General features: G+C 43.0%; 1 protein-coding gene across 1 annotated transcript; it reads left to right on the plus strand.

Moving 5' to 3' along the window:
• Window positions 1-15,704: 15,704 nt before the first annotated feature.
• On the plus strand, window positions 15,705-92,391 carry A1CF (APOBEC1 complementation factor). The gene is made up of 12 exons (XM_015544714.2): window positions 15,705-15,737; window positions 41,427-41,570; window positions 57,492-57,626; window positions 59,516-59,646; window positions 64,991-65,229; window positions 70,396-70,560; window positions 77,507-77,604; window positions 82,946-83,219; window positions 85,164-85,369; window positions 87,748-87,884; window positions 88,850-88,992; window positions 92,169-92,391. Exons 2-12 carry the CDS (start codon window positions 41,472-41,474, stop codon window positions 92,318-92,320), a joined length of 1,779 nt encoding a protein of 592 aa, XP_015400200.1. The 5' UTR covers window positions 15,705-15,737; window positions 41,427-41,471; the 3' UTR covers window positions 92,321-92,391.
• Window positions 92,392-129,046: the final 36,655 nt, after the last annotated feature.

Below are 129,046 nucleotides of genomic sequence, written 5' to 3' on the forward strand. Positions count from 1 at the left end.
AGCAAGCGCGACTTAGCGTCTGGGAGGTCGTAAGTGAAAAGCTCTGCTAGGCAAGCGGGAAGGCTGGAGGACAAAAAGGGAGGGAGAGTCGTTGAGCCCGGACGACAGAGCTCAGCTTGGCGGGGAACAAAGGCGCTCGCCAGTGCCATCTCCCTCGCCCATCCCCCAGCCAAAATCCCAAAGGGAACCGGTTCCTGCCAGGGAACTTGCTTGCACTGTGCAAACACCCAATGCTGTGCTTCTGCGGAGCCATCTCTCCAGAGGGTCTGACTCCCTCCTGGTGCCACAGGGCCCCTCCTGAAGTGGATCACCTAAGGAGAAGCGAGCTAAGCCTGCCCCTCCTGCCCCCGTGCACCTTGCCTACACACCCCAGCTAATACGCCAGATCCCCAGCACCACAAGCCTGGCAGTGTGCAAGTAGCCCAGATGGGCCACGCCACCCCACAGTGAATCCCGCCCCTAGGAGAGGGGAAGAGAAGGCACACACCAGTCTGACTGTGGCCCCAGCGGTGGGCTGGGGGCAGACATCAGGTCTGACTGTGGCCCCGCCCACCAACTCCAGTTATACACCACAGCACAGGGGAAGTGCCCTGCAGTCCCGCACCACTCCAGGGACTATCCAAAATGATGAAATGGAAGAATTCCCCTCAAAAGAACCTCCAGGAAATAACAACAGCTAATGAACTGATCAAAAAGGATTTAAACAATATAACAGAAAGTGAACTTAGAATAATAGTCATAAAATTAATCGCTGGGCTTGAAAACAGTATAAAGGACAGCAGAGAATCTCTTGCTACAGAGATCAAGGGACTAAGGAACAGCCAGGAGGAGCTTTAAAAAATGCTATTAATGAGCTGCAAAATAAAATGGAGACGACTACGGCTCGGATTGAAGAGGCAGAGAAGAGAATACGTGAACTAGAAGATAAAATTATGGAAAAAGAAGAAGCTGAGAAAAAGAGAGATAAAAAAATCCAGGAGTATGAGGGGAAAATTAGAGAACTAAGTGATGCACTAAAGAGAAATAATCTACACATAATTGGTATTCCAGAGGAGGAAGAGAGAGGGAAAGGTACTGAAGGTGTACTTGAAGAAATAATAGCTGAGAACTTCCCTGATCTGGGAAAGGAAACAGGCATTGAAATCCAAGAGGCACTGAGAACTCCCTTCAGACGTAACTTGAATCGATCTTCTGCACCACATTTCATAGTGCAACTGGCAAAATACAAGGATAAAGAGAAAATTCTGAAAGCAGCCAGGGATAAACGTGCTCTAACATATAAAGGGAGACCGATAAGACTCGTGATGGATCTCTCTACTGAAACTTGACAGGCCAGAAAGGAATGGCAGGAAATCTTCAATGTGATGAACAGAAAAAATATGCAGCTGAGAATCCTCTATCCAGCAAATCTGTCATTTAGAATAGAAGGAGAGATAAAAGTCTTCCCACACAAACAAAAACTGAAAGAATTCACCACCACTAAACCAGCCCTACAAGAGATCCTAAGGGGGATCCTGTGAGACAAAGTACCAGAGACATCGCTACAAGCATGAAACCTACAGACATCACAATGACTCTAAACCCATATCTTTCTATAATAACACTGAATGGAAATGGACTAAATGCACCAACCAAAAGACATAGGGTATCAGAATGGATAAAAAAACAAGACCCATCTATTTGCTATCTACAAGAGACTCATTTTAGACCTGCGGACACTTTCAGACTGAAAGTGAGGGGATGGAGAAGTACCTGTCATGCTACTGGAAGTCAAAAGAAAGTTGGAATAGCCATACTTATATCAGACACACTAGACTTTAAATTAAAGGCTGTAACAAGAGATAAAGAAGGGCATTATATAATAATTACAGGGTCTATCCATCAAGAAGAACTAACAATTATAAATGTCTATGCACCGAATATGGAAGCACCCAAATATATAAAACAATTCATCACAAACATAAGCAACCTTATTGACAAGAATGTGGTAATTGCAGGGGACTTGAATACCCCACTTACAACAATGTGATCATCTAGACACATGGTCAATAAAGAAACAAGGGCCCTGAATGATACATTGGATCAGATGGATTTGACAGATATATTTAGAACTCTGCATCCCAAAGCAACAGAATATACTTTCTTCTCGAGTGCACACGGAACATTCTCCAAGATAGATCACATACTGCGTCACAAAACAGCCCTTCATAAGTATACAATAATTGAGATCATACCATGCATACTTTCAGAACACAACGCTATGAAGCTTGAAATCAACCACAGAACAAGTCTGGAAAACCTCCAAAAGCACGGAGGGAATACCCTACTGAAGAATGAATGGGTCAACCAGGCAATCAGAGAAGAAATTAAAAAATATATGGAAACAAATGAAAATGAAAATACAATAATCCAAATGCTTTGGGATGCAGTGAAGGCACTCCTGAGAGGAAAATACATTGCAATCCAGGCCTATCTCAAGAAACAAGAAAAATCCCAAATACAAAATCTAACAGCATACCTAAAGGAAATAGAAGCAGAGCAGCCAAGACACCCCAAACCCAGCAGAAGAAGAGAAATAATAAAGATCAGAGTGGAAATAAACAATATAGAATCTAAAAAAACTGTAGAGCAGATCAATGAAACCAAGAGTTGGTTTTTGAAAAATAAACAAAATTGATAAACCTCTAGCCAGGCTTCTCAAATAGAAAAGGGAGATGACCCAAAAAGATAAAACCATGAATGAAAATTGAATTATAACAACCAATCCCTCAGAAATACAAACAATTATCAGGGAATACTATGAAAAATTATATGCCAAAAAACTGGACAACCTGGAAGAAATGGGCAAATTCCTAAGCATCCACACACTTCCAAAAGTCAAACAGGAGGAAATAGAAAGCTTGAACAGACCCATAACAAGCGAAGAAATTGAATCGGTTATCAAAAATCTCCCAACAAATAAGAGTCCAGGACCAGATGGCTTCCCAGGGGAATTCTGCCAGATATTTAAAGCAGAGATAATACCTATCCTTCTCAAGCTATTCCAAAAAATAGAAAGGGAAGGAAAACTTCCAGACTCATTCTATGAAGCCAGCATTACTTTGATTCCTAAACCAGACAGAGACCCAGCAAAGAAAGAGAACTACAGGCCAATATCCCTGATGAATATTGATGCAAAAATTCTCAATAAGATACTAGCAAATTGAATTCAACAGCTTATAAAAAGAATTATTCACCATGATCAAGTGGGATTCATTCCTGGGATGCAGGGCTGGTTCAACATTTGCAAATCAATCAACGTGATACATCACATTAATACAAGAAAAGATAAGAACCATATGATCCTGTCAATCGATGCAGAAAAAGCATTTGACAAAATTCAGCATCCTTTCTTAATAAAAACCCTCGAGAAAGTCGGGATAGAAGGAAGATACTTAAACATCATAAAAGCCATTTATGAAAAGCCCACAGCTAATATCATCCTCAATGGGGAAAAACTGAGAGCTTTCTCCCTGAGATCAGGAACACGACAGAGATGTCCACTCTCACCACTGTTGTTTAACATAGTGTGGGAAGTGCTAGCATCAGCAATCAGACAACAAAAGGAAATCAAAGGCATCAAAATTGGCAATGATGAAGTCAAGCTTTCACTTTTTGCAGATGACATGATATTATACATGGAAAACCCGATAGACTCCACCAAAAGTCTGCTAGAACTGATCCATGAATTCAGCAAAGTCGCAGGATACAAAATCAATGTACAGAAATCAGTTGCATTTTTATACACTAATAATGAAGCAACAGAAAGAAAAATAAAGAAACTGATCCCATTCACAATTGCACCAAGAATCATAAAATACCTAGGAATAAACCTAACCAAAGATGTAAGAGATCTGTATGCTAAAAACTATGGAAAGCTTATGAAGGAAATTGAAGAAGATACAAAGAAATGGAAAAACATTCCATGCTCATGGATTGGAAGAATAAATATTGTTAAAATGTCAATACTACCCAAAGCTATCTGCACATTCAATGCAATCCCAATCAAAATTGCACCAGCATTCTTCTCGAAGCTAGAATAAGCAATCCTAAAATTCATATGGAACCACAAAAGGCCCCGAATAGCCAAAGTAATATTGAAGAAGAAGACCAAAGTGGGAGGCATCACAATCCCAGACTTTAGCCTCTACTACAAAGCTGTAATCATCAAGACAGCATGGTATTGGCACAAAAACAGACACATAGACCAATGGAATAGAATAGAAACCCCAGAACTAGACCCACAAAAGTATGGCCAACTAATCTTTGACAAAGCAGGAAAGAATATCCACTGGAAAAAAGACAGTCTCTTTAACAAATGGTGCTGGGAGAACTGGACAGCAACATGCAGAAGGATGAAACTAGACCACTTTCTTACACCATTCACAAAAATAAACTCAAAATGGATACAGGACCTGAATGTGAGACAGGAACCCATCAAAACACTAGAGGAGAAAGCAGGAAAAGACCTCTCTGACCTCAGCCACAGCAATTTCTTACTTGACACATCCCCGAAGACAAGGGAATTAAAAGCAAAAATGAACTGTTGGGTCCTCATGAAGATAAAAAGCTTCTGCACTGCAAAGGAAACAATCAACAAAACTAAAAGACAACCAATGGAATGGGAAAAGATATTTGCAAATGACATATCGGACAAAGGGCTAGTATCCAAAATCTATAAAGACCTCACCAAACTCCACACCCGAGAAACAAATAATCCAGTCAAGAAATGGGCAGAAAACATGAAGAGACACTTCTCTAAAGAAGACATCTGGATGGCCAACAGGCACATGAGAAGATGCTCAATGTCACTCCTCATCAGGGAAATTCAAATCAAAACCACACTGAGTTATCACCTCACACCAGTCAGAGTGGCCAAAATGAACAAATCAGAAGACTACAGATGCTGGCGAGGATGTGGAGAAACAGGAACCCTCTTGCACTGTTGGTGGGAATGCAAATTGGTGCAGCCACTCTGGAAAACAGTGTGGAGGTTCCTCAAAAAAATTAAAAATAGACCTACCCTATGACCCAGCAATAGCACTGCTAGGAATTTACCCAAGGGATACAGGAGTGCTGATGCATAGGAACACTTTTACCCCAATGTTTATAGCAGCACTCTCAACAATAGCCAAATTGTGGGAAAAGCCTAAATGTCCATCAACTGATGAATGGATAAAGAAATGGTGGTTTATATACACAATGGAGTACTACGTGGCCATGAGAAAGAATGAAATATGGCCCTTTGTAGCAACGTGGATGGAACTGGAGAGTGTGATGCTAAGTGAAATAAGCCATACAGAGAAAGACAGATGCCATATGTTTTCACTCTTATGTGGATCCTGAGAAACCTAACAGAAAACCCCGGGGGAGGGGAAGGAAAAAATAAAAGAGGTTAGAGTGGGAGAGAGAGCCAAAGCATAAGAGACTCTTAAAAACTGAGAACAAACTGAGGGTTGACAGGGGGTGGGAGGGAGGGGAGGGTAGGCGATGGGCATTGAAGAGGGCATCTTTTGGGATGAGCACTGGGTGTTGTATGGAAACTAATTTCACAATAGATTTCATATATTAAAAAAAAATCTTAATAAAGGCCTGTACTAGCCAGTCATAGGAGAATGTAAAAAGTTCACAGGATGGTAAAAATGTCAATCTACTTTCCTTCTAAAAATTAAGAAAGAAAGAAAAAAAGAAAGAAGGAAGGAAGGAGAAAGGAAGGAGAAAGAAAAGAAAGGAAAAGAAAGGAAAGGATGAGAAAAGAAAGAAAGAAAGAGAGAAAGAAAGGAGGGAAGTAGGGTGGGAAGGAAGGAAGGAAGGAAGGGAAAAAAGGAAAGGACAGGAAAGGAAAGGAAAGGAAAGGAAAGGAAAGGAAAGGAAAGGAAGAAAAAATTAAAACAACTCTCAGGCACAGTTAGCAGTCAGATGTTTGAACTCAAAGGAACTCAGCAAAGTAGGTCTTGCCGAGTTAAATGTGCCTTTAACTGGTGTTTTGGTTGAATGTCTCTTTTGCAGCAAACAAATCCAAAGTAACTGCCATTAACATGGAGCTCGTTTTCCAACTGAGTGAACAGTATTGGGGGAGGTTGTAAAATTTGGTCGTTCTATTTTCACTGGTGCTCCGATGTGTGAAGTTAATGGGTTAGAAGTAATTTGTGTGGACAGGCCAAAATTTTTCCAGCAACAAAATCCCAAAATATTCTCGCTGGCCAAAGCAAACACAACCTGTTCTGCATTTTATACCACAAGGCGCCTTCTCTCACGCCAGGGCTCAGGCATAATAGCAACTTCTTGAACACCAGACACACTCTGTGTTTTGACACAAACTGTATACACCATGAGCCCTGACAGTGTCTCTTTTATATTTCTGTCAAACAACAGTATAAAGGAACCCTTCCCTTCCCGCTTCACTAGGAAACCTTTCTGGAGGGTGAATTAAATCAATGGAGCTCACGATGTACTTGAATGATCTAAAGCTAACATCCACTGAATACTTCAGAGTATGCCCGACGACGGTTAAACACTTTATATAATTTTTCTCAAAATGACCCATTTCAGAGAGAAGGAAATTAAGCATCAAGAACTTATGTAATTTCACCAAGATTTCACAGCTAGTGAGTGAGAGAGCTAGATTTTACAGAGGCAGGACATCTGGCTCAGGAACTAGACCACCCTACCAGACATCAACAGTCCGCCATGTCATTCCCATGAGTCCCACCCAGACCCCCCAGCTGAAACCCAGAACCCGCTAGGTTCCGAAATAGGAATTCAAGTGTGGGAGTCGTTTTTCCTTCTACCAGCCTCCCCAGTCGCCTCTTTCTCAATTTCCTCAGTTGTAAAAGGAGAGGTTCAGATTAAAGACTCTCCAGATTTCATGGCCTCTTTCATCTTCCTGTGGATGGGGGCTTCTGACTCTGAGCTCCACCTGGAAGCCTACTCAGAGCTCCCCACTTGCCATGGCTTCAGCCCCACCTGCACACTTGGCCTTCAGGAACTCAGATTACGGAAGAATCACAGAGTTCTGCTGCTGGAAGGGAAGTTACCACTTTAATGGTATGATGACCACCCAGGTGGTAAAGGGGAATACCCTTCTTCCAGGCTCAGTAGAGACACTACCATTCCTGGGACCGGAACAAAATTTAAAGTAAGCACGACTGGGTGGTTCAGTCGGTCAAGTGTCTGACTCTTGATTTGGGCCCAGATCATGATCCCAGAGTCGTGGGATGGAGCCTTCCTCAGGCTCTGTACAGAGCGTGGAGTCTCCTTAGGATTCCCTCTCTCCCTCTCCCTCTGCCCCTCCCCTACTCATATTCTCTCTCTCTCACCCTCTCTCTCTCTCTCTCTTCCCTCCCCCCGCTCTCTTTCTCTCTCTCTCTCAAAAAATAAATACATAAAGTAAGCACTCCTGTCCTTCTCTTTTCTTGACCCAATTCCATTCCAACACAACAAGTTCACTTTTAGTATTTCTTCAGCAATCTATTTAGTGAACACTTTACCCAGAGCAGTATGTAGATTTTGCTTTAAAACTAATTACTATTATAAGTAATGCCTAAATACATTCTTATTATCAGAATGCAAGCAGTACTGAAATATTTCTAGCTGCCCATCATTTCTTTTTTTCATGGGAACCTATTTTCTCTGGTGAGTGCTAATTTCTATCAAGTACATCTGAGGGTAATAATTCTTGGAAATTCTATATTCAAAATGTGGCTGCTTCAGCATGGAGTTGTCGCTTTTCAGATGCTTTTGGACCTCAGTTGTTTAATTTTTAACTTTATCGTCTCTGTTTTATTATGATCAAATTTCTAAGGTAAGTTTTATATTAGCCTGCCTCTGGTGTGTGTGTGTATGTGCATGAGTGTGGACATGTGAGCGTGTGGGTGTGCATGCACACGAGTGGGGGCGTTGTGTGAGGACGGGCTGGTGGTGCTTACCTAGCTTGTCCCCTGGATGCTGGGTTTCCTCACTCTCTAGTAATAAGGTGCCTGGCCCAGTTCCCTACTTTTCCGGTGCCTGCTCGCACTTGGTGAGGCTTCAGAGAACAGCGTGCATAGCTTTATCACTTCACCTTCTCTACCTCCGTACAACAGGATCTAGACCTCCTCTCACCTTGTGTATTCCATGATCTATAAAACTGTATCAGTCATGGTTCTGTTTCAGAGCCAATAAGATTGTGTGTGTGTGTGTGTGTGTGTGTATAAACATAATTAGAATTACATGTATATAATATACGTGTATACATGTATGTGTGTGTGCCCAAATATACATATACACAGAGAGAGAGATTTTAAGGAATTGGCTCATGTGATCTTCGAGCCATGGCAAGCCCATAGTCTGCAGGGGAAACCAGCAGGCAGGAGCCCCAGGGAGGAGCCTGAGGGAGGAGCCCCAGTGGGAGCCCACAAGCAGGCTGCATTATGGAGAGTAATCTGTTTTCCTCAAAGTCTACTGATTCAAATGCTCCTCTCACCTAAAAATATCCTCACAGTGACATCTAGAATAACGTTTGACCAAATACCTGGGGACCATAGCCTAGCCAAGTTGACATACGAAATTAACCATCACAACAGTCCCTAGGTGGATGCAGAGGAGAAAACGGAGACTCAGAGACATGAAATGTCTCCCTAGAGATGAAGTTATTATGTGTATGACAATATATCCCTTGGGATTAAAGTCCCACGAGAGCGGAGACCATGCCCGCCAGCTCCAATGACCCCAGTATCAAGTGTGATATAAGTATTCAATGAAAATCGTTCCTAGAGCCACAATCCTGTAGGCTAGACATCTTGAGAAACTTCTCATTATGGAAAAGACTGGTTGTCCACCTCGACTCGGTCCTCGTCGTAAAAGAACCTTGTCTTACTTGGGGCAGCCTCGGAAGAAGAGTCCCCCCACATACAATCTGGGAGACCAGAAGACCAAATTTTGACCAGTGGGACGTGGCCAGAATTGTCGAGTGGGACTTTGAGGAGAGTCTCCCTTAAGAGAGAGACACGACCTCTAACCCCTCTCTTGACCCTACCCTCTGGATTTCATCTGTCCTGATGAGCTCAAGCAGGACCCCAGTGTATGAAAATGAGGGTCACATTGCAGCTGAGGACAGGAAGGAGTCCCTGATAAAATCCCATAGGCCCCCTGCTACCTCTCATTGCCTCCTTTGACTTATTTTACATAATGGGGCACCTGGGTGTCTCAATTTGTTAAGCTTCTGACTCCTGATTTTGGCCCAGATCATGATCTCATGAGTTCGAGTCCAGCACTGGACTCTGTGCTGATGGTATAGAGCCTACTTGAGATTCTCTGTCTCCCTCTCTCTCTGCCTCTCCCCCATTCTCCCTCTCTCTCTCTCAAAATAAACATTTTTTTAAAATATATGTATATAGGGGCACCTAGGTGGCTCAGTCAGTTAAGTGTCTGACTTTGGCTCAGGTCATGATCTCACAGCTCAGGAGTTCAAGCCCCGTGTCAGCTCTGTGCTGACAGCTCAGAGGCTGGAACCTGCTTCAGATTCTGTGTCTCCCTCTCTCTCTCTGCTCCTCCCCTACCTGCACTCTGTCTCTCCGTCTCAAAAATAAACAAACATTTTAAAAAAGAAATAAAAATTTATCCTGTTTATATCACTGCTATTTGGGGCTTCCTATTATAAGAATCAAAACTTAATTCAAATTAATTAATATATTCAAATTAATATAATTTCCACTAAAAGAAGTGGAGATGCGGATAGAAAATAGAATGTTCACGTAAATGCCTAGCTGAACTCACAGGAAGGAATGTAAATTTAAGGAGCGTTAAAAAAAAAAAAAAAGTAAGGGAGCCAGGACTGTTAAATGAGCTGCACCACCCAAAATGAAATGTAAACTGGGAAATGTTTGCCCCCTGGCGAAGGGAAATGAAAATGGAATTTGTCTGTCTCAATCTTCCCTCTGAATGAGATCAAATTTCTCCTGTTTTTCACCACTGCCCTTTCCTTATGCCCATCTTAAGATAGCTATAAGTGTATCTACATCTCTTTATAAAATATATATACTTACACACGAACACACACCCACATCCACATGTCTCATCCATACCCTGCAGTCTCAGAAATCCCGAGGTAAGAAAGTCAAGACAGCAATGTGTCCCAGAGAAAGCCCACGTAGAGAGCCTCTCCGGAGTGACGCTCCCTCACCACCCAGCTGGCAAACTCAGATCCAGGATTCCCACATATAAAAAGCTTCTATTGCGCATAACCCCACGACCTAAAGTGGCAAACTATGTGGACATGTGGCATCTTCAGAGAGGGTCCACAGAAACAACAAAGAGAAGAATTCGACTGCTAATCGCTTCCTAGACTGTAATGATCACATACGGGCTATAAAAGAAATATGATCATCATGTTTATGAAATAAAAAATGGAACTTAAGACGAAGAAAAGTAACAAAATGGAAACAAAACGGAACTTCTATGGAGCGTCTGGGTGGCTCAGTCAGTTGAGCATTCGACTTCGGCTCAGGTCATGATCTCACAGCTCGTGGGTTCAAGCCCCGCGTTGGGCTCTGTGCTGACAGCTCAGAGCCTGGAACCTGCTTCAGATTCTGTGTCTCCCTCTCTCTCTGCCTCTCCCCTGCTCACTCGTGTGTGAGCCAATCACCAATGATTGGTGTTTTCTGATATTAATAAAGAAAATCACCAGATTGGTGATCAAATTGTTTCTAAAATTGTTCTTTTACAAAAATTAATATTTGCTTTTGCTTTGGGGATGAACTCAACATTGCTTTAAAAAAAAACACAATGAGACATTTGGAAACTCTAATTTCAAGATCATTCATGAAACCTAAGACTGACTATGAGAAGAAACAGGGACTGACATGAGGAGGATACTCATGTTTATTTATTTTTTTAATGTTTATTTATTTATTTGGGGGGGGAGGGGCTGAGAGAGAGAGAGAGAGATGGAGAGAGAAAAACCCAAGCAGTCTCTGCACTGTCAGCACAGAGCCCAACACAGGGCTCAAACCCACGAACCGTGAGATCATGACCTAAACTGAAATCAAGAGCCATCGCTTACCTGACTGGGCTGCCCAGGCGCCCCTCCACTCACGTGGAAAAGACAAAGTATGGAGTATCCCACTTGCTTCCATGATTTTTAGAGGGAACCTAGACTTCAGATACTTTCTCGAGTCATTTCATCCTACAACTAGGGCACAGTGAAAATACCGTTCAAAGGTGTCAGGAGAACCAAAAGCAATTTCCTAGAGCCCAAAACAAAGGAGTGTGAGTGTGTGTGTGTGTGTGTGTGTGTGTGTGTGTGTGTGTGTGTGTGCACCTCCATTCATGTGTGTGTATGTCCGCGAGCATATGCATGTTTTAATCAATCAACACTAGATGGCTGTAGTTACAAAACCAATACGTTTCACAAGGTCTAAAATCCTGAGATGGGACGCTAGAGAACAGACGGATTCTAACCTTGTGAATTCAGTGCCGCCCTCTTCCCGTCTTGCAGGCAGTAAGAATAAGCACCGAGCTTTTAGGTTCAAAGTGCCGTGCATCTCTGAAGGAGCAGGCTTACATTCTAGAAGTCCTTATTTCACAGATGAAGACGTTCCCCTGACACAGCCTTGAGGATGCAGGTTTAATTTGCTCCGTAATGATTCCACTCTGCTCTGACGGCACCCTGTTATTTTCAAATCAGTTTCACGCATGCCAACTCATCTGACCCTCTCCATAATCCTGAGGGAGATGCTGTCCTCATCAAAGGCAAGGACACGGAGACCCACACAAGGGGCAGAAGCTTGCTCAAGGTGACAGAGCTCCCGAGGGATGACGTTAGCACTGGTTTCCCCAAGTACCAGCTCCTTGCTCAGAGCTCTTCCCACACATTGGACCAGGAAAGAGAATAAGACGCTTGCCCTGTGTAGTGTGTCTGGCATGGCCCTTTCATTTTCTAGAACACTCCATTCCAGTTCATTAAATACCCCCTTCCAAAATGTACTTGGAGTTCCTAGAAAGTTGACAACAGTAAAGAAATCTTTCACTGAGGTAGGAGAGGGAGGGGTTGTAGCCAGAAGGGAAACTTCTAGGTCTTGGTAATCTTTGGCTTTGAAGTTTTTGACAATTTTATGTTTTACCTACACCATCAATAAACAATCAGTGATTTTTACCTAAATATGCCAGCTCTGCTGGGTGGCCAAGACAGTTGGATATTACAGGCAAGATCAGTTAGAATCCACAAGCCAAGAAATTCACATGCAAATGATAACTACCGTTTAATGAGCACCTACTACGGACCGATCGCAGACAGCTATGCACGTCTCTTCCTTCCTCTGTCCATTCTTGCTCTATTGCCCGCACCCTGATCAACCCCCATCAACTGCCACCTTCTCTCCAAATGGTCTGTCAAATGCTTCTCCTGCCTCGAATCCAAATCTCTCTTATTTGTATATATGAGTATTTATATTTATAATGTATATAATTTATACAAATATATATATGTATGAATAATTCTAAGACAAACATATTTTGACTTAAAAAAAGGAGAGAGGCAGGCACTGTTGTCCCCCAACAATTTGCTCTCAACTCTACACCCCAAATACACAAATCGATCACATGGTTCACTTTCTTAAAACCCTTCTAGGGACTCCCCCTTGCCCGGGGGTAGCACTGAAGGTCCCCGGTGCCACTTACTGGGCTCCAGCCTCTTTCTCCCCCTCACACCTGGCCTCTATCAGTTATTTGTGCCAAAGTTATTCAAACTCATGGCATCCACTGTGTTGCTTCCACCTGCTCTAATGCCCACCTTCGTGCCCTCCCCCTTCTGGTCTCAGACATTCTGGAAGACTTTCCTCAGTCCCCCCTCCCCAGTTCCACCTGTGTCTAATGCTGCGTTTAGCATCCTGTACTCCTCCTTTGTAATACTTGTTCCAAGTATCCTTTAGTGGAGTGTTGTGGGGAGTATTTGCTTAATGAGTATACTCTAGGGGCGCCTGGGTGGCTCAGTCGGTTGAGCGGCCGACTTCGGCTCGGGTCATGATCTCTCGGTCCGTGAGTTCGAGCCCCGCGTTGGGCTCTGTGCTGACAGCTCAGAGCCTGGATCCTGTTTCAGATTCTGTGTCTCCCTCTCTCTGACCCTCCCCCGTTCATGCTCTGTCTCTCTCTGTCTCAAAAATAAATAAAACGTTAAAAAAAACATTTTAATGAGTATACTCTACATCTGGTTGGTCAACCACTGAACCCCTGAAAACTAACATATTATTTTGAAGCTCTGAAAATTGTGCCTTAGTGTAAATTTTTCATCACAAGCAATACACACATGCCCATAAACACACGCACCTGAAACCAAAGTTTCATGAACGTACCCCTTCTGCGCACAATTCACCTGACAGTTTCTCTTCTGCTTTAATGTTGGCCACAGCCCAGGTTGATGATTTGACAGCCTGCTAAGGGACTCAACCTGCATTTTAAATAACCACCCATGTAACACGATGCTTAGTAGGTCCTGGGTGACTGTAGAAGAGACAGATGACCAACTATTCACCAGCCACTACTGAAACCTATTTGCTTTTTGCTAACACCGTGTAACGGTTTATTTGCTTATGGCTTTGTCCCTCCTAGGAGAACGAGGGCCCAGAAGGGCTAACCCCCGCCATTCCGGGTACAGTTATTTCCCTTGGTTGCGCTGATGGGATCAGGGTCACAAGTGTGGCTTCCCTTGGTCCCAGGGCCACAGACTGTCCCCTTAAGTACCCTCCAGAAAGAGATTTTCTATGATTTCCCTCTTTGCTACAGACCGCGATATCCCTATCACAGCAAGGAGATAGGATTTAGGAAATACAAAAGGAAAAACTTTCCAGCAACATCCTAATGCCACCCAATTCATTACTGCCTTTGGTCTTCTGGCTAATATGTCAATTGGCCAATCTAATTATCAGATTTTAGGGCTCTTTTAACTGATTTTTCAAACCCTTTGGTCTCACATGAGCACAGCCCTGTCCTGTTGAATGCCAGGACCCCTCACATGAGAAGCCAATTTTTTTTTTATAACTAGTTCATCAATGCCATCTTTTACCTGCTGTGTTTTTCTGTTTCCACGAGATACCTGAAACCCCAGGGCTCTTCCCTCCACGTCTCCATTTTTCACCTACCTCAGGCACCTGCCACACAAAACAGTGAAGGAAACTGTCCCTGGACTGACATCTCCCCCACAGTTCTCCGCAAACGCATGGTAAGGATCCCCCACTCGCTCGGGAACCGTGCAAACCCGGACTGAGCTTTCCCCGGGAAACCCCAGGGACATGGCTCGGAGGGGGTCCACCCCTAGGGTTGTCCAGGGATGTGTCCCTCGTGCAGCTGTGTGGCTTCCTGGAGCATGAGTGCTTCCCTCAGAGCCCAGTCCCAGGGCACAACTCCAGGGCAAAACTTGTGCTGTCACCCCAGAAAATTAGACTCCTCTTACTTGAACTGAAGCCAAGCAAGGGTAGCCTCTAAATCTGGTTTGGAGGTCTGTGGCTTATAAGCCAAATTTTACTCAAAATTCGGAGGGCTTTGGTTTTGTGGTGTTTTTTATTTTAATCGTTTTTTAAGTTTATTTATTTTGAGAGAGAGAAAAAGAGGGGGAGGGGCAGAGAGAGGGAGAGAGGGAGAGAGAGAGAGAATCCCAAGCAGGCTCTGCTCTGTCAGCGCAGAGTCCGATGTGGGACTCGAACTCCTGAACCGTGAGACCATGACCTGAGCCAAAATCAAGAGTTAGATGCTTGGGGCACCCGGGTGGCTCAGTTGATTAAGCATCTGACTTCAGCTCAGGTCACGATGCCACGGTTCATCGGTTCGAGCCCCACATCCGCCTCCACGCTGGCAGCTGGGAGCCTGGAGCCTGCTTCGGATTCTGTGTCTCCCTCTCTCTCTCTCTGCCCCTCCCCGCTCATGCTTTGACCTTCTCTCAAAGAGAAAGAAACATTAAACAACTTTTTTTAATAAAAAAATTTCTTCAGAAAAGAAATGCAGTTACCACTGAGATTTCAAGCCATGAATAATAGCTTCAGATCCCATAGGACCCAGTACACGGCTCATCGCTGTGCGTCCGCAGTAACCGTGCCCTCTTAAGGTGGAGATGAGCAGCTATTGTAAAAAGAAGCGTGTTTCCCCAACCCATCGGACCCTACTTGCTTGGTTATACAAACGCTTTGTGTAGATTCTCCTTGTAAGCCAACATGTATCTACATGCTTGACCCGAAACACCACACTTTACTCCGTGTACCACAGTGGTATAAAAAGTGTAAAAAAAAAAAAAAAGTTTCTCCCAAATGTACCTTAGACTTAATGTCATTTTGATGCAACAGAAAGCAAGGGAGCTAATGTAAATAAAAGCCCCGTTACACACACTGCAGAGATTTCCACTCTTTTCAATACGCAACTCACGAAAACGGCCTCAAAATCATATTCACGCCACTGGTGTTTCGCGCAAAACGTATCTTGATGCTGTGAACAAATGCTCACGGTCATGTTGTCGACTCTGCTGGGCTGCGGTGACCCAATTATCCGGTCAAAGGGCTGCATGGATGCGAGGGACAGGGCGGGTTAAAGTTTAACTCCCAGCAATTGTAAACCAAACCTAAAGCCACTGAACCTTTGGAGTTTGATATGATGATTAGGGCATAACCAGAGTGACACGTTGAACTCGCCATAATCAAGGAAACCTTTTCCGGGTGGGGATCTCTGAAATCGCTCAGGTACGGTGCATGTGTTTTGCTTTTTCTGCTTCGGCTCTGGGAAACTGTGCAGGGTGGCTCCGTGGGAATGCAGTGAGAACAGCTTCTGCCCTCTTCGACCCTAGAGCCTAATTCAGGGTGCTTTCTGGCTGTTTTCATATGAATGGAGCAACCCGAAAACCAAAGAACAGATTGGGACCATCATATGATCTCAGAATGAAATGGCAGCCATCTTCCACTACTTGGTTTAATCAAATTCTGAAGCTGCAAAGTAGATTTACCACTTTAGGTTCAAGTGCAGGGCTGATGTGTCGGAGAAGTATATTTAGCAGTAGCCAGACAGCTGGGAGAACTGTGGTTGGCTGTCCTGATCCTAGGACCCCCGGAAACATTAAAAAAAAATGTAATTACAGGAGAAATGGCATTAATATCACCAGCAGATTCTGAGTTCTCTGTGTAGGTCACAATCCCTACTATACTTGAGATTTTGTATGTTCAAGTCTCTCCTTCCCTCTCTCTTATCCTTCACAACCACCGAAAACCAAAATCTAAAACGCGAAACTCCACAGAAAAGAAACCCACACAAAATCACCTTGGTCAATTCTCGCCGTGTCCTTTGCCAGGATCCTACCTCTCACCAAAGGAACAGCCTAAGCTATTTGCTTTTCATTCTAGCAAAACAGAAAAAACAAAAAACAAAACAAAAACAGTCATGGAAAATGATTGGCTTTGAGTGTGTTAAACCTCAGCCTTGGGGATAGCCGATTAGAGCTTTTCCTTTGGGGATGGTTTGGGCAAGTGCCACAGCAGATATATTTTCACATGATCATTCTGTTCACCCCAAAAAGATGATTCACAACCAAAATATGATGCGATTTTCTCTAAAGAAAGATGGCAGTCAGAGTACTTACCAGGAATATCCATTCCTACCAGAAATCTCTTAAACTCTGATGGAATTACTCTTGTGCCATGATGGTTAAAATAAATGCGAAGGAGAAATGGGGCTCCAAGTTAAACAGGTGTATTTGCAGTAGGACTTGTCAGATGTGCATTGGGTATCTCCCAGGAGGCGAGGAACAGAACATTTTTGTGCATGGTGCCCGATGAGTGTTTCGAAAACACACATTGACGGACTCAGCTTTCGTTATGATTTCGAAGCTCCAAAGATGTGTTGGTCTGCTCTGAAGCATCCTTGGTAATATGTGCTGAGGTATAAACAGTAGGAATGTAGATCTGGAGATAACGAGAGGGCTTACTTGTTGGGGAGCTGAGGCCTTCCCCTGCCAAATACAGGCTAATAGACATGAGTGACTAGATGATTTTCAGGGCCATCTTTTCCAGAATCATGTTAATACTGCCCATTGGAGACCATTCTCATGTTTTACTGTTCCACCTTACTATTTATCAGGTGTAAGGGAAGGGGGAAGAGAATTGTCAAAAAGAAAGGAAAAGAAAGAAAAACAGTGGGCAAATATGAACTGACACGATGGATAGGGAAACACTGAATAGTTGTTGTTGTTGTTTGTTGTTATTATTGAATATTTAGTTACTATTTTTCAGTGGGCAAATCCCAAGTTGACTCTGTGTTGTCTCAAATACAACATGTCCTACGCTGTATTCAGTGGATGTTAATAAATGTGCCCTCCCCCAGAAGTAGCCCCAATGTCAAGTTGAGGAAAGGTGGTTAGGTTAAAGCAGGTGAATGTTATCACATGAATGTTTGCAGTAATAATAATCGCAGACGTTTCTTAAGCACCGTATCGCCCAGTCCACTGTTTATCTACATTATTTTCAGAACAGCCATGGAAGGTAAGACACTATTATAACATTTTACTAATGAGAAAATTGAGCACAGATTAGTTACCTACCAGGCTTGCCATCACCCAGTTAGTAAACCATTGTAATTGTACTTGCCGGGGGGCTAGGCATTTACTGCGCGTGTCAACGTATCCGTTTCTGGTGAGCATCTAGGGGTGGGTGGTATTTTGCTTCCTGAGCTTCATCTATAACAGAACATCACTCCGGAACATCTACTCACATATCTCAGCAATGGTATTCTTGAGAACACAGATTGAGAAAGAACAAACATTTTTGCAGCCCCTAAACCCAGAACCAGCTGAAACCATCCGAGGGACCTGAGAGCCTAGCAATATCCCAACAAACAAGACCATGCCTCTCTTCGAGATTTTCCAAATTCATTACAGAAAGAACACCAGACTCTTCCTCTGACAGAGCTCGCTCGGAAGGCCTGTTCCCAAGCTCCCCTCGCTGTGTGGCCTCGGGCCCACTACTTAACTTCCCTGGGCTCAGATTCCTCAAGTGTGCAAGGAGAGTAGGACCCACCCCAGAGAATTTAGCGAGGGTTTAACAAGATGACATAGCAAAACGGTTCAGGCGCCATCCGGGGCACACGGTAGGAATTCAGCAAAACGCAGTCCTCTTCCCGTGTCTCTGTTTGTAACAACCTCCAGCAAAATTTCCTGAAACTCGCCCCACTTACTGCTCTTTGTTTAGACTGTACTGATACGTTTTCGATCGAAAACTGTGCACAAACGATAAAGTTCTGATCAGCCACCAATGGTAACCATATTCTATCTATTCAGATAAAAAGACAAAAACAAAAAAACAAACAAACAAAAAACTTCTGGCTTTCTTTTATTCTACACAGACAGCAGCAACGGCAACAGAGCAGAGTATCCTTTTGTTTTAGAGAAGGTTGCTCAAGGAAACGCTCAGCTAAAAGCCCAGGGCCCTTGGCAGAGCAACCCACAGGGCATCCAGTCCCAAGCGGGTGTTCGTTTCACCACACAGCCAGTCGATGTGACACGTCGGTTTCGGGAACCGGCTCTTAAAATACTGTCATCCCTCGGCAAGCGGGGTAGGAAGCTGGGTACCATTGCGCAATCGTTTTCATTACCTTATGTGTCTCTAAGTGACTCAATCCGTTCAAACAAGACGGTATTGATCGACGGAGGGTAAACACCATTTGATCTTACTCATGGAAACAGTAACCAGGCTCCTCTAAAGTGCAGTTCTAACAGTCCCCACCCCCCCTGGAAAGCATCCGGAGAAGGAGAAGCGTCACTGTAGGGTCCAGGCAGCTGTAAAATGTCCTGCTGATGGGATCAGGAGAGCTCATTTAATCAGTTTAGCCCATCCACCCCAGTCCAACGAGGACCTCAGCTTTAAGAACTATGTAGAAGTCTTAATTTAACAAATTAAGGTTTTGTGTGGAGTATTTTTGATTCACCCAAACCGAAAATTTAGAGATCTCCTTTTATAAAAATGGCTGCCTTGACAAAAACATGCTGGTATCTTGAGTTTGTTAATTTGATGTTTTTTTTAAGTTTATCTATCTATTTTGGGGGAAGGGGGCAGGGCAGAGAGGGATTGAGAGAGAGAGAGAGAGAGAGAGAGAGAGAAAATCTCAACAAGCCTCCCCACCACCAGTGCAGAGCCCGACATGGGGCTTGAACTCACGAACCATGAGATCATGACCTGCGTGAAAATCACGAGTCGTATGCTCAACCGACTGAGCCACCCTGGCACCCCTTTAATTTGATTTTTTTTAAGATATATAAACTTACCTTTTTTTTTTCCTTACACAGATAGGTACCTGGAATTTTATATGTGTAGGTATTAACAATCATATGGAAAGTATTTTCCAGGTTTGTTTATTCCAGTAGGGTTCCATCCCTGGTAATATTAAGAGGAAGGCAAGAATAAGGACTAACTTAACCCCCTCCAGTTTGCAAGGTTAGGTATAGGGCTGCACCCCTGGCAATAACATGGCTAAGAGAATTAGCACACGACAATCTGGCTGCATGGAACAACAGAGTGGCCAAACTGGTTTGCCATTCAGTAAAACCCCCACCTTCAGTGATACAGTGATTCCTCCTCTTCTTCCAGCAGTTAAAAAATGATCATTGTTTTGGGATGCCCAAATGATTCAAAGAACACTTACATGGCAGAATTACCTACTGTAATACCTTATTTCTATAGAATATTCTAGTTTACAAAACACTTTATACAGAAGCATTTGGACTTTTTCTAGTGCCACATCTCTTCACCGTCAATTCAGCATGCCTGCTTTCTTCCAGGTCACCGAGTCATTGCTCATTTTTCCAGTTGTACAGAGCGAGGAGGCTGCAACATGGCCACTAGAGTTTAGCAGCCGAGCTGGGCTCCCACAGCAGAGGGCAGATTACGTATGGAGGCTTCACCTCCGTACTGGACGTAACTGACCCGGTGCTGAGTTAACTAAGAGCCTAGATGAAACTAGGCAGAAAAGATAAGAATCCCCATGGAAAGGTGGCATCTGGGTGGCTCAGTCAGTTAGGCATCTGACTTCGACTCAGGTCCTATCTCATGGTTGTGGGTTCGAGCCCCATGTCGGGCTCTGTGCTGACAGCTCAGTTCTGGAGCCTGCTTCAGATTCTGTGTCTCCCTCTCTCTCTCTCTGCCCCTCCTCTGCTTGTGTTCTCCCTCTCTCTCAAAAACAAATAAATAGGGCGCCTGGGTAGCTCAGTCAGTTACGCATCTGACTTCGGCTTAGGTCACGATCTCACAGTTCGTGGGTTTGAACCCTGTGTCGGGCTCGGTGCCGACAGCTCTGTTCTGGAGCCTGCTGCGGATTCTGTGTCTCCCTCTCTCTCTGCCCCTCCCCCACTCGTGCTCTGGTTCTGTCTCAAAGATAAATAAACATAAAAAAAAAGTAAAGAGAATCCCCGTGGAAGGTGAGAGGAATAACAGACATTGGCAGGACACTGGCAGGACATCATGCGTCAAGGTGACCGGCTTTCATTCCCCTCAACTCATCTTCAGCACTCTTCCATCCAGCTTTGATGCTGGGACTGAGTTGACTGCTCATCTTTCTAGCTGGGACCTTCTGCCTGAAGCAGATGGGCTTCTTGGATTTATTTAAACCTAATAGTTTTGATTACTTGCCGTGGAAGTCAGAGAACAGACTCTGATACCATGGAGGGGGGACGTCGGCCCATTGAAGTGACTGTGTCGGGAACCCTCTTTCCTGAAGATCCCCAGCAGTGCCTCCCAAGGCAGGCATTTATGGCCAACCAGTCAGGACCGGCACCCTATCATGATGGTAACAATGATATGAATAATAGCTCTTAGCTCCTGCCATGTGGGCTCCTGCCACATGCCGGGCACATACACTAATTCATTCGACCCTGTGGAATTCTGTGCAATGGGTGCTATTGCTATGCGGTTCGTCCAATAAAGAAGCCAAGGCTTAGGAATGTGGATAAATGTACCCAAGGCTGCACAAGGCTAAAAAGCGGTGGAAGGGTGCCTGGGGGGCTCAGTCGGTTGAGTGTCTGACTTCGGTTCAGGTCATGATCTCACGGTTCGTGGGTTCCAGCCCCAGGTCGGGCTCCACGCTGACAGCTCAGAGCCTGGAGCCTGCTTCGGATTCTGTGTCTCCTTCTCTCTCTGTCCCAACCCTGCTTGCTCTCTCTCTCTCTCTCTAAAACAAAATAAAAACATTAAAAAAATAAGTAAAATAAAATAAAACAAAACAAAAAGCGGTGGAAACAGGAGTGAGCTCCAACCGGCCGGCACGGAGCGCTCTGAAAACAGAGCATGAAGGGAGCACCGAGAATCGCTGAATCTTGGAACTACAACTAAATTTTGGAGGTCCGTTATTGGACAGAGAAAAGCTAAAGGAGTTTCCCAAGGGTAAAAGACATTTTTCTGTTAGGGTAAGAACCCAAGTGCAGACCCCCAACCCTCAGGCAGGCCCTGCACCTTATAGGAGCCCTCGCTGCACCGCCCCTGTATTCAGCCTGAGTCTCTCCACGAATCCTGGGAGGCAGACTAACAGGCCCCCGTGGTTGGGAGGAAAATGGCCTTCTCTCTGAGTCCCACCCTCCTCTCGAGGCCCAGACTCCCAGACGGACGCAGCCAGAGACTCAGTTGAAGGAGACCCCTTTCATGACCTAGTGAGAGGGCCAGGCCCAGACTTCAGAAGAAATGCGCAGGCACGGGCACCAGGAGCGCAGCGATGGGTTTGCATTACTGCAGGGTAATTGTCCTAATGACATGCCTGCCCGAGGCCCACATTCTGCTTGTGTCTCAAGACGGGCGCCTCCCAGCTGGGGGACACACTCTTCTCCCCAGGGATAGAATAACTGGGCTGCTAGGTCTGTAAATGCTAAGGGAGTCCCATATTTAAACTGACCTAGTTTGGAGCTTTAAATTGAGACCAAATGTTCCCAAATAGCAGGCCCACCAGCCTCAATAGAATTATTCATTTAGGATAATAAGAGTATGTTTCCATAGTAGAATACAAATTACTCGGGATACAGGGTATGAATGATAGGGACACTTGGAGGTGTTCACATTCAGGAACACGTTAGCCTAAAATCACTTAGCAAATTAGCCCGGTAAAGCCTTGCAGGAACGGCATTTAGGACAAGCAGGTTGTGACGGTAGGAAAGGAGACATGTAGGTGAGAAATGGCCAAGTATGGAAGTGTCCTAGGGAACCAGAGGAGAATATAAGTATTTGTAGGGCAGCTATTTGATCTTTGAGGAAGCATTTGTTTATTAATGTTGAATTATTATTACAGACATTTGAGCATCACGCTTACCAGATAGGAATTTCCCCCACGTCTCTCCCTCACTACAGAACAGATACGTAATACAGGGGCATTGACTAGAATTGGAATCTTCCAAGAATTGCTATTATGTGGCGCTTTAGGGTATTTTAAGGTAGGAGAAAAACCTATCCTGTCTAGAAACTCTTATTTTCACTTGCCTTTCAAAACAAGCTGCAAAGCCAACTACTTCCTGTAATGATAATTTAGAACGTCAGTATTTCAAAGGATTCCACGAAGCACGGTGGTCTAACGGACAGATTCGTGCACAGCATAGAGCAAAGAGAAGACAGTGGCACTGCTAAAGCCAGAGGCTGGAGACCCAGAGTGGCTGGGCTTGAATACTGGCCCCACCATTTCCCAGCAACGTGACCTGCAGCAAATGATTTAACTTCCCTGTGCCTGTTTCCTCTTCCTGTAAAATCATGGTTACCTTCGGGATGAGATCAGAAATTACACACGAAGTGCTTAGTACGATAGCAAACAGGTGCGCACAAACCTGGGCTGTGTCATCTATAATAATCATCTCATTCCTGGGTTGATGACGCAGCGCTTTCCTAGAACAAAATGACTAGAGAGAGAGAGAGAGAGAGAGAGATGGGCCCTGGGGTCAACCTGTAGAGAGTTATTTAGACCAGAGGTCAGGCGGCTCAGAAATAACTCTCCTCGCCACTGGCCTATGGAGCAAATTAGGGACAATTTCTCCCTGACACTGTTGCTGCTTCTCCAAGGCAGAGATGTTCTCCATCACGGGCAGGGGCTCCTAATTAAGTCAGTATAAAATGATTTGAAGGAACCTGGCTAATTATCAAGGAAGCGGAATAGAAATGTGGACTTCACACCAGAGTGTGAGCCTCTCGGCCTGTTTTATTTGCACCCTTACAACCAAGAACCCATCAGTGCTCAAAGCCACTCACGACGATGCAGATTGAACAGTAGCGTGGTTATTAATGTGACAAAAATGCAGGCCTGAAAGAAGACAACCTGTTCCCAAATCAGTCACCCCACCCACTGGCATAGGCAGGGCAACAGAGAAAATTATGGGGGCAGGGGCCAAATGGAGCATCGGGACTGGTAAGGAGGGGGTTAGGGATTAGCATCTACCTTAAGAGGAATGGTGGGTTGGGGTACGTGGGTGGCTCAGTCAGTTGAGCGTCCGACTTCAGCTCAGGTCATGATCTCACAGTTCACGAGTTCGATCCCCACGTCAGGCTCTGTGCTGACAGCACAGAGCCTGGAGCCCGCTTCGAGTTCTGTGTCTCTCCCTCTCTCTCTGCCCCTCCCCTGCCCCTGCTCACACACACACACTCTTTCTCTCTCTCTCTCTCCCAAAAATAAATAAACATTAAAAAAATTAAAAATAAGTAAAAAATAAAGAGGAATGGTGGGTAGAGGGTCAGGAAGAGGTAATCCCTTGGGATTACTGTGTTACTCTGTCCACTGGGGCTGACTGGTTGACCCCTTGCTTGAGCTCAGCATTCTTCTAGATGCTGTGCTGGACACAAAGAAGTACTATTGTCCCTATCACTTCAAGGGACCCATGAAGGGTTTCCCTAGAGCTCCCATCCCAGGCCCCAGATTATTAATCTCTCCCTTCCCCACAGTCTCTCACTTTGCTGGAAAAATGAATACTATTTACTAGGGGGTCCTGAAAGGCAAGAAAGGTATCCTATTTATTTTTCAATTCACAAACCAAACACATTGCTATGCACATAACAGATTCATAATATTGTCTATGGAATAAAAGAGGCACCTGACTGGGGAGAGCAAGACAGTAGAAGAGGTAAAGAAAAACATCATGGACCGCCATGTACCAAAGTCTGTGCCGTGTACTTGTCCTAGCTTTTTGCCTCACTATAGCTACACGATGAGGTAGGCATCATGATCCCCAATTTCAAAATGAAGAAACTGGGATCTGGTTAAACAACTTGACCAAAGTTTACAAAGCTCTTAAGGGTAGAGCTCCCAACATTGGAAACTGAGTTGGTCCAAACCCATGATCCCTTGGTTTGCCGACTATGCCACCCTCCAACCTGGGAATCGATAATAAACAACAAAGGGCAAAATACTGTGTATTTTGTCATCATGTGGTGAAACTAGAAAGTTAGGACAGAGAGAACAAAGTCTGGAGTAGTCGGAGAGGCTATAGGAAGTTTCCGTTCAGCTCAGCAGATACGTGTGATGAAGTGTCTACTAAGTGTCAGGCTCGGTGCTCGGGCCTGGAGCTGAAAGATGCATGTCCGTCCCTGGGAAGGCTCTGGTTCTCCATCTCTTCATCCTCACTGCCGGCCATAGCTGGACACTTCTTTTTTCCCCCCAGGTCCCCAGACTACTCTTTCTGCCTCTAATACATTGTCCGCAACACTGGCTGAATCATCTTCCTAAAGTACACAGGGACCTGTTGGAATTCTTCCATGCAGAATTCATAAGAAGCCCAGAAAACTCCATCATGCCAGTATTGGTTTCATTCTTGCCTGCCTCACTGGCCATACCTGTTGTCACTACCAAACCTGATCCCCTCCACACCACTTGCATTCAACGTTCCAACTACACTCAACTTTCAACATTCCAGCTACACTCAACTTTCAACATTCCAGCTACACTCAACTTTCAACATTCCAACTACACTCAACTTTCAACATCCCAGCTACACTCAACTTTCAACATTCCAACTATACTCAACTTCACCGTCTGTGCTGTTTTCATGTATACCTCTGTCCCCTAGAGTCTCCATTCTTCTCCTGACTCCTAGGCTTCTGGGCTGGTCTGAGTAGAGAGAAGCTATACACTGGAAATATAAAGTTGGGTGCATTTGACAGGTGATGACATAGGTTGATAGAGTTGTAGAATAGGGACCATGGAAAGTGTTTTAGTAGGAAAATGTCATAACAAAATGGTTGAGAACATTAACGAGTGCTATGCAGAGGATGTTAGAGTTAGAAAAAAGGCCAGAGGTCATGGTAAGACAAAATCCAGGTATGAAATGATGGTTGCATACATGCTAATTAATGGCCATGGGAATTAATCAATTAATTAATTAAGAGACAGAAAAATGTCAGACCTCAGTGGTTGAATAGAAATAAGGACAAAGAACTTAGTACAGACAATTTATACCATGGCATGTAAGTTGCATAAAATCACAACTTCCATAATCTAATTTTTTGAAAGGAAACATAAGGCTATCTTTCATTACAAGCATCAGATTGCCTCAGAGTTACTGCCATATAGAGCTTTAGATAGTTGGATTTTTGTAAGCTTCACTCAAGGACCAAACATATTTTATTAATCAGTGCTTGGCAGTCATGGTGAGAATTAAGTGTTCGACCTAATTGTTCCAAATTGGTCCGAGGAAACCAGATGCAGCAATTAAGTTCAAAAGGACAATCTCAACTGGAAAGAAGAGACATCATAACACGAGTCCAAGAATGAATGAAATATAGTGTTCACAGCTTGTCAGGCCCATATAATCTGCCGCACAAATAACCGGTCCCAGAGCTATTGAATAAACATCCGCTTTTAGGCTGAAAAACATCTACATCGCATGCTGTGATTACCACTTTCCCAATGTGGACATCAACTTAGAAATTAAACATATGGGCAAAGAAATTCTATTCTTCTAAGGCCACTCTAGAATTTCTAAAGTCTGCCTGTCGTCTTTCCTGGGGATCTTTAAGAGGGTCAAGCATGGTGGGAAGAGTTGGGTATCATTACTGAGTGAAGAGGACACAACAGCCATCTGCAGCCTAATCTTACGGTTACTAGAAATGTGACAGCACTGAAACCATACGTGTATGTGCATTAGCCAGTGTTCTCTGGAGAAACAGAGCTGGCATTCTGATTGGAATCTCAGTGCATATACAAAAATGGTTTTGTTCTTGTCATTATTCTGGTACCTTAAGATCCTAGTACTAGTTACTAGCACCTCTAAGATGTATCTATCTTCCACTTACTTGTAAGTGGTTGACTCGCATGATTATGGAGGCGGAGAAGCCCCAAGCCCTGAAGTTGGCAAGCTGGAGACCCAGGACAGATGATGTGTACTTCCAGTCTGAAAGCCGGCAGGCATGAGACACAAGAGCCAGGGTTTCAGCTCAAGTCTGAAGTCCAGAAAAGATTGATGTCCTGGGAAGGTGGGGTTCCCTCTCTCTTAAGCTTTCTGTTCAATTCTGGTCTTCAACTGATTGGATGAGACCCACCACCAAATGGAGAGGGGCTTTACTCAGTCTACCATTTAAACTTAATCTCAACCAGAAAGACCTTTACAGACACACCCAGAATAATATTTGGCCAAATGTCAGGGCGCCCTATGGCCCCGTCCTGTTGGCGCGTAAAATCAGCCAATACAGTAGAAACTTAATGGCGTCAAGAGTTCCTATGTTGTCTGATTGCAAAGCTCTCCATTTCTTCCCCCATCACCCCCTCCCTCCTCTTGCACATGCAATTCCCACCTACTATTCAAGTTTTCTCAGATCATTTTTGGATTGAAAGACTTGTTCATCTCTCAGTCTTCAGCATTACCAACCAGAGGTCATGTTGGAAGCTCACTCTCAGAGTTTCTGATATTCTCATCCAAGCTGAGCCAAGACTGAAGGATCTGTAAAGAAGTGGTGGGCCCATGGGGTACCTGGGGGGGCTCAGTCAGTTACGCATCCATCTTCGGCTCAGGTCATGATCTCGTGGTCCGTGGGTTCGAGCCCGGCATCGGGCTCTGTGCTGACAGCTCAGAGCCTGGAGCTGCTTCGGATTCTGTGTCTCCCTCTCTCTCTCTGCCCCTCCCCCACTCGTTCTCTCTCTCCCTCTCTGTCTCTCTGTCTCTCTCTCTAAAATAAATAAAAAACAATAAAACAAAATGATGGGGTCAGAGTCAGTTACAAAAGGAAAGGGGCGTACGGAGAAGTCTCCTGTGCAATGCCACACTACCAACACTGGCAGCCAGGAGTTGAGTCACACTTGTGTGTATGTACACACCCATGTCTATACACACACATTTGTGCATTCATACACATATACCCATATAACGTCACGCACTCAGAGGGAGCTTGGGTTTGTCTCGGCCAGGAAGACTGTGAAAGGAAGCGGGGAACTAGGTGCAAGGCAAATGGCAAAGAGGAACAAAGAACCTAAGAAGCAACTGGCGTGTGTGGGAGAAGCACAGAATAGATACTCTGGACTTGCCCTGGAACACGACCAGGAAAGTAGACTTAGGGCCAGGTTATAGCAGGCACAGAAGTCAGGCTGGGGGAATGGATTCTCCCTCTGTAGTCCGCGATGAGGCCAATGAGGGCTTTTGAGCAGGAGAATATTGCAAGGGATCTTTCAAGAAGACTGAGGCAGCCAGAAAGAGGCGGGGCCTCGTGCATTGTACACCGTGCGCTCAGGTTGAGTCCAGTAACAGAACAAGGGGTGGGAGATGAGGGGAGGAGTACAAGACGAGCAACAGGTGAGAATATACATGTACTCAAGGCAGGAAAAAAGCCAAGATCAGATTTCCTGTTCCAGAGAAAGAGGCTTTCAGGGTATCAGCAGGAGTGATTCTGGACCCGCGGAGGGGGTTCCGCTGTTACCCTGGCTCAGTGCCTCCCTCCTCTGGTCTCCTCCCAGCCTCTTTCCTCATTGCCTACTCTCCATCCGTTTGGTCTCACTTCTGCTTCCTCTCCACATATGAACCACAGTGGGAATATAAGTACCTCATTGGCCAGTCCTCATGGAAACAGTTGAAAGCAAACCACTTGAGCCAGAATCTAGTAAGAACATAGTTTGGGGGAGGGGGGCATTTCAAAGGTTTTATTTCTAAATACTAGCTTAGGAAAAGATTTATTCATCAGAAAGGATGCAAATGTCAATAATTATTAGAGAAAATTTGGAACCATCCCCCTTTTTTCTCCTATGATCTACTCTCTACCTTTCTTTTATAGGCTTTTTCTTCTCTTTAATACAATTGTCTTGATGTGACGTCTATCCCGTCTATTTGCCAGGTGGGATAAATTCCATTGCTGCCCATGTTTTTGTTTTGACATTTAACATGGATGGACTAGAGCTTAATGCAAGAGTTTCAAACTCAGAGGCCAATCAGTGTCACTTTGGAGGCTTACATCATCCCATTTCCGGGGCCCCGCTCCAGACCGGGTGAATCTGGTCCCTCCAGGGTGAGGAGGATGCATCCCAGGTACACGTGATTATAACGTCAAGCCAGAGGCAGGGAGTCCGTCTGTCCCTCCCCCAGCATGCCTTCTCTGTTGTCAGCTCAACCTGGCTAGAGCAATTCTCAAATGACTTTCTCTGGGCCAGTTTGGAGTATGTTGTATCACGGTACAATATTTTAAGTCTGGGGTCCTCCTTCTCCAGTCACGATGAAGGAATTCATTCAAACCAGACACTTCCTCTGAGAAGATTACAGAGAAGCTGTTTCTCAGAGCATGATAAAAAATTGAGGAGGGCGAGATTTAAGGGAGCAAATAGGACTCGCTAAAATTCAGGAAAGTTGCAGTTCAATCTCAAAGTCCTATTTTGACAAAACATGCATAGGTTAATGCTTCCTCACCTGCATTTCCTTGTGTAATTTACGGTTTCAGGCTAAAGCCCGGGGATTTGATGGCTTCTTGTTGGTACTTGAAGGGCATCGTAAGCAAAGAAATGGGTAATGTGTTTTCAAGCAGATCAAATGTACCTCTATTATATCTCCTTAAGAATATGCTTTAAAAAAAAAAAAAAAAAAGGAGGTGTTTCCATTGGAGCACAAATTATGCAATTTCAAATGTACTTTTTAAGTGAAAATATATTGTCTATGTGCAATTACTTTTCCCTCAAACAAAACAAAAAAGAATATCTAGATGTCAGGACCGGTTTGGCAAGAATGATCAGCTGTGGACCAGATGGACGCGCTTAACTTTCCCAAGAGTTTGGGGAACTTGTTCTTCTCAACTGAGATTGTGTCTGATTCCTGGTTTCGAATTAGTGCTTAAAAAAATAAAAAGAAGTGAGGCACCTGGGTGGCCCAGTCGGTTACGCATCTGACTCTTGGTTTTGGCTCCTCTCATGGTCTCACGGTTACTGAGTTTGAGACCCGCATCAGGTTCCATACTGACAGTGTGGAGCCTGCTTAGGATTCTCTCTCTTGCTCTCTCTCTCTGCCCCTCCCCTGTTCTCTCTCTCTCTCAAAAATAAAAAACTTTTTTAAAAAATTGAAAAAAAAAACATACCTTCTCACCCCATGCATATTTATAATGCTGAAATTCAGTCCAGGTGTGTATGTGTATAGATACATATCTATATACATATCTGTATAGACAAGGAACACACATAAATCACAATATAATCATTTGACTATTGTACATCTCCTTATTGATTTTCTCTGATAATTTTAAATCACTCGTTCCAATTGAACTTTTTCTAGTATCGTTTCATTTTCCCCATAAATATTTTTATGACAGTACAATTTCCCCCCGTATCTTAGGTTTTGCTGCTTTAAGTTACTCTATCTAGTATTTCAAATGACTCCAAATAAGATGATGGATAGATTTAAACATCAACAAACAATCATCAAAGTATCAGTTGGCCCGAAGCATCTTTGCAAAAATAACCGTCTCTTGACAAAGTAGCCTCCACCAGCACTGCCTCTCTACAGCTGTTAACACCTTGTCTTAAAAGCAGGATGTACCTGGGGTGCCTGGGGGGCTCAGTCAGTTGAGCATCTGACTCTTGATTTCGGCTCAGGTCTTTATCTCACAGTTTGTGGGATCACAAACCCATGCCGGGTCTGTGCTGACAGTGTGAGCCTGCTTGGGATCCTCTCTCTCTGCCCTTCCCCTGCTTACTTTCCATCCCTCTCTCTCTCAAAATAAATAAATAAAAAAAATTTTTTTTAAAAGTAGGATGTACCTTTCAGGTGGAATCAGCAGTTTCTTTGGCCAGGGTTGTCACCAAAGAAGGAGAGAGAACAAAATAAAGGGATTAAAGAGAGAGTAAGGGATAGGAAAAGGAAAAGAGGACCCAGGTGGACATTTGAAGATGGAGACAGAGGGACAGAGAGGAGACCCTGCTCCCAAAATAGTTGTACTTGTGTCTGTTAACCATCGTTGGGCTACGTCAGACATGTGGCTTATAGCCGACTCCCTCTGGCGGTCTACAACCCAGAAGAGTAAAGGTCAATGGGAAGAAGGAACCCACACTTTAAGAAGGGAAATTAACATGGAATTCACGTCACATCCTGCCAAGTGATACATCACCTGGTCATCTATGAAGGCTCCACGTTCTGCCCAGAAGCGTGAGGGATGAGGTTTCGGGGCAGGTATGTGTGACCAAGTGCATAGCAGAGAGCTGGCAATGACCACGTATCCATTTTGGACCATGTCCAAAGGAGATCGGATCCTGCATGTATCTAAGTGAATCATCACACAGTCTACCCACAGCACTACTTAGATGATAAAAGCTCCTTTTCTTTTCAGCAAACAGGCCAAGTTACCCTGGTGCTTTAGGTGACCAAAACCATCTGTCCCTGTGGAAGCGGAAGAAGACATAACCCCACAGTATCTGCCTCATCAGTTGCATTGTGGTGTCACCAGGTTTCTTACAAAGACTTTTAAGGAGAAGCTGGAGAGGTTTTATAATCTCCCTCCTCCTTCTGCACCATTCACCTATTTTTTTTAAGGTGAATATAGTGATAAAGAGCCCAGACTCTGGCCCCAGAATATTCAAATGATGGGTCTGTCCCTTGTCACCTGGGTGACCCCGGATACATTAACTGATCTCTCTAACTTGGTTTATTACCCGTCATAGGAATGATACTACCTACCCCACTGAGTTTTTATGAGGAGTAAATGAATTAAGTTTAAAGTTTTTGAAACTTAGAAGTGCTCGATACATGTTAGCTCTATTCATTATTTAAAATCTTTTCAAATTTTGCTACATAATAGGCAAAAAAAGGTATCTTGTGTTTTTGTTTTATTTTATCAGCTCTGATGAGCATTTAAATAAGTTTACAAACGATTTTTCTTTTTTCTGTGAATTAACTGCTCCTGCCCTTTGCTCATTTGCCCACTGATGCGGGACTCTCTTTATTATTGAACTAAAAGCACTCTTTGTACATTAAAGATACTGATTCTCGGTCTATTGTATAAAAATAGCAATCATTTTCTTCCTGTCTATGGCTTTTTAGCTTTCTCGTACCGTTACAGATATTTGTAATTTTTACATAGCCAAATCTGTTAGTCTTTTCATTTATGGCTGTTGATATGCCTGATTCAGAAGCCCTTCTGCATCACAAGAGTATAAAAATGTTCCATCTTGTCGTCTAGTAGTTATACAGTGCTTTTAAAAGTTTTTTCATTAATCCACTTAAAATTTGGCTATATGCTGTTAGATGGTAAGCCAACTTCACTTTTTTCTCCAAGTGTCTACGATCTAGCCTTTGAAATAACATCTAGTGGCAAATTCAAATATAAAAAAAACCAAAGGTCTAGACTTTTTCTGCCACTCCATTCATCCATTTGTCTATTCCTGTGCCCGCTTTAATTTTAACTGTTAATTAAGGCTGGTTCCCAGGAATACTACACATTTAGTACATGTTGTGGTACTTCCTGAATAGTTTTCCTGCCCGATCAATGTTAGACTCAATGTGGCATATTTAAAAATAATTTTATTGGGTCTTAAATTGGTATCGCACTACACTAATAATTTGGGGAGAAGGGATATCTTTCGAGAATAACACTTTCGTGTGTCCAGGCGTTAAATCCTTCAATGTAATTTTGTCATTTTCTTCATAACGATTGTGGATAGTCCACATTATATTTTTACAAATTTTGTTTATATGGTTCAGATTCTCTCATTTCACTTGCCATCTCTGCTTCATTGAGGAACTCGTTTTTGTAACTGTTCTTGTAGTATGCCTTTGTTCTAACCACCCTGCATAGTCAATTCACTTACTTTTGATGAGGGTGAATGATTGCGGGGTTTCTCATGCTCTCATGCTCTCCATCAATTTAAGTATGTTTTATTTTACAGCTAACTTGAAGAGTTGGGTCATTTTTCTAAACCAATAGTGGGTGTTGAATTTAAGGGAGTGCTAGTTTTACATTTACTGGGATGATCATGTTTTTTTCTTCATCACTGATGTGGATCAAACTAATAGAATCCGTGAAGTTGAACAGTCTTTGTGTTTTTGTAAGAAATCCATTGTGTCTATGGTATATTAGTATTTTGATGCTCTGCTGTTTGTAGTCCGTGTTTAGATTTATACGTGATGTTGGGGTCTAGAGCTTTCTATTTTGTGATATTTCTGTCTGGCTTTGTATCAGAGATATGAAATTATTGATGGATTTAGTATCAGTTTTGCATTATTTTCTGTTTTATAAGGCTTTATATAGTCAAAGAATTACTTGTTTCTTAAATGAGTTCTAAAACTTGCCCAAGAAAACCATCTGGATCTTGTGTTATTTAGGAGGAAGACAGTGAATTTTTTCATTACAGCGTGTGGTTATCAGCCTATTCAAATTTTTATTTTACCCTTGAGTTTACTAGGTAATCGGCTACTTTACCATATTTGTCAGTGTATTGATAAAAACATTTTCTTCTTTAAAAGTCTCTCTGCCTGTGATTCTATCCATTTTTCCCTCCTGTTTTTAAAATATGGTTCTCCCTTTCACTTCATCAAGGTTGGCCAGAGGTGCTAATTTACCAACCTTTTTGATCAGCTCTTACATTTATCAAGTCTACAGATTTTTCTGTCTCACTGATTTCCTTTTACTTGGATTCCTTCTGATTTCATAAAGTCTACTTCGTTCTTTCTCTGGTCTCTTTAGTTGGACGCTTGTAGTAATTTCCAGTATTTTTTTTTTCTAAATAATGATCACCAGTTTCCTCAGAATAGAATCTTGACTGCATCTTTATTTTTGATGATTTGTTTCCATTGACCTTCATTTATTAGTGTCATTTATTTTTTAATTATTAGAGTAAGAGCTATATATTGTAGAAAGTTAAAAATAGTCAAATGAGAACGCTAAACCAATCTGTTAACCTACCACCCAAGCGTAACCAGTTAGCCTTTTATAATTCTTTATGAATATGAAAGTTAGCACAAATGAAATCAGACTACACCTGCTGTTTTGTAGACTACTCAATTCTATTTCACAAATATCTGTCTAAAGTAAATATTGTACTAGAACATCAGTTTTATTAGCTGCACTGCACTATTTATTCAAATATTTCTTAATCACTGATATTTAAGTTGTGTCAAATTTTCATTATAACACTAACAAGCTGTATGACCACACACACACACACACACACACACACACACACACAGAATACCTTAAGGATTTTTCCTACTGAGAAGTGACAATAAACACATGAAATAAGCAGATCAATTATTGGGACACCTGGGTGGCTCATCAGTTAAGCATCCGACTTCAGCTCAGGTCATGATCTTGTGGTCCATGAGTTCAAGCCCCATGTCGGGCTCCGTGCTGACAGCTCAGAGCCTGGAGCTTGTTTCGGATTCTGTGTCTCCCTCTCTCTGTGCCCCTCCACAACTTGTGCGCTCGCTCTCTCTCTCTCTCTCTCTCTCTCTGTCTCAAGTAAACATTAAAAAAAAAAGATCAACTACGAAAGCAACATGAAAGAGGTCAAGATAACACATTCAATACTGCATTCTCTTTACCTTGGACAATTTCTAGAGGGAGACTAGCCATGCAGAGGACCACAGATGATGCTGAGATAAGTCACCCAGAGCAGCAGAGAAGGAACGAGAAGGAAATATTCAGTGAGCATTTCCTGTATCCCCAGCACTCTACTAGGTACCCCATATCCGATCTCTGAGATGTTTAAGCCTTTGCTAAAAGACAACTTTTAACTTCAAGTTAGGTATCCGTGCTCCTGCTCTTAGAACAGGAACCAGGGCCTTAGAAAAGTTAAAATCATTGGTGGCAGGACAGCAATTGCCATGCAAGCTTGTCTTTCTCTGAAGACGTGTAACCTAATACATGAGGAGGACTTTTTTGATAATTCTAAGCTAATGTATCTATTATGAACAACTTTTATTTTTCTCTACTTTAAGCCTTGCCTTGGCCCAAATTGGCCAGGCCCAAATTAATGCATGATTCATTACTAATGCCTTAATAACCTAGAAGGGGTTCTGGTTTAATTTTTTAGCTGGTTTTTATTTTTATGGATTCTTAAAAATAAGATGCCACATCTTGGGACTTGGCAGGATGTTTTTATGGCTACATTTTGGAATTTGACATTTGCGCGTTCTCTATTAATTTTGCTCTGGTTTGAGATGCATGGCCGACTAACGAGCTCTCACCTGAATCCACTTCCCAGTAAACCTAAGACCGATTGTAAGTATTTCCAAGGAGAATATGAGAACTAGTTTCTGTTTCGTTGTCAAGTAATGCACGGTAACCTTAACGTAGCGTCATTAAGCAAATACATCAACTTTGGTCATCCCTCCGGCACAAACCATTTCGATACAGTCTGGGACTCCTGTTGTGTAAAATTCCCAGGAGATACTGAATGGCTGAAACTCACGATAAAACCACGTGTCCAACTTGCATGCTGCGTAAGGGTCACGTCCAGCCTATGTCATGCGACCCGGGTGCGCAACCAAACGCTGGGGAGGCCTGGCGTGGGTCTGGAGAGGTCCCAGGGGAACCCACTGGCAGGAAATGCACACGGGGCACGTTGCTCGCACAGGTCCCAAGGAACACCTCTGACTCTGCTTACCAGGTCAGAAAGCGTCTGTCCTTCCACACAGTGTCCTTCTTCATCCTCTTTGGAAAAAGTCCATGACATGCGTCCAGAAACTAGACCATTACCCAAACTACTCCATTTCCTGAGTAAACCGTCTAGCGTAGTGCCTGGCATGAAGCGGATATGACGTTCATACCTGTTGCCCTTTTGGTTGAAATGGAGGATAATGACTTCGTTTAGTTTGCAAACCAAGAAACCCACTCACTTTAACCCCTGTCTTTATCCTTCCTCTCCATTTTGTTCTTCTCGGCCTCTAACTACCCTACCGCGGCTGCTTTTGCCTTTCCAAGCTACTCTTCCCGCGCGCTCAGTGCTCTCCACCATGCACTTCTTACCTTTGTCTTGCCTAACTTACTATTTCAAAAAACAAACTTGTTTTCCCCCTTTCTCTGTTGCCATAGCTGCCAACTCATGTTCCAAGAGGGTGCTTACCTCCAACACTGTGGGACCTTTGGGCGAATCGGACAACTGTCACCTCAAATCCCTTCGTGCTTTTTCCTTCCACAATTTGGTTCTCCATGTGAGCCGGATTGACATGTTCAATCTTTACAGAGGCTTTTCTTCTTGAGAGATCAGGGTTATATAGAAAGGGCAGCCTGCTGTGTATGCCCCTCACAGCTATAGATGCAGAAAAGTCAGATTTTGCTTCCCAACCTGCTTCTCTCATGCCTCTTTCTCCTTATCTTTGTCTCCTTGCCACCTTCCCTGAGCCAGGACCCACTGGCACCTGAGGCCACCAGGGTCAAGAGCCAGGGACAGCAAGCTCTGACCTTGCCCAACGGTGCACTCTGGAAATTTCTATTGAAAAATCTCAACCAAGTGAAGAGGGGAGGTGTTCATTCCAATCAACCTGTGACTTTCGGGAAGGCAGAAATCTTGAACCCTCAATAACTTCTAGGCCCTTCTTCTCTGGATCAAATCGTCACCAATGTTGCAATTATAAAACCAGAAAGGTATTGAAAAGAAGAAAAGTGAATTGAAATGTCAACTGTTTTTCAATCCCTTTGTACTCTTCTTCAGTTTTACTCTTCTGGTCTCTCTCCCAAAGATGATAACGTGTTCGTAAATGCAGTGAAAACACTGGCATCAATTTCTCACAAAAAGCAAATTTAGCCCAGGGTAGAACTTTCTGGAAGTGATGGGAACCAGAAGAATAATAAGTGGTAGGAGATTTGAGGCAGATTCATTTTACTTCAGATCAAGTGTAGGTCATTGCCATTTACAAAATGCTCACCCAAGGTCTTCCGTTGGTTCTACAAGTTATTTATTGAGCACTTAGCAAAGTGCCAGGCTGAGCCTTCTGGGCACAGAAAGGTGAATACAGCACAGTCTTTATGCTCAGGGCACTCACAATGTGGTGAGCAAGACAGCCATGTAAGTAGATAATTGCCAGATTATGTGCAACAGTACAGGGATATAGAGACTTTCTTGAGAGCATTAAGGGGGTGGTACTGAATGTTACCCAAGAGAGGGTATCAAAGGAAGGATCACATCAGACATTTCAATCCAGTCTGGAAGGATAACAGGGCCAATGCAGTGAAGCTTAGATGTGGGAAGGCAAGGGAAAGGAATGGCATTCCAAGCAGGGAGCCAGCAAGTGTGAGAAAACATGGCAGCCCCCGGTGGCAGGTACATTAGGATGCCAGAAGGGAATCTAGTCCTGGAGGGACCATTAATCATGCTGAAGACCCAGGACTATATCTTCCCAGAAAGCGATTTTGAAATGCTACCCTGTAGAATTAGAGATAAATGATAATAACAATTAAAATAACATAATAGATAACTTATTGGGTGCTCTGCTGCTCTCCTCCAGCAGGAGTCATGGGTGGTAATTGCAAGTCGTGTCGGAGCACTTGCCCCAGGCCAGGTGTAAACCAAGCCCTGGGCTGGCGTGTTCTCCCTCGTGCTCCCTACCACACTGAGGCAGTGATGGGGACCCCCCCATTCTTGCCTGTAATGGTGATGGTGACCTCTCTCCATCTGACTTCCATCCATTGCCCTGTTCTTCTCTCAGCTGTTAACATCTAGGTAATAATGCTTTTCCAAGAAACTGTGGAATGTCTTACTGCAGATCCTGAGAAGTTGAAGTGCCTGGTGACTATGCCATCTCTCCCTTTCTCATTTTTTAAAATCATAGATATCTGTGTCTGACGCTAATCTCATTCTCACTATGTGCCAGGAACTCTTCCAAAGCTCTTTCAACTTAATTACTCATGTAATACAACAACCCTGAGAGAAATACTATTGCTTTCTGAGTTGAGAACACATGGACATCAAGAGGTTAAAGAATTTTCCAGTTCTTTTCTTCCTCTCATAGTGAGAGGCAGAATGAGGATTTGACTCCAGATGTCTAGCTCCAGGGTCTACATCCCTATTTGGGCTTCACCCTACTTGACTTGGTAGGACGCAGACACCTCGTCACTCATCTGTTCTCAAAATCCTTTCTTTTTTTGGCTTTCCATCCACCTCCTTCATCTGGCTCCCCTTCTGCCATTCTCTGTTCCAGGTCATTCTCCTTTGCAGGTTACTCCTGGTCTTCCTGACTTCCAAAAGTTGGAGTGCTCTAGAGATCAGTCCTTGGACCTACTTTCTACACTTAGCTTGTACATGATCTCACTCAACTTCACAGCTTCAGTATCACCTCTAGGGAGACAGCTTCCCAGCTGACGTCTCCTGCCGGGAACTCTCCCAGAAAATTCTGGCTCATGTATCTGACTGTCCACTCAGCCTCTCCATGGGGCTGTCTAACGGGCATCTCCAGATGGGCATGCCTATGATGGAGCTCCTGCCCTTCCGCAGATCTGTTCTTCCCCATCTGAGCTGAGAACAGTTCTATTCTTCTGGTTGCCCAAGCCAGAACACTGGATGGCATCCCTGACTCATCTTGTTTTTCTCCCATGATGCATCCAATGCACCTGTAAAATATATCCAAGACCTGGCCCCTCCTCACCACTCTTGGCTGAAGCCACGACTTCCTCTTGCCCTGAAGGTACAATGGTTTCTGACTGGTCTCCCTCCTCCTCCCCATGAGCCTTCTGCTGACAAGCGCGAGGTGATTCAGGCACTACCTCACATGCAACGTCAGAAAAACTCACGTGTCAGACCAAGTGATGTTTTAATGCAAGATCTTTTAAAATCAGAATCCGTGCCAAAAGCATCCCAATGAACAAAACCACAAACACATTCATAAAAACAGGACTAACATGTTTGCATTACCCAGCTCAGTCCCAGCCCTGCCCGACTCCCTTCCATGTTGGAACGACCCTGTTAAACATCTTGTTGATCCTCTGGCTTCACATCTTAGAGCAAAAGCCAAAGTCCTCCCTGTGACCTACAAAATCCTTTGTGGCCTGGGCCACCATCGTCTCTCTCATAACTCCCATTTCTGCTCTCATTCACTCAGCCCCAGCCTCTCCTCTTCTCCGCCAACAAGCTCCCACCTCAGGGTCCTTATGCTCACAGGCCTTCCGCCTGGAATGGTCTCCCCCAAACACATCCCTCACGTCACCAGGTCTCTCCCCAAATTCCCCCTGTCAGGATCACGCTAACATTTCACCTTCTCCACCAACACACACACACTTTGTATCCCTTTTCCCTTTTTTTTCTCCTCAGAAATTAGCACCAGCACACTGTGTGTGTTACTTGTTTATGACCTCTCTCACCCTCTAGAAAACTCTGTGAAGTTTTGAGGGGAGATGGGTTTGTTTTGTTCTCTGCTATTTTCCCAGTGTCTCGAAAAATTCTTGCATGATAGTAGGTACTCAGTGAACATTTTAATAAATAAGCAATTCTTACTTATTGAGAAGTATATTCATATACTTAGTACTCATGAGTGCTCTCCTTTGCTGCAATGTTCCTCATGCCTGCCATGTATAGGTTTTAATCCTCTCACATCCATAAATTACTTGGGGAACTACTCTTTCAAAATTCAGAGGTCTCAGATCGGAACAGTTACAAGATGTTAATTAGAAAATGCACTGTGCCATCTCTCTTCCAAATTGACCAGATTTAACAGAAGTTTGACTTGCTTAAAGAAATATTTATCTGGGCTCCAAGTTCAGCCTTCAGGTTAGGTCAGTGTTGGGAAAGGGGATTGTTTTTGGGAAATAAACATGGAAGACTGGATGTCTCTTGTAGCAAATTCTGAATTCTATTTCTGCCCCCTGACCTGACTTCCAAAGTCGTGACACTATATTGCGATGTTCAACAGATTTTCTCAATCATGTCAGAGTGAGTTCACGTGACCAAAAGACCTTTGTGACAGAAAAGTGTCTTCAATTATCTTGACTAATAATTAACCAAACTAAAGGTAGGCTTTGCAAATAAAACTTGTCATTTCACCACAAACTGTTATTTTTTGCTGGAAAACATGAAGGTCGGCAAAGAACAAATCTACAAATCCACAAGACTGTAGGCTTGGCCTTCAGACATCCGTAAGATATGATGACAAATGTGGCTGACATCACCGGACCCCAGTCCACCCGTGGGCCTCTCTGCTTTTGTGGGTTCAATCCAGCACAGGGGGGCAGTTGTGGGGGGGGGGGTTGTTGAGAGTATCCTGAAGAAAAGACAGTTAACATAACTGTAGTCAGCATTCAGGTAGAATTATAAAGCAAATACTGGTCTCCTTTTATCCCCACCGTGTAGCATCCCTAGAACGGTTATATGATAAAAGTGTCAGGAAAGCTACATGTCCCAAATCAGCACTATTAGAAAACTAGTTTTTAATTTGTCTTTGCCATGATACAAAGTTAGGACTGCAGGGGTCGGCGGGGGGAGGGGGGAACACTGCCTTTCACGAAGGATCGCGACGGAAGCTGGTACGTTAACTTAACGCACTTCACTAACACAAGGGCCCTTAAAGCTGGGCAGGGGGTGAAGCTGGTGTGCAGACAGAACTGACTAAATACTGCTTGAGAGAATGAAAAAGTAAAATTGGGGTTAACCCGGGTTAGACACAAGCAAGAATTACTAGAAGAGTCCAGGGCAGCAATGGCCATGCTTTTATGTGAAGCATGAAATTGCTTTGTCCCTGTAATAGCTGATGAATAGTCACTCTGGGATCTCATTTTTCCTTTGGCTTTCTACATTTTCTTGCAAGTATTGCTTTCTAGAAGCTGCTAGATGATGCTTGTCTATTAGTTATTACCTTAAGAGAATTCTGTGAATCTGTAGTTTATCAACATGATGCCTGCAGCTTCCCTTTTCACCCAATTTTGTACTCGTTCCATATGTTATCAACGGCGCCTTCATTCTGAACCCTTAAATGACGACCCAAAGTAGTGTAGGCAATCTCAGTGCATAGCACAGAAAAGTTTTTGAAGGGCCCATAGCGAAATGCGTTCAGTCTGCATGTGATTCAAATCACTGTAAAGCACACTTCTTCTGTCCCCGTTGGCAAAGCCCAGTAAGCAGAGGGAAAGCCCAGCGCGGAACCTTCACTGAGCCCTCACGCCAAGCCAGCAGATCAGCATATGGCCCTCAGCACACGGGAGCCTCCAGGGCCTCCTGCTACCACAGCCTGGACCATTCGAGATGGCCACACCCTTACCCTGTGAACCTCTAACGATGAGCAATTATCACATTTGGAATGGAGTTCAAACTTGGTTCCCAAATAGAAAGTATAGACAATAAAAGTCTGAAATTCCACCTTCACACCTACATAAGCATGCACATACGTAGGCTTTCATAATCTCTTAGATTTTTCACAAAGGGCTTCGTGTCCTCTGCCGGGTGGTCTAAGCGATAGATGATCTGCAAGGACCATTCTGCATATTTAATTTTTTAAATTTATTCATTCTTAAGAGACAAAGAGAGAGAGAGAGAGAGAGAGAGAGAGAGCATGAGGGGGGAAGGGGCAGAGAAAGAGGAGACACAGAATCCAAAGCAGGCTCCAGGCTCCGAGCTGTCAGCACAGAGCCCAACGCGGGGCTTGAACCCACGAACTGTGAGATCATTACCTGAGCCGAAGTCGGACATTTAACCCACTGAGTCACCCAGTCACCCAGGCACCCCCATTCTGCGTATTTTTAATTGACATAATAATTTGTTTTTGAGCATATGGTGACATTCTAAAATAATTGCATTGAGATCTACCAATCTGTGTTCTCATTGGAGACGGGGTATTACTCGTTTGAGACTTCTAAATTCCAACTAAAATTGAATATTTAAAAAAAAACAAAACTCTTTAAGGAGGACATCTAACCAGCCATGTTCGTGTGTGGCTGTTTGTGGCTCTAACCTTAATGGCTTATTTATAGAGAATGTTTCCTGAAGATGTCCTTCATGAGAAGGACAAGTTTGGACTTGGTAACAGTAATTTACTTAATTTATCTTAAATTTGGTTTCAGTGAGCAACCCTAATTAACCTGATTTTTTGCCGATAATCACTCTCAATGGAATCAAATCACAAATCCGGGGATGGATTGAGCGGAACCCAGAAGGAAGCAGCCCTTCGCGCATTGGTCCAGCGCACAGGATATAGCTTGGTCCAGGTAGGAGCTTCTCGTGATATCTGCTGAGACCTACAACTGAATCCACTGAATGGTGGGAATATCCGTGGTCCTAAGGTGCAAAATGTGAACGGTCAGTCATGTAACTGTTGACGGATATTCCTTCCTGCGGGGGAAGAAGCCACGTCATTTCAGGGTTGTAGGTGACCCTGGATGGTGATGGTCTTTTCTACTCTGGGTTATCAGCTTAACCTTCACCGGTCATTTGAAGGCAGAATCCGGGTTCACAGTCAGAGAGACTATCGCAGCTTTGAAAGATCGCTTTGGTCTCTGAAAAGGCCATTGGTGTCTACCACCCAATGCTTTCTGTGAAGCAGACCCACACCAGTGATTCAAGAATCAGCAGAGAGCAAACTCTCTCAGGACTAGCCTGTTTCCAGAGAAGCTCCCTACTGGGGATGCGGGAAGATGTAGATGTGGGGTCCCAGGACTGACCGTTGGGTCATCCTAGCTGTTCCATGATGTTTTCTCATAATAGCTACCCAACCAAGTTCACGGTATGTAATAATTTCTCCCCATCTCCAGCAGAAGGAAAAACAAAAAAGTCCTAGAACTGGTTGTTTACAGACAGTGATCATTAAGAATTATCTATAGATCATGGTTTCTATGAAAGCCTCCTTCAGAGAGGTTATGACAGATTGAAAACTACTGTTAGGGATATTAATTATTTGAAGAAAAAACGTTGCCATTTTTACCATCAGACAACGCATTTTCATTCCCAGCTGTACTCTATCACCCACATGCTTTTCTAACTTAACCAAACCCACATGCTTTCACAGAATACAAATTTCATATGGATAACAATTAAATATGCTGCGTCCTTTTATTACATATTCCTTTGTCAGATTGTTGCCAAGTGTACTACGTGTAGTTATGTTGAAATGTTACCAAAAATATTTAAGTTTTTCTTTTTACTTTCTTTGTATCTGGAATACTCATGCAAAGAGAGTGGTGGTACCCTTTTGAAAGCAAGTTCTTTTTTTGTAATGTTTATTTTTATTTTTGAGAGAGAGAGAGAGAGAGAGAGAGTGTGAGCAGGGGAGGGGCAGAGAGAGAGAGAGGGAGACACAGAATCCGAAGCAGGCGCCAGGCTCCGAGTTGTCAGCACAGAGCCCGACGTGGGGCTCAAACTCATAAACCTCAGAATCATGACCCGAGCCAAAGTCTGACGCTTAACCAACTGAGCCCCCCAAGCACCCCAATTTCTTAATATTTATGTATAAGGATGTTCCTCTTCTGGAAGTGAATCTGTACAGGTCCAAATATAATGCTACGAATGTCTATAAACCTGTCGAGGGTGGCATTATTTACAACACCTCAACATCGTAAACCTAAATGCATTGAAGAAAATTATTAAATAAAACGATGAATATATAATCATTACATTCAACAAGCAGAACTTGATGAGAACTGATCACAAAACAATGTACATTGTCTGTTCAATGTTATTCTAAGCCCTGGTCCATCCTTTTCCCCCAAGTGAAATTCAGGGCAAGCCTCATGACTTCTCTGGTAACTTGCAGGTAATAAAAAAAGTTCCACTCAATAATAATAGGTCTGGTGCAGTATGAGAGAAACTTCCAAGTTATAGCTACTTCCCTTCGCAAGCATGTCAGGGTACAGGGTGCTTCCCGCTTTCTTCCTCTGTGCATTCCGAAGCCTAACTTCCCATGCCAGTCTGCGAACTACACCTGCTGACTCCGAGCTGGAGCAGGAGGAAGGGATCGAAGCGGAGGGGAGGGGGCAGGTGGGTGCTTACAAAGACACTGTGATCATCTCCAGTGTCCAGATAAGGAAAACAAGGCATGATTGATTCTGTAGCTTGCCCACGATTTACAGGCTATAATTCTATGGCTATTAGCCAGAATTTCTGGCAAGATTATACAGAACTAAGAGCTGTTATAATATTATCTTTATGATTGAGATTTTAGTGATTAGCATGCCAAGGCATGCAAACAATATTTGGTTGAGCCTAAACTTGGTAACATGATTCACTCTAGGTAATGCTATTTCTGTGTTAGCAGAATGACTCTTGGGTCAGAAATTCTTCCGTAATGTAAAACCTAGAATTGCCAAGTCGAGCTCTCCCAATCAAAAGCCCCTGATCAGGGTCTAAACACGTACATGACAACTGTGTTGAGTGAATTGGAAGAGCTCTCCTGATTTTGGCTGCAAAGTGCAGGAAGCCACTCAAGACCTCAAGTTGGAAACCTATGGTTTAACCTATTCTTGGCCACATAGCAGGTATACGATCTTCCACACGTCCCTTAATTACTCTTGGCCTTAATTTCCAGAATACTGGCTAGGTCTTACCCCAAAGCTGCTGGTCACGATGCTGCAATCCTGGTATCTGTTCAATCCAGTCGCTGGTAAGCAGACTGGAGTAAATGACTGGAAGACGAGAACAGCACGTTGGAGGCACAGCCTCGGCGCTTTGGGACTTAGGCGAGACCCTCCAACCTTCTCCATACTTCCGCCTTCAAAAACAGAGGGCAACATCAGGTTTCTTTTTTTATTTTTTTAAGATGAAATTTATTGTCAAACTGGTTTCCATACAACGCCCAGTGCTCATCCCAACAGGTGCCCTCCTCAATGCCCATCACCCACCCATCTCTCCCTCCCACCCCCCATCATCCCTCGGTTTATTCTGTTTTTCAGAGTCTCTTATGGTTTGGCTCCCTCCCTAACTATTTTTTCCCTTCCCCTCCCCCATGGTCTTCTGTTAAGTTTCTCAGGATCCACACAAGAGTGAACAGGTTTCCTTTTTTAAGTCTCTGCACGGGGTGCCGTCTCTGGGTGGCTCAGTTGGTTAAGCATCTGACTTCGGCTCAGGCCATGATCTTGCAGTTTGCGGGTTTGAGCCCCCACGTTAGCCTCTTTGCTGTTAGCGTGGAGCCTGCTTTGGATCCTCAGCCCCCCTCTCTCACTCTGCCCCTCCCCCACTTACACTCTCTCACACACTCTCTCTCTCAAAAATAAATGTTTTAGAAAATAATAAAAAATGGCAATAAAAATCCCTGCACAAGAACTTAAGATAAAGAAACATCTGACTACAATTCAGGGAGCATACCCACAAAAGGGCCATTTAAAATTTTATGGTGCCTGCCAGTTAGATTTTTGGAGGATTTCTTTTTGTTGGATCTTTGCAGCCTATGGGATAGAACGTTGAATACTTGCAAAACAAGAACTCAAAAGCCAGGGGGTGACTAATTGGTGCTCTCTTATCACTGGCAGGACAAATACAGCTGTCAAAAATAGAATTTTGCAGGTTACTTAATAACACGAGCCAGTCTTTTCTATCCCAACTGATACAACACCTTGCGCCTTTGAGGGTTTGAAAACACCCGCTTGTTTAAAACAAAAAAAGAGGGGCGCCTGGGTGGCGCAGTCGGTTAAGCGTCCAACTTCAGCCAGGTCACGATCTCGCGGTCCGTGAGTTCGAGCCCCGCGTCGGGCTTTGGGCTGATGGCTCGGAGCCTGGAGCCTGTTTCCGATTCTGTGTCTCCCTCTCTCTCTGCCCCTCCCCCGTTCATGCTCTGTCTCTCTCTGTCCCAAAAATAAATAAAAAAACGTTGAAAAAAAAATTTAAAACAAAAAAAGATATCGTAAAGCACATCTTTGGATATCAATAGCTGAAAATTTTATCAAAGTATCTCAGAGAATACAAGGAAGTTCACGCGGTCCCTTGCATTTAGTAGACGTTCAATAAGTGTGGCTAAAGTCTGTGTGATGGTGACGAGTTAAACTCTCAACTTCACACTTGCGTTAGGGCTGAGTGGAAATATTTTGAAGAAAGTATGCTGGCTGTTTCCTTGCAGGCACCCCGTGTCTCCAGACAATGGAATTACATGGGGTGCTTTCTACCCCCCTACTTTTTCATTCTTAACTGAACTTGCCAAATTTCCCAAAACAAATATGTTTTTGAGAGTCAAAGAAAAGAAATCAGATTATGATGACCCTTTCTTCAAGAATGCATTAATAATGTGGGTCATAAACTCTGGCATGTGATGGTCCTCCCACCTGGAATTTTCTCTATAACACCAGAAAGATATTATGTTTTCATAGATGAGTGTTTGCAGAAAACTTCCTGCCCAAGTTGCAATCAGTTTACATCAATTTTAATTCTATTAAAACTAAAATAGATTTAATAAAGATTGCCCTCAAGTAGTCTGAATATTTTTTAATTTTTTTAAGTGTTTATTATTTTTGAGAGAAAGAGAGAGACAGAGTGTGAGCAGAGGAGGGCAGAGAGAGAGGGGGTACACAGACTCCAAGGCAGGCTCCAGGCTCCGAGCCATCAGCACAGAGCCCCACGCAGGACTCGAATTCACAAACCACATGATCATGACCTGAGCTAAAGCCTGACGCTTAACCCACTGAGACACCCAGGCACCCCTGAATATTTTTTAAAGTAGGATACTTGATATGATATTACTTATAAATACTTAGGTTTATCATGTATTCCCATACTTTCATATTATTTTTAAATAGTTCAAAATATGGTGTGGATTAGCACTGTTTGTTCAACTACCCTATTGATAATCTATTTTCTTTTTTTAATGTTTACTTATATTTGAGACAGAGTGAGCAGGAGGGGCAGAGAGAGAAAGAGAGAGAGAGAGAGTGAGAGAGAGAGAGAGAGGAAGAGAGAGAATCTCAAGCAGGCTCCGCACCAGCAGTGCTGAACCCAACGTGGGGCTTGAACCCCCAAACTGTGAGGTCATGACCTGAGCTGAAACCACGAGTTGGATGCCTCACTGAGCCACTGGGCATCCCCCCATCACATTCCTAATCTAATGGTTGTTTTTAGCACACATAAAGCATTTTATTTGTTGTTAGTTTTTATTTCCTTAGTCCCTACTATTGAATACAATGTGCAAGTGGAAGGCCTTGGGGTTACAGAAGTATAAGATGTAGTGTCTGACCTAAAATGTGTAGAATGTTGTTGCAATGAAAGTTTATCCAAAATTAAAAATGCATTGAGTGAGGAATACAGCTGTGGGCATTACTTTTCTGTACAGAGCGATAAAACAGACCATCCCCTGACCTAATGAGTGAGGATCAATATTTACACATAGGGATGTTCCTCATAGTGAAATTTATAATGTTGAAAGTTAGATATATCCTAAATGTCCAATAAAATATTACCACTCACAGAAAATATGATCACCCTTCCATTTACCAATTATATAGTCATGTAAAACTATGCTTTCAAAGAAAGTCTTGGAGAAATGTCCAAACATGAATGTTTACCTAAAAATCAGAATGCAAAACTGTATACAGCTTCCAAATAATATTCTGAGAGATTATTTACACATGGTAAAAACCCTGAAAAGTAATAAAATGTAATCTCTGATTAGGGTAAATTTTTCTTGCCTGATGTTCTTCCCCCCACCCCAAACTTTCTATAGTGGGTATGGACTATTTTTATTATAAGGGGAAAAAATCTCATGAAGTGGGGAAAGGTTCTAAGCAGCATTCCGTTAGCAGTAGAAAAATTGGGGAAATTTCATGGAGAAAACCTCATTATTAAAGGTGCAGGATAGTAGTACCTGGGTTCATCAGGCTGGTCTTTAAAATCTTTGTATGTTTGAAATTGGCTTAATATTGATATAGTCCAACCCTTTCATTTTGCAGTCAGAAAACAAGCCCCAGGGTTATACAATTCAGTAGAGACATGACCCAGAGGTCAGCAAACTGGACCCATGACTCAAATTTGGCTCCTGCCTGTTTTTGCCATAATCTCAGCCTACAAATGATTTTTCACATTTTTAAAGAGTTGTCTTTTAAAAAGCCAAAAATATCAACTATCTGGCCCTTGACAGAAAAAGTTTGCTGCCCCCGACTCTAATGCTTACTCTAGTACTTTGTTTTAGAGGCAAATCCGCTGTTTTTAAAGAAAATTCCCCATAACACAGATGAGTGTCTAAACGTCCTGAAAGGAAGCAGGTGGCCCCTATTTCTCCTACCCAACCCCGCCAGCTCCAGCTTGAGCCCTCATTCGCTCATTGACTCCACAAAGAGGGACATGGGTCCTGCCTTCATAAAGGTTATTCTCAAGGGACAGGCAGAAAATAACTGAGAAACCAAATAATCACAGATCACGTTAAGAGCCACAGGTATCATAAACCGGTCGTGTGCCAGAGAATGGCAGGTGACCCTCTTCAAGCAAGAGGACACTGATGCCGGGACTTGGAAGACGTGTGCCAACAAAAACAAACCTTGCAAGGAACCAGAGAAAATAGCATCCTTGGCAGAGGGGACCACTTGGGCAGGACGACTGAACCAAAACATTTATAAAACGCACAGCACTTTTGAATAGCCAAGACATCAGTGCATCTTACTTTCGAAGACCCAATAAGATTACACCAGATAAATTAGAGAAATGAGTGGACTCCATCCTTCCCCTCTGTTAATCAGCCATGAGCCTGGGTTCCTGGGAACAGGTCCCTCAGACTAGGGACAAAATACAGCTTAATTCCCACCCCTCGAACTTTGCTCGTGGTGCATATTCTCTTACATGAACTTTCAATACAGCCGTATATCTTAATTATAATTTGTTCACCTCCTCAACAAAACTCACGTAAAGGTACAAGTCCTAAGTTAGAAAGGATAGTGTTAGATCAAATATAAATAGGATTGGGATACCATCCCTCTCTAAGGGTGCCCCCAAAATAACTCCCTTCATCTCTCTGGTTTTGTATGACGTACTTTAGTCCTTTTACTTGGGTAGTTCTTAAGTTGCAATTTTTTTCTTATGAATAATGCAATGGAAATAAGCAACTCAGGATCCCAGTGTTTACAATTGGCTTCATCCAGATTAGCACCGAGAGGGGCAGCTGGGAAAACACAGTGGCATTGGCATTCCTTCCCAGCCACCACACAAAGTCCTGGGGACAGGAATAGGAATTTGACTTCATGGTAAAATATAGCTCCCAGGTCCTACTTTTTCCTTCCAGTGCCTGTGACCACCTGCTCATGTCCCGGCTATCCAAGGACATAAGTCATTCACCAAGTGTGTTAATACTAATTCTTGAAATAGGGAGACTAAGCCTGAGAACAGGATGGGGCCAGTTTATCATCACAGACACACATTTCCCTAAGCTTCTCACCCCAGCCACCCACAGACCAACTTTGAAACTCCTAAGAAGCTTTGCTTCTACGAGCCACAAGTGCCAGAGCATGGTATGGCAGACTCCAAATGACACAATAGTCCCATGAATCTTTCTGAGGAAAACGTATGCCTGACAGGTGACGGGAACCTCAGGATTCTGAGAAATAGAAATGCATTCCCGAAGCTGTTGGCAGACATCAATGAAATTCTCCTCAAATAGCTTCAAAGAGGATTGGTTATTTATGAGCTCTTCAATATAAGGTTCAAAATCTTTGGAAACTACGTCTGATGGTGTTTTTCCTTAAACTACAAGCACATGGGGTTTTCCATGTAAAAATAGGTGCGAACTTCATGACTCAAATATATAGAAGCATGGACAGCTCTTTGGGACTATGGACTTCGCTTATAGGCAACTTCAGGACTTCTCAAATTATTGTTTCTTTAATACTGATCAAAACAAGTATTAAGGGTTATCAAAATAAATATTTTAAAATTATTTTTAATGTTTATTTATTTTTGAGAGAGAGAAAGAGACAGAGTGCAAGTAGGGAAGGGTAGAGAGAGAGGGAAACACAGAATCCGAAGTAAGCTCCAGGCTCCGAGGCATCAGCACAGAGCCTGATGCAGGGCTTGATCTCACGCACCGTGAGATCGTGACCTGAGCCAAAGTCAGACACTTTGCCAACTGATCCACCCAGGTGCTCCTCAAAATAAGTATGTTTAATAGTGAACCAAAAATAAGTGACTCTTCACTTAAAGAAACTGAGAGTTTGTCATGAGATTCAAAGATAGCTTTCCAACATAGGCAACGACTAAAAAAGGCAGCTCACACAACATGCAGTCATGAATCTGTGTAGGATTTCATACTTGTGATTCTTTTTCAACATTGTTTCAGAGGTGCAGGGGAGAGAGCAGAGATGATGTTAAATGGAGCCTTGACACAGCATTACGTGACTGAATCTCAGAGTAGGAATTATTCTACAGCTGATGCTTGAACAGTGTGGGGGTTAAGTGCTGACCCTCGACACACAGTCAAAACTCTGTCTATAACTTTTAACTCCCCCAAACTTAATCACTAACAGCCTACTGCTGACCATAAAAGGTCAATTAACACCGATTAATATGATATATTTTATATATATATATATATATATATATATATATATATATATATATATACACACACACACACACACACACAGTACTCTTACAATAAAGCTAGACAGAAGATGTTAAGAAAATCATAAGGAAGAGAACATATACTTACAGAACCATAAAAAATCTGCACCTAAGTGGACCGGCGCAGTTCAAACCCCCAGTGGTCCAAGGTCAACTGTAGTTTCCGTCCTCCTTCAGGCTTTCTGATAGGAAGAGTTAGTTGTTGGAGGTACGTCTTAAACCCCTCCCCAGCCCCTGCTGATCTTTTCTTAAACACCGAGGACAGGACTCGGGCTCAGAGGTTTTAGACAACAAGCCGAGTGACACTGTGATCATGATTTCCCTCGTGTACGGTTGTTTTCATAATTACCTTCCAGTTGTGCAAAAGGATCTTGCTATTTCACTTATAAGAATGATTTAGGTTTTCTTTTTTGCCTAGAAAGACATTGGTTCTTTAAATTTCCACAGCATTCCCTTTAAGGGTCCTTTTGACTAACTCACAAAACATCCTCTGGACATTGTCCCACATTGAACTGTGGAGTCGGGGTAGCCTCCTTTCAGGAGAATTCTATCACCCTCACAAGACTTTTGCCATCACCCAGTCAGCCCTGTTCTTTTATAAACAAAGACTTTAAAGTCAGGAAAGGCTACGTGTCTTCTCAAATCCCTCAGCTTGCCAGAAATTAAAATTCGTGGGGAATTTGGTAAGGAGAATAATTACTGTATAAAATTCCTCTCGTGCCAAAAAACAAATGCATTAGGTGACATTCTTGGCATATGTTGAACCAGGTAGGACAGGATAAGAGGTCGGTCACTCAAACCAATGTTCTTCACCTGCATGTGGACCAATGTCTTTATCTGTAATGTGGACAGCTTTGTATAATGTAACCAGATCTCCATCTACTGGAATATTACTCAATTCAAAAAGGCGAACTGAATCTATAATTGGGCCTATTGAATAAATCACACGTTCTGAAAGGTAAAAGCCCAAAAAGGATAAAGGAATCACCAAAGCTGTCACCCAGTTATTTCTTGGATGGGATCAAGAGGTTCTTATAGATTTCAGCCGTGTGTCCACGCACGTGCCTGGAGCCAGATGAAGGCATGAGCACATTGAATCTGGTGTCACACAAACAAATGCTGTGGGATCCATCATTAGGTGGATTTTGTTGCAAAATGTGAACGCAGGGTCTTAGAAGTGAGTTGGCATTTTACTTTTCCTCTTAGTAAAGGCAGACACACTCCAAAAAGTTTTTCTGATTTCGAAATTTTCATAAGGATGTTCTTGAATTGACTATTCCCATGAAATTGGCCAGAAACGTGTATTATAAAAAGCTTTACAAGATACAAGGTATGTTTAAAGGGCTGTTGACTTTTGAATGCTTCAAATAGCGAGTTGCTGAATTCCAAAAGAATGGTTTGCCACACGTAATCCTTCAAGGGAAAAGGAAATTATTACAGGTTGTTAAATGCAGCACTTGATAATGTCAATTAGTTCTGCCTCCGTAAGACGACAAGTAACCTGAGATGACATTAGGAGTGTTTTGCTAGGCAACAGGCCTTCAAAAGTCAGCTTTCCAAAGTGAAACAAGAACGTGATTCCTAATTTGCTAAAAAAGTCATTTTCATGGGAGAACTGTAGCATATATTTTTTTTTGTATGATCAAACATAAGGACTCTGCGGAGAGTGAAGTAAGTTTGCAAGAGCCAAAATCGATTTGTGATTCTTTTTGTGATCTTTGCCATGAATGCACGCCACCAAGAATATTATTCAGAATTTATTGAATCAGCCATTTCTATTCAAGTTTAGAAGTAAACTTTCTCTCACTTACGTAAACAGAAAAGCCACAGGTTTCATATAATTACATGTTTTCTCACGTACAATAAAGTGCCTCCTGAGATAAAACATCGGCCTGTAAACTACGTAATATCCCACACACCACGTTTTCAGAAACACAAAGCTGTATGAGGAGAAAATTCAATTTATACTTGCTTATTATATCCCTGCTTTAGCTTTTCCTTTCGGTTTCCAGATGTGGTTTCGCTTTCTGTCAATTGCCACATCCCATTTATTCAGCCCTTACATCACAATTATTATTGCTCTATTTGTAGAAAAGTAATACCTGACATTCATATTGAGCATGCCTTTAAAGGGCTGTAAAAAATATAGCTAATAATTGGTGGGGGGCGGGGGGACACCTGGATAGCTCAGTCGGTGAAGCATCAACTCTTGATTTCTGCTCAGGTCATGACCTCACGGTCATGAGATAGAGCCCCAAATCGGGCTCTGTGCTAACAGCATGGAGCCTGCTTGGGATTCTCTCTCCCACTCTCTGCCCCTCCCCCATTCACACTCTTTCTCTCAAAAAAAAAAAAAGTATTAAAAAATTAAGAACCAATATGTAACTAATAAGGGTCATGTCAAATTCAACGGTATATAAATTTAAAAAACTCTGCTCCCTAAAATTTCTCAGCCTAAAATAGATTTTACCAACCTGAAGTCACTGATGTTAAGTTGTGAGAGTGAATAATTAAAACACAAACAGATGATTATCTTTATATAGAATCAACAAAATGAGTGCTCCCCACATCACCATCTGCTGTCCTCAGACAACAGAAAGGTCATAAGCAGACCAAACATGAAATCACATCTAAGAGGATCCTTGGGGTGCATCTCATTTAAGTACTCTTACATTTGCCTTGAACCCTATGACATAAGAGATATATAGGTGGTATATAGGTGGGAATAGAAATAATGCCTAATAACTTTATTCAATCTTACAAATAACTCGGAACACACGGTATTAAGTCATAAACTTCAAAAGACGCAGTCCCGAAAGATGTTCTTGATACACTGACATTGACTGTTGAGAACAGTCTATAAGAGTCTGGCCTCTGAACCAGTGCTCTGGCCGTGGCCCCGGTGACTGGCATGCTTGCAAAGGCTACAAATGCCACCAAGCCTGAGTGGACCATCCAGCACCTGAGCTAACAGGAACAGAAATAAATATAAACATCAGCAATTGGAAAATGGGCAAGAGAACATCTGAAAATAGTTTAGTAAGGGACCATACACAATTTCTTCCCCTTGGCAAGAAAAAACAAAGGACTAAAGGCAACCACGATGAGGATTACAGATCATTTCCAAAGAATCATTCAAGGAATTAAAATTACTGTTCAGGAAATTAAAAAGAAGAAGAAGAAGGCTGTAAGAGGGTTTATTAATTAATCTCCCTCCAATTTATAAATGGGCTCACTAAGAGGAGACAACAAACCATCTGGTCTCTAGGTCTGGTGAAGCTGAATGAAAAAATTAGGCACAGTGCAACATGAAGAATTATGACAAAAAGGCTTTCGTGACTGTTAACAGTATATGTCCCATGAAATTCACCAGACTGAGAATTATTGGACCCTCAGACTAGTGTTTTCTGCAAGAAATTAAACCAGTGTGACTTTAGGTGAGCCCTGTAATATCTCTGGTCTCAATTTCCTCATCTGTAAAATGAGCATATTGGGTTAATATAAAAACCAAAGAAAAATATCATCACAGGCATAGGGCTTAGGATTCAAATTTTGTCTTTGTAACTTACAGCTTGAGTGACTTGGGACACAGTCTGTGCCTTGGATTTTTCATCTCTAAGATGAATGCTATCATCCTGTTGGGTTTGTTGAGATTAAGCGAGTTAATACATGGAAAGCCCATGCTTAGCACAGTAACTCAATTAGGGTTAAGTGTTGTGGGATTTTTTTTTTCCTGCTACTATTGTGTGTAAATAACAGAAGTCAACTCCTGCCGATTATGCAGGAAAGAAGTTTACTAAAAGAGTGTTTGTTTATAAATTTGGAGAACTAGATTTAAGAGTAAGCTTTCAGGGGGGGTTTTAAGGTTTTTAGGAAGTATGGTTTTAGGAAACCACAACACAAATCTGGAATAATAAGAAAATATATCATGGGTGCTCGACATTATAAGTTTGCACCAGTATGATTCCTACACCAGAATTCAAGTTCACTTTATTGTAACCATGACTGTCCCAGCTGCAAAAGAATTTGGAATGACAAGTATCTGGCCTTTCTTAACTCTTGTAGGAAAATGCAATTTTGCTCAGATTCCCCAGATGTACGAAAAGAGCAGATGCCAGGTGGTCAAAATGAACTCAGCCCATTTGACCTCATGCTAAGATTCATTGCCTACAATCATTTATGAAAGTGTGAGTGGTTTCACTCAAGATAGTATACATCATTTCTTAAAGACTCTATGGTTCCATAATGAAAGATTTAAAATCTGTGACAGAGGAACTTTCAAATACTCTTGATATACAAACTGAATGACTAGGTAGGCTCAGCATCCAATATGTGAATTCAACCCCCTGGATTTATAGTTAGAATTAGGTCTTCAATTTGTCATTTACCTAGTTGAAGGTTTCTATGTATGTATGCGTTATAACAGACAGTAAGTGGTTTCTAGATCTTCCATTAGAAACGTACAGGTTCCCAGAGTTTAATGAACATCCTCTCAAGAAAAACAAAAACCTATATTCTCTCTCTCGGAACTATTAATACTTTTGTGCTGAGGGAATGTGTCCCCTGAGAAGGACATCAGCCAGTCAGGGAAAGAGCAATTATAAGCGGGCTTTATCTATTTTAAACTCCTTAACTATAAAAACAGTGCCAAAAATACCGACAATACAGCTCCCAACTGTCCTTTCTGAGTAATGGACAGCTATTCTAATACCATGACTAACGCCCAGCATGGTCTTAAATTGGTCTAGACTTCCAGCCTGGTGTAGTCCAAGTCCAGTGGGTGGTGGGTAGAACAGATCTCCCCCAGGCATGAACTTTGAGGTGTCTCTGAACCAGCCAGACTCTGTGATCCCCAAAAATATCCTTGGGGAATTTTTTTCAAGTGTTCATAGAAACCATAGAAAGACAATAAGCTCTCCTGTGCAGTCATCTTGGCTCATAAGCAGATGAAGCCTCCCATGCACGTGATGTCCACAAAATAGTTCAGTGATATTTTTAGCAATTATAGCAAGAAAGAAAGTTGAAGGGAAAATTTTAAAGGTCAATCTGTTGGTTGCCTATTTATTTTCCAACTGTCAGACAAAGACTGCCAGATCAGAAATTCTGGAATCGCTACTTTAGTATTATGGGATAAAAGTTGGGTTTCTTCAACCTGAAGAATAAAAATACCACCAAATTTATGCTGTGTATTCCAATAATCCATCGACTAGACCTCTAGGCATTTAACATACACAGAAATCGCCCCCAAGGGATCATCATCAACCAAATGGTGAGGGCAAACCAAGAAGGTGGATTTTACTTTGGTGAAAGAAATATGCCTCCTTATAGGCAACAGATATTAGATATGTCCTTCCAAAATTTGTGTAATAAAATGATTGGAAATTGGAAAGGATTTTAAATGCAGCAGAGAGCTTGCAATTTAACAGCATGCTGATTTTTTTTTCTTAAATGAGTGTTTAAAGGTATGGATCTGTTATAAATGATTAAGCTTCCATATAACAAGGCAAAATGTGGGGATAAGGCTGATGGTCTCTGAAACCAGACTGCCTGGGTTCAAATCCCAGCTTTGCCTCTTCCCAACCATGTGACCTCAGCAAATTACTTAATCTGCCTAGGCTTCAGTGTTTTGGGTAAAACGAGGAGAGCCATGGTCCTGAACCTGTGACGTTCTTTAAGGGTTACGACAGTGTCTGGTATATAGTAAGTGCCGTATAGGTTTCTGTTAGACAAGAAATAAATAGAAGTTTTTAATATATCTCTGAAAATATCAACTTCGTATTTTTCAATAAATTCTTGGTTAAGATACAGCTCACTGAATTCTTAAGGAGTTTTTTCCCCCTATAAGTATAAAACATTTCATTTCTCAGTGATGTAAATGTTTTGCTGCTAGATGATTCTGCAAAAATATAGGGGAAGGAAAAAAGGATAAGAACTCTTGAGGCAAATGTTTAAATACTTAGTAAAAGAAACATCCAGTTGTCGGAAGCATAAAATAATCAAGGCAAAGGTAGAACACCCATCCGACGCCCCTTTTTTTAATTGAAAGCAACATGATATAAATTAGGAATAAAAAAGTGATCACAACCAGAGACGTAATTTACGTTGTGATCCAAAAGCCTTTGTGCTAATACTTATAAAATAGTTGAGGAAGTCTCAAGTTGGGATACAGAAAGATTTAACGATGAAACTAGCAGCCACTTTACTTTTGATTTTAAACAATCCTGTAAAACAAGGTCTTTAAACAACTAACATCTGACTTTTAAGAATCTACGTGGAAAAATATTTGGACACGCAAAAAACTTAACACTAACTGCCTCTATAGATGGTTAGGGTGATGCACTGGGAAATGTTTCTTTTCACCTTATATATTTACCATGTTTTTCCTCTTCTACGTTACTGTTTTCTCCAACAACGTATGTCATTTTATAGTTTAAAACTTCTTATAGTTTAAAACTTCTTAAAGTATCACTTGTAGAAGTTAGCAATGAATACTGTCATTCCGTCCCCTATATTCACCTTTCTCCAAAAATCATAATAAGGTGTAAAGACAAAGATCTCTGGCTTTGCCTAAGTGGGAATAAGAAGACCCTCCCCAGCAAATACACTATCCCAGGTCAACAGTGGTGGACCAGGCCCACACTTCACATGGGGCCCCTGAAGTTGCTTTCCAGTCTTTAACTTCTGGAAAAATAAAGACAGTAATGCTATCTTTAATATCTAATGTCTAGTAAAGAAAAGAACCAGAACTACTCCTTCCCAAAGAAGGCCAATTGTTGGTTGGTTTCACCAAGGGTTAGTTAAGACAAAGCCAAAAGAAGGAGGAAGAGGAGGAGGAGGAGGAGGAGGAGGAAATTCTATTTGGACTGAGAACAGCACTGTTCCCCACAAAGAGATCCAACATTAGTAAACCCCTCTCACCATCCTGTCAGCTTTGAAAACAGATTTAAGTTTCTCACTAGCTACTCCCAAAATTAGCCAATCCACACCTTCAAACGTTAATCCACAATGTTTCTATGTAGGGGCTCCCATGGCCTCCCTCCCTTGGCCCACGAGAGGGCCCGAATTCAGGGAGACGAGAAGAGAATTCATCACTATTGGCTATGAGATGCCGAGAACGGTGCCACGCATATTTGATGTATTATCTCCCTTAATCAAAAAGCCAATATTATCCCCACTTTGTATATGAGAAAACTGAGGTTCCAAGAAGTTAAGCCATTTGCCCAAAGCCCTATAGCTAGTGAGTCATAGAGCCAGGCAGCCCAACTCCAGAACCCTTACCGCCACCCCACAGACCCCAGGTTACAGCAGAGCCTCAGATTGAAATTATTGTCCAATCCTTCGATGGTCAGGCATTGGTGAGTGTGAACAGCAATAATAATATCTGTCCAGAGCTTGACACATTTTCATGACGCTTATTGCAAGCAAGTTGCTGAAGCACAGATCATGGTATTAAAATCCACGTAAAGGACCTTGATTTTATCCTCTGACCAGCTATTACTTGTCAATGATAAATCTGTTCCTTATCATGACTTTGAAAATAACTGAGGCACTCAAACTAAAGGTCTTACTGTTTTCTTCTCTCCCTCGTATAATCCACCCTGGATTTGCAGGAAAACGGGCAAAGAAAATATGGTGGACCTCCACCTGGCTGGGATGCTGCACCCCCAGAAAGGGGCTGTGAGATTTTTATTGGGAAACTTCCACGAGACCTTTTTGAGGATGAACTTATACCATTATGTGAAAAAGTGAGTCCAAACTTAATTTTTTTTTTTTTTTTATCTTTCAAAGGGAAAATACTCCACACTTTGTTTCATTCTTGTTCTTGGTCAGTGATGGTGTCTCTTCCAACTGCTGTTCCTCAACATGGACAAAGTTAAGACCTTCCTGTGGGTGGTTGTCCCCTTATTGCCACTGACTTGATGTAGCTCTTCCCTGACCGACAGCTTGAACTGCTGCTGCTAACTTTCAAATTCTGATCTTTGATCTGAAATGGCACAGACATATGGAGTTCGCAGCAAGATAGCTATCAGTCTATAATAATACTACAACAACCTTCCAGAATAAGATACTTCTCCAACTTGACATTTTAATCCGGTTTTAAAAAGTATACCCTTTGCGTTTAAAGAATGCGTGCACTTGTCGTGGCTCAAAGGTGTATCCATACATAGGGATTCAGAATGAAATTTCCTTCTACAGGTTTGAATTTCTCTGCCCTAAGGCATCAACAAGATTAATAATGTAGTTTCTCAAAGTCATTATACAGTTAAGGAATACATTTCCTCAGTTTTAATTCCAAGCGATATGCTGTTACTAACCCCAAACTTACAGGGAGGACACAAAATTAAATTTTATTTTTATTATTTTACCAAGTGGTGTTTCAACAGACCCATTCCTAGAAAAGTTAAAATTTTTTTAATGTTTGTTTATTTTTGAGAGGGAGAAGACAAAGTGCAAGTTGAGGAGGGGCAGAGAGAGGGGGAGACACAGAATCCGAAGCAGGCTCCAGGCTCTGAGCCGTCAGCACAGAGCCCAGCATGGGGCTCAAACTCATGCTGTGAGATCATGACCCAAGCCAAAGTCAGACACTTAACCAACTGAGCCACCCAGGTGCCCCACAGAAAATTTAGAAAAAATTTCTTTCTCTAAATGCCAAAATCGCTTGGATGTATAAGTCAGCCTCAGTTTCGGAACCATTCCTAATTTTGTACAATCTCATTTGGCATGTGCACAAACTATGGGGATTTAATCTGGTAAGAATCTTAGATACTGAACCTGAAAATGGGGGGGAGGCAGTTCCAAGGGGTAACCAACCGCCAGGGTAGTCGCACACATTTAATGACACCTCTTCTCCCTGTATATGCCTGGCCTGTTAGGGTCACTCATCGTACAGCAGCCAGCAATAATAAATTACTGAGCCTGGCTTGCCGGAGAAGATTTGTGGTAGCAAGAAGGAATAGTTTATAGGCAAAGCAAAAGATCTGAGGCCAGAGGGATACGGTGAGTGTCCTCCTACTGTGGAGGTCCTGACGTTGGGCCAGTCACGTAAGACTAGCACCGACCTTCAGCCTACAGCTGAAAAAAACAACAGGAATCCCCAGATCGTCCTCTAAATCACATCTTCCCTGTACATCTTGAGATCATGATGGCAGAAAGACAGCTAAGAAATCAGCTCAGCAAGGTTTCAAATGAGCATCCGGGTTTTTGTTTTAAACATCAGTGGTGGAGTATGACCAAGGAAAGACAAAACTATGGAAACTTCAGAGGCAATGTAGAGGGCAAGGACAAATCTGTCAAGACATTGTCCTTCTGAGGACAAATGCGTTTTCAGGTCCCTGGGATGGGGGATAGATCCACAGATAACTGAATGATGAAAGGCCATTTACTCCGTTGAAAACATACTCTGTTAAGTCAGGCTGAAATGCCACGTGTACACGTTTTCTTTATGTAACTTGACTTTGCCCGTGAGTCAGATAGCAGATCCGAACCCAGAATGAAACTATGCAAAGCGTTCCACACGGGATGCAAATGTCAAACATAGCAGAGGTAAGACTTCAGAAAACGTTGTGTGGGTGTGTTTTCACTTGGAAGGACAAATAGACAAACTGGACTCTCTCTCTCTCTCTTTTCCCTGCAGATGGGTAAAATTTATGAAATGCGGATGATGATGGATTTTAATGGCAACAATCGAGGTTATGCATTTGTAACTTTCTCAAATAGACAAGAAGCCAAGGACGCCATCAAACAACTTAACAACTACGAAATTAGGTAAGACCCGCCTCTCCTGATGGAAAATGAAGCAGACAACGGATCTGCATAAATATGTGCTGGGCACTGTTCAACACATTGGAAATATCAGGATACGTTTCCCTGTAAGCAAATGGATACAGATTGTTTAAGAGTAGGACAGTCATAAGTGGACTTGAAGAAAGCAAACACAACAAACAAAAAGCAGAACCAGACCTACAAATACAGAGAGCAAAGTGATGGTTGCCGGGGTTGGGGGAGCTGAACAAAATGGGTGATAGGCAGGGGGAGACACAGGCTTCCAGTCACAGAGTGAATAAGTCACAGGGATGAAGGTCACAGCATAGGGTACGATGGTACTGTAATGGCGTCTTATGGTGACAGACGATAGCTATGCTTGTGGTGAGCACGGCACTCTGGGCTTTCATAGCACTTGAATGCCATGTCACATTGTGTGTCAACTACACTCAAAAGATAAATCAAGAGTGAAAAAATAAAACCACCTGCGAGGAAATGGCTACTCTAACTTGGTGTCCTTAAGAACCTGCCCTCCGGGAAAAGTAAAACTGTACGAGCAACTTGAATGGAAAGAGTCAGCCGTCACAGCCAGACCTGGAGGAAGACGATTCCAGAGAATAAGAACACCAAGGGCAACGTTTCCCAAGTGGGAACAAGCTCAGTGTGTTAGAGAACAGCACCGAGGAGGTGGAAACAGACAGGAGAGTTGAAGCCGATGCAGTTGGAGAGCCTTATACACCGCGATTCAAAATTTAGCTTTTATTCTAATAAAAAGGGGAAAACATTTCACTAGGTCCGTGCTTTTTAAACCAGAACTCTGGCTGTTGGGTGAAGTAACAGGGAGGGAAAGATGGAAAGGGGTAAGCTGCAGCGGGAGACTCATTTAGGTCTGGACGACAGATGATGGCAGGTGTACAGGGGCTGGTGGTGCAGGTGCTCAGAGAAGCCGAATCTGGGATGCCTTCTGGAGGTCGCACAGACAAGACGGGCTCCATATTGGATTGAGAGTGCAAGCAATTTTCGAATTCAGGGAAGAAAGCTAAGATGTGGGTCCCAGTATCTGTGGATGAGATAGAGGCACTGAGATGGGAAAGAATGAGAGAATAGCCTGCTGGACACATGAAGAGCTGAGTTGGGGTGGATTTACATTCGAGATTCACGCAAGACGTCTCGGGGGAGAGGTTGAAGAGGTGATCATCTGCATGATATCAGAGTCAGGACAGAGGTCACAGAGCCAGCCAAACACAGGTGATGTTGCAAATCATGGGACCAGTGGAAGGTTCCAGGGCACAATTGGCCCTGTGCAATCAATAATTGGCTTTTATTGGCTGGAAATATGACTAGCGTCACGAAACGGAGTTCTAACACCTTCACATAGAGAGGGAACTGTCCTGAATCCTCTCATAAAGGAAGTCCTGGGCCACCTGGAAGAAAGATTAGTGGAACCGTTGAAAAGTGATAGCTTTGGGGTCAGACGGGCTTCGCCTGAGTGCCGGCAAGTGACATAACCTCTCCGAGCCTCAATGTCCTCCTCCCTAAAGTGGTGATATGAGTCCTCATTTCACAGGTGTTATTGTGGGGATGCTCTAAAGATTTTTCAATGTTTACCCCAGTGTGTGGAACTTGGTAATAGGTCAATAAATGACAGAACTCTTACATATTAGCACATTCATCAATTCCAAGATGCAGTTTTCATTGATTTCCTCTCTGCCTCTGAAAATTATTGTCATCCTAGACGTGAATAGAGAGTAGATTTCCTACAATTATCTTTTCCCTCACTTCCTTCCTCTACGCCCCAAATAAGTCATGTATTATCCTCATAATTCTGTAAAATCAATCAATTACTGGGTCATTTTTCTTAAAACCCTCCAGCCATCGAGAGATTGACTGGATTGGCAACTGTAACAGCCCAGCCACCCCATCCCAAGGTCAGAGCCTGGAACCGGGGTTTGGAGGAAGGTATCCAGGAAGTTCCGCACATGCCTCCACGGATCCCAAAGAGTTCTGTCTGGAATGTGGAGGGTTGTCTGGCATGGGAACCAGGCGATCAGAACACAGGTGCCTTCGGAGAAATCCTGGAACCTCGTGCAGTGACAGTTTTACCATCGGCACATAATTACTCACGTGTTCTCGGCATCTGTTGCGGAAAATAACGCACCCCTGAACTGTTTTGGACAGGACCACAGCAAGCTCTATTTTAATGTAACTTTTAAATATTCCAGCCACAGGGATCCGGGGATCGGAAGAGTCCCCACTCCTTGGTCTTTCACGGAGCCTAGACACCTTAAGAGCAAGATTTATCCTCAAAATAGCTTTGAAGTTGAGGCAGATGTTGACTCAGCTATGTAGGGAATCAGCACGGGTCTCAACACGTTGTTACACCCTGGGGCCTGTCCGTGCTTTGGGAAGAGAGAGAGGCTATGAATAATGAACACAATCGATCCATTACAGTCCCTGACCCATAACAGAATTCTCTGTGACTTTCAGGGCCTTCAACTATAAAAGAGGTAAAACGATACTTACCCCGTGGGGGCATCGTGAAACATAAATAGACCACGCAGCGAAGCTCAGTGCCTGGCACAGATCACATGCTCTATGAGTGTTTGCTGATGATTACAGCAGACAGGAGGAGGAGGGAGAGGAGAGGGAGGAGGAGGGGGTGGAGGAGGGGGAGGAGGAGGGGGAGGAGGAAGAGGAATATTATAAAGCATCGGGAAAGAGAAAGCTGGTGAAAGTCAAAGTTCAGGTTGGATTCCAGAAGCAAGGGGAAGGCACAGAGGTACTTAAAAATCACGGTGTGGGATAAATAGAATATGAAGCTGAAGAATAGATACCCTAGAGTCGTCCTCACCTGCTCCCACTCTGCCTTGGATCAGTCCTGCCAGAGAGAGAACCTTTCTTGCAGAGAAGGATAAACTTCAACTGGCTCTTAGCCACCCTTTCTCAGGGGATCGATAAGGTTCTTTATGCGGAAAAGACCCACAATTGTCGTATCATCCTCCTCCTCAGCAAATATTCACGGAGATTTGTCTCATGCCTGGCTTCTAGAGACATGAAAGCCGTGCCCTCAGCTTGTGAGAGGTGGCTTTTCATCTCCAAGCAGCGCTGGGAAAGTGCAGGACAAACCACACAGATTTAAAACTAGGACACGGAGGCTCCAGGCTCCACCTGCTGGCCACTGACACCTGACTGGCCCTCCCTCAAAAAGAAGAGACTTTCTAAAGAAATAGTATCTTGGAATAGAGGGGGGTTGAAGGTAAGCAAGCAAAACAAAAACAAAAATCCCAAAGATTACTTTATCCACCCTTCCCTCCCCCCCCCCACCCCCAGGAAAAACCACATTCCTGGGGCAATGTCCACCAGACTGTAATGGACCTGTCACACCTCTGATACTGGGTCCCCAGCTCTTCAGCAAAGCATGGAGGACAGCGGGGCAGGGCCCCCGTCCCGGTGACAGCACCTGCACAGGACTCGACACCACCAGCTCCCAGAAAGCAGAGCAACCCCCCCCGCTCACCCAGCTGAGCGCCTCTGCTCATGACGCACAAGTCATTTCTGTTAAAGGAACTTTACCCATTTTTAATAACTTCCTGTTATTAGGAAAGTCACACAGCCTGATATACAACAAATAGCAAAAGCCAAAATAAAAAAAAAAACATTAACGTGCAAACCATTCCTCCATAACCCCGTTGCCCCGAGATAATCACTATGTTGGCTCTTTATTGCCTTCCTAGGTTTTCAGTACCGTGTCCATCAAAATGGTCTCCTCATATATGTATTTTGCCATCTATTTTGAAGCCAGCAGCATATTGTGAGCTGTTTTTTTAACCAATAAATACCCTTCTACATTACTACCCATAATGACTTTCGAGCATTCTACGGTATAAATGCCCGTCTCTTGTTCACCAGTGATTCTCAGCCAGGAGCAGAAGCATTCACCCAAAGGGACATTTAGAAAGATGAAGAGGCATTTTTAGACGGCCTAACGGTGGTCATTAGGATTTAGTGAGGAAGAACCCAGGGTGACATGCCTGTTATGGTGCACAAGGAGGAAATGTCCAACCTCAGAGTCGATATCGTCTCAGCCAAGAGGCCTTACACCGGTCCTGGATGCTGGGATATTTTGATTATTTCCAATCTGGGGACTATTTTAAGTAATAGCAGTGAATATCCTTACACAAAAATGTTGGTGTTCAACTCTTCCCTAAAGACACTCCCAGAAGGGGCACTATGTGCCCCCAAATCATATACAAAAGATTTCTGACACATTTCCCCAAATGTCCCCCCAGAAAAGCTTAATATGCACTCTGCCGGTGGAGATGAACATTAACTTGCTAATCAGCAACACCATAGAGAAGAAACAGGAACTGAACGGAGAGTCCGGAGGCCAATTTCCTCCCTTAAGATCTCTACCATCTTAAGCAAACCACTTAATTTCTTGGAGCCTCGAGTTTTTCATCTGGAAAATGGAAACAGCACCTGTTCTGCCCATATCACAGGTTTAGCGTAGGCCAAGTAAGATGCTATGTGAAAATTTCTAAGGCGTGTCAGAATAGCTTCCCCGTTGGGCTGGCGAGGACAGGGAGCAGCCAGGTTTGCAATTTCATGACCGTCCCCACCCAGGCAGGCAGTGTGAGCAACGTGGGCCAAGGTGCAGCAGCCCCAGTATCGGGAATTATTCTGGGTGGTGAGAAAACACTATGAAGACCAAACATGTCACATCTGCAGGACTTATCAGGTTCACAGTCACGTGTCTTCAACTTCTTTTTTTTTTTTTTTTTTTTGGAAAAAAATTGAATGATTATTTATTTTTGAGAGAGGGAGAGAGAGAGCGAGCACAAATGGGGGAGGGGAAGAGAGAGAGGGAGACACAGAATCGGAAGCAGTCTCCAGGCCCCGAGCTGTCAGCACAGAGCCCGACGCGGGGCTCCAACTCACAGACTGGGAGATCATGACCTGAGCCAAAGTTGGACGCTCAACCGACTAAGCCACCCAGGCACCCCAAGGTGGACTTAGCTTTTAAAGAGCTATTTATATTTAAAAAAATTTTTTTTAACATTTATTTATTTTTGAGAGACAGAGCATGAGCAGGAGAAGGGCAGAGAGAGAGAGAGAATGGGAGACACAGAATCTGACACAGGCTCCAGGCTCTGAGCTGTCAGCACAGAGCCCAACATGGGGCTTAAACCCACAAATCGTGAGATCATGACCTGAGCCGAAGTCGGATGCTTAACCGACTGAGCCACCCAGGGGCCCCTCCTGTCTTCAACTTCTTAAACCTCAATCACACAGGATTCTTGCCAAGCAGAATGCCATTCATTCATTCATTCATTCATTGTTTTTGCAGAAACGGGCGTCTCTTAGGGGTGTGCGCCAGTGTGGACAACTGCCGGTTGTTTGTCGGGGGGATCCCCAAGACCAAAAAGCGAGAAGAGATCTTAGCGGAGATGAAAAAGGTCACCGAGGGAGTCGTCGATGTCATTGTCTACCCGAGCGCCGCAGATAAAACCAGAAACCGGGGCTTTGCCTTCGTGGAGTACGAGAGTCATCGGACAGCTGCCATGGCCCGAAGGAAGCTGCTGCCAGGTTGGCATCCCCTCCCCAAAGAGAAGGTTCCTCCGCTCTGCCTCAGGCTGCTGCAGAGGAGGAGGTACCTGCTGGGTGTGGTTGGCTTGCTCTGGAGCTTTGCTTCTGCGCTATCCTAACTCCCTTCCCCTTCTTATCTATGTTACCGTAGACTAAGCTCCCTGAAGTTTTCACAGAATGGGTTCTGGAAAACATGCCCTTAGTCTAATGTACTTGCCCTGCGGACTTCCAGACCTAGGAGCTGCAGCAGCCCTGTAACAAGGTGTTAAAGTGAGGAATCTTCTCAAAAGTGAATATATACATTATTTTTCTATACAGATGCTGTTGTCAGGCTTACTAGAAATGGAGGAGGTTGTCCATTACAATGTAGAATAAGCCTGCAAGCGACACATTAGCCTGATGGCAATTAAGTGACATGAACTCATACCGTGACTCCTCAGTATCTAATGTGGGGCTGGGGGGCGGGGTAGAAATAACAGCCCTCCACAGAAAGGTAGCTAGTAGGTGCTACAACCACAGGGTGGGTCCTGTTTGGGCAACAGCCACCAATTCCAGAGATTAAAAGACTCCAACAAGGCCCTCCCTCAGTCAGATCAGCTTAGGGTAAATTGTTGAAAGTCCTCTGCTCATTCTAAAATAGTCACCAAAATTTACACAAAGTAAGGTATTAAGAGGAATCGATACTAAAATGAGAGGATTTCAAGAATGCCAGAGTGGACACATTGGAATCAACTCTTCTCTTGAACACCATGGAAAAGCCATGAGAATTAAAGACAAAACAACCACCACCTAGATTTACATTGTCCACATACACATCCTTACAAAAAAGCCATGATGAAGTCACAGGGATGGAAGGTACAGAGTCGGAATGTAGTCAATGGTACTGTAACGACATTGTAGTCAATGGTATTGTATGGGGCCGTGATAGCGACACTTGTGGTGAGCGCAACGTCAACATGTAGAGTTGTCCGGTCACTATGTTTTGCCCCTGGCACTAGGGTAACATGTGTATCAACTATACTTCAGAACATAAACAAGTGTTAACTCAATGAGAGCATTCACCCTCTAGAAGTTTGCAAAATTGGAAGACGGCTTCTGATCTTGGGGAAGACTTTTTATCCATATTTTCATGGAGGCAGCTTATAAGGGAAAAGATAGGAAACAGCCCCCAAATTTGCTGAGTCCTTTAGAGAGCTGGGCATTTTTAATGTCGATGCTTCCTTTCACTACTCCGTCACCACCCAATGGTCAGACCTGGGCCACCCAGGCACAGAGAATCACGGGCCCTCCTCATGAGGCACCCTTAGCCTTTTGGTGACCTGAACTTCATCTCTGGTGTCTTCTTCAACTCTTCTCTGTTCAACAGTTCTGCCACGAAAAAGTTCCTTGTATCCATACTGACCTCAGACTACCCGTAGAGTCTCAAAACATTTATTCCCAAACATAGATTGCTTTAAAACACTCGAGATTATTCTTCCCACTCTGTTCTTCTCTGGACGTACCCCACCATCTGCCTACTCCATCCTGAACATTACCCTCAGGTCACTGTTTCCAAATATCAGATCATCTTTTCTACAATTCTTGTCAACAGTAGGAATTTGATCTCTATGTGTGGAGAGACTGAATGGTGCCACTCTGTCCCAAGGGGGTTGGGGAGCACAGCAGTGAAAGATGGTCCAAAATGGGAGAAAGATAGTTTTCAGGGGCCAGTGTTCCTAAAGAACTAGAATATCCCCTCAACTTCCTGTCTTCAAAGAAAAGAGCATATCGGCCCATGAAAGTGCTTCTCTCTACCTGCGCAATCTACTGCCCCTTTGGACACTCTACCTATTACCTCACCATACAGTCAACAACAGAGGATTTCAGTCACTGACCGTCCTCTGGAGGGCCTACTCTGAAAGAAGGAGATCTTTACTAAACGTGATAAGCAAGGACCGCAAGAAGCTTTTCCTTCTTCGTTGATCCAGACTTGGAGACAGACAGAAAATTGTTGTCGAACACAATGTATTGCCTCCCAGCCACCTACCTTCCCAGGTGACAGCGGCAGCCCTCTCTGGACGTTGCATGTTTGCGGAGGCGTGTGTCGAACAAAGTCATTGCATCCAACTGAGAGGCCAACAGAACATTCAAAGGATACTCTGAAGAAAGCCCTAGTGTCAGCCTGCACGGGGACCACCTGGAGGGTTTGTCAAAGTGCAGCTAGCCAGGCCCCACCTCCAGGGTTCCGGAGTCAGAAGGTCAGGTATGGTGTCTGCCAATTTGCCTTTGTAACAAGTTCCCAAGATGCTATGCTTCTGAGACCATGAGTCTGAGAACCTGCAATCTAAGTCAATGACTGTCTCTCACGGGCCGCAGATCTGAATAACCTGAGGACACTTTTAAACAGTACCAGAAACCAAATCAATCTCTCCTCAGCTGAATCTGCTTCTCTGGGACACTGGTGTTTTCAGTTTTCCAGATGATCTTGTAGTGGAGCTAGTTTTGCGATCCACTGCTAAATCCTCCAACTAAGGGTTCTGGCCATCACCTGCATGGGAGGTCAACAAGTACACGTGGGGACCACTCAGCATGGGAGCATTTACTAAAACTCTACAATGTGCTTTGCTCTCTTCCAAAGGAAATTCTTAAAAAGAAAAATCAAGCCTAACTATTGCACTCAAAGAGTGCACACTCGGAGAAAACTAGACACACAAGAAAAGAGACCAAATAAAAAAGTCCCTTAGGTGTATCATCTTTTATTTTTGCAACAGCACTGGGTAGTGACTTTTATTATCCCAGTTTTATCAATGAGGAGATTGATGGTTAGGAAGGTGGTGTCCTAGCCAGGATGGCGATCTGATATTCGAACTTGTCTAGCTTCAGAGGCCATGTTTCCAAATCCCCCTGCAACACTGACTTTCAGGGGGATGTTTGAGATCACTGCTTACCGTACCTCCTCTCATTTCTGTCCACTTCAGCCTTCTGCAGATTTTCAGGCCGGCTGAAGGCAGACTGTGGTTCCAGGCCAGGAAGGCTAGAGCAGTGTTCTCAACTTTGGCTGAATTAACTGAGATGATTTTAAGAATCCTGAAACCCGGACCACTCATATCAAATTTGGGAAGAAGAGTCCTGGGGTCAGTGATGAGCTGGTCAATCTTTTTTTTTTAACTTCGGTTTATTTATTTTGAGAGAGAGAGTGCAAGCAGAGGAGGGGCAGAGAGAGAGAGAGAGAGAGAGAGAGAGAGAGAGAGGAGGGGCAGAGAGAGAGAGAGAGAGAGAGAGGGAGAGAGAGAGTCCCAAGCTAATAGCACTAACAGGGTGGAAGCCAATGCGGGGCTTGATCTCACAAATCATGAAATCATGACCCAAGCTGAAATCAAGAGTCAGATGCTCAACCAACTGAGCCACCCAGGCGCCCCTGAGCTGGTCAATCTTTAACAGGCAACTCCCAGAGAAAATCCAAAGTCCTGCCTTGTACTATGTGTAGATTCCCATGGTATTAACAGTCCCTCTGTGGCTGATTTCAAACTACCAAAATGGCATCCACTGGCTCACACAATTCTGAAAACTTAACAGTCCAGTGTTGCAAGTGGAAAGGAATTGGGTCCAGCTCAACAATGAGTGAGACTCAGGTTGGGTATTTCTCAAAGCTCTTACAGTCTGAGGCCAACGCTGAGAAGCCCTCAGCTACAGAAACCAGAGGCATCTTGGGGATCTTGGGCTAGGACAGTCAGCAAGGACTATGTAAAGCACAGAAAAGAAAGGGAAGGAAAACAAAGCAAAAGGAGTGAAAGGAAAAGGAAGGGGAAGGAATAGAAGGGAGCAGAGGGAAGAAGAGGGAAGAGAGGGATGAAGAAAACTATCCCCTGGGATGCAGGGAAGGTAGCTAGCCACTGGGGTCCCACAAGAACCAGCCCCTCTGGGATTAGCTAACTCATGTAAACGTGCCTCTTTTTTGTTCGGGTTTCAGGGAGTCAGTGCAACAGATGGTTTCACTAACTGCTTTCCAAAGAATAAAAAGATGCCTTTTGATTGAAAATGATTGCCTCCCATGTGGAATAATACTTGAACAACTGAACCCTTACCAACACTGAGAATTTCTGATTGTGTTCTCTCAAGCTTTTTATTGCTTCCAGGCTGTAGCTTGTTCCAAAACAACTAATAAAAAACACACAAGACTTCCAATCAAATTTAGAAGTTGAGTTGACCCCCCATCACTTCAGCTGGGCTCTGCCCTGTGTAGGAGTCCAGGGCTGGGTAGTCCCAAAACACAAAGGAGCCATGAAGAAGTGAAGTGGGTCTGGGCAAGTTACTCATCCCTCTAAAGCTCGTTTCCTCTTCCGTAAAATCGAGACAGTCACTCCCCTCCCCCAGAGAGTTACTGTGAGTGGGAACCAAGGTAGCATATGGAAAACACAGTATATAGTGCAAGACACTCAATAAATTGCAACTGTAGAAATACAAAAATATACGTAGTCATGGGGAACAACTACCCCTTTAAAAAGAGTTCAGTTTCTCATCATAGACCCTTCTATTACTCTTTGTCTTCTCAATCGGGATCAAGAATGTTTCTGCCAATTCCCAAGTTGCCCATGTGCAGCCAGAGAACTAGGCATGAACACAGCTGATTGGAGCCCTGACCAAGCATAAGGGACAGAGAACAAACCAGGGTTGCCTGAACTCTGCTCACTCCTGCCCACACACCACGGGTTTTTAGACTGCTCGGTGGTGGCACCTGGTCACGCAGATTCTAGAAGCAGCAGACATACTCCCTAATGACCTTAATGCTTCATGAAGTCAGACTCTATGTCCAAGCCCTAAATCCATTGTTTCCCTTCTCTCCTTCTGCCATCTCACTTTCAAAGACTTACTTTCCCCGTGAGAGCTGTTCAAAGACCCAAACCTGCCCATCGTGGCCTCATTTCTGCCCCATTTCAAACCACATCCCGGTTCCCTTTGTATGCAATTATTACCATAAACCATCTGTCACACAGAAGTCCCTTATAGTCAGCTCTTCCATTTATTTGGAATGTTTCTTGAAATCAGTATCCACCTCTTTTAATATTTGTCTTCGTGCTCAGTCAAGACCATAAGCATCCGCTGAAGTTAAAAGGCCATCTCAGTGAACCGAGATGGCATTGTCCTGGCTTCTATATAACTAATCATACCTGTGATCCTTTTGAACAGGAAGAATTCAGTTATGGGGACATCCTATCGCAGTAGACTGGGCAGAACCAGAAGTAGAAGTTGACGAAGACACAATGTCTTCGGTGAAAATCCTGTATGTGAGAAACCTGATGCTGTCTACTTCTGAAGAGATGATTGAGAAAGAATTCAACAATATTAAACCAGGTGGGACATACCATACAAGATGACTGTTTTTGAAATGTGCTCTGAAAACACTTAGGCTTGAGATGACTTCCCATAACTTTAAACAGGGCAGGCTTCGTGTGGCACTCTCATAACTGCATGAGGACTACAAACACCATATTTCAACCTTGGATCAGAAAATAGGGACATGTGGTCCATAACATTGATCAACATTATAATTTTACAATTATCTGTATGATTCCTTAATTAACACACATTGCCTTCACTAAACTATAAATTCCAAGAGAGTTTTTTAGCTTCTTATCTCTGTGCCAGGTCATAGTAGACACTCACTAAATATTGACTGTGTTGATGAATGCATGGCCATAACTCTGGATCTGAGGCAGGGCTTCTTGGCCTCAGTACTCTTGATGGTTTAGGCCATATAATTCTTGGTCATGGGACTCTGTCCTGCACATTATAGGAATTTTAACAGCATCCCACACCTCTATCCACTAGATGCCAGTCGCAAGATGTAATAATCAAAAATGTCTCCAGACATGTACCCTGGAGGGAAAAATTGCCCCCAGTGGAGGACCACTGGTCTAATGCAACATGATTGTGACTTTAGGTACATAAGGAGGGAGGTAAGAATTAATTCTAGGAGACGCATTTGGGTGAAGAGGAGGAGGAAGGAACTGAACCATGAGATTCAGTCCTTATCACTTTTTTCTCATATGGGAACTATAACAGTGAGACAGTAAAACATCTCACCAAACAATGTCCAAATAATCATTTCCCAAAGCCAGCTCTGTGGAACATTAATTCTATGGACTGTTAGTAGATGCTACTGATAAAAGAGACCCATGGTCAAATAAATTTGTAAACAACAACTTCACCAACATAAAACAGATTTTTTTTTTCATTGTGGGACTTATCAGAGTCCTTAACCTTCTAATATGCTTTGAAAGTATCCAAAAGAAGAGATATAGGATGCCTCATTTCCCAAATTTTTGGAGTACAGATCTCGTTTTTTTGGCTAATCATCTTGTGGAATTAGCATGTTTTGGGACATGCTCTGGCTAAGTTTATCACTGTGGGAACACCTTTCCATAAATTAAAATGTTTCTGTCTCCAGGTAGTAATTCTCTACTTTGTTGATAAGCATGAGCCATGGTGCCATCATGTTAAGTCGGCTGGGGAACGTTCCCCTCGTGTGTTCCTGTTGCCAACTTTGGGTGCTATGTCAGGTGTAATAGAATAAGCTGATGATTTGTTCTGAAGATAATTAGTAAGGATGCCACTTCTCGCTTTTGAAAGATTCACCAGATTCTTCATTTGCCAGCCTTTGGGAATTCTGCCAACTTCCTGCCATTCTAGTATAATGGTGTGACCCCATACCACCAGCTGTGAGTCCATTACTAACATAGAGACTGCAAGTGGTTGGCTACTGACTGCTCACTTATGCTCCAGGCATTGCCACGGGCACTTTCCCAGCACGTATCATTTATTCGGCACCATGACTCCAGGATATAGGTTACTCTGTCACTCCCATCGTAAAAATGAGAAAACCAGAACCCAGAGCTGTTAAGTAGCATGCTCAGGGTCATACAACTAGCAAGGGGCAAATCCCAGATTAGAGTCCAGGTCTGGCCAAGACCATGTTCTTCGCAACTCTGTGACCTCCATGCCCCTTACTTACTTACTTAATGAATCCTTACTGCATTCATTCACTCATTCATTCAACTGTCATTACTTCAGTAGCTCCTATGTGCCAGGCACTGTGGGAGGAGTGAACAGGTGTGAGGTGTGTGTGGGAGGAGTTCAAGATACTCCAGAAGAATAACAGCAATGACAGCCCGCCCTTGTGGCACAGAGAGATTCGTGTTTAAGAGGAGTAAAGCGTGAGCTGAGATATGAAAGTTGACGCATTTGTGGGCAGAGGAATGAGACGTGCGTGTGTAGATTCTGCTCCTGCTTTGTGTTGACTTCCGACCTTCTTATTTTTATTCAATACTTTTTTTCCCCAATCTTTTCAATAAATTGTATTGAGAGAATGGCATGTCCACATGCAAATAACACAGTTGGACTGGATAGATATGAGGTATAAAGTTAAATCAAAAGGGATCAGAGACTGATCAAAACAAAGCTAGTATTATAAAAACACTAGAGGAACATACAGGGCAAAGCTTCATGGACACTGGATTTGGCAATAAATTCTTGGATGGTATTAAAAGTAGAGGCGACAAAGAAAAATAGATTAAATGAACTATATACAAATTAAAAAGTGCATCAAGGGACACTTTCAACACTGCAAAAGCAACCCACAGAATAAGAGAAGACACCCGCAAACAATATAGCCGATAAAGGACCGACATCCCAAGTATATCAAGTGCGCCAATAAGTCAACAGCTAAAAATTAAGACAAGTAAAACTTCAACTATATATTTTCCACAAAACACTATTGTCCAATTACCACATACACATAGCCCATAAGCCCATTAAAAGATGCTCAACATCCCTCGCTATGCACCGGGAAAATGTAATCCAAAGCCATTTCCTGCCTCCCAAGATAGCAAGAGTAGCAGTAGTAATGGAACAACAAGAAGAAGACACAGAAACGTCGGGGAGTTTGTGGGGCAATTAGAACCACGTGCCCTGTAGCTGGAAATACAAAACTGGTGCCGCCTCTGTGGAAAACTACACGCTGGGTACTAACGAACATACGATTACCAGCAGCGGAACAACACTCAGACCTAAACCGTACGGGAGTGTTGAAACACGCAACTTGAATGAACCTCAGAGACCTTATCCCAGTGAAACAAGACAGTCCAAAGGACGTACGCCGTCTGATGCCAGTTATATGAGGTACCTAAAGTCGTCACATTCGTAGAGACAGAGTGCAGAATGGTGGTTACCCAGGGACAGGGGACAAAGGATTCAGAAATAATTATTTCATAGACACAGCGTTTCAGTCGGGGTTCATAAGACGGTTCTAGAAATGGACGGTGATGATAGCTGTACATGGTATTTTTTGATCTAATTAAAACACGACCTTTTTTTGTTTGCTTTTTTGTCCTACTAGTTATAATGAAGATAATAAATGCTAGCACTCTCTCCCTCTCCACCACTCTCCCTCTGATGGCACAACTCAGGGCTCTATAATGATGTGTGGCGGCTTCTTGGCACTCCACAAGAGAATATGAATTATACGGGATGGATAACTAGCAGACATCTGCTGTATTAGGAATAAAAAGTCAGAGCTGAACTGGTTTATTTTCCAGTGGAAAGGGTGTGTTTATACTTCTCTCGGAAAATGTATGGGGAGAAACAGGAAAATAATGCTTTAAAAATGTTATTTAAAGTCTGGGTCCCTCGGAAAAGCTCGAATATTCCTGGCAAATATTCGACCGTCTTGTTTTAACCCTGATTAGCCTGGAAATATTGTACTGCCACTCAGAGAGATCAATGACAATCAGAACAGGAACTGGGGCTGAAAATGTATGTTCTTCCCCAGCGTAGCCTAAGGGTATGCGCGGAAATTCCAATTATAGTCATTCTACAAAATCTGATTTCTCTAAAACAGTTTAGTGTCAGAATCCACAGGAGGGACTTGTGAAAACAGACTGCTGGCCACCTCACCCCATCCCCACTCCTCTGCCCCATGGTTTCTGAGTTATGGGTCCAGGGTGGACCCAGGCTGATACTTGCTGGTCAGAAGACCACACTTGGAGAACCACACCCCTCTGATAATCTTCCTTGGGATCCCAGGTGTGTTTCTCTTCAGGTACTCGATGTGCTGGTCTTCAGAGTACTATTTCTCTAATTCCCCATATTAGGACTTCAGAGTCTTTTAACCATTGCTGACGATGACCACGGGCATTTTGTTTTCCTCCACCCTCTGCCAGATGATGATCAATCAGTAAACAAACTCCTCTACACTAAAGAAGGGGCATACGATAATAAGCCAGGTGGTCAATACCATTGTAGAGAAAACCAAGCTCACACGCTCAAATTTGTTCCATGGGGCTACATTTTCACACAGTAACATTTCCAAAATCAGGTGTAGCTGAACAGTATTGCTCAAAAATGCCAGTCTGTTTCCTTGTCTACGAACAGAATTTGAGGACATTTAGATCCATTGCCATCTGAAATGCCACCTAACTAATATGAACGACGGAAGCTGGCATGCGAATTGACTGGTAATATTCATTCGTCCCATGTCTATTTATAGAGCAGCCTCTGTACACGAGGGAGGAGGTAGGACCTAGGTGAAGACAGTACCGAGATGGCCCCAAGGAGATCTTGTTCTCGGGGGGCTACCAGTCTAGTGGAGCCCAGATGAAGGACAGCACTGGAGAACGCACAGAGCAAAGACTGGAAAGACAGAGGTCCTTATCAGCCCATCTTTGACTTCTTAGTCACCAGGACAAGCCATGGGGTTACGTCATGAAAATTACCCTCCCCGACCCTGGAGGAATGAAGACAGTGTGCTGGAAATTCAGGGAATTACGTGTCCCATGCTTCGTGGTCTCAACTGCTTTTATGTACGTTCTCCGCCGAGCCGGACAATTCTGCTCTCTACACCCTTTGCCAGAAGAAGTCAAGTGCTGGATGCAGAGGGAAGAGAGAGGGCCACGATGGTTTTACATCATCCTGACAATACAGCCCTACCATTGTTCCAAAAGAAGATAACATATAGCCGTTGAACCACGTGGCAGAGTAAAACGTCTGTCTTTATGACCTTGAATCTGGTAGGATAGATGACTGAGCTTTGATAGGGAGGCGACAAAAGGAGAGCCCTCGTGTCCTCTTCTGGACCCCCCTGGGAAAGTGTCCCATCCTTTGTGATGTCTGGGAACTTAAGGAGAGGAGAAGAAACCGCATCTCTCAAGACACACCCATGTGAGTGTCACTGAAAGAGGACAGTCGTCACGCTAAACTACTAACAAGTTAATGTCAAAGAAGTTTCCATTTTACCTTCACTCTAGGTGAAACTTCTATTTCAAATTTTTTTTAATGTTTATTTATTTTTGAGAGACAGAGTGCAAGTGGGGAAGGGGCAGAGAGAGGGAGACACAGACTCTGAAGCGGGCTCCAGACTCCGAGCTGTCAGCACAGAGCCCGACGCGGGGCTCGAACTCACGAACCGCAAGATCATGGCCTGAGCCGAAGTCACACGCTTAACTGACTGAGCCACCCAGGCGCCCCGAAACTTCTATTTTTTTGCCATTGGCACCTGCAGCAGTCTCTCTATATTAAAATAGGTCAGGTCGATTTGTTATTTTTTTTATTATACAAACAATAGAAATAAACATTGCACATGTTTGTAAAATACCAAAGAATATAAATTAACATGTGAAAGTCCCCTTTATTCTCTGCAAATTTTCTCCCCATTCCTTACATAACCTGTATTAACAGTTTGGTCTCTATGTTTCCAGCTCTCTTTCTGTGTGTGTGTGTGTGTGTGTGTGTGTGTGTGTGTGTATCCATATTTCTCTGTACATATATATGGGTTGGGATTTTGAAAACATAAATGTTACAAAATTATACTCACTATTTTACAAATTTTTGAATTTCACAATAGGTCTTAAATCTTTCCGTGTAAGCATACATAGGTCTATTTTTTCTCTTTGAAGACTCATTTCTTTTTTTTTTTATTTGTTTGAGAGAGAAGGTTGGGGGAGGGGCAGAGAGAAAGGGAGAGACAGAGAATCCCAAGCAGCCTCCACACCATCAGCACAGACAGTGGGATGCGGGCTCCGTCCTGCAAACTGCGGGATCACGACCTGAGCTGAAACCAAGAGCTGGATGCTTAACCAACTGAGCCGCCCAGGCGCCCCTAAAGACTTATTTCATTTGATATGAATGTACCAGATTTAATCACTCTCAGGAGAATGGACTTTAAGTTGTTTTATTTTTGCTACCACAACAGTGAGAGCTAACGTCCTCATATATTATCCTTTTGCATATAGGAGTGCTTCTGTAAAAGATGTTCCTCAAGGGAGAATTCTTGGATATCTACATTGTTTCCAACATGTAGATATTATGAACAGCAGGGAAAGAACTATTTTGGTTTTCAAATGTTCTTTCAGAAACTACCTTTTTTTTTTTTAATCAAAAGACTATCAGATCTCAGTTAAGAGATCTGAGTTCCAGTTCCTAGCTGTGTGAACCCTTACAAGCTCACCTTCCTTGTTAGAACCTTAGTTTCCTAATCTTTAAGTCAAAAATAAATTAAGGTCAAGTGAATTTTTATTTTTTTTAATTTTTTTTAAGTTTATTTATTTTGAGAGACAGAGAGCAAGGGGGGAGGGGAAGAGAGAGACAGAGAGAGAGAATCCCAAGCAGGCTCCACACTGTCAGCACAAAGCCTGATGCGGGGCTCAAAGCCACAAACTGCAAGATCGTGATCTGAGCTGAAATCAAGAGTTGGACACTTAACCGACTGAGCCACACAGGCACCCAAGGTCAAGTGAATCTCTAAAAGCTTAAAGTAAAGCATTGCTAAAGTCTCTCCTAATTCTAAAGTTGTACTACATAAATCAAAAGAAATAAAATATTTGTCTGGGGGAAAAGCCATAAAATTTTATAAGGTAATCGCCTAAATATATATTTATAGGATGACCAATAGTTCAAAACAATTGAAAAAATATTTTACCAAGTATAAGTTACTATTGTTTACATTATATAGAGACAAAATAAGATAATGCTTCTACTCTTAAAGGTCTTATAATCTAGGAAGTGGAAAACACAAATCTATAATAATATGGAAGAATATAGGGGATATAAAAAAATTACAAACAAAAGCTTCTACTGAATGTGTACAATTGCAAACCTGGACATAGCAAACATTCTCAAGGAGAACTTAACCTAAATAGTAAGTCTGAAAAAAAAATCAAATACTCTTGGAAGCCACATGCTAAAATGTGCCATTCTCGGTGTTGTGTCAAGGTTGCTAATGGGGCTACTTTCTCTCTGTTTACAGGTGCTGTGGAGAGGGTAAAGAAAATCCGCGACTATGCTTTTGTGCATTTCAGCAGTCGAGAGGATGCAGTTGAGGCAATGAAAGCTTTAAATGGAAAGGTAATATAGGACAATGCGCGTACACACACACACACACACACACACACACACACACAAGTTCCACCCAAATTTGGCGTGGAAATTTTATTCAAAAGAACGATCCCGCAAGTCTGTGTCACTCAGGCTTTCTCTACCTCTAACATGACTGTCTCTATCCATTGAAGATGAACAGAAGAGTCAGTGACAGAAAACACCATGGAGATGTGGCTCCTGTGTCCGGTCCTGTCTCTAATTTGGACTGATTTGAACAAGTCACTGCCCCTCAACTTCCTTCCCAAGTGGGGGATTGGAGTATTGGCGTAGGTTATTTCAAGGTGTTTTTCTCAGGTGCAACTTTCTGTCATTACTTTGAGAGATTATCACCTCAGTAGTCAGTATTTTGGAGGCTGATGACCAGAAAAGATGTCAAGGTCACTGCTGTCAGTCCGCCCTCAGAGTTTTGATCTCCCTACTCTGGAAGGCTTTGGGTCTCTTCACCTGGCCAAGAATAAGGTCCAGGAAAAAGCTAGTTTCTAAGTCCTTTCTCCTGACTTGTAAATAGAAACCAATATAATATTTACTTATCAATGCAAAAAACATTAAAACCCTTTGGGGCACCTGGGTGGCTCAGCCAGTTGAGCGTCCGACTCCAGCTCAGGTCATGATCTCACAGTTTGTGAGTTCAAGCCCCGCGTCGGGCTCTGTGCTGACAGCTCAGTGCCTGGAGCCTGCTTTGGATTCTGTGTCTCCCCTTCTCTCTTTCCCTCCCCTGCTCACACTCTCTCTCTCTCTCTCTCAAAAATAAATAAAATTTTAAAAATATTTAAAAAAAACACTAAAACGTTTCTATAGACCACTTATCTTGCTAAATAATGTCTAGGATACAAAAAAAACCCAAAGATACTTGTCAGCAAGCTAAAAGTCTACCAGAGGAATAAGTACACACACATCTTTCATAGTTCAGCCAAATAAGTTTCATATATATATTATATATGTGTATATATGTGTATATGTGTATATATATGTATGTGTATGTGTATATGTATATGTGTATATATATGTATATGTGTATATGTATATGTGTATACATATATATGTATATATATGTATATGTATATGTATATGTATATGTATATGTATATGTATATAAGATAAGTACACACACATCTTTCATAGTTCAGCCAAATAAGTTTCATATATATAGTATATATATATGTGTATATATGTGTATATATATGTATATGTGTATATATATGTATAGGTGTATATATGTATATGTGTATATATATGTATATGTATATATATGTATACACATGTATGTGTATGCATATGTATATAAGTACACACACATCCTTCATAGTTCAGCCAAATAAGTTTCATATATATATTATTTATGTGTGTATATGTATATGTGTATATATATGTATATGTGTGTATGTATATGTATATATGTATATGTGTATATATGTATACACATATATGTATACACATATATGTATACACATATATGTGTATGTATATGTATATGTATATAAGATAAGTACACACACATCTTTCATAGTTCAGCCAAATAAGTTTCATATATATATTATATATATGTGTATATATGCGTATATATATGTATGTGTATATGTGTATATATATATGTGTGTGTATATATATGTATGTGTATATATGTATATATATGTATACACACACACACACACACATATATATATATACACATAAAAAGTGGTGAGTATATCCAAAGGAAGGAGGAATGAGCCATTCAGAATCAGAAAATCTTCGTGGAGATGAGAAGATGGTAACTATAAGAAGCCATAAAAATTGGGCAGATTTCCCAAATCAAAACACATGGAAATGGAGAGGCGGTTTCCGAGGCACAGAATTTGGAAAGCGCAAGAAGTGACTAAGGAAGGTGAAAGCAGAGCGATTCAGTTAGAACATGATGCACGCAGGGCTGTGTCGCCTGTCGGGCTTTGCACCAGTCAGTCCTCACAGCAGCCAGCTGGCAAAGGGGCTAAGTACAGAAGTGTGAGTGCAGGGAAGGGGAAGCAAAAGAGTGGAGGAGCTGAGGGTCACCGCACCCCTGGGGTCAAGGCAACAAGGGGCGGGAGACATCACAGGAAACCTCAGAGAGAGAGGACTGGACAGAGCAGGTCTCCTTGGGAGAAAGAAGCAGGGGTGTTTGGCCGAAGGACACGGCCAGCAGCTAAGGGAGTACCTCCCAGAGCAGGTTCATCAGTCACGGGGGGCTGGGCTTAGGGGCCGATCTGGGGTCCACAGACATGCTTGAGTCCTGGAGGAGAGAAAGTACTGACTCCGAAATGCAAAAACTGCAAAGCAGAAATTCGTGCAGATTTAAATACACGTCCATGAAGCAAATCACCACCTCATCTTTATCGACGATCACATTTAGTGCCATAAAGCTGTTATTACTCTGAAAACAATTCATAGGTCAGTTTCTCCATTTGAGAACATTCCTGAGGATACATGATGAATGCTGAGAAGAGACGGTCATAAATTAAACGCTAATAATTACATTGAAATAATTATGATGGAAAAATGCTCAAATTGTTCCCAAATTTTACAGCTAGATAAGCTAGGTATATTTTTTAAAGATGTTATGTTTGGGGCCCCTGGGTGGCTCAATCAGTTGAGCATCCAACTCTTGATTTCAGCTCAGGTCATGATCCCGGGGTCATGGGATCAAGTCCTACATCGGGCTCCACGCTGACAATGGAGCCTGCTGAAGTTTCTCTCTCTCTCTCTCTCTCTCTCTCTCTCTCTCTCCTTTCACTGCCCTTCCCTCTCTCATTCTCTCTCTCTCATTTTGAATAAGGGCTTGAAGGAGGGCGGGAAAGGAAAGTAGTAGAAATCTCTATGTAGGGCTATGGGGCACGAATTGAAAACATCCAGGAACTGACTGGATATCGGAGTGAGCAGGAGCCATTGGCTGGTTTTCAATATGGGGGATCAGGATGATACTGTGGGGGAAGCCAGGAAAGGAAACCTATTTAGAGAGAAAGGGGATGAACTGAGCTTTGCATGTGGTTCTCTATTCTAGAAATACTTGTGGGTGTCTGTGATGTGTAAGGAATTTTTCGGGGCTTGGGAATATACCAATGAATAATATATCACCCTAGCTCTTGAAACGTCTAGAGCAAATCACTAAAAGACAGTACTGAGTTTAAAACACTCAAGGGGCGCCTGGATGGCTCAGTCGGTTAAGTGTCTGACTTTGGCTCAGGCCATGATCTCACAGTGCAGGAGTTCAAGCCCCACATCAGGCTCTGTGCTGACAGCTCAGAGCCTGGAGCCTGCTTCAGATAATCTGTCCTCCTCTCTCTGTTCCCCTCCCCCACTCATGCTCTCTCTCTTTCTCTCTCAAAAATAAATAAGTGTTAAAAAAATTTTTTAAAACGACTCCTACGGGGACAATGAAGCACAAATTCTATTACAATATGGAACCTGACTTTGCAGTAAAGAATCATTCCATTAAAAATGTCTCTTGAGGGGCACCCGGGTGGCTCAGTCGGTTGAGCGTCTGACTTCAGCTCAGGTCACGATCTCACAGTCCGTGAGTTCGAGCCCCGCGTCGGGCTCTGGGCCGATGGCTCAGAGCCTGGAGCCTGCTTCCGATTCTGTGTCTCCCTCTCTCTCTGCCCCTCCCCCATTCATGCTCTGTCTCTCTCTGTCTCAAAAATAAATAAACATTAAAAAAAAATTAAAAATGTCTCTTGATAGGAAGGTCTATAAGCAGAGACCTATTTGGGTCTCTCTCACCTTCCTCAAGACAGGACTGAAGATAAAGAATCTTATTACCAAGACCACCCCCTTCCTTTGATACTCTGATCTGTTGCTTCTAATTACATCAACACCATTGTAAAGATAGGTGAATATCATCAGGATTCTCTTTCAGTATATTCCAACTAACATATTCAAGACTGGCTCTTGCTGCTAAAAAGTAGGGCAGATATAGGAAACTAAGAACAAGTTGCCCCAAGGCTGACTAAAATGGTCACAACAACCATGAAGCACAACTTTGTCCGGCCAACCTCAATGACCCCAGAATGGACTGAGGCTCTCATCAAATGGCGAGCTGCTATGACAGAGAATCCTTGCAGGAACACTTCGTATCATTCCTTTCCTGTATAAAAAATAGAGGCTCACAACATTCTTATTCGGAGGAAGCTACAAATGCTTCCTCGCAACACCTTGTCCCATTGATAAGAAATACGTCAATCCGTCAAGCATTTGTTGAGAGCCATCTTTGTCTCGTGTTGGCAAGCAAGAGAGAAAAGCGAGTGGCACACATAGATCTACACACATCCATTATCTTCCACGTCGGGATCTGTTTGCAAAATGTTAGAAACTTGCGGCAGAAGCAAACACCACTCCAATAATTCTTGAGGACACATTTTAAGAAGTGCGTGACTTGAGAAATCATGGGGCTTCCCCTGGCTTCTCTGCCAGTTCCCAGCTGTGCAACAGATCAAAAGGTTGCTTCACGGGTACCTGGGGGGAAAGTACAGTGGCCTCCTTGATCCCTCTTCCCTGAATAAGGCCCCATTTTTAAGTCTCTTTTCTTTTCTAGTAAAAACTTACCTATTGTGTAGCCGCTCTACGATGTAAGCCATTTAGGGGCACCTGGGTGGCTCAGTCATTTGAGCGTCCAACTTCGGCTCAGGTCATGATCTCACGTTTCGTGAGTTCAAGCCCCACGTCAGACTCACTATGATCAGCGTGTCAGCGCAGAGCCCGCTTTAGATCCTCTGTCCCCCTTTCTCTGCTCCTCCCCCGGTCAGGCTCTCACTGTCTCTCTCTCCCTCAAAAATAAACAAAACGTTAAAAAAAGAAGTAAGCTATTTAACTGGCTGGCAGCTGGAACGACCTGACTAGGCTACCCATGCCAACGTGCTAACAAGTGACAAGATTTCTTTATTGGTGTCCTTTCACCTTCTTTGTGCTGTGCTAAGTAGTAAAGATTACGTTCCACCCATTATTAACCTAAAATTTCTTAGAATTACATAACATGTAATTTAAAACATATATATCTCATAAAAATATCACATAACTCTGTTGCAATGACTGTATTCGCATAATTTATAACCCGTATGTCAGCAGACAGTGGTCCGTTTGTCACTGTGAAACCTGGTGCATATTATGTGCAATGTACCAACAAAACGACTCAGGAAAACTCAACTGACCCACAAACGTGAACCGATAAAGAGACAAGATATGTGTAAGCGAAACAGCGAACAGAGCAGCAAATTGACTAACGCTCAGGAGACTAGGGCTCAGCCGCACTGGGTTGCCTTCATATCTTCTAATGTTGTTTCTTCTTTGCTCTCTACAACAGGTGCTAGATGGTTCCCCCATTGAAGTGACCCTAGCCAAACCAGTGGACAAGGACAGTTACGTTAGGTACACCCGAGGCACGGGCGGAAGGGGCGCCATGCTGCAAGGAGATTACACCTACTCTTTGGGCCATGTTTACGATCCCACCACAACCTACCTTGGAGCTCCTGTCTTCTATGCCCCTCAGGCCTATACAGCAATTCCCAGCCTTCATTTCCCAGCCACTAAAGGACATCTTGGCAACAGGGCCATTATCCGAGCCCCTTCTGTTAGAGGTAATGCTCATCAGCTCTTGCCCTGGAATAACTCTACAATTTCAAATGATTTGTATTGCAATAGCCTTAGACAAATTGGATGGGTCCACCGGGAGAAAAGGACTGGAAAATTGTTCATGAAAAATCAAATATTATTATATCAATAGTTGTCCTTTCATAAAAATCTTTTTTCACATTACAACTGGTTATTGGAAAAACTTGGTCAGGACATAGCACAAAGGAGTCTAATGCATACATTTGGTCTTCGCATGGGTGCATAAAGTTTGTACAGACTAAATAGTTAGCTTCTCCCTTATCATTGGACCACCACCATATTGCAGTCATTTGTGACTCATTAGAAAATTTACAAATGAAAGCAAGGATGGGCCAATGAAAACCAGTTATGTCAAATAGCAAAAACACGTCAAGGCACATGTGCCTTTGAGGGCGACTCAGGGGCCTATTCGTATATAAATCAAATTATCATAAACATGTTCTAAGAGACACATGACATGCTTTCATTTGACCTCCTCCCAGGATTATGCGCTATGCCTTGTAAAAAGCCACACTAGTGAGGAAATAAATTTATTTTTCCAGGATATGGGGAACTAAATAGTAAAGTCCAAATAGAAAAAAGACTAACTACTAAATGATAAATCTTTCCTATGTAATCCTATAAGAGTTCCAAATGTTCAAGCAGTGTTCTGGGCTCAGTTCAAGCAAGATAGATGAAAAGGAAAGCATTTTTTTTTAATTTCTAGTAAACTAGTTTGTCTCTGCCTAATGGGATCCTTCAGAATGGTCCTGCTAGGATGTAGTTAATGCCAAAAGAATCCCAGTTCTGTCTTCCAAATATAAAACCATTCTGGGCAACTTGACAACAAACTGTGTATTTAAATCCCATCCTTGGGTTTTAGTTAGAAGCAAAGGGGCATGTCAGATTACTGTGGAAACTATCCTCTTACTGTGTTTTACTATTTTTCAGGAAAACTGAGTTGGCCATCCTAAGATCTCTAGTCTTCAACAGCCTTAAAATTTCCATAATCATCATAAAATCACTCTACCCAAGATTATAATGCTAAAGAAATCATCAGGTTTTCCTCTGGTATAATCTATCTATGTGGTGGCAAATTATGTCATTAAAATATTACACATTTGTAATCTGAAATCATATTATTAAATAATGCATACGTTAAATATAAATTGGCAACCAGTTGTAATGTAGGAAAAAAACAAACTCCACTCCAAGGGGAAAAAAATACCTTATAACAAGAAAGGAAATCAATGAATGAGATTCATGGATGAAGGGTAATCAATTTAATTTTTTTATCAACTTTATGCCATCAGTAGGAAATCAAAGTGGCAACACAGCAAAGCAAAAAATCAAAAGGAATCTATTAATGAAACTCAATGGGAATTTAAGCCTCACATTGACAGGCCATGAAACAGAAAATAGTGAACTTAAAAACCTGTATTCTCAATGTTCCATTTCCCGACTGATCACTGGGGACGGAACTATTGGGGAAGCTAGAATTCATTTCTGATTTCCTGATCGAAGATAAAAATGCAACTCTTATTTTAATACATGTGGTCATAACACGCTGGGATCTTGAAATAGATGCCTTCCCAACATTTATTAGCCTATGGAAAAATATCAACAAAAGGTTAACTGCAGACAGAAGTTGCAAAATTTTTCTCTGTACCAAAGTTTTAAAGTTGCTCGTGTACTTAGTGATGATGGCTTTGATAGGATTGCTTTCTTCCCCAGTCAAAAAGAAAACACACAAAAACACACCTGTGGCGACCCCTACCTTTTGTTGAGTTTCATTACATCAGAATCCTAGAGTTTTCTGTGCATCGTCAGGGCGGTAATCAATGGGACTTGGGCTAACTTTTCCATTTCAGTAAGATTCAGGGTGATTTTCTGGTGGTTTGATTCAGTTTAATGCCTTCTTACATTCCTAGAAATTTACATGAATGTACCTGTAGGGGCTGCGGGAGTAAGAAGACTAGGTGGCCGTGGCTATTTGACCTACACAGGCCTGGGTCGTGGATACCAGGTCAAGGGAGACAAGAGAGAAGACAAACTCTACGACCTTTTACCTGGGATGGAGCTCACCCCAATGAATCCTGTCACTTTAAAACCCCAGGGAATTAAACTTGCTCCCCAGGTAGGTAATGTTATTCCGGAGATAGTTTCCTTAAGTTAGGCCAAAGACCTTGGTACACCTTTCGTCAAATGATTTGACTTGATCCCTACTTGGGCCACTGCTCGTTTTGTTTTGTTTACATAGATAAAGTGGCCAATCGACACAATGAGAGAATGCCCCACCATTGAGTGTCACTGTCCCATTTCACTCTTCTTCTTAAAAATGAAGTCTGACACCCTAAATAATCTGAACTGGAAAACGAAGATCCTACTAAGAATTATTAACCAATACCTTAAATGCAAATAAAGTGCAGCAAAGACCCTGACTCAAAATAAATGCCTACCGTGTGGGAGTAGGCTAATGGAGAGTATTCGTTACAGGGAATGAATAGACCACTCTTATGTGCCAATAAAGGACATCCTTTATTGGAAACACTGTGGGGTTCTTTAATGTTTATTTATTTTTGAGACAGAGAGAGAGACAGAGAGGTGAGTGGGAGAGGGGCAGGGAGAGAAGGAGACACAGAATCCAAAGCAGGCTCCAAGCTCTGAGCTGTCAGCACAGAGCCCGATGCGGGCTTGAACCCACAAACCGTGAGATCGTGACCTGAGCCAAAGTTGGACACTTAACCTACTGAGCCACCCAGACGCCCCAGAAACACTATGTTTAAGAGATAAAAACCATGCTACTGATGGTGATATCATTACCCATATTAACTATGAGATGCCATCACTCTTATCCAATTAAGTCTTCTACAATAATTATAGTTGGGCAGTGATTATGGGGAATTTTTAATGCTCTCATTCCACAGCTCCATGTTTCTGCTTGAGGCTGTGGTTTTTATTATTGGAAAATTAAAAGTTATAAAAGCTGTTCCAGTATGGAAAATGAATTAACAGGGGTAAAAATAAAACAAAACAGGATGCGTTAACCCTTAGCCTGTGGGTGTGCAGTACCTCTGATGGCCTCCCTGTAGAGACACTGGCTAAGGAACCAGTAACCGGTCGTTCAGAGGTACAGTCTGTGGACCCTAAAGGAAACATTCCTACTCCAGGCCCAAAGGTATAAGCCCCCAGGTTTATGGAAGTAGGCCTTATGATTGCAAGCAAATAGAAAACTTGGTTTTCTAACAGCTCATCCTGAGTACTATTTTTGCAGGATTGATGGTTGTCTTACACATACACATTAGTTCATCTAAGGTTGCTGCTATCCTTACCCAGGCAATTAAAAATAAAGATGCCTATCAGAGTGGTAAACAGCAAACATTTGTTTATTCAAAAACCATTTATTGGCCATGTATCACACACCACGTATTGCGTTAGGTGCTGGGGATGGAAAAGAGAATATAATACGGTCTTTGCCATCAAAACTCATATGGCAATCCAGTAAGAGACAGCTGACACATAAGCCAATTAATTGTAATAAAATTAATTGTAATAAAATCATGATGAAGCCTTGCTCAGAAAGCACTAAAGCTTGTCACCCAATCTATCTTGGGTTAAAATTTAAAATAAGGCACCTTATTAAAGAACTAAGATACTTGGAAATCTTTTAAGAAAATAAAAAATAGTAATTGTTATAAATTCCATGTCATAGTTCTATGAGCTGCCATAGCGTGAGGGACAATCTCTCCTTCTTGTATTCAACCCAGATCAGAAGTTGGTCGTGGTTTATAGTAATATGTAAGGAACCATCTCTAGCAACTATTGAAAGTTCTTTAATTTGTCTCTGAATCTCTACAACTACAGCTTAGACACTGAAGGCTGTGCCAACCCAAACCAACAGAGTTGGAGCCTTAACAGTTCCGCGGTGGAGTCACAAACGCCCACCAGGAGCAGAGAGACAAGGACTGTCCCGTACAGTCAGCAGTTGTAACCCCAGTAACTAGTAATCCATTAAACTTTTTACCTTGATTTTTACAAAAATGTAAAGTTAAAACCCTATGACAAACGACATGAAGTAGGACTATATTCTTAGGTTATTTTCTCTAAACCACTGTAGACAGAAGGATTGAGGGTAATGAGGAAATCCAGCTACACAGTGCTAAAATGTCAGTTTTTCTTTAATGGAATAAATACATCCAACAAATCATAGAATTAAGCTATGGGGAAAAAAAAAAGAAGAAGAAAAAGTTACGGCTAATGGACTGAACTAAAAACATATGAGAATAAATGGCGTGAAAACGATTTTTGTGAATTAATAGGTGTAACATTTTAAATGGAGTTCAAGTTGAGTTCGTCTTAAAATTGTATGAGTCATTAAACCATGTGGCGTTTTATATTTTCTTACATTAGCTTCAACACTGAAGATTAGAGTTTAAAACCCTGAAAGCTGATGAAATAGTGCAAATACGACAATTGGAAGGAAAATCACTTTTTTTTTTGTTTTAACTCTCATAGATATTAGAAGAAATTTGTCAGAAAAATAACTGGGGACAACCGGTATATCAGCTGCACTCGGCCATTGGACAAGATCAACGGCAACTATTCTTATACAAAATAACCATTCCTGCCCTGGCCAGCCAGAATCCTGCCATGTGCGTAACATCTCCAAATTCCTAATTTTCTAAGATTTTTAGAGTAAGAGTCTCCAGTAAATTGAGTGTATTTTGTCACTATCTTTTTTTGAAAATGTTTATTTTGAGAGAGACAGAAGGTGTGCGTGAGCAGGAGAGGGGCAGAAAGAGAGGGAGAAAGAGAGAGAGAGAGAGAGAGAGAGAGAGAGAGAGAGAATCCCAAGCAGGCTCCATGCGGTCAGTGCAGAGCCTGACACGGGGCTTGATCCCACGAACTGTGAGATCATGACCTGAGCCAATGTCAAGATTGGGACGCTGAACCCACTAGGCAACTCAGGTGCCCCTACGTTGTCACTATCTATATAAGCTAAATGTTTCAGTCTACTGCCTACTCAATTTTCATTAAACGCAAACGTCCAGTCGTGTAGCGGGATAGAGGTGCCAGCCTCTCAAAGGCCCCATGTTTCAAACAGACGATGAAGACTGCATAGCATCATCCACCAATGAAGAACTTCAGATGTAAAATGTAATGGAAATGAAAACTGTCGCCCGTCTTTTACCTGTGCAGCATTCAGGCTGAACCACAGGAAATCACCACATTGTACAGCATGACACCGTGCGCAGTCACTTAAATTTTGGATCAAAGATCCTCTCTGGGAGTGGGTATCCCCGCCTCAAGCCCGCGTCTCTGCATGTTTTAGGAACTTTCCTGGTTCACGTGCGCAGTAGAACAGCCATGCGGTGCGTTAGGCATGTGCCCCAGGAATGTCGTATCCACCGCTGAGGTCCTGGGTCAGGTCACAAATCTCCCTGCACACACACACACACACACGTACAAGTCTTAAATGCAAAGAGAATGAAAACCACGCACACAAAACCCCACTACCCGCTCATCTGCAAACACTAACAGCGACGGAGCTTTGCTCCCATCTCAGCCCTCAGCACCCCAAATTTAAATGCCTGCCCTGACTGGATATGTCTTGCAGCCACCCCTTCACGCCTCCGAAGCTAAGTGCCTACGTGGACGAAGCCAAGACCTACGCGGCAGAGCACACCCTCCACACCCTGGGCATCCCCACCGACGGGGCCGAGGCCCCCACCGCCCCCGCAGCCGCCGCTGCTTTCCCAGGTACGGAAAATTGTGCCAGACACGGCAGCCCACCCAGCGTGTTTGGGAAACCCTCCCTTGGGACCATGGACCCTTAGAGCTCTTTATGACCCCCACCCACAAGAAATCTGACTTACACCATCTGTGACCAAAGACGCTCCCCAGGTGAGTGGACCATCCAGGTAGGACAGAGAGGAGTGAGGGGGGAGGGTGGGAGAAGCGGGGGGCCAGGCTCGGCTCAGCTTGAGTAGCAGCGTGATCTCAAAAGAGCCAGCCTCTGCATCTGGTCGGCTTGGGTTTTCACTTTTAATGAGAGAGGTTGGAACTGCCTGTTAAGAGTTGATGTTCACTCGAATGCTCAGGGCACGCCAGGTGCTCGCCTAAATGCTCCGCATGCTTTATGCTACATCAGTGACGCTCAGGACCCCGCAAGAGGTAGGTTGTGGCATAATGCCCATTGTGAGCTGAAGGAACCAAGGACAGGGATGATGAAGTAATTTGGCCAAGGTCAACTGGCTTTTAAGGAGCCCTTGGAGTATCTGCACTTTTCTCATCTTCAACTCAACTTGACTTTCATTGCTTTGCTTTCTGGAAGAATCGTGTAGACCACGCATTTCTTAAGTTATTTTAAGTCGAAAACTCTGTGTGCAAGAGAGAGTCAGAGACAGATCGAGATCCTTTCAATATGTGGATAATCAGCCCTCATTTTATCTGCTCTATAATTTTGGTCTGGAGCGCACTGTTTGCTCAGAATAAAGCCTGTCTGTAGATCGACACGCCTCCAGGGTCACATTTAAAAGACTTTTCCCCATTTATTATGTACCTACAACCAATGCTAACAATTAAAAAGTGAACCCTCTAGAGATTCAAAGAAACCAGATGACAAATTTGTTCTGGAAATGTTTCCTTAACAGTTAGGTTAAGTAACTCCGTTCAGTTTTAGCAAATAAAAGTTCATTTCTTTTGAAGAAATTGGTCATGAGTCACTGCATTGGCATACCTCCCTTAAGACAAATTAAGAGATCTGACTGGACCCAGAAATAGGGCATTTCTGTCAACCCATGCATTCATTCGTATATTGGGCACATACAGGCGTGAGAACTTTCTGTTGCTCACGAACATAACACCTGGGCCCATTCTGATTTTCTTTTGTTTCTCAAAAGTTGCGAATGTGTTTTCCATTCTGGCAAGCAAGGTTGCAACCGGTGAATGTGACCTCAATGCCAGCTTTGTTCTGTAGAACGTGGAGAGGATGTGTGGCATGCCCCCATGAGGTTGCCAAGACCACAGCTGCCAATGCACAGGGCAGGTCCCCTGGGCTGTGCTGGGGCCATCACAGTGAGCTGTGTGCGAGCTGTGTGCTCGCTTCCCACACAACAGGGTGTTGACATGTCAGTCTCCTGGGGGTCCTGTGCCACGGCTTCTCGGTTCTGGGAGAAGTTTCAGCCCCTGTCTTGTGGACAGCTGCACCCCAAAGCCACTTAAATAATGTACTGTAAAAACAAATGAGCCACTGTCAGAATTTTCCAGTTGCACATTGCAAAGGATTTGCTTTTACCTAAGAACGTTTGCTCTTGTCCTCACTTCTGTTTGCTCCCACAAGAAGTAAAAAATATTTAGGGCATGAGAGTTGTCTTGGGGACGCCTGAGAATCTGAGAGCCTCTCTTATAACTTTGCTGTGGAGTCAAGCAAAGAATAATGGGTCACAAGGGAAGAATCTGTTTAAATTCCAAATACTCTTGCACTTGGGAAATTAGCCAAGTTGAAGAAGAAAATTCAAAATCCCTAAAATAGAAATACACCACACACACACATGCACACGCTCTCTTCACACATGTGTATTTCTTATTCACTTATTTAGAAATACTATTTCCAAAGTCAGGGAAGTAATCGGTAACACATTTCTCATCTCGTTGGAAAACAGACTGAACTTCAGTCGTGCCTTAGTCAGCATTACTGGCCAAAGTGTTCAAGCCAAGGAGTGGATTTAATTTTTAAAAAAACGGTCCAGCCAGTTTCCTGCCACCACTTCCTGAGAAGCCACCAGAAAGAAATCAATGTGTCTGGGGTTGGGATGATGGCCACGGCACATAAACAAAATGGGCTTTTTCTTTTCTTTTTTTTTTTTCAGGTCCCTGTTTGTTGCTTAAGTATATTTTTCCTTTTTTCTTGTCACCTGCACACTTTTTGGGTCGTCTCAGAAACGGTTTAATTTTGATCTAAAACGTTAACAGAGAAACATTGCTTTTAGGTAATAGCTGTTTTCTCTAAACGTGGATGTCAATCAGCCAGACGTGATATTAATGTGACTGCCCGTGATGGCCTCCTCACCACTCAAACCCCTTAGTTGTCTGAGGGTGAGGACAAGCATCGTGGCCTCCAGACAGCTTGCTGGTGAGGCAAGATGATCTTTGCCCTTCACGGTCGGGTCTAAATGTAAACAGCCTACATATTTGCTTTCACGGTGCTACGTAGAAATACACGAAAACGCTCAGTATTTTTTCTACCGGTCTACCTACTCCCTATACGTCCTTCTTGGACAAAAGCAATGAGTTTTTAACATTTCACTCAGATGGGGGTGGGGGCACAAAATCAGACCCACAGAGCCCCCACTCCTCCAGCCCTGCCAACCTCTCAATCACCTCTCCTCCTTTGTAAATTTTGCGACCCTCTGATAAAGACCCAAGTCTCAAGTGTAATTAACTCAGCATCCTGTTAAGTTTCTGTTTCTCGGACTCGATCTCTGGTGTTTCTGATTCTGCAAGCATGAAGTGGATAGGGCACACATAGTTGACCTTGCTTTGAGGAACACTGTCCCCTAAGTCACTGAGTCTAGATATTATGTCTCCTGAGTTCCCTTTTTAATTTCTTTTAATGTGGATTTGTGAGAGAGAGAGAGAATGGGGGAGGGACAGAGGGAAGGGGGACAGAGGATCCAAAGCAGGCTCTGGGCTGACAGCAGACAGCCTGGCGCGGGACTTGAGCTCACACACCGCGAGGTCAAGACCGGAGCCCAAGTCGGACGCGTAACCGACTGAGCCACCCAGGTGCCCCAGGAGTTCACTTTTTTAGAGGGACGTATTAAACTTTTGGCTTTAAGTGACGTCAAACTTTCATATCCCAAAAAGAAGACAGTTAACCAAAAGGGAGGACACCCGGATGCCTTTGCTGAAGCTCTCTCTGCCTCCTTCTCCAGGATACGCTGTCCCTAACGCAAGTGCACCTGTGTCCGCGGCCCAGCTCAAGCAAGCGGTGACCCTTGGACAAGACTTAGCAGCATATACGACGTATGAGGTCTACCCCACTTTTGCAGTGACTGCCCGAGGGGATGGATATGGAGCCTTCTGAAGATATCTTTCTTTTAATTTAAGAATAAGACACACACAACTCTATCCGGAAGAAATAAACCTCTCACTCAGTTTCCTTACGATCACAAGTAATACTTTTCCTAAAGCGATGCCTTGCCCGAGACTGGTTAGTGTATACTAATTGTAGAATCATGATAGGAGGCTGTATTCCCAGTGAAATCAAATGTCGAGCAGGCTTTTGTCTAACAGAAAGCTAAAGAACCATTGCCCCAACAGTCGTTTCTCCCAGGCTCCTGAGGGACCTGGTGACGGGTTTCTGAACCCTGACAGTGTAAAGAGAGACCTGTTAACCAGCAAGCGTTCAGGGGTCAGCAGACCTGGGCCAGAAACAACAAAGAGAGCCATGTGAATTCCAGAGTCTTAACCTGGGCTCACAGCTGCTTCTGTGACACAGAGAGTCACAAACAGGCAGGGTGGGGGCCGGGGAGGACGCTCTTTGAAAGGCGTTCGCATTGCCCGCCACGTGGGGTATGTCCTCAGGCTGGGGTCCGTGAAAGACTGCCCAAGGTCTGATGGGGTCAGCATCACTTCCGTCCAAAAAATGCCCCAGGTCAGTCTGTCCTAGGTCAGCATCTTTGTGGCCCCCGTGACCCCTGGGGACCTCCTGGAAGTCAGCGTGATGTGCTGCAGGTAACGATAAAATGAACCCGGGCCCACTGTTTACTAAACTCATCGGCCCGCACCTCTCCTTCCCTGGAACCCCCATCCTTGCCAATGGTCCCCCAACACAGTAATCACCCCGGCGTAAAAGGACTTCTCCTTGTAAACTTTTCGCTTGTTCACATTGATTTGTTTTCATATCTGTCTCACGTGGCTCGTGCCTAATACCATAAAAAGGCGCATCAGATCTACCGATCATCACTTGTGACGCTTTTTCCTACTCAGCAAAGGGGCTGTGAAGTCTTTTCAAACAGAGGAGTGAAGATCCACTCTCATTTCTTTGGACTTTTTGCAGCATCCGGTCCACCGTCCGGCATTCAGAGACTGTTATATTGACGTGGGGTCAGCCTTGGACTGTCTCACCCACTCGCATGAAATCTGCCCACAAATCCTCTACCTTTCCTCCCTTCTGTTTTCAACAAGTATCGGACAGCTTTACCGTGTCTGAGCCCTTTGGTCTTGAACTGAGCACAGAAACCTTACACCCACCACTGCCGATTGATCAGAAGCTGATTCTTAGACACCCAGCCAGGGTGCTGTTTACCAAAATCCTCGAGGGCTTCAGGCCTCTCTCCAGGAACATCTTCTAGGGATACGGGTGCTACAAAAAAACAGGATGGAGGGAGCAGAAAGCTCTACTTTCTTGCCATACATGTAAATGACTACGTCTGTATCAAAATAGAAATAACCCAGGTCTGAACTCCAAACACCTATCACTACTGTCTCAGTCTCATTAGTGGTTTAAGACCTACAGTACCAGAATTTCCATTTAAAAAAATCCTTTGGCCCTGGTAAAAATTCTACAGGACTCAAAGGAAGACATACACATGAAAACATAGAACCATTGGTCAACTCTTGAATGGGATCCTGGGATCCAAAATCAGCCCAGATTCCAATCAAAATCAGCTAAATTCCAATAAGAGTTAAAAGTCCTTGTAACCTTTCAGTTCTGTTAATTCTAATCAGGTATCAAAGGCCTCAAGGCTAAGCTCACTCTGAAAGACCCGGTGCTTTCAGCTTTACATTTTGATCCTCATATTCCCTAGGATAGTGGCTCCCAAACTTAACTGCACATCAGAAACACCCGGAAGGCTTTTCAGAATGCCTTTACCAAGATGGCGCCTCATATGGATTACATTAGAATACCACGGGGTGATATTCTCAGTACTTTTTAAAAATCTCAGGTGATTTCAATGTGCAACTAACTTTGGGAATGGCCATAATCTTTCCATTTCAACCCTGTCTTCAACCCTTAATGTCTTCCTTTTTTATTTCTTTTTCATTAAATAGAAAAATGCAAGAAAAATTTCTCTAAATAGCCAAATCATATTTTTACACATATTCATCTCATAAAAAGTACAAATTTGAATATAATTCATACTGGCTTCAAACTAACTTTTGGACCAAACTAGTTTTAAAAATGAGGAAGTGAAAAATTCCTCCATAAGCAATTTTGAGGTCCAAATCTACATTCCTGGACAGACCTGCTTTTATACTCAAAAAGAGTAATTACATTGAGGCAGGCAAATTCTCACTGAGTCCAAAAAAGCATTCCAAACTCCAAGAGCAAAAGCTTTAATGTTCTTTAAAATCTCTGGAAATAGAAAAGATTCCTTCTACATGTCTCGTCAATGCAAAATAGAAGGTTTCATCCAGAGGAGTTTTAAATTTAATCAAAATGAACAGTTAGTTAACCACAGGAATCTTTTTATGAGAAAAATCATTATTCTGGGTGAAATCATAATGAGTTTTTTAAAGGCTAAGAAGAGAAGCCTAGACATACAAAAATAGCAAAGTATCGAGAATTGCCACTTGAACACCAAGGAAACACAGGTATTCGTACATTTACCTCGTAAGGATGGACTGTATTCAAGCAAGTAACTATGGTTTTACTTTTTGCTGAAATTTTACTTCATTCTAGTAAAATCGAGAGAATACTTTGAATTCCATTAGAACCTATTCGTAGAAAGTATCAATGTGTCTGTAGTGCCATATGTATTGACTTTGCCCAAATTGAGTCATGTAGAACAGCTCCAGCTATAATGAGTTTGGAACTTTAAAAAAATGAGACGTTTAAAAATCAAGTGTGGGACCACAGGTTTACTTCACATGATGTTGATGTTTTTGGACGTCAGAAACTAGCACCTGTTTAATCCCTATCGTACCTTATGCATCAAATCTATTTTTTGTTACTTCTTGCTTTCTTATTTCCTAGAAAAGACTCTTCACAGAAGAAACTAACATGAGTAAACCAACCAAATGATAACAGAGTGCCAAACCAATCATTTAGGAGCATCTAGTAAATTAGAATTGAGTTTCTAAGTTTTGGTACTTAATAGCTTAGTGAAAATTAAAATTAACCACCGTTACTCACGAGAAATGGTACAGTAGTGAGATTAGATATCTATTCTCTTACCCGTAAGAGTGCTGCTTATTCTCCAATTGCTATATTTCTCTCCCACCCCATTTACTGTAACAAGAAGACCATCTTTACCTGTAGTAAGATACAGTTTTCCTACAGAGCCAGTTCTTGCCTCCCACCTGTGCCCAAACCTGGTATCATGCCAGACCACACTGTGTTGGCGTAAAAGCACCCAAAATGCTGCTAGAAAGCTACCTCATGTTAAAAAAAACATTGACTTCAAAAAATATCTAACAAACCACAGGTCCTGGACTTTTTAATGGTGAATGGAGATCAAATTATAGCTATGTATTAATAGCTATGTAATTTAATAGCTATTATGGCTATGTAATCGTTATGCAGGAAATTAGGTTTAGTTTTACTTAAAAGTTTTTGTAAACACAACCTCCCATTCACATTGATTAGCTTTTCATAAATATTGCCTCAATGTAATTTTTGATTTATGTCCATTTTCACGATATGTTTTAAATGACTGTTTTCTAGTTCTGCCTTGGACAACTGGGTCACAGTTTGAATCCATGGGGACAGGGAGATTCTCCAGGGTGGCTTTTCAAGAAGAAGAGTCAATAAAGACAGTATTTGGAGTAAATTGTTTTTGTATCCAAAGCTACAGAGTTTGATAAAATATAGTAATGTTGCGTAGCTCCAGGACAAGCCAAGATTTCCCCCAAATAACTTACAACTCACAGTGAGCAGTGTGCCCCAGGGTTCACACAAGGCCATGGTCATTCATCGCCTCCTTGACTTCATTCGTACAGAAATACCCAGGAGACGAAACAACTTATATCTTTTTACATCTTGGGGATACATTTTTACCTATATATAAATACCTCTGTCCAAGACAAAACCAAGCTTCAAGTATGACACTTACAGTAAACTTTGTGGTAAATACTTTTACAAGAAAACATTAACGGCAAAATTTGGGAATTTCAATGTACTTCTTGGAAGACAGAGAAACTAGGGACCCAATATTCCTACCTGACATGGAATAGTTACCTACTGCTTTTTGTTGAACTGATCACCAAATATGATGTTGAAATTCTACTTCATTCTAGTGATGTCTTGAAAATGCTTCAAGCTTTACAAGAACATAGTCATAGAAAATGTCATGTATCCACCAGGATCGATGTTTGCCTTTGCCAATGTTAGGACTAAGCCAAGCATGTCCTGCTCTAATGAGTAAAAAACCATCAGAGAAATGAGACTTTCTGACTTCCATGCCAGATCACTTTGCTTATGGACTAGAACATACAAAAACTTTTTTCAACAGAAAATTCATACAGAATATTCTACCGAATTCTACAGAAAATTCTACAGAGAATATCCATTTTACAAGCCAGGTTTTTCTTACAATATTTCTACAGGAAATAGAATGTGTGAGTTTAATAGGGAGAACAGTGCATATCTTGAACACATACACTCACTGATGGGAGAATGTGAACTTTAGGCATTCCCAGGTCACCTCAATTTTGTAGAAAAGAGAAAAAGAAAGCCTTATACTTCAGCTAATAGTGAAAAGAAACTGGTAAACAATCTGGAAGTGAAAAATAATTCACTCATTTGCCTAGAAACCAGAAGCCCCCATTCATTCGAACATGCCTGGAATGAGATCTAGAACCCTTCTACACCTCCCTCCTCCCACTGTTCTCCCGTCTGGGGAGAGAAATCAGGAAGAATATTCTTTGCATTTTCCTTACTTTGTCTAATGGAAGGGGAGGTGCCAAGAAACAGCACTTTAAAGAAAATAAGCTGCCTTCAGAGACTTCTTGGAGACTGAAGAACATCAACCCCACTCGGGGTTAACTATGTCCCTCTGGGATGACAGTATGTTCTGTTTGCCGGGACAGCCCTGTTTATCAATATTAACAATAACCCTTCAGACTCACAAATGTGTCCCAGTTTAGACAACAAATTATACAGTGACCTCATCTTGTTGGCTCCTTTTCTTTTCTTGTCGTTCCTTTTTTTTTTTTTTTTTAATCTTATAGAATTGGCTTTATCCTCTCCAGAACAGGTGCACGTTAAAGGAAAATGCCCAACTGACTTCTTTCTGACGGAGGTAGGAGCAGAGAGAAACCAAGAGAAATGTGTCGTCCTCTCATTTATGATTACCCTCAATCTCCTCCCCACCCAGTGACCCCACCACCAACCCCTTTCTGGTCCTGGTCGTCCTCCCCAAGTCCCTGGGCTCTGGGTCCTGAGCTCTGCCACTGGGGCCAGATGGGACAGGGAACAAGATGAAAGGTAGGGCATTGGGAGGGTTTTGGAGGATTTGGCGGTTCCTTTCTTCCTTAAACCAAGCTCCTTATGCTGCAAACCAGGAAGGACTTCGAACATCAGCCTTCCTCGTAAAAGGGACGCTGCTTTTTCCCTTCCGTGTTTTACAGATTTGCTCAAATATCTGCCTCTCACGTCGACATTACTGTTGCTCATGAACTATCCTCATATAATCTCATATAAAGTGTTGAATATTTCTTAATGGAGAAGAATATTGACAGATACTTTCCTTTTTATAGAACTTCCTTTTACTCTCTCATTATTTTCTTCGCTGATAGTAAGAATTAAACAAATTATAATCTCTATTGCTATAAACCAGAGGCCTCTATTTCATAGAATGGATGATTCGTCTGTATTTATTATGCACCTTCTCCTCTGCCGGAAACTATGAACGGGTGTGTGTGTATTTCCACAGCACAGTACACGGTCCCGTGACGCATCCTCTGCATTTTTGCAAACTGAGTGTAATTGCACTGAAGTTCACCAGTTCGTAGCTTTTTTCACTTAGTCAGAATCCCCCAAATTAAATCAACCCTGTTCTCAATTTTAAGTTTCAGCCATTACTGTCAAATACAAGGTGGGTGCTGTAAGCCTTGGCAAAGATGACTTTCACCCTTGACCTGTTATTATTGCGATTTAAGTAAAATGAGTTTTCAAAGCTCTTTCCCAGGAGAAATAGCAAAGATAGTGCAAAAAACAAGAGGAAACAATCTTCGTTAGCAGTGCAGATTTAAAACAGACGTCAGCAAGGGCACCTGGCTATCTTAGTCAGTGAAACACATGATTCTTGATCTCAGGGTTGTGAGTTCAAGCCCCACTTTGGGTGTAGAAATTACTTAAAAATAGAATCGTAAAAAAAAAAAAAAAAAGAGTTCTAGTTGCTGTACATCCTCACCAGCACATGACACAGGCAGTTTTATAAAACACAAAACAAAACAAAAACACATGCTTTGAAACGTGGAATTGCCAAGTTCACCCACTGATTTATGATGTTAAAGAACAGGTAGCCAGACTTTGTTATTCACTTGAAAACAGTTTGTTATTAAGTATTTCTGGATTCTAAACATACTCGTGTTTAGACAATTCAAAAACCTTTTGAACAAGCCTGAGCTACACCTATATGGTTTGTAAGAAATGATTTGCAATGCAGGATACATGCTCTTTTCAAATGGCAATTTTATTTTGAAATTGGGCACTTTTTCCTGTAATTCCTAAGAGATTTGGGGGATCTTGGGACAAGAGCCGCAGATGAGTCTCTTTACATCAATCCATCATTATCACTGGTTTAAATATTTAGTGTAATTGTTGGTATTTTTGTTTCTATTCCTTCCCGAGTTCTTGCTTTCTCATTTCTCTGACTGCATTACAGCCAGATATCGTTACCTCCTCCCAACAAAGAGAATGCCGTCAGCAAACTGTGTTTCTAGTTTCCAGGTGTTACACAATCTCTTGCTTCTTTTCCTTTTTGGTACTATCGACCTGATTTATGTGACGTTAGTTAGCTGAGGCACCAAAGAAAAGGAGAAACAGAAACAGTATTAAAGAATGTGCATAGAGCGCTTGTTTTTGTACTTTGAGTACCATATCCTATAGGACCCAGGTCTATCTGAATATACTAAGTAAAATGACAACATCCATTCATCAGGACAGTGATCATTGGCTTCGAAGATGTAAATGCAATGGAGCCGGTGCCTTACAATCGTGAACGACAGGAACTAAGAAGTAATGCAGTATTGTGATGACTAGTGTACCTTCAAGATGACAAGATGATTTCGATTGAATTTTCATGTAACCTCATAAAGTTTTAATAAGTACCAGCCTGAGTCGCCGATTTATTTTCTCTTTCCTGAAAACTACAGCTTTACTCTTTTTGAGTCAATACCTAAACAGTAATGACCTATAAAAGCAGGTATCCTTTTGGTGATTTCCTTACATTTGCATCTCTGATAAAAGTTCCCTCTGCTGCATCTTCTGAGGGTAAAGGGAACTTTCAACAATTAAGTGCATTATTTTCCGATCAATAAAGAAAACAAGAGAAATACCCAGAAACTACAAATGATAAGAAAACGTGACTCCAGAAAGGTCAGTGGGCTCTGAGGTCAACATTTGCCCTGGGGGCAGGTGCTGATCCCTAATGGAAAAGAACAGAGATCACAAACTATCCTTCAAAGGCCAGATCCAGCTACCTGGTTTTTTTGTTGTTGTTGTTGGTCCTTGAGCTAAGAACGGTTGTTATCTTTTTAAAGCACTGAGCCAAGACATTTTTTACACTTTAAAAGTTTGCTTAAATATAAAGGGAAAATCTGTGACAAGACCCTAGGTGGCCCACTGAGCCTAAAATAGTTACCATCTGTCCCTTTATGACAAGTTTGCCAACCCTGCCCTAAGCCAACACCGCGTATTTTGACTTTTGTTACAGGTAGCACCCCGCTTCTAAGTACGAAATTCCAAATTAGCTGGGACTGGATTTGGCTGCCAGTGACAGTATCCAAAATGGCAGCGATTTAAATAAGGCAACAACTTGTTGTCACTGGCCCCAAAAGTCCCAAAAGTAGTACAAAGCTGGCAGAAGGCTTCACAGGGTTATGAACAGAAAGTCTTTCTTCTTGTCTCCTTACTTGTAGGATCTCCATCTCATGGTCTAAGATGATGGCACATACATCCCGGTAGAAGGAAAGAAGAAGATAGAAACAAGGAGAGGAAAGGACAGCTAAGCAGCTTTCCCTTAAGGAGATGCACTGGAAGTTGCCACGCTTCACGCTGGCTTACATCCCATTGGGCAGAGCTTAGGCACATGAGAGGATGTGAAATGTAGTCCTTATCTGGGCCACCATAAAGAGGTATTTTGCTATGAAAGAATGGAATGATGAACGCTGAGGAGAACCAACAGAGCTTGCCACAAGTATTTACAACACAGGAAAGGTGTGAAGGTGAAACGAAGTATGGCACATGAGATCATCTGGCACTGGGCTTGGAACCCCTCCCTTCCCAAATGAAAGCGGAACTGTTCGTTTAGCTCAGAATTTCTCAAAGTCTCGTAACCCGTTGAAGGTACATCTGTGGTGGGGATGGTTCCACGGGTCCCATCTTCACACCATTGTATAATCTTCTTCTGTAAAGAAGGCCGGAGCTGGCCGTGACTGCCTCTAATGACTAGAATGCAGGACATCTCTTCTAAGATCAGGTTGTAACAGATGATGCTCCCCATCTCACTGGCCTCTCTCTGGGTCTCGCTCACTCACTCTGGTCAAGCCAGCTGCCACGCCAGGAGCCGTGCTATGGAAAAGGCCGTGGGGCAGGAACTGGAAGCAGCCTGCAGCCGACAGGCTGTGAACCAAGGGCTGCCCACAACTGCATGACTGGGCTTTGGAAGCAGGTATTTTAAATTTGCTAAGCTTCAGGATAATCTGCTGTGAACAGCAGATAATGGCTACAACAGCAAAAAAGCTATAAAGTTACAGCAAATGCCAATGTGTTTATCAGCAGAGTCACCGAGGCTCTTATGCAAAGTCAGAGGAACCAACCCAATTTTTTTAAGTTTTTATTTTAATTCCAGTTAGTTAAGATACAGTGTTAGACTAGTTTCAGGTGTATAATAGAGTCGTCCAACGTTGGCATGCATCACCCTGCGAAACCAACCCAATTTTTGAGCTTATGAATAACTTGCTGTTGTCAGTATGCAGGAGCATATGCTCGATGCTGAGGAGAATAAAAGCTAAGGAAGTTGTACATACCTCTCAGGAGGTGCTCACAAATGCTGATGGGGTGGGAAGAAGAAAGGAAGGGAGGGAGGGATGAAGCGAGAGAGTGAAGGACCCAGGGAAGCAGAAGAGGAGGGAGGGATGGGAAGAGGGAGAAAAGGGAGGGAGAGAAGGGAGGGAGGGAAGGAGGGAGAGAGGAAATGAAGAAGGGGAAGGGAAGGCATGGAAAGAGAAAGAAAGATATCAACTTACTTCTATTCTCACTGTATTTTCCTCTTTCCTCAGCAAGCCCATCTATCACTGCTTCAATGAAAGTATCTGGCCAAACATCAAACAGAGTCCACACAAGCCTTTCTGGCTCTGGTCTTCCAAATGCCTTAGCAATTCAAAGAATTTACAGGGTTTGGGGAGGAAGCGAAAGACTGGGAGAAAGTGATTTATGGTAGAGACAGAGTACCGTGGAAAAGCGAGGGGAAGAAGGCATGCCCTCATCCCCCAAATAGAATGCGGACAGGGAGAGAGAGAAGAAAGAGATCTGAAAAACTAAGAACGCAGGGAATCTGGATTCATCCCCGTCTGTAGGACACCAATGATTGTTGCACAATCTCAACAATGGAAGGACGAATGTGGGCGAGTTTTTGCTTGGACCTGCCCCCCCGGAGATGGGAGCTCAGGAAAAAATCAAGTTAGGTTACAGAAAAATAATTTTTTTTCTTTCATGCTTGCATTTGTGTACTGAGACCTGCTGCTCTGCCGTTCAGAGTCCAGCTTCACATAGTTCCAATTGTTCTTTTTAAACCCATGCAAACTTGCAGAATGGCTAAGAGCACAGGCTTTGGAGCCAGTCAAAATGGAGTCTGCTCTGCCAACTACCAACTGTTGGGAACATGGGAAAAACTTAATCTACTTGATTCTCTTTCCTCATCCATTAAAGAGAAGCTACAATATCTCTTTCATAGGGTTATGCTACGAATTTTTTGAGATAATGTACATTAGGAAACTCATCACAGTGTTTGACATGGTAAGAACCAAATAAATAGAAGTCATTATCATTACAAAACTCTACACATAGGACATAGGATTCTGATGGAAATGTCTGGGTTCCCTTCTCTAAGGAACAAGTAAAAATCAGGCTCACAGACTTCTGGTGCTGTACAAAGAAGCAATCCAACTGCAGTTGATTTCTCCCACTGATGACAATAGAAAATTCTAGCAGGCAGCTTGAGGTGAAAAGTCAAAATTTGAAGATCAATCCATAATGATAGTGAGCTTTCCTGATGGGTTTTTTTTTTCTCCTTTATCTCTTAGGATTTAACCTCAGGGTAATGAAATTTTACAAGTATGAACACTAAAACGTGTAAGAGAAATCTCCTTTTCTGGCCAGAGGCCCAGGAAAGGAAGAACCCAGCAGGGCGGGGGAGGGTGGAGGACTGTCTTTATTTTTTCCTTTTTTAGCCTCCTTTTCTCTCTCCCTGTCTTGCCCACCCCTGACCTCCTTACAGGGGGGCAGCGGCAGTGGCAACAGCAGCACAGAGACCCCCAGAGAAGATTCTAGTATCCAGGCAGAAGAGGAAGAGTGTGGAAAGAATCCTCATTTTCACTCTTTTCCCTTGCCACTTCACCCAGAGAGCAGACCCAGCCATGCAGAGCTGCATGAGAACACAGGAAGACAGAACTCTGAGAGAAACACATCCTGTTAGCCAAAGAGACCAGGCAAAGGAGTCCCAGGAGACAGAACATAAGAGAAATCTCAGAAAGTAGAGCGGGTAAGGGAAATTGCTAAATGTGTGTATTAATGGACATAAATTCCACTTTCACCTCAGGCTGCACGTACTCAGAAAACAACAACAACAACAACAACAATAAAACTCAAAAAGACATGTTAAAGATCATGGCCAGGAATAAAGAAGTCTATTTCCTAATGATAAAGGAGCTAATTTGAAGAAGACAGAACAATCTTAAACGTTTGTACACTTAATAATAGAACTTCAAAATACATGAAGCAAAAACTGAGGGAATTAAAAGGAGAATAAAAAAATGCCTGATTATGGCTGGAGATTGGAATACTATTCTCAATAATTTATGAAGCAAATATTCCTTTCAAATGTACAAAGAATACTTACCAAGATAGACCTTATTTGGGGCCGTAAAAGAAATCTCAGAGAATTTAAAAGAATCCTAGCCATACAGAGTATATTCTGATCACAATAGAATCAAACTGAAAACCAGTAACAGAAAGACTATCTGGAAAAGGGTGCCTGGTTGGCTCAGTCAAAGAAAAAATTTAGAACATATGTTGAACTGAACGTAAAGGAAAACTCAGTATATCAAAATATCCAGGATACCACAAAGGAGTACTTATAGCACTAAATATATATATTAGAAAGAAAGTCTCAAGTCTTTTTTTAATATAGAAAAAGAGGGCAAATGAAAACATGCAGAAGAAAAGAAATAATAAAGATAAGCATGAAAATCAATGAAATAAAACTCAGGAAAACAACAAAGAAAATCAATGAAACCAAAAGTAATTTCTTTGATAAATCAAAGATTAGTAAGATTAGTAAGCCTTGAGCCAAACTGATCAGAAAAAGAGGAGAAAAGACAACAAGTTACTAATACACCACACATTATATAGATATTAAAAAGATAACAAAGGAAAATTATGAACAAATATATTAAAAGAAATCGAGCAGTTTACAAAATGGGTAAGTTCCTTGAAAGACACAAATTGTCAAAGTCTAATCAAGAAGAAATAGATAGCATCAATAGTCCAATGGCTTTTAAACAAATTAAGCTTGTAGATAAAAACATCCCCACAAAGAAAACATCATGTCTCAATGGCTATACTGATGAATTCTACCAGATATTTAAGGAAGAAATATCAATTCTATATAAACTCATCTAGAAAATTGAAAAGGAAGGAATATTTTCAGACAAAGAAACTTTAAAACCTTATGCTCATGGGGCACCTGGGTGGCTCAGTTAGCGAAACGTCCGACTTTGGCTCAGGTCACGATCTCGCATTCTGCGAGTTCAAGCCCTACATCAGGCTCTGTGCTGACAGCTCAGACCCTGGAGCCTGCTTCAAGTTCTGTGTCTCCCTCTCTCTCAGCTCTTCCCCTGCTTGTGCTCTGGCTCTGTCTCAAAAATAAGTAGACAGTAAAAAATAAAAATATTTCTGGCAATAAATAAATTAATAAGGGAAAATTTTTGTGACCCTAGGATAAGCAAATATTTCTTAGATACAATACCAAAAGCATAGTCCATAAAAGAACAAATTGATAAATTGAATCTCAAAATCAAAAACTTCTGGTCTACAAGAGAAGGTGAAATAAGCCACAGACGAGGAGAAAATCTTTGCAAAGCAGGTATCTTACAAAGGACATGTGTCCCAGAATATGTAAAGAATTCTCAAAACTTAACACAAAGAAAACAATCTGATAAAAAATAAGCAAAAGACGTTAATGGACACTTGACCAAAGCATGTACAGATGGCAAATAAACACATTTAAAAATACTCAATATCATTATCGATACTCAATATCATTTCCCCATCAGGGAAATGCAAAGACCATGAGAGAGAGCTCCGTACACGTAGGAGAATAGCTGAGATTAAGGACAGACCATCCCGGGGCGCCTGGGTGGCTCAGTCGGTTAATCGTCCGACTTCAGCTCAAGTCATGATCTCACAGTCCGTGAGTTCGAGCCCCGCGTTGGGCTCTGTGCTGCCAGCTCAGAGCCTGGAGCCTGCTTTGGATTCTGTGTCTCCCTCTTTCTCTGCCCCTCCCTGCTCATGCTCTGTCTCTGTCTCAAAGATAAATAAAAACATTAAAAAAAATTAAAAAAAAAAAAAGACAGACCATACCAAGTGTGGAAAGCATGTGCACAAGTTGCAACACACTCACCAAATGACCCGCCAGAGAGAAATGAAAGCTTCTTTCCATACAAAAACTTGTACATGACTGTTCCTACCGGCTTTCTCTGTCACAGCCAAAAACCCACCCATTTAATGAAATGCGACTTATCAAGAAAAGGGAATGATGGGGCACCCAGGTGGCTCAGTCTGTTAAGCCACCCGACTCTGGATTTTGGCTCAGGCTATGGTCTCACGGTTTGTAAGCCCCGCATCGGGTTCTGTCCTGACAAGGCGGAGCCTGCGTGGGATTCTCTCTCCCTCCCTCTCTATCCCTCCCCTGCTCACTCTCTCACTCTCTCAAAATAATTTTTTTTTAAAAAAGGAATGAACTATTTATTTGCTACAACATGGATGAATTTAAAAATAATTATATTGGATGAAAGATGCCAAACACAGAATAGCACACACTATATTACTCCATTCTCTAAAATTCTAGAAAATACAAACTACTCTCTTTTGACAGAAAACAGGTCAGAGGTTGCCTGGGTTTGAGGTTGGGAAGGGAAGGAGGATTACAAAGGAGCACCAGGAAATGTTTCTGAGTGATCAATACGTTTACTATCTTAAATGTGGTGATGCTTTCACAGGTAAATAAATACGCTGAAACTTATCGAACTTTGTCATTTAAATATGCCCAGTGTACTATATATCCAATATAACTCCATAAAGCTGTTTTTTTTTAAGTTAAATACATGCCTATCATATGATCTAGCTATTCTATACCTAGGTATTTCTTTAACGTTTATTTGTTTATTGTGAGAGAGAAAGAGAGCACAAGCAGGGGAGGGGCAGAGAGAAAGGGAGAGAGAGAATCCCAAGCAGGCTCCACGCTGTCAGCACAGTGCCCAACATGGGGTTCAAACTCAAACTGTGAGATCATGACCTGAGCAGAAATCAGGAGTTGGGACACTTAACGGACTGAGCCACCCAGGCGCCCCTCTCTCCCCCAGTATTGACCCAAGAGAAACAAAAGCCTATACCCATAGGAAGACCTAAACGTGAATGTTCATAGCAGCTTTATTTGTAGTAGCTGATAACTGGAAAAAGCCCATTTATTAACAAGGTGAATAAACGGATAAAGAAATTATGGCTCATTTATACAAGGAATGTTGCCCAGCAGTAAGTAGGATGAATTATTGATAAGTGTTAAGACAGAGGCATCTCGAAGGAAGTATGCCATGTGAAGGAAGCCAAACGAAAAGAGAGTACACACTGTGTGCTTCCATTTATGTAAGGTTCCAGAATATGGAGACCCTTGTACAGTGAGAGAAAGCAGATCCGTGGCTGCCTGGGGGAGAGAAGACGGATGGATGGCCAGACAGCAGCAGAAAACGTTGAAGGGGGATGGCTGTGTTCATCATCTTGGCTGCAGTGGTTGGCTTTGTGAGTATGATCTGTGATCTGAAGTGATTGGACGTGACGCTCTTTAATATTTGTTCCCCTTCTAAAGGCTACACTATGTTCTTTACTCCTTGACATCGAGATTCTGCAAACCAGACTTTAAAGAGACTGCCAGCGTGCTTTCTTGTGAACCTTCAAAATTCCCACCAACTGAAAACACAGGCATGGCCCACCGTCCGTATTTCTGGTCCCCACGGAAGGGACCATAACCTCCCCACACTTAGCAGAATCGAGGGACAGGTGCCCTGGGCGGTGAAACATTTTCAGGGCAAGCCTGATTTACTCTTATGTCAATAGTCCTGCAGGCTTGCAGTTCTGCTGAGATAATCCCAGAAATAACCTTCTGCTCTTCTAACGAGAACACGACCGGGGACGTCGAACTTTGAGGAATCGTGACCCTCTCTGGCCTGCTCTTTCCAAAGGCAATGGGTAGAATGTGAGCAACATTAGCCTACCCTCCTTCTGGTAGTTATGAAAATCTAAACGTGTGTGTGCGGTTACATTGTAACTTATTAGTACTCAGAGTGAGGTCTTTTGGCTTGCTTTTTCCGATAAGAGCTGGGATAAATCGTGACCCTTGACTTGTCTTACTGGTTTCCTGTTAGAGGCTGTGGACTTTATTGTTAGCCTGAGGTATCTCTGCTAAGTGCCCTGGGAAACACATTCCAATGTCCAACCACAGCCCCAACCCCCAATAAAATGCAGGAGAGAAAACATCTGATAGAGTGCCAATGTGACAGCCAAAGTTTTCTGAAGCTTGTGGATTGGATGGAGGTTAGGAGAGAGCTTCAGCTAAATAATGATCTCATCTGCTTCTGCACTATAAAAATATCCTAAAGGTGCATAATCTTGATATATCTCTCAAGCGCCAGGCTCAATGCCAGAGGCCAACCTGGGAGTCGAGTGACAGCAGTTCCCGTCCCACGTTTACTATGAACTTAACCTGTGTCCTCGGTCAGACTGTGAAGGTGTCTTGGGGGTCAGTCGCCTTCTCTGTAAAGTGAGACCGGGTGCTCCCCCCTTTATTGCCTTGAGGAAACTTCTGGGTAATAAACCAAGTGAGTTTAGGGCCCAAGGAGGATCTGGAGAATAGGACAGAGTCTTAACGAATTCAAGTTCCATTGAAGCTGAAAAACAATAAAGCATATGCGAAATAAAACTTGCCAGCCACCGGCCACTGACTCTGGTTTCAAAGATCACTAAGGTCTACTCAACTCCTAAAAGCCTGAGAGTGTCTAAGCCGACGTGCACAGGACGTTGTGTGTGTGGCAACTTAGATCAAGTGTGACATCCAGTGGTCACCTTGGCTAATGACACTTAGACCCTTTGGACCAGCCTGGGGAATTCTGACCTGGAGGCCCTTTGTCTTGCTGAACAGACTTCAATTGAAGAAAGGGAATCGGAAGTAACAAGTGTTGTCCATCGGGTGGAAATTAGGGTGAGGAAGTTACATGATGCCAAAAATAAAATAACTATTTGGGGACAGGGCTGAGGCTAGAAGCCACATCTTACAGAAGATCCACCAATTAATCTTTCCATAATTAACTGACCATAATAGAAATGCCCTTTATCAAGAGTCGGCAGCAGAAAGGAGGCAAAAGAAGAATTAATAATATTAATTTGGGGGGGCACCTGTCTTAGTCGGTTGAGCATCCAACTTCGGCTCCGGTCATGATCTCGTGGTTCGTGAGTTCAAGCCCCGCGTGGGGCTCTGTGTTGACAGCTCGGAGCTGGAGCCTGCTTAGGAGCCAAAATCAAGAGTCAGATGCTTAACTCTGATGGAGCCACCCAGGCGACCCAGTCTGACACACTTTAAACTCTAAATGTTTTACTCCATACAGCCCAGTATCATAATTAATGCCTGCCATGACGATCCTGAGGCATTAACGATTAAATTATTCTTACAGTCCTATGCTTAACCAAGTAAAGAAATGTGGAATCTAATTTAGCAAGATTTAACATCGAAAATGAGGACAGTGAACATTTTCTGTGCAGTAAGATAGCTTATCTTGAAGACCAGCTTGGGTTTGCCACATCCTAAACCCATGAACATAGTCCATCGGAGGAGGCGGATGGCATCTCCCATCTGGCAGGGATTCTCCCACCTTCCATCTGTAGTTTATGCTACAAACGGGGGAACCATTTCCAGACAAGAACTATGTCCAGCACCCCCTTGCCTGTTCTTCCCTGATAAAACCCAACTCTTCAATTCACTCTCACAGCCATTCAAGAAACAGCTTCTAAGGAATTCATTTGTTGTATCTCCCCAGTGACTTTGAAGGGCATTCAAATAGAAAGTCCACAGTGATCTTGGCGAAAGGTGTCTTCTGTCCTATTTTCTTTGCTCCCACGCTGCACCTGCTCTAGGACTCACCTCTTCAAAACCCCCAGGACAAGCTTCTTCTGCTTCTCCACCAGCCACATCTTCTGGCTCGAGTGTCTCCCCCACGGCTACCTCCCTTCCCATCCCTCTTATCTTTTTAGCTATTCCCACTTTTCGAAAGTTACGTCCCGCTTTAGGGAGCAACTCAAATACAGTAAAGTCTCCCCTTTAAAGGACTCCCTGATCCCGTCATTGGGAGAATGCCTTCCTCTTACTACCTCGGCATGTTTCACTCCCCCTTTGCTCATTCTCTCCATCTTGCCTTGCACTGTGGTTATTCTTCCTACGGTTGTGTGTCCCCATTAGAATCCGAGTTCCCGGTCACAAGGGGAATGCGGTGAAAGGGACCGTGCGGTAACCACACCTGTCAAGCTTGCGAGGCTTGCAAAGAATTCACAGAACACTCCTGAGTGAAGGTGGCATCCCAAGGTCAGCCAAGTGTTATGGGGGTGCCTAGGGGCCTCTTACTAATCATTTGTCACGTGTATCAAGAGGAAAAGGTGCACACCCTACAGCATTTCCTAGCTCAATAGGTAGGCTCAAACGGGAAAACAGGTTCTCCAGCCACCGTCCTGGTTTGTTGATTTGTTCACCTACCGTTTCTGATGTCCCTTCTGTGTGCCCACTGGTGTCCAACCCATTTCACACGTAGTCACCCACTCCAGCCTCACAGCTCGCCCATGAGATAGTTGTTATGAACTCACGATTTCGGACATGACAACGAGGGCTTACGGAAATTGATCCCATAGCTAATAAGCGACTCTGTCAAGTTTCAAACGTTCGCAGCTTCACTCAGGAACTGACGTTATCGACCGTTCCAAGGCCACGGAGGGGTGCCACTCACACCTCCTTTAAGGGAGGACCCGCCACAGTTGGGTCTACCACACAGTTCACGGCAAGCCACACTTTCTCTGGGTGTCACCCTCACAGCGAGCACAGCAGGGGCACTGGGACAGGACCGTCCCTGCCCAGCGTGGATGTCACCTATCAAGCAAGCTTTGCTCAGAGATCCCCCATCAGCCCTACCTAGACTTTCTCAGGAAGGCACTGGGTCTGTGAATCCTCAGCTGCTCTCCCTTCACCAATGCCAGATCCGCCCTGCAGCCTGAATCTTCTCCAACCTGCTTCCGCACCCTCCCTGCATCCTCAAGCGATGATCTCTTGCCTGTCTAATCTTTGGCCATCTGCCTCTCGGATGACACAGGAGACACCAGAAGTGTCTGAGAAAAGAGGCTATGTGGTCAGGTTTCAGGACGGCTCTCTCATGATCCCGCCGGCAGGGACGACCCCATCCTTAATGCAACGGAGTCCTTTGCACCGCCGGCAGCCTAATCCCTAAAGATGCCACCAGGGTTAAGCGGGGAGGCGGGGGGAAGCCCTGGCGGAAGGGAATGCCTTCAACATACAAGGACTCGGGTGTTTGGGGCAAAACTCTTGCAAAGACTAGGGGAGTGGCTTGGTCATTCCCAGGCTGTATTAAGGCCTCACGGGTGGTGTGAAAGGGCTCCAGGCTCAGTGAGAGAACCCGAGGGCCTCTGCAGGTGGCTTTTATCTTGCAGCGGAAAAGCCAAACAGCAGAGGGCCATATTCAGAACCTGATAGCGAAAGCTGCAGGACTCCAGCCGCCTTTCCATATTCACATTTAAATACTCAGCCAAGGGGCGCCTGGGTGGCTCAGTCGGTTGAGCGTCCGACTTCGTCTCACGTCATGATCCCGCGGTTCGTGAGTTCGAGCCCCACATCAGGCTCTGTGCTGATGGCTCAGAGCCTGGAGCCTGCTTCGGATTCTATGTCTCCCTCTCTCTCTGCCCCTCCCCTGTTCATGCTCTGTCTCTCTCTGTCTCAAAATAAATAAAAACATTAAGAAAAAAAATAAATAAATACTCAGCCAAAATAGGGCAGTTAAGCTAAAACCATGGCTCTGGCTGGGAAAACACGGGACCCTGGAATATGGAATGGATGCCCCCAAGGATCTTGGCTCTGCAGACACCCCACCACCCCCACCAAAAGCTTGCTGAAGCGGCCCGCCCCTCTGCAGGAGAACTAGCATCTCCCCAGGATGGGAAGACGCTGGGGAAGTTTCTCCACAAGATAACAGATGTCCCCCTAAGGCAGTGCTCCACCCCCTCTCCTGACTGCCTGGCCAACAGGGACATCCACTCCAGCATAACTCATGCTTCACGCATGCTGGGGCTGATAAGAGAGGAAAGAAGTTATATCCCCAGCAGGCATGGCAAAAATGACCCGGCAGACAGAGGCAGACACGAAGGGGGACCCGTGGGGTTGGATTGATCCCTCAGGAAGGGGCACACTCACCGGCACAGGCTGTATTCATTCTCTGCTGCTGCAAATTATCACCAGCTCTAGTGGCTTAAAACAACACACATTTCGGGTCTTGCAGCTGTGGAGGTCAGGAGGCCAAAACGGATCTTGCTAAAATCCAGACATTGGCAAAGCTGTGTTCCTTCTGGAGACAGGGCAGAAATCTGCTTCCTCGTCTTGTCCAGCTTCTAGAGGCTGCTGGCCTTCTTTGGCTTGTGCCCCCCCTCCCTCCTCGTACGGTACCTTGAGTCTCGCTCCCTGAACGCCCCCTTCCGTCTTTCCCTAATAGGGACCCTTGTGATTACACGGAGGTACACCTGGATAGCTGAGGACCGCTCCCCCTATCCTTGATCTTAATTACATTAAGGTTCTTGGTCACAGCTGCCAAGTTCCTTTTGCAGAGTAAGGTAACATACTTGCGGGTTCCAGGGATGAGGACACAGCCATCTTTGGGGCTGGGGCGGGGCATTATTCTGCCTGATTCTGACGACATTTTTCTTGACACACCACATTGCATTACTTTAAGGCCCACGCCACGAATTGGCGCTTATTCACATCGTGACAGGATCACACGGGAAGCCTGGTTTCACATCCATCGCCTCCCATCCTTCCAATGTTTTTCTCGCAGCGAGAACCTTGAAGATCAAACCTCTTGGCAACTTTGAAATCTGCGACACGGTGTGGCTAACCAGGGTCACTATGCCGCGCTCGACGCTTACCTCTCTCCCGAGTGGAACTCTGTGCCTTTCCACCACATCCACTCATTCAGCCCAGCCCCCTCCCTCCAGCCCTCGCAACCGCCAGTCTGCTCTCTGTGTCTGTAAGTCCCTTTCTGTGTGTGTGTGGATTCCATATAGAAATGAGATCTAGCAGCGTTTGTCTTTCTCTTGTCTGGCTCATCTCGCTTAGCATAAAACCCTCCAGCTCCATCCATGTTGTGGCAAAGAGCAGGATTCTCTGCTTTTTTTTTTTTTTTTTTTTTTTTTTTTTTTTTTTTTTGGTTTTTTGACTGGATAATATCCCAGTGCACGTAACAGGTGACTCTTGAGGGCCTGGAGAAAATGATGGCCCGCTCTGATTGAAGCAGAAATGCCTGAGTTGCCCTGAAAAATGGTAGAGGAAATTAAAAGGTACAGACAGGCAGCATGCCCGCTGGAGAGACTGTGCGTCCAAAAGCCCCGGCAGCGGATGGCCCAGAGCACACGCCGTAAAGAATGTACTTGTGGCTCTCCCCCACAGGCCGGGGCTGACATAGGAGAGGCGGTCACAGAGCTGCACGCGCTAGGATATGCGAGGGTGACAGGTCCCAGAGCGACAGAGGCCAACGGACTGCGCTCACACACCAGAAGCCAGGGAGCTGCGTTTACCTTAGTAACCAGCAACGTCGGGGGCAGCCAAGGAGTCCTCAACCACACGGAGTCATGGAATGGTTACTAGAATATTCTCTCTACTACTCAAATATTTTATTGCATCTCTACAAGCAGAGTAAGGAGGAGGCTTAGGTTTGGTGTTTCAATGACTCCCCTGGAGCGCCTAGGTGGCTCAGTCGGTTGAGCGTCCGACTTCAGCTCAGGTCACGGTCTCGAGGCTTGTGAGTTCGAGCCCCACGTCAGGCCCTGGGCCTCCCTCTCTCTCTGCCCCTCCCCTGCTCGTGCTCTGTCTCTCTCAAAAATAAACGTTAAAAAAAATTACATGGCTCCCCTAAAACTGAGAGGGGTCCTGTGGAGAAGCCAAATTCCAAGAGTTAATTTTCTCTTCCTCTGAGCTCCTGGTCTCCTCATGCAAAGAGACCTGGGCAGGCTTGCCCTCCAGCCCTGGAGCTTTGACCTTGGTTTGGGGGCTCCCAGGGCAGTTCACTACTCTGCCGTCCAATGTATGGACGTCCAATGCAATGATCATATTTCTTTTTTTTTTAATGTTTTTATTTATTTTTGAGAGAGAGAGAGACAGAGCATGAGTGGTGAAGGGGCAGAGAGCGAGGGAGACACAGAATCCGAAGCAGGCTCCAGGCTCCGAGCTGTCAGCACAGAGCCCAACGCGGGGCTCGAACCCACAAACCATGAGATCACGACCCGAGCCGAAGTTGGACACTCAACCGACTGAGCCACCCAGGCGCCCCATGTCGTAATCATATTTCTGATCCACGTAAAAAGTCTGAGATTTCCCCCTGTGTCCTCAAACTTCCTAAATTCGCCTTCTTTTGAATCCACCATTTGAATTCAGGGGGAGGGGATCCAAAATATTTTCTAAAACATGGGTCAGACACAGAGGTTTCCTCTACCACGTCGACAAACGGTCAGCTGTGTTTTATGCGGTGGTGTTTGTTGAGTATCACGGGCTGACAACAATTTGGAATGAGAGAATGAAGGCCTTTGAGATCCCCTTTGGGACTCAGTCCAGCCTGAGGAACGAGGTACGTTTGCTTCCTCTGCACGTGTGAGGACACAGAGATCGAAAGGCCTGCTCTCATTCAACTTTCATATATAAAGCACCCAAAATAGTCTGCCTCAAAATAGCTTCTGGACAGGTGACCTTCTGGAACTGTCTGTTCTCTCCCAACCGCGCCTTGTTGGTAATGTACAAAATCCATGATCCCCGCAGGAGATGTCTTTGAACTCTGAATCTCGGAGAATTCAGCTATAAATTCTTCTTTCAGGGCTACGAAACCCAAGCCCAGTACAGCCCTGGGAAGGAACCAGAGCCGATGCATGGTGTGCAAACTACCAATCCCCTAGAGACATCCTTTCTCACCAGGTATCCTGCAAAATGAGGCCAGCTTTGGAAAGAGCCGGCTGAGTTCGTGAGGAGTGACAAAGCACGTTTGTCACAGGCAGGCTGCGATGTCTAATGTCCAGGAGAAGCAAATCATTTGCTTCTCCAAGAGGACCATTTCAAGTGCTCACCCCAGAGAAAGGCCAGCTGAAAATGGGGGCTCTTGTGACCACCCCACCCCTTGCCAAGCAGAAGAGCCTGCCCTCGGCCATGTGAAACCACAATGTTGTGTCAGGAGGCCATGTGGCAACGTTGGGGACAGCCTCCGCTCAGGTGTCAGGCAGGCCTGGGTTTCAGTTCCTGCACTGCCGCTAAAAATGTGCACTGCAAAAGTCCCCTCGGCCCTCAGCATCTTCCTCTCTGTCAAATCACAGGCTGTAATGAGATGTAAATCAGCTAATGTATACCAAGCACCTAGCACTGTATCTGGCACGTGAGAGCCCCAAATCGGAAATGCTTTAAAATAAAGAAGTCATGGTCTACTAAGTTTAGGAAACATTGAATTAGTGTTAAACAGAGTTCTTGCCTTCAGAGAATCTAAAAACCTCTACTATTCTAATGTGCCCTGTGAGTCAGTGAGAAAGGGATTAGTACACAGTAGTTCCCAAACTTACCAGATCATGGGACTCTTTCCTGACACTGATAGAAACAGTCCTGGGAACAGCACTTTGGAGCAAAACCCAATAGACGCTTGACAAACGTCGCTTGCCTTTTTCTTCTCCCTCCCAGACTTGCTTACCTCCTAAAACCAACATCCTTGTGATTAGAAGGGCATCAGAAGTACACTTTGGGGTTGGGGGTTTGGGTTCTTAATCTTCAACTCTATCACTTAAAATAATAATTTACAAAAATGAAACCATGATTCAACATGTATTGACAACCTACTCATGATTCTTGTTCATATTAGATTAAAAATGGTGTAAGAGCTTCTCAAAAGGCTTCACCTATTAAAATATCATAAGGTAAGGGGCATCTGGGTGGCTTAGTCAATTGAGTGACTCTTGATTTCGGCCTAGGTCACGATCTCACGTTTCATGAGTTCGAGCCCCGCATCAGGGCAGTGAAGAGCCTGCTTGGGATTCTCTCTCTCTCTGCACTTGTCTCTCTGCCCCTCCTCCACTAGTGATTTCTCTCACACACAAAAAAATATATATCATCAGGTAAGTGCAGCTAAATTATGCAGTTAAATTATGTGGTCTTAAGTAAAAAGCAAAAGATTTCCTCCGTGTGTCATGGGACATACTTTTACGGGCTTTGCACTGTTTCCTGTCTTCCCCAGTAGGTGGCACTGCGGACCTACAGTCCAGGAAATCCTGCTTTGTTGGCCCAGAATGGCCCAGTCTTCCAGATGCTCTTGCCCCAAAGCCATTACCTGCACGTGCCAAGGCTTTTTACCCCTTGGCTTTGAAGACAATCAGGTACCAATTTCTAGTTCATTGGCAGGTCCCGTCATTAATATTGTTTTTCGGGAATTTTCTATGGTTTTTCTATGTTCTTCCCCCCACCCCCAACCCCTGGGTTTTTCAGCTTCTAATTTGTCACTCTAAAAGTGCTTCAGGAAAAGCTGAGGTGAAACCCTTAAACAACATCCTGCTACTTTTCTTCTCCAAACTACCGATAATGTCAGAATGAGCATTTCCAGTGGGCTTTGGGGCACCTGTAGATGAAACCCAGCCAGAATTTTAAATATCATGCGCTCAACGGGGCACTTGGGTGGTTCAGTCTGTTGAGGATCCGGCTCTTGATTTCAGCTCGGGTCATGATCCCTGGGTCTTGGGATCGAGCCCCACGTTGGGCTCGGCACTGAGCGCGGAGCCCGGTTGAGATTCTCTCTGCCTCTCCCCCACTCGTACGCTGTCTTACTCTCTCTCTCTCTCTCTCTTTCTCGCTCTCAAATAAAAAATAAATAAATAAATATTATGGACCCAGAAGTGCTGCTGTCATCCACCAGCTCATCCCTGATTCTCACGTGGCAAGTGCACTGTCACCCAAATCTGAAGTCTTACTTTGAGTCCCTCCTTCCCTCCCCTCATCCTCACGGTCACGCTAACCTCCGCCTGTTGCGCTCTTCTTACAAATGTCAGTGAAGTACCACAAACATCTAGAAAAAATCAAAACAATAATAACATAATGGATACCTATGTATCCAGCATTAACCACCAGCAGATGTTTGTGTTTTCCCATAATTACTTCATGGGTCTTTTTTTTTTTTTAATTCCAGTTAACATACAGTGTAATAGTAGTTTCAGGTGTACAAAATAGTGATTCAACACTTCCCTACATCACCCGGTGCTCATCACGACAGGTGCCCTCCTTCATCCCCATCACCTGTTTCCCCACCCCCCTGAACTCTGGTAGCCTGTTTCCTGGAATCTGGTAACTATCAGTTTCTTCTCTGTAGTTGAGAGTCTGTTTTGTGGTTTGCCCCTCTCTTTTGTTCCCTGTGCTCATTTGTTTTATTTCTTCAATTCCACGTATGAGTGAAATTATATGGTATTTGTCTTTCTCTGACTTAATTCGCTTAGCGTAATACGCCCTAGGTCCATCCATGTTGTTGCAAATGGCAACATTTCATTCGTTTTGATGGCTGAATAATGTTCCCTTGTGTATATACACCACATCTTCTTTATCCATTCTCAATTGATGGACACTTGGGCTGCTTCCATATCTTGGCTATTGTAAATAATGCTACTATAAACATCAGGATGCATGTATGCCTTTGAATTAGTGTTTTGTATTTTTTGGATAAATACCTAGTAGTGCAATTGCTGGATTGTAGGGTAGGTTCTATTTTTAACTGAGGAACCGCCATCCTGTTTTCCAGAGTGGCTACACCAGTTTGCCTTCCCACCGACAGTGCATGAGGGTTCCTTTTCCTCTCCATCCTCACCAACACCTGTTTTTTCTTGTGTTGTTGACTTTAGCCATTCTGACAGGTGTGAGGTGATATGTCATTGTGGTTTTGATTTGCATTTCCCTGAGGGTAAGTGACAATGAACATCTTGTCACGTATCTGTTGCCCATCTGAATGCCTTCTTTGGAGAAATGCCTGTTCATGTCTTCTGCCCTTTTTTAATTGGATTATTCACTTGGGGAGGTGTTCTGTTTTATAGGTTGTTTATATATTTTGGGTACTAACCCTTTATCAGATACGTCATTTGAAAGCCCTTCTCCCATTCCTCAGGTGGCCTTTGAGTGTTGTTGATTATTTCTTTCACTGTGCAAAAGCTTTTTATTTTGACGAAGCTCCAGTAGTTTCTTTTCGCTTTTACTTCCCTTGCCCGAGGAGACCTATCTAGAAAGAAGTTGCTATGGCCAATGTCAAAGAAGTTACTGCTTGGGTTCTTTCCTAGGATTTTTATGGCTTTAGGTCTCACATTCAGGTCTTTAATCCATTTTGGTTTTGTTTTGCGTTTGGTGTAAGAAAGGGGTCCAGTTTCATTCTTCTGCATTCTTCAACCATTTGTTGAAGAGGTTATCCTCTTCCCACTGCTTTCCTGCTTTGTTGAAGATTAATTGACCATATAGTTGTGGGACCATTTCTGGGTTTTCTATTCTATTCCATTGATCTATGTGTCTATTTTTGTGCCAGTACCATACTGTTTCAATCACTATAGATTTGTAGTATAACTTGAAGTCTGGAATTGTGATGCCTCTAGCCTAGCTTTTCTTTTTCAGGATTGCTTTGGCTATTCATGCTCTTTTGTGGTTTCACACAAATTTTAGAATTTCTTGCTCTAGTTCTGTGAAAAACACTGGTGGTATTTTGATAGGGATTGCATTAAATGTGTAGATTGTTTTGAGTAGTACAGACATTTTAACAATATTTGTTCTAAGCCATGAGCATGGGATTTTTTTCCATTTCTTTGTGTTATCTTCAATTTCTTTCATCAGTGTTTTATATTTTTCAGAGCATACATCTTTCACCTCTTTGGTTATGTTTATTCCTAGGTATCGTATTATTTTTGGTGCAATTGTAAATGGGATTATTTTCTTAAATTTTCTTTCTACTGCTTCATTATTGGTGTATAAAAATGCAACATATTGGCAATAAGCTCTTTGACATCAGTCTTGGCAATGATTTTTTTGGATCTGAACCCAAATGTAAAGGCACAAAAATGAGAATAAATATATGGAATTGCATCAAACTGCTCCTACACAGCAAAAGAAACTATCAAGAAAATGAAAGGGCAACATACTGAATGGGAGAAAATATTTACAAACCATATATCTGATGAAGGGTTAATAATCCAAAATATATAAACACTTATGCAACTTATCAACAACAACAAAAAAGAAAACAATTTAATTTAAAAATGGGTAGAGGAATTGAGTCGATTTTTTTTCCAAAGAAGACATGTAAATGGCCAACAGGTACATGAAAAGAGGTTCAACATCACTAATTATCAAGGAAATGCAAATCAAAACCACAAAAAGATATCACCTCACACCAGTCAGAATGGCTAGCCTCAAAAAGACAAGAGAGAACGTGGTAACAAGGACGTGTGGAAAAGGGAATCCTTACACACTCGTAGTGGGAATGTAAACTAGTGGGGCCACTATGGAAAACAGTATGGAAGTTCCTCAGCAAATCAAACATGGACCTACCGTATGATCCAGCAATCATGCTTCTGAGTATATATCTAAAAGAAATGAAAACGTGATATCACAAAGATAGGTGACCTCTCATATTTATTGTCTTATTCACAACAGCCAAGATATGGAAGAATATTGAAGTGTCCATCAATGGATGAATGGATGAAAAGATGTGGTTTAAATATACAATGGGATATTGTTCAACCATGAGAAAGAAGGAAATCCTGCCATTGACGACAACATGAATGGACCTGGAGGGCATTATTTTAAGTGAAATAGGCCAAAGACAAATACCACACGGTATCACTTCTACATGGAATCTTTTCTTTTTTTAATTTGTAATGTTTATTCATTTTTGAGAGACAGAGAGACAGGGTGCAAGTGGGGGGAGGGGCAGAGAGAGAGACACACAGAATCTGAAGCAGGCTCCAGGCTCTGAGCCATAAGCACAGAACCCTACGTGGGGCTCAAACCTACGAACCATGAGATCATGACCTGAGTCAAAGTTGGACACTTAACTGACTGAGCCACCTGGGCGCCCCAACATGGAGTCTTAAAAAAAAAAAGTCAAACACAGAAACAGGGAGTAGAATGGTGATTATAAGTTATATACAAGGATCCAGTGAAAAACACGGTGACTATAGTTGATGGTACTGTGTGGCATAGTCGAAATTTGCTAAGAGTAGAACTTGTGTCCTCACCAAAAAAGAAAAAAAAAGTACATATGTGAGGTGATGTGTGTTAATGAACTCAATCCTGGGGATCTTTTCAGAATATATACATACACCAAATCATCACGTTAGACATTTTTAATATATTACAAGTTTACTTGTCAATTATATCTCAATAAAGTTATCAAAAAAAAAGAAAACTACTATTTTGTAATCCCTAAAGAAATAATGGATCTGATTAACAATGATTTTTGCCTGTGGAAACCCAAAGCTCAAAGGTTGACAGGGACTTTTATAATGAATGGATCAGCCTGACGACTCCTGAAAGTCAGGTCAATCCTAACTTGAACGAGACACCCAGACATTATATATCTCCTGTTTTAGGAACTAGGAAATAAAGAGCCCACCCAACAAAGTATTCTTGCCTAAAGAAAAAAAAATTAATTTGAATCTAGTCAAGCATTTATAGAGCTAATGTTTCCAGGAAACAGTAAGGGTAGAGGAATAAGTTAAAACACATCATAAAGATGCAAAAGGTCATAATGTAGGAAAATCTATTAGATACCATGGTTTCTTAAACAGCTCTTAAAGAGGATGGTATGAAGAGAGATGTTATATATTAAGTGTGACTGAAGAGATTAATAAATGCTATGTGCAGAACTTGCTTGGGCCCTGATTAAACAAACCCACCATAAAAAGGGATTTTTTATTCCTTTTTATAATGTTTATTTTTGAGGGAGAGAGAGCACGCAGGCAAGGGAGGGGCAGAGAGAGAGGGAGAGAACAGAATCCAAAGCAGGCTCCAGGCTCTGAGCTGTCAGCATAGAGCCCGACACAGGGTTTGAACCCACAAACCATGAGATCATGACCTGAGCTGAAGTCTGCTGCTTAACTGACTGGCACCCTTAAAAGGGTATTTTTTAGACAGGAACATTTGACCACGGACTATTAGCTGAAATTAAGAGGTTATTGTCAACTTTGTTAAGATAGGAGAGTGACCTTCTGGTTAAGTAAATGAAAAAAATATATTTGTTGGAGAAATATGCTAAAATTTTATAAGGAAAATAGTCCAGCTCGACCCCAGTCCCACCCAGCAAAATGTGAAGGGAGAAATAAAACACAAAGAGCAAGCTGTTTATAATTTCTGAAGCCAAATGCTGAAATATATGGGGTATTAATGTACTATTTTCTGTATTTGTACGTTTCAAATTTTCCATAATATTTTGTCCTAAGGTCTCAAAAAGTTCAATGACAGTCTAACCTTTTTTTTTTTTAATTTTTAATGTTTATTTATTTTTGAGAGAGAGAGAGAGAGACAGTGCAAATGCGGGAAGGGGAGAGAGAGAGGGAAAGACAGAATCCGAAGCAGGTTCCAGGCTCTGAGCTGTCAGCATAGAGTCCGATGCGGGGCCTGAACCCATGAACCGTGAGATCATGACCTGAGCCGAAGTCAGATGCTTAACCACCTGAGCCACCCAGGCGCCCCTATGACAGTCTGAGCTTGTAATCATGACGGCATTCTCACGATGTTCCTACCATGGCGGAGATTATCAGACTCCTATGGGTGGGTTTCATGGCACCCAACCAGGAGGAAACTTCCCAACGGGTCCCAGTTGATTTTATGTAAAACATGGATATTGAGATACTACTTTGTTAAGTCCAAGAAAATAAGATCCCTCCAAACATGAGATTTCTCTTCAGTAATCTTCAAAGCATTCTCTCGTTTGTAAAAGCATTTCTTAAAAGAGGAAATATTTACGTAAACATTAAGTCAATTATTCATTGAGAATAAAAATTCACGGCCGCTACTTTTTGCAACACCTCTCTAATACATGGTAAAGATCATCTTCTGCCTTGATTTAAAACTAGCACTGCCGGGGCGCCTGGGTGGCTCAGTCGGTTAAGCATCCGACTTCAGCTCAGGTCACGATCTCACAGTCCGTGAGTTCAAGCCCCGCGTCGGGCTCTGGGCTGATGGCTCAGAGCCTGGAGCCTGCTTCCAATTCTGTGTCTCCCTCTCTCTCTGCCCCTCCCCCGTTCATGCTCTGTCTCTCTCTGTCTCAAAAAAATAAAATAAACGTTAAAAAAAATTAAAAAAAAAAAAAACTAGCACTGCCAAATTCCTAAAGTATGTTATGATTCCTTGCTAGCTTTGCCACCATGTAAACAGAAAGACGCTCTACTGACATGTCCTTCATTTGCTTCAGAGCTAATAACACTTGCATGATAAATTGGAGAGGGGAAAAAACCAATGTAGTTCAATAAGAAGTGAGAATAAACATGCGTAATTATATTTGTCCTGATTCTGTCATCTTATATAATAGATATTCATGGTCTCATCCACAACCCATAAAAGATCAATTTCCAAAAATATGGAATGTTTATTCTCCATCAAATTTTAGTTAGAGCTGCATCATAGCTGAGTCATTTGGCTTTTTATGATATGTAAATTAGTTTCAGAATTTACTATATAGTCTTTGATGGTGACGGTGACAGGTGACACTCGCAGGCAACCAATGAGAGATGAGACCAGTTGCCATAAAATGACCATATTGTCCCAAAGAGTAAAGAACAGACATAATGACTATGTCCTCTAAACTGGAAGGCACCCAAGGATCTCATCTGACAGGTGTCTATAGGGTGCAAACTAATCCATTGGCCAGTGCACTCGTCTCCTAGGACTGACATAACAAAACGCCAGGTGTTGGGTGGTTTAAACAACACTAATTTGTTGGCTCACTGTTCTGGAGGCTAGAAGTCCAAGATCAAAGTGTCAGCAGGTTGATTTGTTCTGAGGGATGTGAGGGGGAATCTGCTTCATGCCTCTCAACTGGATTCTGGCGGTTTACTTGCAATCTTCTGGGATTCCTTGGCTTGTAGACACAACACTCAAATCTCTGCCTTCGCGTTCATGCTGCGTTCTCCTGTGTGTATCCCTTTATGTGGCATATTTTTTTAAAGATACACATTGTTTGGGGGGCCATGATTCAACCCATAACAGAGAGTCAAAAAATAGAAAGAGGTCACCATACCATGTCCCCCAGGCCAGCCAGTAAAGATCTGCTTTCTGATTTTACACAAATATGTTGATATTTATCTTAGCCACAGTAGAACAAAGTGTCTAAATCACAGCCTTTGTGGAGTCTATCATCAGTATAGTAGTTAGAATACAGGTTTCTGCTGTTCTAACAATGACATGCATAGTAAACATGAGGTGGGAATTTATTTCCCCCTCAATCATCTGAAATGAAGGAGTCAAGGGATGATTTGACTATCAAGGACTATCAAGGACCCAATGTCTTTTATAAGATTGCCATCTTTGACATGGAGCTTCAGTCTGTGGGCTCAAGGTGGCTGCCCCAGCTCTGTCCACCATGTCTGTTACACAGCTACTAGGAAGGGAACCAGACAAAGGAATGTATGACTGTCCCTTCTGAGTGCACAAATGGGGAAATAGGACATCTCACATCTCCCACCCCACCGAACAGAACTGAGTCAGATGGTTATTCCCAGCTGCCAGACGCAGTCCTAGGACACACCCAGCCTGAAAATGGAGTCCTGTCCCTGTGACCAATGCAAACTCTCACTATGGATGGGGGAGCAGATACGGAATGGCCGCTGCCTTTGCCACATCCCATCAACCCTGTAGTACCCCCACTGTCTCCGGCATATGCCTTCTACCATTCTTAAGAAAGTGTTCACGCTCAAGTTACAAAGCCTTAACTCAATTCTTAACCATTTTAGTATGTCTACAACCTTTATATAATTGATCTTCTTGGAGTTCTCTCTTCCTACTCTCCTAATTCTTCTAATTCTTCTTCTTCTTAGTAACAGTCTTTTCTGGGCCTCCTTCCTTTGTCCCTTCCTAAAAGTAGGTGTTCCCCATGGGCCTGTCATCCAGGCTTATTCTTGCTCTTTGCTCTCCTTCTTGTAACTCATCAAATTCCTTGATTTCTGCTATTGGACCGAAACGGGCACTTCCTGTATCTCTCTGTTTTGCCCTACTTCTCTGAAAAACCTGAGCTCCCCATTTCTCACTGTGCACTAGACTTTGCCACCTGGATGTCTTGTCAAGTCTCAGCCATCCAAACCCAGATTTGCCTTCATGCCTCTCAAAATCTCTTCCTTTCATTCTGGCACTTGTTTTTACTGTTACTGTCACCCAAAGTTTTAGGGTTTTAATTTTTTTTTAACTGTCTTTGTCCCCCTCCCCGCCCCATCAATCAGTAACTCAAGAGCATTTTGTGTGTAGAGTATTATACGCTCCCACCTTCTGACCCATTTCTGAAGTGGTTCTGGTTCGGACCTCCATTGCCTCTCAGTCTAGACCACTCTCATAGCCTCAGTTGTCACCCATTCCAATTCTTCCTACACTAATATTGGAGATGTCAAAAGATCGGGAAAAGCATAATGTCTCTGGAGCAAGTTATGGATTCAGTTCACAATGGAGAAATTTTTTTTATTTCCTACTCTCTTTCTGACATTTATATGCTTCATCTTACATAAAACTCAGTGACTGCTAAGTTAATTAACAGCTAAATAAATAAATTAAGCATGTCCCATATGCCAGACACTCTGCCAACAACTTTACCTTACTCTAATTTCACAAACTAAAACTGTTAAGTGCTTTTATTATTCTCATTGATATAGTAAGAAGTTGAGATGCATTAAGAAACTGTGGCTTTAAGAAATTAATTTACTCAGGGCTGGACACTGAATAAATGGGAGAACCAAGATTTGAAACAACTAGTTTTCCTACTAGTTTCCAATTAGCTTTCTCTCTTAGCCTTTAAATTATATGACCCCATATCAATCATACAAGTTTATTATTGTTACACCATTTTATCAGCCAGGGGTGCTCAGTAACCCTCCCAAGGTCACAGACATAATTCAATCCAAGTTGACCAGATTGCAAAACCTAGATTCTTTCTTTCACTTTATACAACTTATGTCCCATGGTTAAAAGCTATCCCTCAGTCCTCATAAAATATTTTGAATCTGTGGACTTGAGGCTAAGAGACACTGATAAAAGAGTTGCAATAGGTCAGCACAACACCATCCACAGTTTCAGAAGGAAATTCAAAGTACACACTCTCCTCATTGTAGTGCCATCAAATTTATCTATAAAATCATTGTGTTAGTTTATTGAAATGCCATTTAAGAATGTTGTGGGTCCATGTTGGACTTTTTTGCAAGGTTGTAATTGCTGAGATGTTAAGTTCTTAGGTTCGTTTAGCTTACCCTGGTCTTGTATTGAATAAGGAAGCGCCAATAAAACAGGCAATATGGTCAAGTCAATCTTTCCAGAAAGTGGGCTGGTAGACTTGTTCTCTTCTGCTAGTGTTAAGCCAATATCCCAGGTCTCTGGATTGCTCATTATCCTAAAACACAGCCAGAAAAAGGTCAACACAGCCTGGATCTCCAATAACTTGAAGTTATGTACACTGAGGTACTTTGAAGTTTATGTGGGTGGGTCAGTTTTTTTAGTATTAATAAGTACTTATAAGATGTAGGCTGGAACTCTGGACTCCATCTAAAGGGAGAGAGTGGTGTTTGTTGGCTGTAATATCCCACTTCATAAGCACAAAAAAGCAAAAGGAAATCAAGATTTGGAAACATGAGATGGACAGAAGCAAAAGAAATGTCAATAAATCCAATTCCAAGAAACACTTACAGACTATGAAGACAGAAGGGTGATGCCCAATGTCACTGGAGACTGGGAAAATCAGTTGCCTTAGTTATAAAAGATGTGTTTTATTAGTTTAGCAAAAGGAAAATACGTTCAAGCACATGCATATAAGAAATGAAGGGTCTTAAGGGAGAAAATGCTAATATGAACGTAAAACCAAATTGCTATTTATGAAGGTGAAGTTCAGTGCTACCTCTCTGGCCATTCCTCCCTTGCATGAGAACTACAGACGTGATTAGCTATTTGATATTCCCCTTACCTGAAATAGTCTAGTCATCCTGCATCCATGCATGGAAAGGAGCGTGCGCGCGCACACACACACACACACACACATCATTAGCTTTCTTCTAGCTAATATCCTTTGGGTCTTAGCTTAGACGTTATTTACTCCAGGAAACCTCCCGCATTCTCCCCAAGACCATATAAGGTCCCATCTCTAACACCCTAAACTGCAGCAGTATGAGTCACTCTGTACAGAATCGCCTGTTTACTTGTCTGCTTCTTCCATTAAAAGTCTGAGTTCCTTGATGGCAAGAACTTGCTCTGCTTTGATCGTTACTGTATCGCCAGGGGGTAGCACAATGCCCACAAAGTATACAGTCGCTCAGTGTGAACTTGGTGAATGAATGCATATATTTCACAATGTAGAAAACAAGCCCTGTCACCATTAAGCCCCAGGGTGTGTTCTTTCCTAAAACAGATTTGCTATCAGAACTTGTCTCCCTCTCTAGAGGCAGAAAATGCCAAATATTCTCTTTCTCAGGCTCCCTTAAAGCTATGTGACACAATTCCAGACAAGGAAATGGAAAGGGAATTCTACTTGGGTTCCCACTAAATATTTTTCACCTTCCAAAAAGAGATTCCAAGAACTCTCCCCTTCCTTCTTGCTGTTGCACACAATGGCATGAAGACACAAGGTAGGTCTCTTTAGACTGAGGCGACAGCCAAAAAATTAAAGTTAATAGGTTAAGAAAAAAGAAAAAAAGCAGTGACATCATTGAGTGGTTGCACCAAACCTGAACTGGTCACCTTAAGACATTGCTATGTGCGACTGTCAATGTCTTTAGCGCTTGGACCCCTGTTGATCAGGAATATGCTGTTACAGCTGAACACATTCTAATTATGTAAGGAACATGCAAATTTTCCTCTGTGGCCTCATGTAAGGCATGATGTTCCAAAAGCCACTATAAACCAGCAGGTGGCATTGGGATACCGGAAGCAAAATCATTATTTGAAGAGCTAAAGGCATGAAAATGATCGTCTAATGACGAAATTGGTTGGCTAAAGATGAAACCCAGGCGCCAACGTTAGAAAAGGGCGGTGTGTTGGGGCTCCTGGGTGGCTCAGTCGGTTGAGCGTCCAACTTCGACTCAGGTCACGATCTTGCGGTCCGTGGGTTCGAGCCCCACGTTGGGCTCTGGGCTGATGGCTCGGAGCCTGGAGCCTGCTTCGGATTCTGTGTCTCCCTCTTTCTCTGCCCCTCCCCCGTTCATGCTCTGTCTCTGTCTCAAAAATAAACAAATGTTAAAAAAAAATTTAAAAAAAAAGGGAGGTGTGTCTTCCTATGCTGGAGATGTATGAGGAGGCAACCTGGAGAAACATATTCACAAATATAGTCATTCTTAGCATCTTCAGAATTAGCTCATGAGACAATTTTACAGATAACTACCTGCCTAGGAAACTCCCGGTTGCCCTAGTCCTAAAATAATTTCAACCATATGTATTTTTCCAGCAATACATCTTTGGAGCGCAGGAACGGACGAAGTGGACCCTTTATGTTTGGGTGGTTACTTACAGAGACCATCCATATCACTTTTCAACCTGACCCACATGGAATCCAGCACCATTCAGTCCATCTCTTAAAAACAACAAAGGGCACCTGGGTGGCTCAGTCGGTTGAGCGTCCGACTTCGGCTCAGGTCATGATCTCACGGCTCGTGAGTTGGAGCCCTGTGATGGTCATGAGTTTGAGCCCCGGGTCGCATCAGGCTTTGTGCCGACAGCTCAGAGCCTGAAGCCTGCTTCTGATTCTGTGTCTCCCTCTCTCTCTGCCCCTCCCCCACCCACACTCTGTTTCCCTCTCTCTCAAAAATAATACGCATTAAAAAAATGTTTTTAAAAAGAAAAACAAGTGTTCCACTTCTCCATAGACCATACATTCACAATTGTATTCAGTGATTTATTATTAAGTCTTATATTGAATATTAGCAATTGATATAATACTCATTGAAAATTGTAGGGGGATCAGTCAGTGCTTTTTTAGGAAGTCACAGCATTCTTAAAACCAGAGAAGGCAGAATACAACAAACAAAATGCAGACACTTTGACATGAGACACAAAATCTTCTGCAGAAGCGTTCTCCCCACCCAACCAGCCCCCTTTTCCCCATATTCGCCGCCAATTTCAGGGGCTTTCTCCCCATAGTCTGGCTCCAATGACATAGCTTGGATCTAAGTTTGTACGTTAACAGATCACCGCCTCTTTTGTGGTGTTCTTTTACGCACACGTGAATAGCTATGGTTTCTACAGCGGCAGGAGATCTGGTCTTATTTTTACATACAAAACGCAGAAAATGGAATTGGATTGGAAGAGAGGGCAGCGGGCGTGCAGACAGGTTTCTGCGGGTTCTTTGGGGGCAGGAGTCCTGGTGGACAGAGGGCTGGTGCGGAAGCATCAGTACGAGGCAATGCAGTGTCTGGCTTGGCACAGGTCCAAGTGAACGACAGGGACTCACAGGTCCACTGAGAAAAGCTGCAGTGGGAGGCATGGAGGTAGTGGGAAAAAATTCAGTACGCTTCTGAGTCATGAGAACAATTTTATCATCAGTTCTGATATAATTTATCTAAGGTCAACTACTTTCAGAATTCCTTGCTCTTGGGAAGACTCTGAACTGTGATAGCAAACAGTCATTAGGAAAAATGATCGCTACCCTTTGGAATCCTGATGAGCTAATTCTCCAGCCGTGAACTCGCATAGAACCAGAGCCCTGGGTCATCAAAAAGCGTTCCGGGTTTGTCCCAATGCAATACGGCATGTTGAGTCACAGCTAGATGAATGTCAGTCTCATCGTGATTAGCATCATTACTATTTTCAAGCTGTAAAGTTTGTTTTTGAAATTAAGGTTGATTTTTTCCTAAAATGCTAAAGCTCTGACATTCATACAAAAAGCATGATTTGGGTTTGGGAAATTTCCTTTGTAGCCTGGGAGCTAGCTCCAGTTAACTTGGATAATTTTAAATGGAATTGGTACTTTCAGGCAATCAATGTCGGATTGTCCTATCTCATTCTTCGGGACGTTGGACTGGGAATTTCATAAGGCCCTCGAATTACTTTTGAACCAACTTTGTCCAAATTGTCTGGAGCCTCTTTCCCCCAAAATTCGAGCACCCAACACAGATTACACATGAGATAGGACTTGAAGATTACTGCTTTTTAAATGCCTTCCAAAATTGATATCCTCAGTTGAGTATTTTCTTCTTCACAACGGTCCCCTTTTGACACTTACACATTCATCTCAAATATGATAACTAATTACCAAGGCCCTAATAAATACTGTGTGATTGAATGGGTCCACGAGTGAGTGATAAAAGAACAGATAAATGAATTTTAGATCTTGCTCTTTGAGGACTGACTTCCAATCCACTAACACTTTTGTTTTAATATCTACACCAATGACAAGTCTTAGGTTTTGGGGATGAATTTGATTAGTGAAAACAGTCAAAATCACTTAGAGCTAGTCTTGAGGAGAGGAGACACAATTCAGAGGGATAAGGACACTTAGGGAAACACAGGGCATGATCAAAATATTCTAAGTCTGACTTTCCTGTACTTGGCCTCTGAAGGCCAGAAATAATTTAACAATATCAACAACTCTGGACCAGGTACATCAAGTCCAG

This window comes from Panthera tigris, chromosome D2 (assembly GCF_018350195.1).
Source record: "Panthera tigris isolate Pti1 chromosome D2, P.tigris_Pti1_mat1.1, whole genome shotgun sequence".
In the NCBI taxonomy this organism is placed as follows: domain Eukaryota; kingdom Metazoa; phylum Chordata; class Mammalia; order Carnivora; family Felidae; genus Panthera; species Panthera tigris.

Excerpts from the sequence above, each read along its gene's own strand:
- A1CF (XM_015544714.2), top strand. The coding sequence starts at position 41,472 with ATGGAATCAAATCACAAATCCGGGGATGGATTGAGCGGAACCCAGAAG. Across the intron at positions 65,230-70,395 it reads CCGAAGGAAGCTGCTGCCAG|GAAGAATTCAGTTATGGGGA; the intron begins GTTGGCATCCCC and ends CCTTTTGAACAG. Across the intron at positions 88,993-92,168 it reads AGCCGCCGCTGCTTTCCCAG|GATACGCTGTCCCTAACGCA; the intron begins GTACGGAAAATT and ends CTCCTTCTCCAG.